Source organism: Onychostruthus taczanowskii, unplaced genomic scaffold, assembly GCF_017590055.1.
Source record: "Onychostruthus taczanowskii isolate IOZ18803 unplaced genomic scaffold, ASM1759005v1 scaffold9, whole genome shotgun sequence".
Classification (NCBI taxonomy): domain Eukaryota; kingdom Metazoa; phylum Chordata; class Aves; order Passeriformes; family Passeridae; genus Onychostruthus; species Onychostruthus taczanowskii.
The window spans coordinates 11,108,217-11,243,918 of record NW_024506993.1 but is presented as its reverse complement, the minus strand read 5'-3'; the positions used below and the strand labels follow the sequence as shown (position 1 = coordinate 11,243,918).

Here is a 135,702-nt window from a genome sequence, read left to right as displayed (position 1 = left end):
GGTGTTAAGATATTACTGTAGCAACTTATGATTTTTTCCAGTACACATATCAGTAAATAGCGTACAGCATCAAATATCTACAAAACACCAAATTTTTTCTGGAAGTCACTATCAACTGACCAGAGAGACATGTTATTGATGAGAAAGATCCATGCCTGGAGCTGCAAGGTATAAACAGCTACAACCAACATCTTAATCACTATGAAACACTCAATTACCACAGACCATCACAGTTCAAAAGCTGAGTCTCCACAGTCTCTACATTGCTTCACTAATCTGGGGAGATTACAGCAGCAATGCCAATGGCACTGACACTTTTCCTTTTCACACAAGCTGAGTCTCCACAGTCTCTACATTGCTTCACTAATCTGGGGAGATTACAGCAGCAATGCCAATGGCACTGACACTTTTCACATCTTTCTGAAGCTTAACAGCCATCAAGGCAGCGAGCTGTCAGTGAGAGACTGATGAAATACACAGGCATATGCAGCAGAACACACACAGAGCATGACAAACCCACAAGCCCAGCTGCACCTCTCATCCCATGCTAAATTCACTTCCCACTGTCAGGGTGAGATACTCTAAAGCACCAGTGCTCAACACGAGCTGTTACTCACATTTCTGGGCTCCATTGAAGAGAGCTCTGTCCTTTGGGGTGTCACCAACCTCAATTATCTTAGCACCTGCCAAGAGCTGCATGATGAGCCCTGAGGTGACAATGGGTGAAATGCCCAGCTCCATCAATGTTCCTGCCAGACACAGGAAGAAGAGTGAAGTTCAAAGTTAGTTTTTATCAACCTTTACATCACAGTGGAGAAGATCTAAAACTCCAAATCCCCATAAAAATTATCAGTGATAACAAAAGTTTTTTAGAAGTCAAGTTTGATACGTAGTACTCCCCAGTACCTCAAAAATACTGTGTTCACAGAAAAAGACTTTTGCTGTCAAGAATAGATTTACTCTACATAAAACAAAGTATGATATAAACTGATAGATCAAATGACACAGAATGATAAAGACCATTCAGGAAACTGTCACCATTCTTATTTCATAGCTGCATTAGAAAACTTCCCCAAGAAACAGAAATTTATATAAACTATCATGAATTTTAACCTTTCCCCCTGCATTAGAAAGCCTCTACAAGAAACTGAAATTTATATAAACTACTATGCATTTTAATCTTTTGGGTGACAGACTCGAAGAAGTCACCCAGGAAACCACAGCATTCAAGGAAGCACAAATGATTTTGAAACACAAATCACAAATCTTGAAGATTGCAACAGCAGCAATGCAGGTAATTAGGAACTGTCTCTTCCCTAACCATTTCCCTCCAAAAAAAAAAACAACAACCTATGTCAATTTTTGTACATATGATAGATTGCACACAGTCAACCAAAACCTCATTTTGTCCAGAAAGTTGTGCCTTTCCCAATACCACACTGATTTATGACTTTAAATAATGCAGAAAAATTACTTTTCACTTTCCACTTCAGTTTTTATATTCATTACAATGGAGCAGAATGCAAGCCCAAAACTATTTTTATTCAAGCTAAAAAAAAAATGCCCTCCTGGAAGTCTGGCCATACCTCTATTTGATGCCAAAATCACTCTCATCCAGTAGAAAGGATCTGCAGAGTCTGATGACATAATGCCAAACAAGGGAATCTGCATTTCCAACCAAGAGATGAAATTAGAGACTTCATAGCATGCTTTAAACATTTCAGCTCTGCCTTAAAAAAGGATAGGAAACATACCTGGCAGCATACTAAGAAGATGAAGAGTGTGATAGCTGTCCATAGTACCTTTTCCTTAAACTGAATCTAAAAGGAAAAAACACAAAACCAAAAATCAACAACAGATTATAAAGCTGTCAAGATGACACAACCCAGTCTATCAAGCAAACTTTCACAGTAGCACATTTGATTTTCTTGTGGAGGGACAAAGTGCAGAACACCCAAAAGAAAATAACATACTGTTCATCCCTTTCATCCCACATAAGACCAAGGAAAGCTACAAAGCTTTATTCAACATTTAATCCAAATAAAAAGGCTTATGTCAATGCAAGGTAATTCTAGTACTTGCACAGAAATGAGTCTTACATTTTCATGAGTAAGAGCTTATGATGAGAAAAAAAAACAGTAATAGGGAGCAGCTTATCTCAGCAAGTAATCTTAGATTAGAGCTTATGAAGCAAAGATTTTCAAGTTGTGGCTTTAACTTACTCTAGTTTACACTTCAATCTGTACTGCCTTCAACATCCCACCAGGCACTGCTGTGACATGAACAAATCTGCCCAACCCCATTTATTATTGTACAACCACATCCACATGAGATACACCACTAAAAACAACTGCACCTAAAACTGCCATTCTCCCATCAGGGAAGAAACCCCAAATCCCACAAATGCAAACTCTGGTTTTATATCACACAAATACAAACCTAGGAAGTAAGTTTTATCAACCTACCTTCCGTTCTGGCTTTTGAATTTCAGGCAAGATAACACAGAAGGGCTTGATGACTTCAAGAAATTTTACTGTACAGAAATAAGTTAAAAGACAAAGTGAACACACAGATACAATGAATGCTAGAAAAAACTCAAGCTGAATTGAATTTGGACATGTACTCTATATTACAGTTCCAAATCTGGGGAAATTTTGTTTGGTTAGTTTGGGGCAGGGTGTATGTTTTGTATTATTAAATTCTTATCTGTTCTAATTACACAGAGATTCAGCTAACATGCTTTAAGTACAGTATGGACTGGGAACAGAATTAAAGTCAAGCATTTCCCCATTTCACCAAGTAGGTTGACAGCACCAAAAAATCTTTGTCATTGCTTTACATGAGTTTATCAACACTCTTGAATTTTTACTTCATGGCAGTTTCTCCTCAGCCAAATATCAGAGAGAAAAAAGTGCCTTGGGTATTACATAGATTACTTTCAAGCCATACAGTTTAAGAATTCCTACACACTTTTGGGCCATACAGCTTAACAGTTCCTATCCATGCAATTCAGAAGCATCAATTCAAGTTAGTCCAGAGAACGTCTCATGCCATGATCCCCTCCTAGCCAAAAAGACACATCCTTAAGTCAGAAGTCTGTCTTAAAATAAGCATATAATGAAGAGGGGATTTGCAAAGTCACAAGTTCTCCCATAAGCCGAGAGTTCTGAATTTGAAGAGTTAATTCTAAATCTGCTATGACAAATCTAGGCTTGCATCCGTATTTTGGACTGATTTGAGCTGAGAAGAGTACAACAGTGCAGAACTGAAGTTACTGTGCCTTTCCACCTTTTCATGCAACGCTGCAGCTTCAGCGGCAACTTAAGACCAGCCCACAAAAGCTATTTTCTTAATTTCAAGCGATTATGTCTGAAAAGCTACACTGGACCGCGATATTCAAGTTAATTCAAATCAAGGGCCTCTCCAACATCTACACTAACACAACAACCGACAAAGACGCTTTCCCAGCAGCTTCTCCTCGAGCTGCGGGATCCTGCAGATCCACAGGGACCGGACCACCGCGGGACACAGACACAGCTGTACCTCCCTGTGACACTGTCCCTGGAGGGGTCGGGCCCGAGGTGACACCGGCCCCCCCACCCCGACACCGCGCCCGGCACCCTCAGCCCGGCGGGGCCGGCCGGAGCGCCCGCACGGGGCACACGGCGCCGGCTCCTTCCCCGCCACGAGCTGCCGCTCCCGGGGACGGAGCTTTCCCGGCCAGAGGGGAGAAGCACAGCGCGAGGGGACGGCGGGAGCGGGGGGTTCCCGGTACTCACTGCCCATGGCGGCGCCGGCCGAGCAGCAGCGAGCGGCGGCCGCGGCGGCAGGGACACGTCAGGCTCCGAGCGCGGCCGCCCCCTTCCGCTTCCTGCCACGCGCCGCGTCCGCCGCCGCCGCCGCGCATGCGCCGGGCCGTGGCCACGCCGCACTCCGCCTACAACTCCCATCGTGCTCTGCGACCAACCTCACGGAGGGGATGACGTGCCTGGCTGCGCGCGGCTTGCCGGGAGTTGTAGTCCTGCGCCTCCCGCCATCTTGATGTGCTGTGGGACGGGCTCCCGTGTCAGGTGGTGTCGAGGAGCGCGTGTTTTAGCTAGGACAAAGCGTAGCGCTGCTTTGAGAGATTTCAACAGATAAATACATAAATGAGCACTCAGAATTCGTTTCCTGGTTATGTGTTTTTGTAGTGGGACGTTGTAGGCCTTGCTGTGCAGTAAGAACCTCCTAGCACCCGCCACACGACAAGTGCTCAGATGGTAGAAAGAGCAGCTGTGTGTAAAGGCCTCAGCTGCCTTTGGCCATTTGGAAGTGATCTGTGCAGGTAGTCCTCTGGACTCTGTGGTCAGTGGAGATACAAGTGGAGAAATACCTTACATCTCTGGAGAAATGACTGTGCTTACCTCACACAAGTTTTCAGATGAGATCAATCATGCTCCAGGGGTATTGATCTCTATTTGCTATAGAGGGAACTCAGGTGACAACTCCACCCGGTATTTTGGGTGTCATATGTCAGACAGCTCCAGGTGTCATTGTCCCATTGTCCCTGCCTGCCCGAGGCCGTGTGTAACACAGCCAGATCCAGCTGGGCTTTAATAAAATGTGAGACATTGGTGAAAATGTGGAGCTTTGGGCTGCGTGTCACAGGAGTCACGGGACGGCAGCGCTGGCAGGGACGCGTGCTCGCAGGGGCTGAGTGTCTGAGGTGTTTCTCTCCGAGAAGCACTCAATGTTCTCTGTGTTCTCCAGGCCTCTGTAGGGCCAGTTATCAGGAGTTTGAAAGGGAAGGTAAACAGAAGTCAAGGGAAAGATTAAAGCAAATAGAGGTGGTAGTACAAAGCAGTTAAAGTCAGTGTATACGCTCTATAAAATGCGTAATTGCTTCCACAAAATCTCCCTGATATTTTCTGAGCACTTAGGTATGCTTTGTTTGATTATTCCATCTCTACTTTTCTGAGATTTAAAAGACCAGCCCTAATTCCATGTAATTTTTTTTTTTCTTTTACTGTTTTTTTTTTTTTTTTTAATTGTTGGGCTGTATATTTGCCCTTCTCCAGGCTTCTGAAACCATGCAGCTCATCTGTGAGTTATTGAAGACATTGCCAATGGCTGTAAGAATGTTTTACTTCTTGTCCAGGGTTGCTCATTTCAAGACAACCAGTTTATTGAAACTTGTTTCGATCCACCCATTTCTAATTAGAGATAAAGCAACTGCTTTCCAAGTGACATGCTGTGTTGCAGAGCTGATTTGATAAGATGGTTTTAATTCAATAATGTGGACACTGTGCTGGTTTATCAGAGCTGGTAAGTGGAAAAGGCAGATCCAGCAGTGGTTCTGTGGAAGTCTGGATAGGGAAGCACAGCAGTGATCAGGGGATTGATGGTGGAAGCAATGAGGTGCCAGAATTTGCACAGTCACACGTGCTTTTTGTGCAAGTAAACTGTGTTTGTGCCATAAAAATAGACCAAGAATATTTAATAGGCTGTTATTTGCATGCATATATCACCTGTCAGACTTCTTGTGTTTCTGTTTTTATTTTTTGAAAATAATTTTAGACAGTAAGATAATTTGGTTCTCTACTGTAAAAAAAAAAAAGTATCATTACACAGAATTGTCTACTCAGGGAGGATGAAAACTTATTGGATTTTGCCTACCTCTGTATTTTGTCCATCCTGGGCCTAAACAGCTTCACAGTTTGGGTGAAGAGGGTACAGTCCTTCAAGTGAAATTTGCCATTGAAGTTCAGTTCTAGGTAGAACAAATGGTTGCTGAAAGCAAGTTTTTCTTGGATCTTACAGTGAAAAAAGGAAATTGCTTTGCCAACTGCAGTAAAAAATACACAGAGAGGAGACAAGCTCAGCTCCTTTGTATAATCAAGTGCCACTCTGCAGAAGTGAAAAGCAAAAGAAACTGAAGCTACAGTTCTTGGGGCACTATTACAGTAAAGCCATGTGAGACACTGAGTTGAATTTTGACCTGACTCCCTGACCTTGACAGTTATCCTGGGCACTGTTTTGGCAGACAATTGCAGACAGTGTGACAAAAATGGATTTTTATACACTAGGGCTGATTTTTACACACTGTTTTGGAAGCACCTACTACTGTAAGAAGACTCAGTGTGGAGTGGTGCCAGCTGGTACAACTGGAATGATGATGATGATGATGAAGAGGAGGAGGATAACATGTAATTAATAAACTTCTCTTTAGAGAACAGCAACATCTGAGAAGCAGATGTAGACTTAAAACAGCTTGTTCTTTTCATGTTTTGCTATTCTTCTTCAAACCACATCAGTCTCTCTTGTACAACCAAGCTAATCCTGCTTCAGAAATAATGTAATTTAGGACCATTAAAAACAGTAGTATTCACTTACTGGCAGTGAAGTTTGTTAGTCAGTGTCACAGTGCAAATCTTCAGCCTTTACTGAAAAACTGTATCTCAGTATACTCCTCTGTTGCATTAGTGCAAAGCTGACATTAATTACTGCCGTGCAAATCAAGCTTTGCTCTGTGGCAACTGACTACAGGCGCTGGACTTCACTGTGCTGAGTTGTCCCCTGATGCAAACAGCAAAGACTACATGATTGCTTCAATAGCCAGAGGTAAAAAGCAGAAAATGGGGGCAGAGAGTAGAAATGGGGAGCCTGGCATAGATGAATTTGTGTCTGCCTTTACATGGTTCCTTTTTGTTCCAGTCATTGCTTGCAGAAACCAGCTACAACCTCTCCTTGAAGAAATGACATTTTTCATGTCTGTGGCTTGCTCATGCCCTGTTCCCACACCAGCACATTTTATCAGTGTGCCAAGAATTGCCTGTTGTGCTGAGTGAAGGCCTTTCCTCAGCAGGGAGGATGAAGGAGTCCTTCCAGCTGCTGGGATCCTGGTCTCAGAGCACCTGTAGGCTGGGATGGCCAGAGGGCACTGCAAAGCTGTTGTTTTTACGCAACTGTGTGAGTACACACACACACACACACGGATTTTCACCTCACAAAACAAGGCTAGCTCGTATTTGTAGCATCAGTCTACAAGAGGGCTCCTGGACAGCAGCAGCCAGCATGGCCTGGGTCTGTTTAACTGCAGTGCTTGTATTCAGTTCCCTGCCAGTAGTTGTATGTGTAACCACAAGGTGGAAGAGCTGCTTTATTTATGGTGCCTTCTCAGCCTGCATGGAATGCACACAACTGTGGAGGCAAGTTTTATTAGTGTCATTATTTAATTGTTACAGTACATCAATGCCCGAGGGCCACTTTCAGGAGCAGAAGTCCTTGTGTTAAGTGCAATGTGATCCAGTCCACAGTCCTGCACAGAGCTTCCTGCAGGCAGATCCCTGGTCCCCACAGGGTGCTTCAGGAGATCACTGTGACCTCTCTGCAGAGTACAGCTGCACTGTGAGTCCCCTTAAAGATCATCACGTGGGGAGCTCCATGAGATCCTGCTCAGATGGAGCAGCTGCAGCTCCAGTGCTCTGACAGAGTGTTCCAGGGACCAAGCACAACTGTGACATACTTGACATCCCCTTTGCCTGCCACCCCCGTGCTGTCTCTCAGGCTGTTTGACAGGTGCTTGTTAGATGTCCCTAAAGATTTATTTATGCAGGTAGATGGGCTCTAGGGGTGGTAGCATGTGTGAAACAAGGTCACTAAGTGGAGGCTCATGATCTGAATGACAACGGAGCACAGACATAAGGATGACCTTCAGGAAACCCTGAGTAGACAACATTCCTAAAGTAAATTGTTTGCTACTAACCTAAAAGAGACTTAGCTGGTAGCTCCACCCATAGCCAGACTTCATTGAGTCCACAGAGCTAGAATTTCCCTTTTAGTCTGTAATCAGGAGAAAATCTCCCAGTTTGAGGAGCCCCAAGCAGCTGCCAGTTACAAGCGGTGTTCCCCAGGGCTCCACGTTGGGGCCAGTTCTGTTAAATATCTTCCTCAAAGATATCATCTGGTCCAGGGGGTGGAGGGCACCCTCAGGAAGTTTCAGATGACACCAAGCTTGGTGGGAATGCTGATTTGCCAGAGAAGACACTCCAGAGGGGTCTGGGCAGGCTGGGCTCCTGGGACAAGGCCAATTGCATGAGGTTCAATGATTGTGAAGTGCTGGGCCCTGCACTTGGTTGTTTCATACCTCTGCCCATTTGGAAAAAAATTGCATTTTTAAAATGAGATATCCAAGCCATTGATTAAATAGAATACATCAAAAGAAGTCTGCCAGACATAAGACCAAAATTGCAATGCACAAAAGCATTTCCAATATCATTAGCAGGACATGAGAGGTCAACTGAATATCTTGCTACTGCTTTGCACGAAGTGTTTTGAGTCCTGAACTCTGTTATGACTCACACCCCTATTTCTCAAATTTGTTCACCCAGGTGCTCCTAGAACATCATTTTATTCCATGTATTTATGGCAATGCTTAATAAGGTATCTAAAGTACTGTAAAACACTGTACCTTTAACGAGCCCTGCTCCCAGCTGGCAGCATCACAGCAGTGCTTTCTCAATAATGAGGATCCTGATTTCTGGTTCTGATAAAAGAGACCTTCTACATAACACACACTTTGTGTAGCACAAAGAGTCAGTGGCTAAACCCTGATCTTGTCAAAGAACAACAACAAAACTGCAATAGGAGTACTGTTTCATCCTGCATCTTCACCTGAAACCTCAATATTTCAAGTAGAAACAAAAGGTAATGTGTAGTTTTGCAATGAGAGCAGCACTATTGATTCAGAAAAAGCTCTGTAATAAAGCTACCTTCTGTTTTGTAAACCATGCCATGAAGGGGACAAATTATGACAAATTATGGTAAAATTATGCAGATCAGCCAACAAGGTCAGACAGATACTTACCACCACCAGCTCATGCAATCTGGGCAGTTGAAATATGTGCAAGAGGAATGAAATGGTTTTACACCCTTTCCTGGGGGATGCAGTGTTGGTGACTGCTGGCCACAGAACTCGACTAGATTGATAATGGCTGGTTCTCAGCTGACAGCCTGCAAACTGTACCTGCTCATGGTGAACCAACAGGTGAGTATTTCAGCAAGACTGAAAGGCCTACAGCTAATACAAGGTTAAACTCTCTGTACCATCTAATTGCTTCCCATGTGTTCTCTTCCAGTTTCTTCAAGGTTTCAGAAGCCTTCAGCATTTTTTTAATGTAAAACCCCTCCTCTTCTCCACAGATTGGTTATTTTTCATGCCCTACTTGTTTTTCTGTGGCTTATCTAACTAGAATCTGTAAAAAAATTATAATAGACCTAACAAAACCAAATGTTTTCATATTTCTAGGGATTAAGAACTAGCTTTTCTTATATGATCTGTTTTTCAGTCATCAAATTATTGACCTGGAACCATTGTTTAAAAAAACCCAAAAACCCAACAAACAACAGTGTTGGAACATTAAGGAAAAAAGTGCTTATCTTGCAAATACTGATGCCAATTTCCCTTAAGGGCCCATAGACTAGTAACCAGATATAGATAGCTCTGATAATGGACCAATTGACATAAAAATCACTGCCAGCTTGATTGTAACATTCCCCATGTGGAAACTGGCCAGGACTGGAAATCACCACTATTAACCTGAGAGCCTTTACACCTTTGCAGAGACAGCTTGTGGCACAGAGCCTTAATTTCATCTAGAATTTTATGAAGCACTAGCAAAAATACCTTTTGTGCTGCAACCACTTTGGACCTGTATTTGGGAATGGAAACCTACCTAGGTTTTTGGTGTTTGGTGCAATCACCAAACATTTGCTGACTTGGAAACACCACTTTGGTTTTCAAGTCAGCAAATCTTACCTGACACTGGGTCCTTCCAGTCCAGCTGGAAAGTTCTGACAGTGATCAGATAACAACATGAACCTTGGACTCCTGCATCAGCTGTTGTTTTTCAAATCAGTGTTTGGATATTGAATTTGAATAACCTCATGCACACAGGGCTGTGGAGTTACATTCCCCTCTTGCACACAAGGCTGTACTGCTGGGGTGCACACAGAGTGAGGCTGAGCTCTGCCTGTAGCTGCATGGCTTTTTCATGCAAATTCAACCTGTAATACACTGACGTTTCTGCATGCAGTAATTATCATGTGCACACTTGAAAAGAAAATGCTGTACATGTAAAATTCTGCTTTTGATACTGGAATAGAACTGATTTCTGTTTATTATATTTGAATCTCTTGCTGAATAATTCTGTGATTCTTTCAATTCTGATCTCTTGACAACATCAGCTTTTAAATCCAAACTCTTTGTAAACTACCTTTTCAGCAACTGTTTTTTTCTTTCTTCTGGAATTCTGAGGAGCAGCAGAAATTCATCAAGTAAATTGTCTTCCTGGCTTTAAAACCAAAGCTGAAACCTAAGCTGTTCTGTTTGGTACGTAGTGAATGGGCTTTGATTTGATTTTTATTGTATTTCATTCAAACTTTATTATAAAAATCTCCCAGGGACACTTGCATGAGAAACACTTTGCAAGTAAAACAGCATTGTATTTCCAGTTTCCCATTTTTAAAGTCTCTCCATTATTGTAACATTTTTGTCATGCTTGCTTATCTCCGTAATAATCCACTGTATGGCAGACAACTGCAGCTGTTAGGTCATAGAGCTAGATGTCTCTGTAGGTTTTTTTAATGGATTTTTTTCCTCCGTACTACAAAAGGGTTTCAATGTGTCATTAACCCAGTGACCAGCACTTCTGCAGTCAGCCTGTGGGCTGTCCCCAGGCTGCTATATTTCCAGTGTTCTCTGACTCCAGTTTTGTCTCAGCTGATTTACTGACATGGAATTTGGTGTAGATTTGAGATCCCTCAAAAAACCATTATGGTTTAAGTTGAGCAGATGATCTTTATGGGTGGTTCAACAGTGAGTTTTATGTCGATCCTAACAGTTGGTCCCTTTAGAATTTATCCACCCATATTTTTCAGTGGAATGACGGCGACTTTCAGCAGATGGATAATTTCAGGTTTGGATTCATGTTGGGCATACAAAATGTTTTCTTGATATCTCTTTATTTGTAAAAATTGCAGTTTAAATCCAAACTAGGTATAAGTTAATATATATCACTTTTTAAAATATATTTTTGATTACTATTTATCACTCAATCTCAGAAAAGGCTTTTAAAATGCTTACATTTAACAGGCTTGGTTTGATCTGGCTTCTATTTCCATCATTGGCCAAAAATCCTGCTGGGTCACATCCTCTGAGTAGACATCCCTGTGGATCTCCTAATGCACTTTATAAAATGCATCCAGTAAATCCAATAACAGCAGAAATATGATTAAATACACAGTGAACACATGGCTCCAAAAAAAGCAAGTTAGAGCTTCACTTTGAATTTTTACTTACAAAGATTTACTTTCCTTGTGAAAGTAGGCCATATAAATCTTTATCAATATTTACTTAGCTCAGCTAGGGAAATAAAACAGTAACTACACCCTGATCTGTGCAATATCAGAGCAGTACAAACACATTAAAGTCCTCCTTAAATGCACGTGGGCAGGACGCTGGCCAACTAGGCAGAGCGAGAGAATTGCTAACACGCCTGAGTGTTGCAGACATGCCAAGAGGCTTAGCAGCCTTCAGTGAACATTGCTGTTACAGCAGCTTGCCTGAAACAAGAAACAAAGAAATCAGATTAAAGACTGAGCTGCTTAGGGCAGCAGCATTAGTATGGCAAATTTCCTGGCCAAGAGAGCTGTGATTTTGGGCATCAGATGGCGGCTTTATGCTGCAGTGCTGGGTAGCAGCGGATTCCTCATCCCTTCTGAAAAACACAGAACAATAACTGTCAGGAAGGTTTTATCATCTGTGAATACTGGAAAGAGGGTAAATTTCCTGTTCCTGTGGTTTTGTTCATCTGCTATTTGGCATCTTTGTGTAAGAGCCCAAGAAGCCATCAAGCAGTAAGCTATTAATGCACCAGCTATGACAAGGCTTTGGAGCAATTTCAGTCTTTGTATAGCCTTTGACTGTTTGTCCCCTCCGAGCACTCCAAAGAGCTGGTTTACAGTGGGCTGGCTCCAGAGCTGAGGTGAATGCTGGTGCATCAAGGCACGCTTTGATAAGTGAATTTTCAAGTGGCAGTGCTGGCACAAGCAGCTGCTGTGCCACACACCCCTCAGTGAGCATTTGTTCTCGGTGCCTCTCTCAGCGCTGTGCTGGTGTAAGCAATTTGTAGCTTCATGGCAACGTGGGCTACAAAATTATCTGACTGCAAAATGCTTTTTCAAATCCTGCAGATGAACTACAGATTTAGTCTTTTTTTCTACTCATTTAGGAGTTCTGACTGCAGCATGAATGAATATCTTAGTTAGCTTCAGCTGAGCCTGATAATTAATGAGAGCAGTGAGCATGAAACAGCTTGGGCTTCAGCATGGGCTGCCCAAGCCAGCTAGAGATCACACTGAATTGCCACGACAGCCAGCACCTGCACTATTGAATCTTCACTGCCAATCATTACATCTGGCTTGGAGACATCTATTCAGCTAAAAATCACATCTCACAGCAGCAAGATGGCCATAGCTTTGCCTAAATGGAGGTGTGTTCTTTCTGACAGAAGAAGGGAGATGGAATCAGACACCTTTAAAAGTCACTTTTCTTCTTACTTTTTTATCTTCTCACCTTTCCCTATACACTTTATAGTGTACCTGTGGAATATTCAATTCATTAAGTGGACATCAAAACCTTAAAACATGTCATTGCTAAAGGATGCTCAAGGAATAATCAAATTAAGAATCCCTTAAGTTTTACTTAGATTTATTGGATTCAGTAGCTAAGCAAGTAGATGCCACATCGTTTCAGCAATATTGTAAAACCCTTTTATGTATATTCTGTAGGTGATTCCTTGGATGCAGCAGGGCCTTTTAGTGGCCAGTTAAATCAGTCACAGATTTGTTACAGAGCTCCCCAGGGAGCTGAATCTTTCCTATAAAACACGTGGTAGATCATCTGAATTCAGGTGTGTTACCCAGTAAATCTACTACAGTTCGGCAAAGCACCTTCTCTTTTTTTGCTTCGCTGTGTCTAAGCAGCATATTTTATTAAATCAGATCTGCTTTGAGAAAAAGACAGTTCATTCATCCTTCTAATTACTACTGTTCAAATTTAGCCTCAATTAGTGACCTCTCAATTTGCTGAGATTAGTTCTGCTTGTGTACAAGTGAGGCTGGCTATCAAGGTACATGTAATAAGCCCTATATTCCTTCTTCTACTTAACACATCAACAATTAGATATGTGGTGTTGCTTTTCTATGAAGGTGTAAAAAAATGCCCTTGTTGGCTGCAAACACCCAATCTCTCCTTTCCCAGAAAAGCTCAGAGTCTGAATGCTAGGAACAAATATGTTACCAAAAATCAAGGAGGTGAGAGCAGTGTTATTGCTCTACCTCTGTATAACATGTTCTGCTATGTGGATCTCGATATAACATTACAGAGAAGTGAGCCCCTCCCTCTAAACACACAAGGCAGCCCCACAAAATGCTTAGGGATGTGTTATTGTAACTGTTTCACAGGGGTGAACCTGGGCAGACAGACCAGATGCCCAAGACTAGCAAATGGAGTAATTGAGCTGAAAACACACCCAGAGGTTCAAACTTCTGATCAGTGCTCTAGTTACAAGACATCTCCCTGTGATCCTCCTCCTCACACAGGGAAGCCTGCAAAACCCTATTGAATGGGTATTATAGCTTTTTATGTTTGGATTCAGCAGTTGTTTCAGCCACATTTGAAAGGAATGAGTCAGGAATTTGTGTATGTGGGAAGTGGTTTCCTCTCACATTACTGCATGTATGGATGAAATACATTTCTTCTACTATGAAGCTGCTGAATGGGAAAATAAAGTAGTGCAGCTGACTGGCACTTTAGTGGCTGTACTTGGACCCTGATAATGAAAAGCCAGCGGCCTTGGGAGGCTGATTTGGACAATGCATCCCACAGAAAAGCTGGTGAAATCACTTGTATTATTATTATAAAGAATGACTAGAAAAGGACAAAGTGGAGAAAAAATACCAGTATTAAAACCTGATAAATTAGAGACCCAGTTCTTTAGTGAAACCTGGCCTGGCTGAAAATGCAGGAGGAAATCTGGCTTTAAGACATGAGCTATAAAGCAATAATGAAGATGCCTCCCTCTGTGCTTCAGGCAGTTTTTGTAGCATCCAGTGTTCAGGAATCAGAGATAATGATAATGGCTTGTGCCTGCAGTCATTACAGCCATGGCACGCACAGTATGTGAGGCATTTAACGTCAAACTCAGGGCACCATGCAGCGAGGGCAGGGCAGGGCTGGCTGGAATGCAGGTCACCTCCAGCCTGGTCACGGCCACGGGATCTGTGACGTTTCAGAGCAGGCAGGTTTCACCAGGTATGAGAATGAGCAGCAGAATTTGGGCTGCGGCTAGAATCTGCCCAAAAATGAGGGTCCACAAATCCAGGGAGCTGGTGTGATCTTCCTTTTGTCCTTCAAAGCAGATTTGATGCTGGAGCTGTAGGCTGCTGTAAGGTCTGGAGCTGGTGAACACCCCAGCGGCTGTTCCCACCTTCTGGGGAACTGGAGGAGAAACAAAGGAGTTTAAGGACTGGTCAGATAAGTGGGCTGAGGAAGAAATGGGATTAGGGGAAGAGAAACAGAAGAGACTTGCACAAAGCTTTTGGTAAAATTCTGAGGAGAAAACTTTGAGAGAACTTCTGAGGAGAACACTACAGCCAGCAAAAAACTGGAGAAGGAAGAGGACATAGAGAAGTATTAAGATTTCCCCATTTGTTCCTTAGCTCATCAAGGAATTTAAGGATCTTTTTGACTTGAAGCCCAGAATAATTCCAATTTTTTAAAGACCAACACTTTTTATTAAGTAGTTTTTTGAGTTAGGCAGAAGACAGAGTTTCCAGGTATGTTTTAGAAAAAGAATCTTACTGCTGTCAGTAAAGAACTTCTATAAATAATGTTATACACATGTATATAAAATACAGAGGGCATTGTGGAACACTTAAGGTTTGAAGGTAATTCCTTAGGCAGGGCAGGGCAGCCTGTCAGGAGCCACAGCTCCACACCATGCTGGATCCCTCCAGCAATGCCAGCACGCAGCCCCAGCCTGGCCTGTGCAGCAGGGGATGATGAGTGAATCACTCCAGGAAACACCAGGCAGGGCAGTACACACTGAGACATTCACTGAGAGAGAAAGAAAGTGTACTGCTGCCTACTTTCTATGTATATTTTTTCCATTTCCAAATATTTCCTTTGCTTTCAACCTCTACACATTAAATGATAGTAAATTGCAAATGTACTAGTTCCAGCTGAGCACAACTGGGGGTGAAATAGCTTTTCTTTGAAGCTGCAGCTAGAGTCCCCTTGAAAAGCTGTAGGGAGAGCTACAGACATTTGCAAATGAGAACTGAATTTCTGACCAGGTGATTCAAAGCATTATGATTCATGAAACTTATTTTCAGAGGAGCTACATAATCCATTAAGAGAGCAGCCAGTGAAAGGGACCACCCCTGTAGCTAAGACAGCAATCACTAGGTAAACAGCTTATTAAAAGAATGTCATTATCTTCCAAATCAGCAGAAAAGCAACATAGATTTTTATGGCTATATTGTAATATTAAAAAATATATTCTAGCTTCTTTTATTTTTTCACTGATTGGAACATGATCATGGATGTCTGTACACATCTCAAGCAGAGGAAAAAACCAGGATCAGGATCCAGGGCCAGATCCCCCACATGTTGTAACACTCTGGGAGCACTTCCCACCTCTGTTGTCACCCTCTTGTATAGATGCTCCCTCAGCCTCTTACCTGGAGCATATTTGGGAGTGCTGGTGGAAGAGCTGACAGCTCTTTGTGCACCAAGGCAGGTTTCTTTTGGCAAATCAAGGCTTTCTGAGCGGCAATGTGTATCTGCTGGAACACAACACAGACACTGCCCCACAAAATTCAGTATTGCACTCGTGCAAAATGCCTGTGTGTGTCTGCCTGTTGTGGGCAGGGACTGAGACCCAGGCAAGCAACCCCAGCAGTGCTGGGTGAGGGTGAGCAGTCAGACGCCTGATGGTTTCCTGTATGAAAATAGACATGAGAAATCTGCAGGGATCTTCATGAAGTCAGTTATCTATGGACAATTTCAAAGTAAAACATTGGCTGGGGTTAAAAATTGAGAGCTTCAATTAGCTTCTTGTAGCATTTCAATTTTTTGCTTTATTCCCTGTGTGCCACATGACCAGCTACCATTCCAAAATTTTCCTTCATCTGTGGGAACCAGTGAAGAGCTTCAGCACCTCAAGTGACACTGTGATTTATGCTTTTGCTTCATAAACCCCCCACCCATTTAAACAGCTGGCAGCTTCCAGCACTGCTTGCATTTTAGAGTTATGGATGATGTAAATTCAGCCTTGATGAAACACTAAGCTAATGCTGCTCAGATAGAAAGGGGCTGCAGTAAAATATTATTTCAGTGAAACCCACACTTGGTGGAGGCTGGAGAATGCATACTCTGTAATTTTTTTAATCAGGTTTTGTCATAGAAGAAATTAAGACTCTTAAGGACTTTCACAGCAATGTGAGATTACCTGTGGACAGAGCAGAGCTGCAGATTCTTATACTCTCAGAGGGATGTTGGTTGACATCTATACCTCTCAATAAACATGCTTCCTGCTTCTGCCTGCCTCAGACAAGCTGCATTTTCAAATACTGGTTTGGAAATTTTAGTCATCCCAAGGGCAACCCAGGAACTGCATAGGGCCCACATAAAATTAAGAAGTTCCTGCCCCCATTCTAGACATTAAATCCAGAAAAAACCCTCAAACATTCCCCTGCTTGATAAATAGTGTAAGACATTCTGACTGGGGCAGAAACAGAGACAGACTCGTGGGGGTCCCCAGTGGCAGTCAGACCCCGGGGGCAGCAGGAAAGGTGATGCTCACTTGTGAGGGAAGATCACTTCGCCCTGCTGCATGAAAAAAACCCTGTTAACTGCCCAGTGCAGCTCAAGCTCACTGATGGCAAGGCCAATATATGAAATATATGTCATTACCCTCCTCAGTTATCAAGACAGACCTTCTCAGAGTACATACTTTCCTTCCATCCAGCTCATTAAATGTCAGTCTTAAAGCAAATCATATGAAGTGAGAAAGAAACAGCCAGCTCACTACCAAAATAAAAGTTTAATTGGGGTTTGCCAGCTGAGTTTCACATACATGGTCAAATATTACTCATGAAAGGTTGCAAATATCTCCCTTCTTCCCTTTGAAATAATCCAAATAGACTGTCTTTTAGGGAGTGAAATCCAGTAGATTAGTCCGGGCTTTAAACCACAAGGACTGTAAGGAATAGAGCACAAAGCAGAGACCAAAGATCAAAAAATCTCTTTAAAACAATCTTCCTTAAAGGGAAAAAAAATATTAAAAAAGCAAAATCAGTAGGTACAGTTGCAGAATTTGGAGTTTCACAAGGAAACCCTTAATGAATGCTCAAGAGCATTGCTTCCAGCAAATGCTTCCAGAGCCTTGTAGAGAAATTAAAACAAAATTACGTTTATTTCACAGTAACAACAAAAGTCAAAGAATTTCCAGTATTGGATGGTTATTGATTGGAAGAACTTTCTACTGATTTTGTTTAAAAAATTATTAAAGCAGAGTTTGCCTTCTTGATCTTACACCTACAACTGCACTTGATGACCAGAGGGGCTGAGATTTTAGGAGCTGGCCACTGATTTGTGCTGCTGAAGTTCATGAGTTGTCAGAACTCTGTTCCAGGCAGATGATAACCTATATGAGCAATGGAAAGAAAAAAAGGATGGCTGAATAATACAGACATTGTGCAAACACAAGAGTACACATTTAGGCTGTGACACACATTCTGCTTGGGAAGTGTAAAGGGAGACAAGCAATTAGCTGTAAGGCTCATGGATTTACTCCTTTTCTGTGTGTTTTCCTTAATTTCTTCCCCTCAAATCCCTTCTTGTCTGAGCATTCCTCAGTGTCCTACAAGAGTTATCAGGAAAAAATAGTCCTCTTCCTTCTTAAAGTTTTTACATGACAGCTTAATATTCTCACTGGATATTTATAGAATAATTAATGAGTAACAAAAGTTGAAATTGGGAAAGGGCTTTTGGATCATCCTCTCCATCTCCCTCTGCCATAAGCACAGCACTGCAGTCAAAAAAGCAACAAAGAAAGCGGGCATTTTTGCAGCCTAAAACATGATTGAAAGAGAAAATTGAGATGCTCTAAAATACAAATCCTGAAAGTAACTATGGGTGAACTACCTGATGGACTCTCTCACTTCTTTGCCTTCTTTTTGTTTGTTCCACTTTTGTTGCTGCTTTTGTAGTTACCAAAAGCCACTTCTTGCTGGCAATGATCATTCTCACACAATATCATAGTTTAGTCTTATGTTTGACATGCAGTCTGCATTGCAGCATGCTGCCATGTACAGCTGTGGCCCAAGAGCAGCAGGAGATTTCCAGTTCTCTTGTCTGCACTGCCCAGGCAGTGACAAATACACTGCAAGGCAGGCACCAGGGAACTGATGAATAGTGGGATAGCAATTTTCTCTCTAACCTACTGTCTTCAAGCCCTACAAAGGCTAACACTGCCTTCAGAAGCACTGTTTGAATTGTTCCTCTTCCCTGTGATTATAGCCAGTTCTGTTGGTAGAGAATTAGCCTTATTAGCCTCCATTAAAGCTATTATATAAACATTTATTGTTTAGCACATCTCTCCTTTCCCTGTAGCTGCAATGCTGATATGCAGATAATACTGGTCTCATTTATTACTTTTTAGTTGGCATCCCCTTATTCATCCCTTAAGGGAAGTTTCCTAACTGAGCTCTAAGATCATACCAGACTTTGTAATAAATAGGATTTTTGTGAAAATTTAAGATTCTTCTTGTCTTTGGTAGAGATTGCCTGCCAGCCCTACTGAAAGACTCATTTGTGATTTGCTGCTAAAGGATTAGTTTTCTACTAGCACAGGTTCAGGTTTATTAGCAAAGACAGGATGTCTTGGCTGTGGTGTCTGTGCTTTAGATAGTGTTTGCAGGAGCTGGTGTTCTTGGCTAATGGACCTTGGCTAATGGGATTTTTTTTTCAAACAAAGGCTTTTCCATGTTTTACCTTTGCTTCAGTCAATTACAGTCTGGCACTTGTTTTTCATCAGCTGACTTACTCTATTTCTTAGCTTCCTGGGTAGCTTAGCAGATCCAAGTGGGATGAACAGCAAAGGAGGGATTTCCCTGGCTAGAGCTCTCTGTCATGTGTCTGCTGCGAGCTGAGCTGTGAGCTGGGCTGCCACTGCTGCCACTGCCTGTCAGAAGCAGCCCAGGCTTCACCCAGCACTGGAGCTTGCACAGCCAGACTGAAGTTGTAGAGCCACACACAAAGGCTGGACAACCTTGGCTTTCAAGCACAGAGCACCAGTACTATCAAATTAAGCATCATCAGAGAAGCACAGCTCAAAGGCAATTATGTCCTCAAGTACGTGTTGCCCTTTCCTCTCGGTGGGACCCAGCTGTGATCCCGAGCCAGCGAAGCATTTGTCTCCCCAAATTCTTCAGTCTCTGCAGAATCTGGAAGCACTGAGATTCCCTGAACTTCTATTGGTTCACTAAATCTGGAGGAGGAGGGATAAGATCCCGTGGGTTCAGCCGAGCCACGAGGCACACGTCGTAACTGTCGTGCATGAGGACGTTGGTGGCCACCACGTTCCACTGGTTCTCCCACGTGTCCAGCTCCAGGATCTCCTTGGTGATCACTTCATGGCGAGCTGAAAAACAAAGCCAACAGCAGCAGGCATCAGGGGGCAAGCCAAACAGGATCAAAGAGGCTTGGGCAGTTATTATGAGCCTTCTGAAAGGGGAAATAAAAAGGTAATTTCTGTGGTACTAACACTCAACATAGAGCAAATTAAATAGTGCAGATGGAAATCTCCACAGTGCATTCAGTCCTCACCCTCTGGGTGCCAGGTGCAGCTGCAGAAATAAAAGCATCAAGTGCTCCATCTTTGTACAAGTATGCAGGTGGCAGTTTATCCTGCAGTCAATTGTCAGATGCTCGTCTTTTAGAGACAGAATATTGCCTCTTGTTCACAAGCATGCCTGCATGCAGTCTGTTCTTTTCTTTGCCCCAAGCAAGATGCAATTCTCAGGCTGCAGGAAGCACTCCAATACTATGGCTTTTCTTGGGTGTCCAGCCTGGACACCCTGTGATTTAGGGAGAAATAAAGACAGGAGACCCCAAGGCTCTAGATGCACTTTAGATGCTCTGAAATGCTGAGGAATTTGTCATGGACAGGCAGGTTAGAAGAATGCCATTAAATCACAGCCAATCTCCAGACAAGCTTTTTACAAAGAAAAACAAAACATGAAAGAATCACCATGAAGCAGAGAACCAGCAGTGCTATATTAAAATTCTTACAAGACCACAAACCCTTCCTTTGCTGACAACAGTCATGAGCTCTGCAACAATTGTTACTCAAAGCCAATCTTTCCTAAAAATATAACCCATCTTTCATTTCTGCTCACTTTTTCTTTTCATCTTAAAGTTGCTTTCTCACAGCAAGTAAACTTAGCCTAAACTTTCCTTACTTTGAGCTGAGGACATGCATGTGCTTTGCTGTCAGATGAACCTCGGCAGGGATGTGTTAAAAGCCAGACTTCCAAGAACAGACACTTCAAGGGGACCAGGATAAGAACCATGATAGCAAGAAACATTGAATACTCAGTGCTCTTTTATTGAGTCTTAAGAGACTGGTGACAGGATAAAATGTACAGGTTCCAGAGTGAGATTCCCATTCAGCTATCCCTTATGGGAATTGTTTAATACAAACAAACCCCCAGCAGCAGCCCTATCTACATCTATCAATTGCACCTCATTGTTTGGGTACTGCCCTGATGTGTAACTGACACTGAAGGATTGAAGAAGGGCAAAAGAATGAAAGCAGAAGAGCATCCAGAGACACAGGTTGTTTCTCATGTTGGAAAGAGACCACATATTTCTCCAGGGGACAGCAACTCTGGGGAGTTGCCCAAGACAGCGCTGTCATGGTTTAGGTTCCACACAAAATTAGTGTTGATGTTATAATGATGCAGTGTGGTGGGATTTAAATACCCCCAGGCTCCCCTGCAAGGAGGAGCTCTGGGATGTGCGGAGGTCAGATGGAAACAAGATTCTCCTCCCAGGAATGGCTTCCTTGCTGAGTGCGTACAGGAGAGTTCTGGTTTGAGCAGGTCCTGAAAATGCACAGGATCTGTGGATGTTGAACAAGTTTTGTGGACATTTCTGCACATTTTTGTCGTGTTTATCTAAGGAATCCACTCACCACCCATTCACCATCGCCCTCTTTCATCTGGACACAGGAGGGTAGCACAGATTTTCTGCCCCAGCTTCCACAACCTGTTCTCATTTCCCCCCTGTGTGTAACAATTTATGTGGTATAATTTTTGTTGGTCCAAAGCCAGGCCTCTGGGACTCTTATAGATCTCCACCAGCTCACTCTCCAGGAGCTTTGAGTGAGATTGCAGGATACAGTCTCATCTGAACAGTCTTTGTTCCATCCCTTTTTGTGAAACAGGTTGTGATGTTTTGCTTATTGAACCTGGACTTTACAGGAGGATAATAATACATTGGAAAACTACACCCATTCAAGACAGGAGACAGCAAACTGCTAAAAAAGCCATTTGCATGTGAAGAGAGAAGCCACGACTGAAAAAGAGCAAACAAATAACATGTGCCAGGACCAGCAAACTCCTGTATGACCCTGCAAGAGTGAAGAGGTTTTTCCTGAGGCAAATACAGGAACACAGACCAAAGCTGTGACATGGGAGGCTCCTGTCTCTGTGGCTTTTCATTAGATAATTTCTTTTATGCAATAAATTTTTATGCCTGGATTTTCTTTGGCATGGACAATGACAAAAATGAGACAAACACAGGAAAAATAATCAAATGCTGGAACCAAGACATTCTGTGAGTGATTGCAACACTTCAGAAAAAGAATTCATAATTAAAACATCAAAGGCAGATTCAGCAACCCTTCCTTACAAGCCCTGCTGTGTTTTTTCCTGACCTGGGTGACTCTCAACCTTTATGTCTCTTGTTTCCCTTTTCTGTGGGATATTCTGACTGGTTTTGTTCCATGCTAGAAATTCTGCTTTGCAACACAAGGAGTGTTAGTTAACTCTTAACCCCTGGGAGATAAAAAGAGTCAAGGGAAGCAGTAATTTCTCTAGTCTTATCTTGTTTAAAGGAAATTAAACAGCACCCTTTAGATGAGAAAGTTCATGTGAGGTAAAGCACTGCTCAAAATAGTCATACTTCAGGAAAAAAACATTACACCTTTTCTATTTAAAAGAGAACTGAGTTGAAAACTTCAGCTCTCAAGCCTTCTTTTAAATTTATTTTTTCTCTTAATTTTTCTTGGTAACAGCAACAGAAAAGGTGGTGCTTTTCAAAGAGAATAGCACCTTTGATTCCAGGCTATAATGCTGGATTGGGGCTTTAATCCCAATAAACAGCTTGAAGGTACAAATAATTCCTGATTCTTCTTCATTGATTTGCCTTGTTTAATTGCAATTTTAAAAAGGCAATATCATAGTAGCCCATTTTGCTCACAGGAGAATCATGTGGCACCTACAAAATGAAATTGGCTGTATTACAGAGATTACCTTCTTAAAAAGCCATCCCACACATCACTCTGTCCTCACAGCATTATTCTGCCTCACCAGACAACCACCTCACCTGATGAAAGGGTTTCACTCATTTTATTTCTACAAAATGAAGCAGCGGTTTTCTGCACATTCTTGTTTAACTGTGAGAAGTTTTAAGAAACTTTCTTACACTGTGTTTTTCTGCACAGGATTTAAACCACTTCATATTAGAATTATTCCAATTGTACAAACCTAACCCTGGTGCAGATCCTTTTCTAGCAGTAAAACAGTGATTTATTCATACTCAGGAAAGAAAGAGGCTAAACCAGCAAAGGGACCAGTAATCCCAGTGTAACTTAATCCCCAGCAGAAACTGTGGTGTGTTAAAAAGTCAGAATTCTTTTGGTACAGTTTTGCCTTCTTGATGTACAAGTACAGACTGAAGGTTAACAGTGAGCCTACAAATTCATCTCTTCCCAGTGACAAGACTTAAATTATACCTGAAAATATTTAGTTTATAAGCATTAAAAATTGTATTTTATATATGCAAATACGTAGTCAAAGCAAGATTAGTTTTAAGATTAACTTTTATATTCTGGTCTGCAAACAAAACACTTTCCACAATTTTTCACATTATTTTTTTCTTTGAATGTGCAGAAAGAAAAAGAACAAAAATATTAATTTTCAGTAAGTGATTGCCTGCACTCCAGATACATAATCATGTTTTTTCTTGGAAAGGTTTGTGATTCACTCCCCAAATATGGCCAGACTTCATTTTATGCCATAAGTTTTCTCATGCCATTTGAATCAGGATTGAACATAAATCAGGATGAACGATTCTTGGAAAGACACACAGTATGACTGCAGGCAACATAAATATTTCATCTGCTTTTTCATCTGTTTTTTTGTTGTTGCTGGGTTTTTGTTTTTGAGGGTTTTTTTTGCTTTGTTGGGTTTTTGGTTTTTTACGGGTGTTTTGATGGGTTTTTTTGTTTTGTTTTTTTAAACCACATTCCAATTCTGATTTGGAGGCTGCGAATGAAAGAACAACTTTCCATATGACAGTAGTATTTATTACAACTTTTTTTGGACCGTTCTTTCTCTTTCTCATTTGTAACTGAAAATTCAGGTACAATTGTTAGGTTTTGAGTTAAAGGGAAGCAGATGCAGAAGAATTAAACAATATGCTTAGCAGGTAGAAAATCCATACTTCATCCAGGACTACTAACCACACAGCTATTACATTTGTAAGCCAAGATAAATAAATTCACCCTGCTGTAGCCTGATCATTGTCCAGAGGATTGAACTTAAAAAAAAAAAAAAATTCATTCTGAATTTCCATTCATTGGAGTGAAATCTATGGTTGATATTTCATTATTTCTTGCAGAAGCCCATTGACATCACCTGGAGGTTTGCTCCAGCACAGGAACGAGGAAGCAGAGTGGTGGAGAGAGAGAGAGAGCGAGCAAGTGCCAAGTCACAAGCCATGATACCTTTGCCTCAGTGCAGGGCAGAGATATCCAAAGTGTTTTGGGACAGTGTACCTGCCTTCTAGCAGTGACAGAGCCACACTGACACACTGATAGATGGCCAGCAGCACCTCAGCAGCTTTATCCAGAGCAGAATCACCTTGTGTGCTGGGAAAAGCCTCAGTGTCACATCTGTCCTTGAGCTCTGTGCCCTAGGGCATCCTCACACAGGCCACTTGTCTGAACTCCTCCTGATGTTGGTCCTCAGGTTTACACATTTTTTCCTTTCCAGTTTGAAAGTACCTAATATGCTCTGTATTCTTTTGTCATAGATCAATTTATATAGATAATTTTTTTAAACAGACACCAAACCTGTAGCAGCTGAACTGCTGTCTGCTCTGCTCTTGTCATGGAAAAAATATCACAAGGTGCTTGCCAATTCAACAGTCCTTGAAATATTTTCTCAGGTGTTTCTTTCATTGTTTGCTCAGTTCCTGACACTTGTCATGGAAAAAATATCACAAGGTGCTTGCCAATTCAACATCCTTGAAATATTTACTCAGGTGTTTCTTTCATTGTTTGCCCAGTTCCTGACATCAAACAGCCACCCAGAGCTGCGTTGGAGCAGCTCAGCCTCCACTGCTGCTTTGTACCTGTTTTTTCATGCCATTGTCTGTACCAGAGAATGATTTCAAACACATGGGACTGGCCTCTGCTTCTTATCTTCCTCACCACTAATAGCTGCTTTCATAATTACCTGAGGTGGAGTTAGGTGACCTGGGAATACATATTTGTGTTGCAATGGGATAGAAGTGCATTTAAATCATTACTACCAGATGCCCTGGCTCCTCATTTGCAGTAGGAAAAATAATAAGTTCATCAAGTCTGTGGCCTCCAATCCCATTTGTGCATGAGCTGCTCCCTAACTCCACCAGCGAGACACAGGCAGCACCTCCTGAGGTCAAGGCCATCCATCATCTGTGCCCGTGGGCAGGGAGCGCACAGAGAGGGAACCTGGCTGGGCTGTTTGGAGTCCTGGCCAGCCTTCACGGTGTGGAGCACCAAGGCACTCCATCCACCAGACACACCCAGAGCTGGGAGAAAGGTGGGCTTGAATTTACCACTGTGGCAGCTTGCTGTTGTCTCAGCACCTGCATGGAGTAAGGTAAGATATTCATTCTCATAGACAGGTCCTCTCTCCTCCTGATCTGCTGTGCAATTCTTCAGGACCATTGTTTCATGAGCCACCCATTCACTCACAAATCAATGGATACTAAAATTAAATATATATATAAAGAATGGGCTGATCCACAGAAGGGCATTTCTAATTCAGTTGCTTCAACTGTTTTCCTGTTTTCCAGCTGCTTAAGCTTCTAAAGTCTTTCCAGATTTTGCCTGCTCTTCACAACCAAGGCCTCTTTCAGGCACAATCTTACAAGCAGGTGACAGCATGATCACAGGTTACAGAGGCAGGGAGTCAATGCAAAATGAATTTATATGGGTAAAAGCAGCAAATGAGAGTAACAACTGTTTGGCTCAGCCTATCCTGAAATACTGTTTCTAAATGCCTTGCAATAGGTTCATATATAATTTATAGAAGATATAAAACATGTTTAGACTGTGCACGACAGGCAGTTTTGAACACAGATATCATACATGGCTACAAGCCATGTTTCTAAACAACCTATTGACCTTTTCAGCAATTAATTAAAATGCATTAAAATATCTATTAATCATTCATTAACTCTTTATAAACAATAAACGAGCCTCAGTAAGAAGCAGGACTGAATAGCTAATACCACTTCCAGAGAGTGAGAAGGTCAAATTTAGATGTGAAATGAGCAGGTGCTGCTGCCGAGAAATTCCCCTGACCTGATTTGGCCTCATTTATGGCAGCACATTTCCAGCTAATGAGCAGGGTAGATGAGCAGCCCTCCCTGGGCAGGCAGCATTTGCAGAGGTCTCTCCCAGTGCCAGCAGCTCATGCTGCTGCTGGGGGAGAATTTGGTGAAAGGTCAAGCTGCATTTTTTGGGATGGATGTGGCTTGTGAGCTGCAGAGCCATGGCAGTGCCTGCAGCCCTGAGCTGAGTGAAATACAAGGGCGCTGAATCCCTTCCATTGGTGGGAATATTTATTCTAATGGCAACAACTGTGGGCAGGAGAAGTTTAATTATTCATCTGTGCACACTAAATTTTAACACGAGGAAACAAACAGTGCTGCAGATAAGCAGCCCTGAGTTTGAACCTCTGCTTTATTTAGCTGGGAACATGGGAAGGTGCTGGAGAACCAGGTTTTGTTCCAATCTCTCAACCCCCAAGCTTCACAAGTGCAGTATTTACTGTGCCAGACTCCTTAATATGTCTATATTTAATTCCAGTAATGTTCCATAAGCACTATAATAAAAAAAACAAGCACTGAATGATTCTCCATCTAAATCACATAATGGAGGAGACTAAGAGGAACAACTTCCATGGGAGATTAGTCAAAATAAATAACTATTAAGTTAGTCCGCTATTAGGAGTGGGCAGTGTGGAGATAAAAACTCATTAACTCATCTGGAATATAATAATTACTACACAGTTCTGCACTGCTGCAAGCAGAGCTGCTTCTATTCCAATGCATGGATTGCAGATTATGTAAATGAGGAAGAATAGATTAGAAAATGAACCCATTGTTTTTTTTTGTTTTTAAGAATCAAAATTAACACAGGTAGTAGGACTCTGTATCACTGTCACCTATCCTGGGTAACAGTTGCAAGCACAAAATAATTTAGATTCTTGCATGTCCATCTCATAGATATTTCTTCCCTTCTCCTTTCCTCTGTAACACTATTCAAAAGAAAAATTTATTTCTACTTGATATGAGTAAGTAAATATCAAAACTGGATTAAGCAGCTCTGATATCACATGAAACTACACACATTACAGAAATTTTCAACATACATTTTAGGGAAGTACATTCACCTCCTCTGCTCTAAGCTACACAGAGACAGACAGTTCCACAAAATGCCCCATTACCTGATGGAATTATAAGACCTTTTAGGGGATATGTGCTGCTAAGAGCAGATCTATTAAACATTTCATAATTTATGTTGAGGTGCTTGTACCTGTACTTTGCACATCAGCTGATGTCACATGGATGACAGTATCACAGTAAAGGTGGCATTTTAATTAACATCATGGAATCACTTAGGTTGGAAAATCCCTCTAAGATCACCAATTCCAACCATTAACTCAGCACTGCCAAGCTGCCGCTAACTCATGTCCCTCCGTGCCACAGCTTTTAAACACGTCACCCAAAAACCAACAACTCAGCTCTGGATTTCAGTTTCCAGACAGCCAGACCAACACCTATAGCCTGAAACTAAAGCTACAATCCCCAGCCACCAGATACAGGCTACAAGTGACAATGACAGCAGATGACATGGTCTCAGTGAGCAGGCACACACCTTTTCTTTCATTACTTTCACCAGAAAAACATTTATAATGCTCAGAATCAGTCAAAAAGAAGGGAACCTGATCTGGCAGGCGTTGGATAAGGGTGTAATCCTGCATACCTGAAGAGCTGCTCCCCCTCCATCAGGGAGCCACACTAATGAGGCTGCTTCTGCTGGGCACAGGCTGATGTCAGTAGCTGTCAGCCTGTGCAGCTTGACAGGTTTTTGTTCAATGAAAAGAAAATAAAACACATCAACCAGAATACTGTACAGTCAGGCTGCAAAGGCTGGTTTAAAATCCACAGTTACAGCAGGAAACGTGGCAGTATTTTAGCAGAAAATCTGTCTGGCTGTTGCACACTGAGCCCTGCTGAGTATTCATACTCAGGGTAATGTTTTCACTCTGTGCTGAACTATAAACCAATGGAAAAAAAAATTGAAATGTGTGATTATCTTGATGAATGTTACAACAGTGCTAGAAAATGACATTTGTGACACAAGGCTTCATGAGCTGGAGCTGAGACAAGCAGGGTAATGGCTCCTGTTTACCATGGAAGTTTTAGTAGAAAATGAGCTAATTTGTATAAACAATTGGCCAACAGATGAAGTTTTGCAAGTCTCACTAAGGAGGAAACAGATTCAAAACAAGAAGTGTGTTTTTGGGGTACTTAGGACTGTAAAAACATACAACATTAATCAGCTAGTGATAACAATACAGAGGTCTCTCAGGTATTTGCTCCATCACACCAGACACCAAGTTCTGATGTGTTTGCCCTAGGTAAGCCAAGTTAGAATCCCTCAAATCCTGATTTAAACATGAAGCTTTAAGAGAAGGAGAGCTCCTCTGAATTCTGAGGTTCTCCATCTGCTGCAGGGAGCCTAGGGTTACCAAGGTCTCAGTGTAGGCACTGCAGAGAAGTGTCTAAGCTTCAGCTGAATTAATCCCCTCTCCTCTTCCATGGCCAGCTTTAAAAATCTTCTAACTTGAGCAAGCCTTACAAGCTTTATCAACCTATCTCCACAGTGAAAAATATTCCTAGCAGTTCAGAGGGAGCTTGAACACACTTTGGAGTTCACTCATCTTGTAGAAGGACTCCTATTGCTGCTGTCATCTGGCCAAGCTGACTTCCCTCTTGAGAAGCTGCAGTTTTTCTTCCTTTTCTCCTGGAGATGATGTTAGGGCTGCACCATTTGTCTTCCCTTCAGGCAGACAAGGACTTGTGACAGTCAACACACATGGAACAGGAATCCTGCCATCACAAAACTTCAGTTGTCACATGGGACTCAGAAAAGATGGCAGGTGAGCAGTACTCATCCTTTCTTCCAAATTTAGGGCCCTTTAAGCAGTTAACAACTGCTTTTCATCTCTGGGCTCTAATGATCCACTTAGGTCTATACACATGCAGGAAGGCATATAGAGCATGACACATACCAGTCAAAAATTAACATGCAACAATGTCTTTACTAGGTCAACTTCCTGCTGGATCAAGAGCGGATGTAAACAAATGCAAAGGCAAGTGAAGGCTGAAGAGATTGGGACAGATCAGGGGGTTAGTTTCAGCCCTATAGGCTGAGGCTTCAATTGCAGCAGTGATTTTGGCTTATTTTCCTTTTTTTTTCTTTGCTGTGCTTATTCTTGAATGATCACAGCAGTACTTTGGCATTGAGCAGGCAGAAAACTCAAAGACTACAGCTGTGCTTCCAGCGTGTTCCAAGAACTCCAACTGGATGAAAATAAATTACAATGTTTTGTGAAGCTGGAATATCCTCTTTCGGTCGCATCCCTCACAAAAACCGAAGTGACATGCCAAGAAGCCCAAAGACCAAAAACCAAACAAACACATTCTAAAATAATACTATCTTCTACTAAAGCAGCAGAAGCACATGCTGTTCTGTACCTTGAAGCTGTAATTGTGGAAGTGCAGGGTCAAGTCACCCTCTCCAAGCCCCCATGTGCAGTAATAACCCTCTCTCACTCCAAAGAGGACATCAGGCAGGAGCCCTTTCCAGCACTCAGAGAACGTGTGGCCGGGGAGAGAGGCCAGCCAGGTGACATCTCCACCTTCAGCTTACGGCCTCTGCCCGTCCTTGTCTTGGTGGTGGTAGCTAGAAGCTGTTCTTGTTGCGACCATTAGAAAGCCCTTTTCCTGTACTAACTTGAAAGTCACATTAAGAAGCCTGTGTTTAAGGCACAGGTTCCTCTCGACTCCTAAACTGTGGTTATACTTGATTTGACAGTGAGACTCTTATTTTGGCTGCCTTGTTAATAACTGCCTAACAGCACAACTACACACTACTTCTGTACTGGTGTACAGAGTGCACATGCAGGGGGCCAGAATTCAGGTTGCACAGGTAACTGCAAAAGTGGCATTTTCTAACTTTGACTTCTTGTTTTCCAATCTAAATAACATTATTAGTACAGAGGAGTTCTATACATAATGATACAGATTGCAATAGTAGAGGAGGAATCAGGACGCCATTGAGCTGGCATTATATAAATATACAAAAGACAGCCTTCTTTAAATCCACAGGAGGACATTCAGCCTCTCCCAGAACAACCACTCTTTATACATGACTCAGTGACAGAATGTGGTGGCATTGTACAGAAAGTGTTTTTATGGTTCTGAAGTTACACTAGTCAGAAAATCTCATATTAATCTGTTAGTCATCTGGAAAAAAAATGCTTCATTTTTCACTGCTAATGATCACAGAGTCATCAAATTGTTTAGGGTGGAAAAGACCTTTAAGATCATCCAGTTCAACCATGAACCCAGCACTGCCAAGCCCACCACTAAACCATGTACCCGAGCTCCTCATCTACACATCTTTTACATCCCTCCAGGGATGGTGACTCAACCACTTCCCATGATTAGCCTTTTGAAATTTTTACCCACTAACTTTAGGCTCTTTCATAATGTTGCTGAGAAAAAAACACAACTAGAATGGCACAAGGTTTGCTATGGAAACACAGTGATCTGTGACAAGCAAAATTTCTCTGACGTCACAGAACTTCCATCAGAGGTGACATGAGAACATGCCAAACAATTGTTTTCAGGAAGCAGCTTCCTCAAACAGCAGCAAATGAACGCAGAAGGCAAGCTGTGAACTAGCTGATGAAAATCATCATTCTAAAAGAACAGCAGCTTTAAGTTTAGAGGTTGTTATACAAGTGAAGCTGTAATGAGAAGGACATGCCTCCCAGTGATACCACATGACCACTCCTCATCAACAGTGAGGCTGACATGATATTAGCAGTGGATAACTGATATTGCTATCTGTGCTATTGCTTTCTCCTAGAAAGGAATTTGGGGTGGCAGCTGTATGTAGCAGAATCATTTAAGTGTGCTTGTTTTGCAATCCTTTGCATTTATAATGAAAAAAAAATAGGTTATATGCACTGGAGATCTAGATAAAGCTAAGCAAAGTTGGAAGGAAGAAGACTTCAAAGAAGAAAGGTGTCTCTGGGGCTAAGATTATTTAAAATCACCAGATCTGGAACTTCAGTCTTTTTGTATCTCAGTTCCCTACCCAGGGTCCTTATTAAGTACACAAGATTTTTCAACATTGATTACAAAAAGCATGTAGATAAGCAGGCATAGTGAGATAACATGGCTCAAGACTGATGGACAGGGCCTTAATCTTCAACAAATATGTCCAAGTTCTTTAATGTCCATGAAACAATAAGCTCCTCATTTCTGTGACTCTAAATGTAAATCCAGAATAATTCTGCTGAGGTTTTAGGTTTGGACAGGTTTAGAAACAGATCAGAAACATTCTTAAATTTTTGTGTTTTGTTAAGGAAAAAGCAAAAGTCAAACAGAACCCCATTCATATTGACATTAGGAGCTGGCAGTCCAAAGGGCAGAATCAGGTCTGTGGCTCCAGGGCATGCCAGTGCCACCTGTTAGGGCTGAGCACTCATCAGGTCAGTCTGTGTCCCGTGAAACTGATTTTAACTACACAGAGAATGCTGGACTCATTTTAGTACCTGCTCCATGAAATCCTCCACAGAGGTACAGCTTCCCTTCCACGCAGCCTGCACTGGTGGAGTTTGTTCGTAAGGAGAGGAGGGGAGAAGGCATTGGGGGTCCATCCCTCCAAAAGTCTCCATCAGGGTTATAAATCTCCACGGCATCAAGGCATTTCCGTGTCTGTCCTCTGTCATAACCAAGGCACCCAATTCCTCCTGCAAAAGATACACAGGTCAGTTGTAGCAGTCCCACGTTCTGCTGTAAAATACATTGCTGGCTGCATTTTCTGTTTGTGTCTTCTCATTTCCCACTCTTTCCTCTTTGCAGCTTCAGGAGTTTGTGAGAGAGCACAAAGCAGAAGCTACAGCACGTTATCCACAGGCACCAAAGCAAGATCCCTTCTGAAGTCTCATATCAAAGGAAGGACAAGCAGAATGTCTTCAAAACACAAAGGTATTTTGTTTTGTTTTCTTGTCATATGGTAGAAATTCTCAAAATTATTTGTTCTATTTGCTGGACAAATTGCAATGGATCAAAACTTGTTTTTCAAATACTGTTGTTGGATTTGACCCCCACACATTACCAACAGTTATTTGCATTTGTTGGTTAGTTTTCTTCAATAAAAGAAAAATATTATACCTATCTCTTATGGCAAATTACACTTATTTCTTAAGGCAAATAAAATGCCAGTAACAAACCCATCCAACAGACTGGAGAGCCAGCTGAGTTGTTAGCAACAAGCCCCACTGTTGAGTGGTTAATTAGGGTGCTTGAAGTCAGTATGCAGGATTGAAACAGATCCCAGTTTCCTTCTGCTGGGACAGGCTGCAGGTGTACCTGAGATCCCTGTGCACACTGGAAACAATGATAGCACTTTGCAAACTCTGCCTTTCCAAATCCCTTCCAGTGATCAAATCCACATTTTGAATTTACAGCCTTTGGATCTCAGGAATTAATATGCTGACGTCCCCATGCAGGTTTTCCATCTGTGCCAATGGACACAATACCCTGTAATGAGCACTGATGGCGTTCTTTTGTGCATGTGTGTGTTTGGGACTACTTTTAAACATCCACTGGCTGCAGTAGGCAAGCCATTTCCACATGGAGCCTGGCATTCCAGATACACGTGTAGGGCTGCTCCATTGTGCAAATCCAAAATGCATTGTAAGCATGTAATTACGCCCTTGCATATGCAAAGGGGAAGGATGGCAAGTGCAACCTGTGCTGGTTCAGCTGCTTTTAAAGTATATTGTCCCTAGTGCTGTTAAGCTGGTCTGTTAGACAAATGAGCCCCTAGTGCTTCAAGTTTTATTTGTATATAATTTTTCATCTACCTCTTAAAATGGACCATTTTTTAAATATTTTGTGCATTCCCCAAAAGTATTTGCAAGAGGAAGCTCCCTATAAATGGGGACTGCAGCGCTCCAAATTTGCTAGCACTGTATTCCTGATTTGCATTTTAGAGTCAGGCAAAGATAAAACCAGTCAAACCTGCCTCAGAGCAGCAAAATTAGAATAAAATTCAGTGTCCATTGTCATCAGCAGGAAGCTTTCCTCTGGCTGAAATTAACAGTATTTTATTTTGTTCAATATTTGAAATTAATAACCTTCGCCGAATTTGGCTTTCATCTCCTTTTCCAGCACAGGGAACCTTTACTTGCCCCAGTACCCACCAGCAAGATCCTTGCAGCTTGTCCTCTATACCCCTTAGTGTGTGCCCACAAGAGACTGGCATTGAAATGTGTTCAGTATTAACACCCTCAATTAAAGCAGCACTTGCTCTGATGGGCTCCTCCTCTGAGGCTTGATTCACCTAAGAGAGCTGAGGCAGAGATTAACTGTGGCCATGGGATTTTGCTAATCATTTCCTTGTCAAAAAGGCTCAGCAGGATGATGCTTCCCTTTCTCATGATGGAGTCTCACTGAGCTATTCCTTGGGGTATTTCAGAATTCAGACATTTACTTTCTGTATTGTTCTTTATGCCATTATCCTCTCCTGCGCAGACTTTTCCACTACTCCTTATTGCCTCACTAAAGAGGTGCCACTCTTAGGACAGGACAATATTCCCCTAAATTTATCAAGAAAAATTTCAAGAGCTAACCAAATTTTTAAACTGATAAGGCTATTTAATTGATTCCTTATATGGTTTCTGATTGTACAGCTTCCATTGGCAGATTCATAGAATACAGCATGAAAACAATTTGCCACCAGTTTATGTACAGTCCACAGACTGCAGTGTAATGCAGGGAGATTCTCAGGGCAGTTTTAACTGGGAACCAATAATATTCAAACTCCACACAGACTAAATTGACCCTTTCAAAATACATCTTTGTGGTGCCAAAGACAGATGGCTGCTGGTTGTCAAGCTAGATATTTTTAAATTAGCCCAGTTGTTACTGTACCCCACTGAAGAATATGCACTCACCCAAAAGAAAAGTCTTCATATGAAAAATGAGAGGTTCTTGTTCAATCAGAGGAATAAATGGTACCAGTTAGGGAATGCATGTAGCATGGCAGAAACCAATAACTCAGCTGATTGCCTTATTATTTCAAGCAGGGAGGGGGAGGTGAACAAAATGGCTCTGAACTTCTCTAGAAGCATAATAGCTGTTTATTTCTTACTGTGTTTTTATTGTCATTTTCTAAATAGAGCAACTGTGGGGCCAGGTAACTTCAGAAAGAACACAAATAGTCAGGTACAAAATGGACAAAGCAGTCAGTGACTTTATGCAAAAAAAATACTTCACAACCATTACCTATTAATGAAGACATTCAGCTGCCAGGCCAGGGGATCCACCACCCAACATTTTTCCGGTATAGTTATTAGAAAAGTAGTTTTCCAGGACCTATTGGCACATCTTTTAAAAAATGTCAGAGCTACTACAGGTTTTCAAGCATTTATGAAACCTTCATGGGGTGATTAAGCAACTTATATTTAACCTCTTTTAATACTGTCTTTATCAGAGACAGTCCTGAATGTACAAAACACTTCCATTTTATTTAAACCCTGCACAGCTATTTCAGCTAAATCCAATTTCAAGTTCAATTTACAATAGCAAAACTAAGTTCTCAGCAAATAGAAAGGAAGAAGGAAAAATCAGAGGGGAGTGAAATTTGATTTTCAAGCTTAGAAGCAGAGCATTATGGAAAACAAGAAATCATGAACTTTAACCTCCTCTCTTAAAGCAATGTTAACACTGAAAGGTTGCTAACAAAGGAACTGAGGATATCAGACTCTCTGAGCACTGTTTTTCTGTGTTCCCAGATGCAGTAGTTGAGAATTATTCCTGTGAGAAAGTATATTTTTCCCCTCTATGGAATTGGATGCTCAGGACTCTTTCCAAAGAACTGAATACAAAAACCACCAACAAAAAAAGTCTCAAAGTTTAATCAATTCACATCTACAACCAAGTGGAGGAATCTCACATTTACCAGGCTATTCATAATCCACAATGTATATACCATGTGATATTTCAAATCAGAAAAAATCCCCCTTGCTGTGTCAGACAACTCTGGCCACTTTGTGCTCCATCACTCAAGAATCCAGATCATCCTGTCCCACTGGCTTCTTCATTTTTATGAAACCATGAGGAATTCAAGTAGAGACACAGAGAACTATAGTTAAGACCACGAAGACTGTCTGTATCTCAGATTCTCTGGATAGAACAGCTGAAAAACTGAGCTCATGCTCTGCTCCTACAGGAGCCTCTACATAAAATGGGGGTGACATTTAGGGAGCTAAGGCAGAAGAGAGCACAGGGGTTTAGGTCATTAGGCCTGTCTTTAACTCCTGCACCTATGGGCAAAAGGGGTGGGTGGAAGCCCCAGGTGATGCTGCTCAGGATGATCAAGAGCTGTTAGTGCCCTCAGGGTACTGCCAGAGTTATTCTTTATCCTATAACTGAGTCCTCAGATCACAGTACCAAGCAACATGTGCTCTTAGTAGTGCCTCTTTGAATTTTTATCAAAGGAACCTGGGAAATGGATAAAAAAAATAAGGGGACTCTTCAACAAGCAAATGAAATCCAAGATTTGTCTCCTGTAAAGTAATTCATTATTAAATTGATCTCTGGAATGCACAATGAATTTAATAGTGCTAATCTCTTATGTAACATTTCCCTTCATTACCAGCACTCAAGCTGAGTCTCAGCAGTTATATTTCTCTGATTCTCTGCTAAGCAGGGCTGGATGGCAGAGAAATGAGGGAGCCATAAAGCAGCCCTGGCAGGCACTTCCAAAGATGAAACCAAGAAGCACTGTCATCCTTTGCTAACCCAGAGCACAGCAGATGAGGTAATGCAGCTTGTAGAAGACACAAGGGCATAAGATTGATTAGAAGAAGGGCTGGAAAACCAGATTATTGTCTTCCTAAGCACGGTCAATGTTTCAGCTTCAGCTCCTTTTCTCATAAAATGCCTTTTCTGACTCCCTTTGAAAATACTTAAGTGTGTAGAAAGCAGTTTCAATCTCATCCATCAGACCAATTTATCTGCCTATTTTTGTTCCTTCCTGCACATGGACACTTTGGAGGCTGTTGCACAGGTATAAAAGCTCGGAATCAGACCCATAAGCTGCTACTTGTCAGAAGTCCAAAGCATATTTATAAATAGACATGTTTATTTTAAAAGAAAGTGTTTTTCAAATGCACAGTTAATACTCAAGCATGAAAGCTAAAATGTCTCCTTCCAGCTCCTCCTACACACACTTTCTTTTCCAGAGAGACCCCAAAGTATATATTCAAATAAGTATTTTATGATCAAGACATTCAGTATTTAATTGAACCTCATTTAACTGTTTAAAACTTTTAAAAGAAGCTTTCAGCAAAAACCCAGGGGAAAAAGCCCAAATTGTAAGAAGTAGGATGCCAGTCTGAGGAGGATAAACAAAAATTCTTTGGTTCCTAAATCTTCCCTAATAGGATTTCTCATCTAACTCCTTCAATACATTATTATTTATAAAGCAGGAATTATACAGTATAAAAGCAACACATGGTTAAAACTGTCATAGTGATCGAGTTTTTTTTTACCAGTGACCTGTATTTCAGGGACATTAGTTCTACTGAGTGTGTTTTGACATAAGTAATGAATATGGCATTCAAATGGATTCATTTGGATAAGTGTTCCTGATTTGTATGTTGGCTGTGATAAGTTTTCAGAGAAGTAACTGGAAAGGATATTTTTTTAAGTGAGAGATTAAAATGCATGACCTTAAATAGAGCCCTCCCATCTGGTTTTCTTCCAAAAGTGTCTCAATTGCCTCTGTCATTAAGAACACAATACTGCTCTTTCTTGGGCTTTCCAACAAATATAGTTATGTTCCTGGGAAAATATGGAGAGAAAGAGCTGAGAGCAGTGAAAAGAGATGAATAGGAGAAAGAATTTTGAGCCTTAGGAAATCTGTTCATTTACTTATGAGGATTATGTATGGTGTATAAATAGCATGAGAGTCTCCAGGAACATGGCACAACAATTATGTTGCAGGATTGCTGATTAAGACACACGGTACAGGTTCTTGAACAATGCTATTAATCAGAACAAAAACTCTGATCTACTTCTCTTTTTCCCTCCATCAGCTTGACTCTACAATAATTCCATTTAAGTCATTAGGGTTTTGCACGCTGGAGCTGGCAATTAGTCTGGGAAGGGTTTTGGACAGTGACTGCATACTCTGTGCTGTGCCAAGAGGACTTTCCAGAAATTAACACTTCAAAGGCTAGGCATCAGATTCTGATCTGGGTGAGAATAAAGTGATCTTAACACAACTGCCATCAGCAGACTACTTACTACAGATTTACACCACACGGATGAGAACAAAAAATGAACTGTCTATCAATGAGACTGCTACTTCAACTTATTCAAAGATAGTACTCAATCAAGTCTTTCTCCTTCATATTTATGATAGAAATTGCATTTATACATCACAGACATTAGAGAGGATCAGCTTTCTCTGCAATGATTTTTCATCTATCCTCTAGAGTCCCTCAATGTGCTGGCACCTGTGTAAGAGATCCTGCTGGAAAGAGCTCACAACCTTGCTTCACTTAAGGATGTTGTTTTCAAGGCTTGCTTGAAAGAAATCTTCTTTCTCTGCATCACTATGTGCCAGCTAGAACTGTCTCTTTATTTCATGCTTTTTCCTGGGAAGCAGGGTGTGGTCCTCCAGGCATACAGAAGATGTCTTGCATTACCTGTTTCCACCTTGCCTCCTTTCCTTCCTCTGCCTCCAGCAGCCCCCATTGGCTCTCCTTACCTGACTGCAGGATGCCCATGGAGATGATGCACCCCAAAATGAACAAGAACGGTAGGAGAAGTGGGGGATCCCTGTGGGAATCCAAGCAGTGCCATTCCATGCTTCTGAATGGCCCCTTCACAAAGTGTCCCCTGACTGGGGCTGCACAGGAGCCTGTCAGATGTCCAAGTTCTGTGCACACACACTTCATGGGAAATTCCCATTAGGATTAGGGAGGGTATCAATACAGAGACTCAACAAAAGCCTTTCTCTCCTCTATAGCACAAAAGCTTAGACATTTTGCCTGAGCTATCTCTGAGACCACTACATGAGAACAACCTATGATCTACCACAGCTGAGACAGCCACAATACACAGAGTATCCCCACACAATTTGAGAAGGCTTCAACCCATGCAGAGTAACACCATACCACAAGAGAAGGCTTCAGGTGTCTGCCCATACAGAGTAACATCACAGCACTTCAGGAGGCTGCAAGCATCTGCCTTTGCTTGTTCTTCAGCCCAACCTTTTATCCCCTCATGTTGATGCCCTGCCCCTGTGTGCCCTCTGCTCCCTTTGGAGGTTGCTCAGTGCCCCGGGCACTCCATGGCTCATTGCTGTCAGTGCTGCTCACCTGCTGCTCACAGCTGTGCCACTGGGGATGAGGCTGGGCCAGCCCCACTCCAACCACCACAAACTGTGTGCTTACAATGATCCTCTTCAGAATGTGTCTTTTTGCACAAATCACCCTTGGCAGCATCTTTCTAGACTCCCAGAGTGCCTGATGCTCCTTATGAAGCAGGGCGATGTCCAAGGGATCCACAGCTCTGGGGACCCTGCAGTGGTTTTACCACCCTCATGACAGTTGCTATTCTTTGCTCAGTCACTATCAACCTCTATTCTTTCCATTCCCATTATCTCCTGAACATCATCTCCATGATGGAGTGCCACATCAGCCAGATTAGGAGCACTTCCTCTCAATGCCATAAACTGCCTGTTCCCCCAGCTGGCGTTACCATCACAATTGTGTCTGTCCAAAGGGGAGCTGAACCCACCTCACAGCCCAGCAGCCTGAGAACTCACGAGGTAACATGAACCTGTCACCACAGATAAACCGTGGAATGAAGCTTTTCTCTGTGAGGTTTAATTACACTTGGTGAGTGTGAGTTTACAGCTGGAGATGAGGCCTCGCGTGGTGTCTGCAGAGTAAGATGCCAGTGTCATGTCTGTATCACTGTTTCCAGCCAGAGTTCACCTGGAAATTGCTTAATCACTTTGAGAGGTCTTGGAAAATGCTTTAATCTCTCCACAGAGTTTTCACAGACTGTGATGGGTAACATTTAGCAACCACAACTTTGAGAGGTCTTGGAAAATGCTTTAATCTCTCCACAGAGTTTTCAGGCTGTGATGGGTAACATTTAGCAACCATGTTGTCTTAATTTTAACAGCTAAATCTCCATTTCCACCCATACTCTTGCAGGTGGATTTAAACCAGCATATTCAAAGGCAGAATGTGTTGTCCAATAATTTTTGGCTCAGACTTGTCTTTCAATTAAAAAATTAGTTGTAATATTATTTAACTACCCAAGAAAACAAGACTTATGCAATTATATGTGTGGTCTCTATCTGCATTTACATTATTTTCTCTACCTTACATAGCTTTTGTGCCTGTTGGCCAGTTTCAAATCAATTTTGCAGATTGATGAATGCTAAAGGTCTTACCAGGCTTGTGAAAACAGGCAATGAGGAGGTTGTGAAAGCAGCCCAGACCTAGGTCAAAATGTGTTCTCTGCAACTGGTATTCCTGCTACCTGATGGTAACTGATCTGTGTCTGCACTTGCTGCACTTACACCTTGAGTGGGCAGAGCATCAGAAGGGAGGCAGGCTCAGAAATGTATTGGTAAAAATAGCCCAATCTTTCTCAAAAATCTGCTGCTTGGAGCAGCGTGTCAGCTTAGTTACCCTTGGTGTAAATCACAAGAAAGTTTGTCCATTGCAGTGAAATTACTCCAGATTTGCATGGTTAAAACTGAGATCAAACACTGCTTTTATGAATGTTTAGTTAGAGGCAAGAGTGAAGGGTCCAATGCAGCAAACTGTTAACTTAAGCATCAAGTGCATTGGTTCTCCTAGGAATAAGCTCAAATAAAGATTGCCATGGGAAGGTGTGTGAACCAGCAAAATGATGGAGACGGAGCAAAACCCGGCTACCACCCATGTGCAGATCAGATTGTAGCAAAGGTTTTCTCTCCCATACACACAGAATTATTGGTATTGGGCAGCAGGTAAGAAAGAATTCAAGCTAGTGTTCACCTCCCTGAATACTGCAGCACTGGCTGCTACATGTACAAAACCAAGGCTTTTTATTTTTTTAATTAGCAAAATGCTTCTGAAGGTCCATGAGACCATGAACTATCCTCAATACCATTTAAACAGGTATTTTTTGGATTTAAGGCTGTTTTGTGTTCAATCTGTACATTTCATCACTGTAATAGCTCACATATGCTTCTTGCTTTGTGAGATTTCGAGGGAAGAAAATGGATGCAGGTTTCCCCATTAGCCACTCCTTTTCCTTGTGCCAGTGTCAGGCTTGCTGGGAAGAAGACTGTCAATTTCTTTTATCACATACATCCCAAGGCAGCTGCTTTTTTTTGCTCCCTGACTCCCTGTGTCATCACAGCCTTCGAGGTCTTGATCTGGGAGCACTCCTTACTGAGACACATGAATGCTGCTGTTCTCTTCCCAGCTATTCCAGCTGCTTCTGCTGCCCCATTAGAGCACCAGCGTCAGTATAAATAATTACATGTATTTAACCTTTTGCAAAGCACCAAGTCTCCATGTTTTCAAAGCACCTTTGAACCTGGGCAGCCAACACTCATTATTTAACAGCACACTGACATTCTCTATCACCAGCCTTTGACAGTAATGACCCAACTTTCTGTTTGCAAAACTCACTTTTCCATGTGAGCTTCTTTCACCCTTCTTCCTGGTTGTGCCTGTGGGCCTCTCTCAAACCACTTAAGAGAAAGAAGTTTCTCTAAAAGACAAATGCAGCATTAAAGCCACTTTTCTCTTCTGCTTTAAAGACACCTTTCTTGCATACCTCCCTTTCTGTATTATGAGCCAGGAGCAAACTGCTTTATCCCTGGTGTGTAACAACCCAGACAAAGCCAGAACACCCTGATACAGGAGGTGTATTAAGCTGATAAAACTGTATTTTTGTATTCACTTTGATAAGCTTGTAAGCAGGAGTAGTTTGAAGCAGAGGGGATTGAAATGTCCTGAGGTGCTGATAGAATTGCTGCTTTCTTCATACCCAAAGCTGCCCATGAGACCATGGGAGCATGGCAGGCCATGAATCACTCACAGCCCACCTGTAGATTGACTGAATAAACTTTTTTCCCCATTTTTCCAAGAACTTTCCAGTCATATACCTATCTACAATAAGATTTTGGGTAGGTAGGGGATTATTGAACTCATTTACACAAATTGGGAAACTTCTGGTCAAAGTAATGTTTTGAAACAGAAAAAACCAGAAAGGATTCCATCAGAAAATTGACAAAAGGAAATATTTAGATTTAAAAAAAAATGCACTGTGTTGAGGTAGGTGGAAGAGAAGTACTCACTGAGTTTTGTCAGGAGACACTCATGATGTTGATTTTGGGAAATCAAAATTTTCTTTATCCTTTTGCCTTTCCTTCACAATACTGCATATATTCCTTAGCATTTCACTGCTCAGCTGTTTAATGGTGCTTCAAGGCTTCTCTACTCACCTTTTAAAATTCATTATTATTTATGCCACACACTGACACCCCAAAGAAAAGCATCTTTGTGCACGAATCCAGAACACTACACATTCACATAATTTAATCCACATAAATTACAGAAGGAAGAAATAACGTGGGGAACAGATAACTTCAGAAAAACACTCTCCATTTAGTACGAGGTACTTTGCCCTACAGTACGTAACAAAGGGTGAGATATTTCACTTCACAAAGGCAAATTGCTGGAAAGAAGAAAAAGTCGAGGTGCTATCGGTTAAAAATCTCTTTCCTCTTACCCAAGACATAAATCTCCCCATTGACCACGGCTGTGCTGAAGCGGTACTTGGAGAACTTCATTGGAGCCCTCTCCACCCATTTGTCTTGGCCCGGGTCGTAGCGAAACGTTCTGTTACTTAATCGATCCGGCTCCTCGTCAGGCAGATCCATCTGCATGAAATATGACAGCCGTGTAATAACACAACATTTGGAGCCCTCCACACGTGCCTGCAGGCAGTTAATCACAGCAGACAGCTCGGCAGATAAATAGCACAAACACATCAATTACAGCTGTGGGGGATTGTACTCCCCAGGGTCTAACAGCACCCATGGCCAGGAGTCTGCTCTAGAAGGCAAAAGAAAAAGTGGGTGTCTCTATCCTGCAGCAATAAAGGCAAGGATTTGGGTCCTAACAATACATTCAGGATTAGGGTTAGAGTTAGGGTTAGGGTTCCCAGCTCTGGAAGAACATACCCGTTTCCACAAGGCTGCTGTGCAGTCCTAATAATAATAATGAGGGAAAAGCAGTCTGTCTTTTTTTTCCTGATAAATGTTGAAATCTCTTTCCACTATCACTCAGACTGTACCATGAGTCTCAGTCAGGTACTTTGTTGGCTTTTCTCAACCACATATCTATATCTCTCTATATCTATGTCTATATATCTATATCTATATCTGTATCTATATCTATCTTTGTATGTATGTATATGTATATTTATATATATTTATATATCTTATCCTAATAAACATTTGCATATTTATTTAGTCAGCCTAACCACTGTAATGTTTTTGTTCAACAGCTGTAACTTCAATAGTTTTCACAATAAGCTCCTAACCCCCTCGCTGTATCTTTGCTGCCATAACACTTTTTATACTCACTCCTACTCCTCTTGTTCTCTCTAATCTTCTTCCCCCTTCTCTGCGTGTCTTATACAATGCAGGGAATTCAGATGCTGTTTTCTGGGTATGACACCCTTGAATGTTAGCAGTGGGATGTGGAGGGAGGATTCTGAAATATTTTGGGATGAAAGTTTTCACATAGAGAGAGTGAGAAGGAGAGAAATACTTTGCTTACTCGTGATGGCGTTACATGTGTCCTTGTTTTCTTGTTATTTTTCTTTCCCAAAAGACTTTTCCAGCAATAATGTCATGGAAAAGATAGTAGGAGGCAAACTAGAGAGTAAATAAAGCCCCTTGGTTATTCCATGTAAGTGCCCGGGGCATGTTCTTTCTCCGTGGTAAGTGTGAAACGCTAATTTATTCACTGAAAGAGGGGTATTTGGAAGCAGAGTATTTTCAGCACAGACTAAACATGTACTTAGGAAAAGACACCACTTGACATGCTGTAAATTCACATCCAACCTCATTTTTGTGGTAACGTTCTCCTTGGAGTGCACCCTGTCCTCTCAGTGTACAGAAAACATAACTTCCAGCAGCACTTCTCTGTGTCTCAGGGGTCTGAAATCTTCCTCTCAGCCTCACCACTTTCTTCCATTTTAGCAGCCCCCAGTTAGCAAGGCTGGAGTCACTGTGGGGTTTAACTGCGCTGGCATCAGGGGCCAGACTGATACTGAGCAGAGCAGCGCTGTGATGAACAAGTCCTTGCCCTCCTAAGCTGTTATTTGATGTCCTGGCTTGACTTTGTCTTGTCTTATTTCAATTACAAAGCCTGAGTGGGAAGGGTATTTTTCTCTGTCCTGTAATGGGCACATGCATTTAGGGCACTCTGTCAATGCTGTTGTTAGTGTTTGTTCAGGACTGACAGAACATTCAGTGCTGCTCCAGCACAGGGACAGCCCCTGGCTTGGCCAGCTCATTTGCTTTCCCAGGGCAGCTGTGGTAACCCCACATAAGCAATCACTGCATCTGACAGGGGGAAGATAGATGGTACCAGAAGAATTCAGCACTCTGTAGTGCTGGTCTTAAAGCACTTCTTTGAGTACTTTAGCTAATTTATTCTGGTCTGTGCAGGTACACCAGAATCTTACAAATCTGTGGGTTTTGATCAATTGCTGTTAATCTGCTCATCTCAAACCTATTTCTACATAAACTCAGACAACCATGCATTGCCACTGATAGTACTGGTAGGCAGGTATCCCCTTTAGGTGGGTTTTAAAAAAATTATTCTTGGCTCAATATTCCTGACTTGTGCTTCTAAGCCACTTTTCCCTCTCACAATCTGCTCTGGAAAAAAGCTTAACAAAGCTGTTGTCTGACTTCAACATCTATCTTTGTTATATGACATACCTTTCAGTTCAAGTTTTTTTTACAGACGGATTGTTTCTACATTAAGTGTTTTCGTATTTTAGTTCTTTACATGTGAGATACCCTTGCATAGTTGTTTCTGCATCAGAAATATTCACTGATCTTTTTGTTGCCTCCTTGGGGACTCCCGCACTCAAAATATTCAAAGAGATGGAAGCCTTGTTAGCTGACTGCAACTCACTTTTAGATACTTTGAACAGTAATTTATTTCAAGAGGACAGAAACCATTGAGTTGTGATGACAGCCTGAACATATTGCAGCGAGCATTACACATGCTCCACTTCATTGTCACGTAAATGTGGGGCTTTTCCCTGAGCACTCAAATTTGAAATTCACCAAGCAATAAATAAAAATGGGCTAGACTCTTCAAAAAAGGTATTTTGCACTGGGGGCAACTGGAGAGAGTGAGCAGTGCCCTTGACATCCATCTTGTAGCATAGCTCTGTATAATCCCTGTACTACTGGACATGTGTCTGTGGCCCTGCTGAAAATCCCTGGAAAAACTTTACATGGCCAAGCAATGCAACAGAAATAAATAAATGGATCAGTTAAAGGACTCTGCTTTCCAGAGAATGCTTTGACTTTTCATTTAAAATGTAATGTAATAAAAATCAAATAAATTAACTTTAGTTAACCAAGAAAGCTTCCTGAGAAATCAAGGTGAACTTTAAATGTCATATAGAAATCTGTCCCTGAAGTGTACTGTGTACACACTTTTTGAAGACAGGGCACAGTTAAGAGTCTCTGTATGATTAAATGCCATTATTTATTATACCTAGAAAAATTAAGAGGATGGTAAATAAGGAATAGAAAGGATGTAACTTATAATGACAAAGGAGATGTATTTTAAACTCTTGCCCACTGCCCACACTCTGTGAATAAAAACTGCCCTTTCTGAAGTTGGTATGTACAATGAGGATGGCATAGATGGATATTATTCTTCTTCATCCTGTTTGGTTTTCCTACAGAATATGTCTAATCAGAGAAATGTGAGCAACTTATTCTTCTGTTATCACCGATGTATTTTTCCATGCAAGAAGCACTGCAAAATTCCACAACAGTTCCTGTTAGTGCACAAAGCAAACACAGTAAATGGGCACAATTCTCAACCTGTGGTGTCCATCCACCCAGCACGTACAGCTTGTCCTTCACTGTCACCACCACGTGGCAGGCCAGCGGCACTGGAAGGGGTGCCGCGCTCCTCCAGGTGCCTTGCTCCATGGAATACTTCTCCACACAGTTCGTGACCAGATACTGGTTTTTCACCTTCATTTGCCCTCCTATTACGTAGAGGTCGTTGTGGGCAGTGCCCAGCGCGTAGAGCTCACGGAGCTGGGCGGTGCACAGACTGTGCCAAAAGTGGTTTCCTCGCTGGTGGTATCTGTAGGAAAACCCAGAGGTGTAAATGGCCTGGTTCACCCAGGTCCCATCAGCCTCTCTGGAAATGTTACCCCTTTAATTGTCAGCCTTTACTCAGTACACTGACAAGAGGAGCTCTCTCCTTCACAGAGAAGTTATAAAATCGAGCCCAGTGTTTGCAAGATCGAGCATGTTTAGTATGAGGAATCCTAGGTATCCTTTCAAAGATATTTTACCCTAATTAAGGTAAGAAGGCACTTATTTCTGCATCTGCTGTTCAGTCAGTTTCTGCTGAAATTAGTGGAAGCAGTGAGAATTCGACACTGCTGAAAAGAAAGCCACTTCACCTGCCTCACTATGAATTTATTTCCTCAAATTTAGGCATTTGCATTTGAAAAGGCTGTCACCACTTCAAAATTTGATCTTTAATCCAGGAAATGTCTGGTTTTCTTTAAAATGTGTACATCTGAAAAGGATATGAGTAAACACAGAATGAGGTTTTGAGCTATCAATCATTATATTTAATCTATGAAGCATTATCATCAACATCAACAGAGAAGTATGTTTTCTCTGTGTTACTGGGCTCATTGGATCATCACTTGGCTCATTTCCCCCTGCTAATGATGTAGAAAAGAAATATCCAAGGAAAATACTGAGATTTGGGTAAAGAGAATATAAAATCTACATGCAATGATCTAATTGAGCTCATTTACTCAGAGGTACCACAAGAGTAACTCCTCATTCCTTCAGAAGAATTTGGTTGTATGTATATAACTCAGACCTGTGAGAATAAGTTGTGACAAACGAATCAAAGTAGTCAAAATCTCTAAGAAAAAATAAATCAAGTAAAAAATGCTTTCTGTAATGGTCCTTCTTTTTTGTCCCCAGGGACATTACTTAAATTTTTTAAATAATTAGGGGATTTCTGACAGAGGGTACACACCTATAAATTTCAATGTTCCTGGTCCTTTCTCTAGACATTTTGACGGCGCTTGCCTCGCCTGCCACAATGATGTCATTTTTCTCAGTGACAACACCAGTGCAAACACATCCCAAGCCCTCTCCGTACTTTGGGGAGGAAATGAAGTAAGTTTTTCGTGTTGCAGGAGCGTAACAAAAACTGGCATCTGCATAGCTGCCGTGCCTGGACCTGATGCCGAGGGAGTTGTTGCCGATGCAGAGCAGGAGATCCGTAGTCTCCATGCCGTATCGCAGGCTGAGGGAAGGGTGCCTGGACAGCTGGATGGTTTTCAGTGCTTCCTCGAACATATCATTGCATTCTGAATTGCACAGAATAATTGTGTTCCTCTTCCGGGCTTCCACAAGAAAAGAGGGGCTGACAAGCACCAGTCGCACTTGCTTGAGGAGCTCAACAAGGTGTTCTGAACGTGACTCTCTGCTGTGCTTCACCCACCTAATGACCAGGTCCAGAATGCTCTCCTCCCTGGAAATATTCAGATCATCTGATTTGATGAGAGTCAGCAGCTGCTGGAATTCAATCTCTAGTATTTCTTCCTGCAAGCTCACCTCAGCAAAATGCTGATACATGTATTTCCTCGCTTGGTCGCATAAATCATCTGCCCCGATGTGGTTTGCAAAGTAATAGATGCCCACACAGTTGGAAGCATCCATATGGTCCATCATGTACTTCTGACACATATTGCAAACCTCTTCCATCTGCATGAAGTAGGCAGCGAGGGCGACAGTCTGCGCGTTGAGGCTGGTGAGGCGCAGCTCGGCGCTGTACACGTAGTGCAGGATCACGGACACGCTCTCGGCAGAGACGTCGTGCAGCACCACTTCCCTCTGCGTGCACTCCGCCAGGCCACACGTGAACATGGCTCTGAAATAGGCACTGAAGGCAGCCAGCACCACCCTATGGCAGGGGAATTTCTCGCCTTCTGCAACCAGCACCACATCGGTTATCTGTGTTGATTCCTTCATTCTCTTTACTTGCTCCAGTAAAGTCAAGCTGTGGCGCTGCTTTCTCTTCTCCTCGGCCTTGCGATCCATGGTGGATCTCCAAACTTCCTCTCTTTAAATATCCTCAGAACTAAAAGTCTTCATTGGGAATGTTTCTAGAGATAGAATCATAATATTGTCCAATAAGAACAAACTATTGGGCAAATGAATATTGCAGTAATTACCTAAAGTTAATAATCTGTATGGTGTGTTATGAATCAGTAATGTATAAAAATAGTGCAAAATTATGGTGAGGTCTCAGGTTCAAGGTCTCCAAGATAAAATATAAGAAAAATTAACTCTACAAATGACCTTCAGTTTTCAATACCTACCCCCAAATTCTGTGATTATTTAAAGACTATCAGAAACTTCCCTTCAAAGCAGCCTTTTTCAAATGCCTTCTCCCTCTTTTCCCTGATCCTGATACAGAGCCTATAAAAATTGAGCTGAGACAGTCAACGAAGTATTGTGGGTAGAGGCAGCTTTCACCCCCAAAGACTGATAGTGAAAGCCTTTTTCAAATGCCTTCTCCCTCTTTTCCCTGATCCTGATACAGAGCCTACAAAAATTGAGCTGAGAGAGTTGTTGTCGGTAGAGGCAGCTTTTACCCCCAGAGACTGATAGTGAAGTGGCAGGAAGCAACTTGGTCCAACTGGCCAGATTCTTTTCTCTCTCACACCAATGCATAGGTCATGGGTTTCTACAGAGTTGCTACTGGTTTTCTTTGGAATAAGTAAAGTAAATAGAGTAAATAAATTCAGTAAATAGAGGCCAGCCTTCAAGCTGTCCTACTTCTTCTCAGCAGGATGTTTATGTGCTGCAGAGTCACAGTTTTGGTTCCACTCACAGTAAGCTCAGGGGACATTTTACATTAAATTGTAATTATTAACATGCTCCCTCCAGTTTTATTTAAGGGGAGAGAAAAGGGAAATTTGTGGTCTCGTTTCTATTTTGTTTTTGTTTTGGGGTTTGGTTTGGTTTGGTTTTTTGGTTTGGTTTTTTGTTTTTTTTTTTTGAAGGCAGATCCTTCAGTGAATCTCTGTCTTTCTGCAAAATGTGAGGTACAGGTGTAGAAATTCAGTGGGAGAATGACATTTACCATCACTTGAGGGATACCAGTCCTTATCACAGTTTTTGGCTGTACTATGGTAATGAGACAGTTCTGTTTTAGAAATGCATTAAGGACTCATGTCATGAGTCACCAGTACACGAACAAGTCCTAAAGCTGTGGTATAACCATGTTTGAAACACATTGTAAACATGGTACAAAGTGCTTAATGAGACTGTTCAAAGCAGTAACATTCCTCAGCAGCTTAAATACTTGCAGGATCAAGGGCTTGTATCACAGATTGAATTGGTTTTCTCAAATCCTGGCAGCACAAAGAGAAGTCTAAGTTTCATTAAAGAAACATGTATCAACATTAAAAAATGAGTATATGAAATTCTTTGAAATTCCTCTAAAGGTATTTTTACAAACAGTCCAGATTTTTCTACAGATTTAGATAGATAGATCTTTAAAAATATTACAGTTATTTCCCAGGTGGAAAAGAAACCTACAGCTATATCATCAAACTCAAACCTACTCTTTTAGCTGTTCAGTTGTTTTTGGAACTAGTCCTCATTCTACAGTTAGGTAAATTACTCACTTTGAGTGCTAATTTAAAAGCCAAGCATGCTTGAAGATTGGCATTTCCTTGATTTGATTGAGTATTTCCATATTCCAAATATGGAACCAGAAGCAACAAATCTAAGAAATGAAACAGGGTTATTACCAGATTTAAAAAAATAATTTGGAAGACTAAACATTAACATCTGGATGTGGGCCAAGCTCTGAGCTCTTCTTATGATATCTCTAAAATTCAATCAAAACAGCAAGTTTAGTACAAAAAAGAGATGGTATTTCAAAATTTAGATTTTTTTTTTCCTGTCTCCTTTGAAATTAAATACTGCATTTGAGAAAACATGGGTCTTAATCCTGTATTGACTACCTCTGGAGCAGTCTTTACAGTCAGTAGAAGCCTGTCAAGAGATAAGAAATGTTCTTTTTTTAATCCTACATGATAATTAGACTGTTGTTGTTTCCCCTTGTGCTATTTCATAATTTTGTAATATTTGATCTTCATTTTGATAAAGGAACCTCCCTATATCTCAGAAACTGTGCTTCCCATGTCAAATACCATAAGCACAGACCTCTTAAAGAAGATGAGCTGTAGTGTCCTGAAGCTGTGTGAAAGTGTTAGTAAGCACCAAGAAGCCCCAATCCTGTTTCACATTCTGACTAATCATGACTTTTCCTCCAAAATTATCAACATCTCTCCTTTCTCTTTTATGAAGTCAAAACTTCATGCATCCCCCAGCTTTTCCTTAATGGTCAAAATGTGTATTTTTAATGTAAAGAACAACTGAGATAATTAATCACCATCATTTCCCCCAGACTTCTGTACAGATCAGGAAGCAGCTATCTGTAGAACTGACTTATGATTTCATTTCCTTTGCTGGTCACCTTTAAGTTTTCTTTCACTGTTAATTTAGCTTTCTCAAGAGCAACACTTCATCAGTGATTACACTGTTCATTAGATTTGTGAATTTTAAAGTGTTCATACCAGCGATCAGCACATCTGGCACAAGACTCTGGCAGCCATCTCCTCTGCTCTTTCATCAGCAGGGCCTCAGCAACAGCAATGTTGAGAAAAAATACAGCTCATGCCATTAATGTGCTACTTGAGGTGTTAATAATCTGATGGACAAGTCCCACAGCCACTGCCCAGGCAGTGAAGGGCAGTGTCCATCTGCACCCAGGGCAGGTGGTCTCCTGTGCTGCCCCAAAACTGCTGGCTCTGCTCTGCACGCCCTCCCCAGGAGCAGCAGCAGGACTGCCCGCAGCCTGGGAGCAGGAGATGGGCTGGGCCCCTTCTCCTGGAGCTGCTCCACACCCACCACCACCTCATCCTGCACAGTCTGCACCTTCCAGGGGGATCACCCACCACCACCTCATCCTGCACAGTCTGCACCTTCCAGGGGGATCACCCACCATCACCTCATCCTGCACAGTCTGCACCTTCCAGGAGGATCACCCACCACCATCTCATCCTGTGCACAGTCTGCGCCTTCCAGGGGGATCACCCATCACCTCATCCTGCACAGTCTGCACCTTCCAGGGGGATCACCCACCACTACCTCATGCTGTGCACAGTCTGCACCTTCCAAGGGGATCACCCACCACTACCTCATCCTGTGCACAGTCTGCACCTTCCAAGGGGATCACCCACCACTACCTCATGCTGTGCACAGTCTGCACCTTCCAGGGGGATCACCCACCATCACCTCATCCTGCACAGTCTGCACCTTCCAGGGGGGGATCACCCACCATCACCTCATCCTGCACAGTCTGCACCTTCCAAGGGGATCACCCACCACTACCTCATGCTGTGCACAGTCTGCACCTTCCAGGGGGATCACTCACCATCACCTCACCCTGTGCAGGTCTGCACCTTCCAGGAGGATCACCCACCATCACCTCATCCTGTGCAAAGAGTCTGCACCTTCCAGGAGGATCACCCACCACCACCTCATCCTGTGCAGGTCTGCACCTTCCAGGAGGATCACTGCAGCCCTCCAACCTGGCTTCACCCACCTCACAAGCTCTGCAGAGCCACACTGCTTCCCCAGGCAGAGCTGCAGGAAGAGTGTGGTTACCTCACTCTTGCCACAAGACAATATTCACTTTTTCGTGTCAGAACACACCTTCTTTATCTCTGTGCTTTGACAGCACAGCCAGCTCCTGACTGAACTGAACCCAACAAAGTTGTTGACTTCCATGTGAGTCTACTTTCTCCATTCTACAGCTGAGGAAACTGAAGCTAAAAGGTTAAAAAGAAAACAGGATTAAAACCCAGGGGTGAAATCCTTTCATTAACTTCAGAAATTTATCCCTGTGCTTTAGGTGCAAACTTGTCACTTCCCTCCTTTTAGCAGTGTTTAGGTGAGGTCATTGGAAGGATATTAATATTCTCCTTTATATCACTGGAAAGACTATTAAAGGGTAATAATGGAACAGTGCTGCTTTGATTTCCCTCTGGGTTACAGAGGGAAAAAGATGGTACATTGATAGTAAAAGAGAGGGTAAGTGTGATACAAATATAATTTGCAGTGGGGCACTGCTCTGAGATTTTGTCAGAGGCTGAGTTGTCACTATAAAACTTCCAGTGCAAAGTTCAAATCCTTTATAATGTCACCAGGAGCTGAAATCAGAGTTAATGCCTCACTAACAATTTTGGGATACTTTTTTCTTCTACTGTGAAAAATGGATTCAGGTGCAAGCCTTCATTGGATGTTACTGTATTTGAGAGCTGAGGTATTAAATTTTCTCCAGTTCTCTCTGCTACTTTTTTTTAATATCAGCTATTTAGTTAGTCTAATTTCACCTTTTCTTTTTTGCCTTTGTGCATGAACCTTACAAAGAGCCATATATAATGGTATGCAGGAGCTCCAGCATACACTTTGCAAGGCAGTAGCATTCTGCATGAGCAGTTTAAAACATAAATAAGCACACTGCTGTGAGCTCAGCTCTCCAGCTTTTATGAGACTATCAAACTATAAATAAATGCTGTCCTCAATTCTCAGTTACACTGCAGGCTCTTTGAACAGCCCCAGTGCAAAGGAACTGTCTACCAGATGGAAGTAGCTCATCAGGAATTTCCCCCAACCTCTGGGGGGGAAAAAAAAGCTACTGTGTAATAAGAGACATTATTTTGTCTGTATTTTTTGTCTGGGACATAGGTATTTTTTTTGTCTTTTCCCGAGGAATCTCCTGTTTCCGTGTCATGGTGGGAGGGTGGGAGCTGCAGGACCTGGCCCAGCAGAGGTCACAGCACCCAGCATGGGGGGCACCTCCTGCATCCTCCTCTTCCCCCTGTGCTTTTTTTTTTTCTTTTTCTTTGCCTTAATGAGGCTGCCCTGCCTTCAGCTGGCCTCCCTTCAGGTGCTGAAAGGATCAGAGTTCAATCACATCAAAGAACCAGTGCCTCTGCCCATGAATTATTTGTGCTTCCTTTGTTATCAGTAAGCTGAGAAGCAAATCTGTTAATTGTATGCATTATGACATTTGGCTGACAGCCACAGTGAGGCAGAAATCAGCACCCAGATGATAATAATGTTATAATCTCAGAGTTCAATTATGAAGGCTGTGCTGGCATTTAAAATCAAGATTTTGAACAGTGCAAAAGATCCCACAGTGCTCAAAAAGGGCAAATAATAATGCTAATCTTGACACAAGGAACAGGTATAATAAGATATATAAAGGAAGCTTCCAATGAATTATAGATGTTCCTGTATCTATAGGATAATAGGAATCATTCTCTTAATTCTGGCACCTGGAAAGATGCCAGAAGAAATTATTATGTGATTGAATTGTAAGGATTTAGAGGGTAACAAGGTGATAAAAGCAGTTATGGCACCTATTTATCAAGAACAAATTGTGTCAATCCAACTTAATTTTCTTCTTTTTTTTTCAGGGATAATAAGGGATAAATTAGATACTTTGTCTTAAGACTACTGATATGGTCAGATGTGACAAATTGTGATAAAATCCAAAGACTAAATCAAGATCAGTTAGGTGCCCAGCTGGTTGAAATAGCCAATTGAAAGGATAGTTATTGGTGGTCAGACTGGGAAGCATCTCTAGTCTGTGGCTGGAGATCTGTGCTGACAAGGTCACTCACAGTTTCAGGGAATACTTTCTTGCTTTAATTCAGATATGATTTCTTGAATCAATTTCATCCATTCTGTCCAGATAAAATATACAGACTTGTGGCAGAACATTAAGAATCTCCAATTAGAATTGGAGAATAACCAATTCTTTTAGGAAATTTATGTTCATATAGGCATACAGGTAAGTGTCAGTAAAAGATGGTTCTCTGTAACAATTATACATTTAGTGCATAGATGTTTTTCAAGCATCACTGTAGCTACCAGCAGCCAGGGTACCTTTCTGGAAGTTTCCATATTCAGTCAGTTGCCAGTTACTTAAAGAATTAGGATTTTCAGGCTTTCAAAGGCATCTAATTAAGTTAAAAGCCCAGCTCCTGCTTCAGCTTACTGTGTGATGTAGGAACTGAAGTGTCCGCGTCACTTTTAAAGGTGAAACTTCAGCCTTAAATAGCTTAGGGAATTCTGAAAGATTTGCCAGATGATGGGATCACCTTCTATTAAAGTAATTGAAAGAATCCTCCTTGCTCAGCCCTCTTGTTCTCTCAGGAACAGCCCTGTAGCAGTGGGGAACAAAGCGACACGGACCCCCGTATGCATCCAAAGGAGATTGCTTTATTGTAAAAATATACCTTTTTTATACCTTTAATTTTGACCTGACATAACTGAAACCAAACCACGCCTTAACAGAACTTAACAGAAAGAAGGCACCCATTGGCTGGCTCAGCTGCAGTGCTGCTGTCCACGCATCCTACCAGCCAATCAGCTTCCTGCTCATATGCTGCCCGCGCGTTCCTTCAGCCAATCAGCTTCCTGGTCCTACACTGTCCACGTGTTCCTTCAGCCAATAAGCTTCCTGCTCATGCGCCGTCCACGCGTCCTACCATCCAATCAGCTTCCTGCTCATACGCTGTCCGCGTGTTCCTTCAGCCAATCACAATCTCCCTCCCAGCTGTCACTCAAATGGCTCTCACCCCTCAGCAACTCCCGCCCATCCAGCCTGCAGCGCTGCCTTTCCCATGGGGCCTTCTGGTGAGCGTCAGCCTTACAACTCTAACAGTTATAACGCCCTATGCTACATCTCCCCCATCTCTTTTTGTTAAGCAACTAAAACCTACTAGGAAAAACCTAAACAAGTCTTAAGACATTAATAACAGTAGCAACAATAGTAGCTATAACAACATTTCAAAAACTGTAACGTGCTTATAACACAGTAGTGATGGAATCCACTTCCCATGATGGCCTGTGGAAATGCAGGCATAGCCTCTTCCCCATGTTAATAAGTCCAGTGTCCTTTCCTTTCTCCAGTCAGTAAGTCCTTTACCATCACAGGAGGTTTTAGATGAGCCTTCATGTCAAAAGAATACTGCCTTTCACAGTTTTTTCCGTCTTATCATGATTTAAAAAATTAAGGACATACAAGGCTTTAGCTCCTGAGGGCACCTCAACTCCCCCCACCTTTTGTTTTTAAATACAAAGGCAGTGCCTGTCATCTCTTTTGCTGGGCCCCTTGCAGCCAGGACACAAACACAGTAAAATGTGTAGAATAATTATAGTGATACAAATTTGCCTTGTGGGAGAGTGGGGAATGCTGGTTTCGTGAGAAACACCCCATTGTGTAACAAGAAGTTACAATCCTGGCGCTGTGGGCCACCTGCAGCAAGCCCAGCACCGCCAGGACCATCCCGACCCCCACTCACCCCATCCCCATCCCGGGGCCAGGCCTGCCCTGACCCCCGCCCGTGTGTCCAAAACCCAGAACTGCGTGGCTAAATCCGCTGCCAGAGTGTTAGCATTATAAGCAGTAGTTCCCACATTTTGGCATGGTCTAACCATATCTGCTGTGTCACAAGTGTGTGGGTTATGAACAGCGGGAAATGCTTTTCTACAGTCTTTGCATTTGTAAAAGCAAGCTGCCACAACGGGATAACTCTGCCCTCATCATTGTCCACCTGTCGGGAGAGCGTGGCATGCAGCCTGTCCAGGAACTGCATGAACGACTCCCTTGGATCCTGTGAAATCTTAGCAAAAGACAGGTTAGAATTGACACCCGTCCCTGGGAGCCGCTGCAGGGCCTGCAGGGCTGGGTGAGTGACGATATCAAATACACCACACGCGCAGCCTGCCTGGGCTGCAGGGACGGCAAAGGCACCCTCCCTGCACAGCAGCGGTCAGCTACAACGTCAACTGCACAATGGTGACTGGTGGATTTCTGCCTGGGCTGTACACAGCTCTCTGTACTCGGTGAGCCAGACTGCAAACTGCGTCGCTGTTAGAATCGTTTTCATTATGCTCTTCCAGTCATGGGGTGTGAGGACGTACGCAGTGCGGATGGGTTCTAGGTAGCTTAGGGCAAGGTGGGAGGATAATCCGCTTTGTTTTATTGTTGCCCTCAGTTCTTTAGTTACTTTATAATCTAGTTCTCAGTATGCTGGCTGTTGGTTTGGTGCATATATTACTGGGCAGGCTGTAATGACTGCCAGGTCGCCCTCCTTCATGGCGGCTTCCTGGCATTTTTGCCTGCGCAGGTCTGGTGTGTCGCCATCTTGGGCAGGAAGTGAGTCCGCCATCTGCTCGCCTTGTGGGAATTCCGTGCTGAGGGGTCCCGCCGTGCAGGGATTTTTATCTGGGTGAGGTAGTCCTGCAGGGCCTGGGTTGATCTCAGGGTAAGGCAATTCTGTGGGGTTTGGGTCAGTCTCGGGATTGTATACGGGTTCTGGTGGCACTGAGGGTTCGGCAGATTTAACTGACGAAGCCACGTAGTGGCTGACACTCAAGTGACTTCCTTTAACGGCTGCCATGATTGTCCCTCATGTAGCGAGGTGCCCATAAACTTTGGCATCACCATCCTTGGCGATATCAGAAAGTCTCTGGCCAGGCTCTAATTAAAGGGGTCCACTAAAGAGAAAACCTTTAACTTGATTCAACACCCAGTCCAGCAGGGTGGACTGGGGGTCGAATCACACCCATGTTAATAGATTGCTGATGTAGGACCTGCCTGACCTGGCCCAAGCTCCTGCTCGGTTCCTGGGATATTCCACCTCCCATACTGGTCTACTCACCCTCCCAGTGAGGTGTGCACACTTTGAATTCCCAAGTTCCTTCCCAAACTTTTGAGTTCCTTCCCAAACTCTTCCCACATCCTTTTGCTGGATCCACTTCCCGGATTCTTTTCCCAGATCCACTTCCCAGATCCTCCTCCTGGATTCTTCCCCAGATCCTTTTCCCACATCCTTCCTGGCCAGTTCCATGACCTAGTGAGAGCTGCTACCAGAGCAGACCACACACCCTGCACCGCCTCTATAGGTCCCTGTTCGGGCACCATTTGTAGCAGTGGGGAACAAAGCGACACAGACCCCCGTATGCATCCAAAGGAGATTGCTTTATTGTAAAATCGGCCCCTTTTTATACCTTTACTTTTAACCTGACATAACTGAAAGCAAACCAAGACCTAACAGAACTTAACAGAAAGAAAGTGCCATTGGCTGGCTCAGCTGCCGTGCTGCTGTCCACATGTCCTGCCTTCCAATCAGCTTCCTGCTCCTACACTGTCCAAACATTCCTTCAGCCAATCACAGTCTCACTTCCAGCTGTCACTCAGCTGTCTCTCACTCCTCAATTGACTCCCAGCCGTCCAGCCTGCAGCTCTGCCTTTCCCATGGGGCTTTCTGGTGAGCATAAGCCTTACAACTCTAATAATTGTAACCCCATATCCTACACAGCCCCATAGCAGGTACAGTTCAGGTGATCGGAACTGATTTATTCCTGGCAGGGAAGGAGGAATTTTGAGGTTTTGAAACTACTAATACTCCAAATCCAATGATGTCATTGGCCCATATGAGATAAAGTCTAACAGTCCTTCTGAGAGAGATTTTAACTATTTTTCTCCCTTCATCCCTGTGGCACCTTGTTTCTGTTACTGAGAAGCCGAGTCAAAGTACTTTGAGGTGTCACTAGATCAAGCACAGGCCAGATCTTGCTAGGCAGGCTCATGGGAGCTTTCTTAGCTTGTTACAGTCTGCAAGTAGTGCAAAAGGAGGTTCCCAGTGCAGGGACACAGGCTGCTGACCTACAAGCTGCTTTTGTAGATGTAGGCAGCTGTGGCAGTGTTGTCTTCCCCTGTGTGCATCCTTGCATCCCTGCTGCTCCAAGCATCCCACTCCAGCACAGCCTGCAGTCATCTCCATTCAGACTGCAACAGACCCAGCCTGCTCTTTCTGCAGAAGCTTTATTTTCCATCTCATTGCATTGCTCTTAATTTAAAATAAAAATAAAATGGACCTCAACAAGGTTCTCTGAACTAGGAGAAACTTGGTACCTACCAGGGAGATTTTTTAAGCAGTCTGCAAAGCTTCAAAAACTGTTTGGGAGCATGATTGACCATGGGAGACCTGAAGATACTTTGATCAGTTTTCAAAGCCTTTGGGTAGTTTATGATTCTGGGAAGATTTGACAGTTTGAGCTCTGTGTACTGCCAACTCAGAGGCCTAGATGGGGATTGGATTAATATTGATCCTATCTCAGCAAATACCAGGCATATTTTTTTTTCTTTAAACTGTTACAGATTCATGAAAAAAATCAAAGCAGCTGGAAATTAAAGACCCTATGGGCCATCTTTTTGAATGTGCCTTCACCTGACTTAATCTGGTTCAAAGCTCAATGAAGTCAGTGAAAAGAATCCCACAATTTAAGTAGAAAATTGATTAACTGTTAACAAACACTGTTAACAAACAAATGCCTATGACCAAACCCCAGTCTGAGCCAATTATGTGCATTAATTGTATAAGAATAGAACCTAAAGATATACATACCAACCCCATTTCTTTAACAGTTCACATATGCAGATCATTTTTCTTGCATATAAAAACTAACTGAAATGGCAAAGTGCTCGTTCACAGAAGGAGGATGCATAAGTTTTTTACAATGACATATGCCAGCAGAAGGAAAATGTGTTTCTAAAATGCATTTCAGTAGCTCTTTAGGCAGCCTGACAAGGGCCTTAGGAGTTTCTCTTTTTGCATTTCTCTAAATACACTGGCTAGTATAGGAAAGGCTCACTTTCCAGAACAGTTATATAATATAAACAGGACTGTATCACAATGAAAATAAACATAATTTAACAACTATGCAAACTAGGCCCTCTTTGCATTTTTAGAAAAGATTGTTAACTCTAATTGCTAATATTTACATAACTCAGGAGCATGCATCCCTCTGGTGAGCAAATGCTAGTATGTAAAACCTTTAATAATCTGTCATTCAGCAGTGAGATTGTAATAAAGTGCAAATTGTAAAGCCTTATAACTCAGTGTCAGGATTCCATTAGTTACTGTTTGAATCCAAACTTTCCACTGAATTTCTCCGGTTCCAATTTCAATCACTACCAAGCGAATACGTGGGTATGTCCATATTCACAGAAGGGAAAATTCAGAGCAACCCACGGCAGCAACACACCACCGCCTCCAAAATGGCCCCTTCACTGACACACACATTCAATATCTCCTAAATCTGCAGTCCCCATGCACCCTCATATTGAAAATGTTCATCCCTTTGGTGGGGATCAGTCCCAGGCATGTAGAGATACCCTAAGGGAAGAGGCAAGAGTTTTTCTGAGTTTCCTATCTGGAAGCAAGACCAGATGTTTGCAGGTTTGTGGAGTATTCAAATCTCCCCTCTGCACACAGACTTCAGGCACTGAAATTTCTGCGTCCACTGGCCGATCCTGTTCCCACACTCCATACAGCTGCAAACAGACCCCACGTTTGATGTTGGTCAATGGTTCCTGTCCTAGCTTTGTAATGAATCTCTTACAATTCCTTTATGAACCAGACAGTTCATAAGGATCTGTAAGGAACTGAGAGGCTCAGTTTTGGCACCAGCAGTGGGTCCTGCAGCCTCCTCCCCCTGCTGCTGCCTTGCAGCTGTCCCTGTGTTTATGCTCCTCTGTAGTACCTTTAAGGATTCCCCAAGACAAACATTCAGGTTTCCCATGCACCCAGCAACCCAAAGCAAGCTTGGCCCCCGTGATTCCACATTGCCCATCTGTCCCAACAGCAAACACCCTTCCCTTTCCTGTTCCAAGTGGATGGGGTTTAAATGTACCTTTTCGATGCTGGGAGCGGCAAGGGCCTGTGAGAGTGCATGGGAGAGGGAAGCAGAGCTGTCACCAGCACACAGAGCTCCTGGTAACAGTGAGGTGCCAGGGCTAAAAATAGCCTTGCACTGGGCTCCTAGCTGGGATAGGGAGCTGCTCTAATGTCAGGCACAGGGGCACATTGGGACGCAGCCACCAGGCACCGGTGCCATTCTCCTCACCCCTGTCCATGTGCTGCCTGCCAGGCACTGTGCTAGGGAGCATCAGACTCTTCCTTGAGGTGGTGCAGCTGCAGTTGTGTGACCACTTCAGGAATTATGTCCCCCACAGACCTTGCACAGAACCAGGCATAATCTCTGGATGGCAGCTGTTCCTGGGTGGCTGGAGCAGTTCCAGCACAGGAGCACCCGCCTACCTCTGAGGTGTGGGTACCCAACCAGAGCAGATGCTGTTGCTTGCTGACCCTATCCAATTCATTCCCAAAACCAAGGCCACTGTCTCCATAGCTGACAGAAATTTTCCCAAACTGATCCTCCTGCCCTTCTGCGAGTTTGCCAAGGGCTGAAGCTGTACACGAAAGAAGGATTGCTGACCAAATTGAGTTGTTATATGTATATTTTATGGCTATCTTCTTGTTTGTGCTGGTGTAGATCAGAAACAGATCAACTAAATTGGTCCAGAATAGTGGGGCTGCACTGATGTACATCTCATACTCTGAAAATTAAAAAGGAACAGAGAGGGCCATAATGCACTATTTTTAAAGAGGAACAGAGAGGGCCATAATGCACTATTTTTATTTCCATATCTTTAGGCAAAGATGGAAAAAAGATTAAGCAGAATTTAGGGTTATAAAATTGATTAATGTTGAGCCAATACTTTTAGTTGAGAAAGACATTAAGGGGTTTTCAGAATGTTCTTTTTTAAATGGCATTAATTTATTTGTTCACCACACTAATTTGTTGATTGATTGTAATAACTTATGAGAAAATTGAAAATGAAATGTAGATTCCTTATCTAGATTTTTATTCTGATGATTTTATTACACAGTTTCTCTAAAAGCCATAGAGGAAGTTTGCAGAAACGTTCAACAACTAATAGCAGTTTGTTGGGTTTAGAGGGAAAATTAAAGTACATTATTTTAAAAGCGTATTTCATAGCATTTGTGAACAAAACTAGGAAAAAATTACCAGTGAATTAAAGTTTATTCATGTCAGAGAATTCAAGAGACCAGATTACAAAGATATATATTGTCTAAATTCCCAGATTGTTCTTATTAAAAGTTCAGATTTATCTTAGAAATAAAAATACCCGATCTGATACCACAGCTCTCACAGAAGCCAAGATAGAACACTGTGCTGATGAAATGCCACAGCTGTGATAAAAATGGACTGTATCCTGTAAATTGCCCTGTTCTCCTCTAACTTGGAAAAATTTATAGCATGGTGCTGGTTAACAATGGAGCATTTATGTAGTTAATTTTATTTATATTAAGCCAGACCACTATTTAAATAATAATCATGTTTCTTTATGGATGCATTTCTTCTGATAATTTCTATAATGAGCCTGTTTCACAAAAACACTAACACTTTTAAGGAAAATGTCTCTTTATTGCTCATGAAATTATGAATATTTCTCTTGCACTTCACTGAATTAACTGGGACACCCCGTCATGCAGTGGGGCAACCCCTGGGCAGCTCTCAGCAGCACTTCATGATGTCACAAATTGAGTGTGTGCCCCCCATATTTTTGCTGGAATTAAAAGCTTTTCCTGCTGTAAGCCAAGCTTGTGTTCACCTTCTTCATGTAATTAAGTAATAATCTTTTCATTCTGATATCATTATCTGTTGTCATGGTGATTTTTATTATAAAAATGAATGGCTGAGATGTGGGCGAAGACAAGTTTTTCCTGAACTTTGTTAAGCTAATACCAAGGGAAGGGTATCTGTGATAATTCAATAAATGTGTGATCTTTTAGCACAGTGTATTTTAAAACAACGAGAAGGACTAGGCATCAGAGACAGAAAAGGCACATTTAATGCAAATTTATCTGTGTTAAGGAAATATGTGTTGAATTTAATGTCTTAGAACAGTGTCTGCATAACACCAGTCATACAGTACATGCTGGTGCTGCATGAGCAAAGACATTCCTTTCTAAATTTCAACTCTTAGTGATTCACTTATTGGAAAAATAGCCCTTTTTTTAGGAGGGAGTCTGACCAGTTTCCAAGTGTGTCTTTATCTCAGTCCAGCTTTTGAGAACAGCTAGACAGCGTTCACACTTCTCCTGAAAGCAGGACATCTGTTCTGGTGGGTGAGTGCACACAAAGTGTTCATGGGTGAGGCTTTGCTCTGGTTTGCCATGAGCAGGACCACAAGTCACAGTCAGTTCTATCTGAACTTCAGAGGAGATCTACATCAGCTCAGTTAAACTCTGGCAGGCATCAGGACATGGTTTTTCTTTTCTGCCATTGAAACATCACAACCGAGGTTCTGAGCTGAACTCATCTCTGTCACTCTTGCCATGGTTCGGAGCAGAACCTCATTCTCCATTGGAGAATACACAGTTGTGCCATTAAATGGTGCCACATCATCATGGCTTGGGAGAGTAGGCCCTCACTCTTGGTGACTCCATGCCCATGGGTAGCTCCCCAGCATGGACACCGCTCTTCTCATCTCCCATCTCAGCAGTTTCTTGGGGCTCCTCAGCCTCTTTTCCTGGAGAGTGAGGCAACCTCTGGTTTGGCAGCTGGTACCTCACATTTGCTTTACTTCCCACCTGAGTGGTTCTGTCATGTTCGTTCCTCCATGTGGCATCAGCTGAGTGTGGAGGTGCCTGCAGGCTCAGCCAACGCACCAGCCGATGGCACCGTCCATGGCACAGCTGCTCCCTGCTCCCAGCACGTCCTGCGTGGGCAGCTGTGGCGTCTCCTGCCTGGGCAGAGAGCCCGAGTGCCTTCAGCCCTCAGGGTGGGTCTGGACCACCTTCCAATGGTTGCTCTACAAAGCATTTGTTGTCAGAACCAGTAATAATGTTTTGGTTATCATATCTGTATAAAACGGTGCCAGTTTGGGTACACAGGGACAAGAAAATCAGAAATATAGAGATTTCAAGTTTGATCGTATTATCTATTCTCTTATGACAGTCCAGATACAATATTGATTTGGGTTTTTTTCCTTGGGGTTAGTGTTGACCTTTAGAGCAGGCCAAGGGCAATCTGGAGCTTGTCTGTGACCACAGGTCCGGGAGGCAGCACCCTGCAGCCCCTCTGAATTGAAATCTCTTTCTGGCTCTGTCAGCTGATTCCCAGGTTGCCTGACAGATAATGTGGCATGCCAGCAACCCGCTGCTTTTCCATTTAAATTAATGATAAAGTTGTGGTTAAATTAACACTCCAGCAGAGGTAATAAGGACCAACTCAGCAGCTGCCATGATGTATGCAAATTGCAGTTTCACACATTAGGAGCTAGATGTTGCTTAATTTGTAGGTCTTTCTGTCTTTTAAATGAAAGAGCCTCCATCAAGTTCAGGCAATCTTAAAACAAAAAGCAAAAGAAACTCCCCAAAGTCAGCCACTCACCAGTGCTTCTAACTGCACCTACAGTTTTTCTTCTGGGGTTTCCCTCCTGAGCCCCAATAAACAGCTATTACTGAGTTACACGGCACTGCTGGGTGCTTTTAGGCAAAATATCTGCTGATTTCCAAAGAACAGACAGTCTGATTAAGGAGATACTGCCGTCTCTTTGGTATAAACAGAAACCTCATTTAATTTGCAGTGGTGCCACAATCCTGAGGCTCAATATCCATCAGGGCTTTTTCCTCTGGAAATGAAACTGTAACAGAGCAAAAGAAGAGCTGTGATAGCTGCCAGCTAATCAGACAGAAAGAGCAGGCTGATAGGAGAGTCCTTTTTCACCTTTTAGATCAGTAGAGATGGGAATGGAGATGCAAAGAAGCATGTAACTGGATGGGGTTTTAGGAAAGGTTGGTTCATACATTAGTTTTAATACTCCTTAATCTCTCTAAGAAAATTATGTAACTGTGTTAGAGTCAAAAGCTTTCCAAATTGATACCAAAAGTGCATCCTCAGAACAGCAGAACTTGGGGTTATTATGGCCACAGAAAATAGGAAAAAATAATGTCCATCAAGGTGCGCTCTGCAAGAAGGAGCAAAATATTAAAGCATTCTGAATCAAATTTTAGCTGGCTCAGAAATGTGCAGTCGCTGTATATATGGCTAAAAATATTGTTGAAGCTCACATGAACTTTTCCAGATTTTATTCAGAAAGGCAGAGATTTCATTCTATAACAAATCCTATCCACATGATTTAGGGATTTGCCTACCTTTTTTGTCCTTCTGACTTACGTGGTCAGTTCTCAAAACCTGTTGCTACAGGTCTTTGAATACCTTTGGAGGAGATTCTCCTTCCTCTGCTCTTGTCAGCAATCCCTCCATGCTCTCTTCCTGATCCTGGATGTCATCTTAGCCTTCACCTCAGCTAGAGATATCTTAGTGACTCCTGGCATCCCATTAGCAAAGAAATAACAGGAACTTGCCCTGTCTAGTCATTATTTGGCTGCAAGTGTTGAAACAAACTCTCACAGGAAAATGCAAGATAAAAAGCTGCAATGAATTTGTGGACAATAAACACTCAGTCTATTACCAAAACACGGGTGTCAGAGTGATTCCCAGTTCCCAGAAGTGAATGCATAGCCAGGCTGGTTTCCAGCTCCCTGCTGCAGTCAGAGCTCTCCATTGCTCTTACTTCTCAAGAAAAGGGAATCTGAGCAGTCAGGTGGGATGAGAGCTGCAGCCTGCCCTGAGCTGAGCTCTCGGAGACAGGGATTGAGGGAAAATCCCCAGGTGCCTCCATTCTGCTCTTCAGATGCAGTCTTGCCAAACTTGTGTGGTTTACTGTTCAGAACACCAAAGAAGACTGCAATTCTCTCTGCTCTGACTCTGTCACTCAAGATAAGCCCCTGCCACTCTCTTTGGTCTTTGTTTCTCATTGCTGAGCCAGGATAATGATGATTTCCTAGCAGTCTGAGAGATTAATTAGCATTTACTAAGCTGCAGGGCCTACTTTGCAATTGTGCAAATACATGTTTGTGTATTCCAATAAATTCTGCATTTGCTGCAGCCCCCCAACCTGGGACACAATGGAACCACAAAAAATATTTTTTAAAAATTAGAAAAAAAGCATTGTTCTTTTGACAAGCAGAGGCAATAACTCTGAGAGAAACAGAATACTCCCATCATGGGCTTGAGGCATTTGTCCCTAAAGTGGTATGAAGATGATGTTGGCTCATTCATGTCCGGGCTAGAGGAGGTTCCCCTCTCCCATTCCCATGCTGTCCCAAAGGTGACTGGGATTTGTAATGTAGTGCTGAAGCTCCAACACAGCTTCACCAGTCCATGGTGAAACTCTACCAGAGACACACAGACAGCCTGGAGTGTGTCCAACCCTGGGTGTCAAAGTGAATGGGTCACAGATGGTCCCAGCATGAAGGAAGGACCACAGCAGGGCCTTACCCTCAGTAAATGGTGCACATCCTGACAGGCTGGGCACCAGGTACCCTCCTTCACCCCGTGATCTGAGTCACAGGCTGCAGCTTTGTGAGTTCACCTCTGCAGGTTCTCATGAATTCAAAGGAGGCAAAGACTTGAAAAATCTGCAATATCACCATGCTTTTAATTGCCCACCTACATTTGCCCATAAACATGCAGCTGATTTTGCTCAAACCTTGCTGCTGACCATAGTGGTTTATCCTAAAGCAGCATAGGAAATAAACAGGAATTAGGATCCTTCAAAAAAAAAGTAAAATTTCTTCTATTTCTGTTCAGAAAAAAAAAGGATGAAGAAATGTAGCATCTTCCAAGCTACATCCCATGTGGCAATCTTCCAAACCTCTTTCCATATGTTCCGAAGTGTTGAAAGCCCAAATGTTCCCTATCTTGCTGCCAAATTCTCTGCATCAATCCAAATGGCTCTTACAATACAGTTGGATATTGTCTAGTGAAAAAAATCCCCTCAGATAGATTGATAATTAAAAATATATTTGATCATCAGAGAGATAAAACTGGCCAAGGGGTGCTGTGCTGAATGGATCATTCATGCTCATATATTTCAAAGCAGAAGGATATCTTTCTGATCTTAATGGAGTTGCCCCAGAAATCCTTAATTGTTACAGAACATATTGCTGAAGAGATTTGAAACTGGGCACAGAGGAGGAGGCAGATGAGCCACAGCAGAGCTCTGCACTGCCGGGTGCAGCCTGGGGAACGTGTCTGGCTGGCTGCAGAGGGAGGCTTTGGGCTCCAACAGACATTACTGGATTGGTCTCAACCCTGTCTCATTTCAGACAGCCCCACACAACTAAAGGCTAGGAATTTGTCCTTGTTTTAAACCACAGCATAGCTGCTGCTGTACTCCCATCCCTGCAAGTGCTGGGGTACTAGGCAGAGGTCTTGGGACGTGACTGAGGCTGCGTGTGTTGGTCAGTGCTTCTTGTACACATTTCATAGCATGGGAGGGAAAGAGAGATTCTCCAGCTTAGGAGCTGAATGTTGCAGCCTCCCATCTACTGTCCTCTTCCTCCCAAGGTCTAGGAATGATGAAGCTTCATGTAGGTATCTCCATCCAGGAGCTCTCTTTCCTCTTGTGAAACCTCAGTTTCCATTTAAAAACTTACTGTAACTCCAGAGAAGGTTCAGTAATGTACCTGGAAAAGTCAACAAGTGAAAACAAACACATGCTGGTGTCAGAGCATAGTACTGTGGGCTGGAAGGTTCCCTGCAAGAGTTCAGGAGTCCCCTCCAATGGGTCTCCAACAGGAATATGAATTGGTGTTATGAGTCCACAGCAGCTGCAGATGCCACTGCTTCCACAGCACAAACAAAACCACAGATACCTGTGCTACATGAGAGTCAGACTGTAGCCAACATACAATGGATAACTTGTGTTGGAGGAAACAGGATAAGGTTTGGGGAGCAAAATCTCAGATACTGTAACTTTTGATGTTATTAACAGTACATGCTACTAATTTTAGAATAAGATCAGATGACAGGTGTTGATGGCCTTGGGGATTGAAGACATTTCTAAAGCATACAAGGCTCTGGTAACCATCCCTTCATGTCCTAAGGTTGTCCAAGAAGGATTGCCGCCTTACACAGGAGATACTTTGGAATGCTTTGTCCCATTTTTCACTGCAATACTTCTCATTTAACTTCTCCTTTCTGTGTACTCCTGGGTCAATTACCACATGCATTAATTCAGCCTAGGAGAAAAGCCAGTGAGTGCATTTTTCTGTACTAGAAGGTATAAAGTAATTGTAGCAGACACTGTAAAAATTAAATAACTGAGAGTGAACAATTATGAACCAAATGCAAACAGTGATGAGTCTGGTACTTAGTACAGAATAGGTCACCTGTGATTTCATGGTATTAGGGCACAACACTGAGCACAACTGGGCCTTAGCTCTGTTGCTCACCTGGTGCTACCAGAGTAAAAGAATCCTCCCAGGAGCTGGCAGTGTATTTGGGGTAAGGTTTCTGCAAGACATTAAGGTCCTGCCTAGCACCTATGCCAGGATGGCAGAGTATCTGCTACAGTTCTTTTGTTGTTCCACAGCCCAATGCTTTATTTTTTTCTGCAACGTGCTTTTCACACTAGGGATATTTTTTATTTTCTGCAGGTACTGTTCCTGCTTTGCATCAGTGTGAGCAGAAGCGGGATCAGACCTCCAGTTAAATAACTAATGCAGCTGTTTTGCTGAACCAGCTTCCTGGCTGGGAAATGAATCCAGTCAGCTGTGGATCACAAACCCCAGAAATGGAGATTTCAAAGATTTCATACATGAATTTTTTTTCTTAATATTTGAAGAGTTACTTTTCTTACAAAATCTGTTAGGCAGATGTTAGGAAGTAATTACTGTACATGAATCAGAAAGAGAATGCACATCTTATATTGAACATGAGTGGACTGAGTAAAGAAACTGATGATAGGTGAAAAAATGCTAAAATATATCTGAGTGAAATATGCCTGTATTTGCCTCAGGATTATAAGGAAGAAGGAGCACAGGGCAAGCTCCTCTCGTGAGCCATGTGTTCATTGTCTTTCCAACACAAGCAGCCACTGTTTTTTTTTTTATCAACAGCAGAACCATTGAGAGAAATTGGCCCTGGCTGGGCAGGGAGAGTTGCCATCAACACCTAACATCTAATTGCTTTCCAGGCAATTGCATCAGTGTCCAGTGTGCTGGACAGAGCTCAAACATCACGAAACTAAAATACTCTCAAGTGTCCCAAAGAATCCTTAGATCATGGAGCACATAAATATGGCTGATAGGACTGATCATATCAGTTAAACTCTTGTCTCCATGTACACATTTACTGTAATTTTTATGTATAAATACAAACAATCTTCAAATTATGATGTCAGGAGTAATAACACCAGAACAATAGGATAGAAAGCAAAACTGTAGGGAAAATGTTGCCCTGAATAATGCAGTTGTCCAGAGCAATTGGCTGTGGTTTTGTCCAGAACACAATATCCCATATATTTACAAACCTGGGCAATCTTCAGTGGCTGAAAAAGTTGCTGCTTCCACTGTACACAGTGCTCTGATGGATAGATTTTGAGATGAGGTGGGAGTTAGTAATGGTATAATTGGGTAAACAAAATCAGGAGCATTAAGAATGGATTCTGCCCTCAGCTTGCCTCCAGTACTGAGCCCTGCTTTTCTCTGCACTGGTTTCTCCTATGTAAAATTCAGAAATCATTCTTCCTTTCTGAAGTACTTTAAAATCTCAGGTTCAGAGTACTACATTAGAGTTAAATAAAATATCTCAAAAAACTGATAATAAAAATATTGTATTTTTCCATCCCTAGCAACTAATGCCCTTCAGAGGTAGGGTTTCTGTAATTACCTTTATGTACCAATGTGGCTGGAGCAACTGAGGCTGCAACAAGGAAATGATTCACCTGTACTGTGAAAGCTGCCTTAAGATGGTTTTTAGGGACATAAAACAGACCTTCAGATTGTGCTTATTGTCACACATAAAGTCAATTTCATTCAAAATACAAATCTCACATCAGTAACTACAGCCTTCTAAATTCCACCCCAGAGTCTATAACCTACAAACACCATAAACAGAAATGTTACAAAGGAAGCCTTTAAAATTACAAACCAGACAGAATGTTTAATATTTCAAGTCCAATTTACAATATAAAACCTAATTTTGAGAAATGCTATGAAAGCATCGGGGTTGGGTGCATTTTAGAACAGCATTTGTCACAAAAAAGAGCTTGAACATTTGGGTTGCCAAGGCAGAAACAAGCACCACAGACTCTCTTTACCCTTATGGGGATTCATCAAGGTTGTGCAGTGCAGCTGTTGTCTTAGTAAAAGAAAGTATCAGCCCCTGGCTGAAGGAAACAGAAACATAATTATGTTATGATGAGCTGGAAAACGTGCAAAGAAAAATTGGAATGCAAAGCGTGATAAATGATGCTTTGTCAATTGCAAAGCAGCAAGAAAAGCAGGCAGCACAATAACAGCCCTTCTCCAGTCAATGCTTCCAGTTCAGCTACCAGAATAAAGCACCACTCTAAGCATGGCATGGCAGTGCTAGCTTTTGGCTGTAGCACTTAGCCCTGGTGCAGTAATGCTGGGTTTGCAGAGTGGATTATGCAGTCAATCTTAGGAATAAAAATGAAAAAATAAATGGTGGGATACTCCTTAGAATTGAGACCATAATTCCTGCTAGAGAAAGTTCATAGTGTTATCTTATTCTGATTTTTATGCATATTAAAATTCCAAGGACCTTCTTCTTCAGGTTCCTTTTGATTATTTTTTCTGCCCCCAAAACCCTTTTTCTGACGAGGTGATGAACATTTTATGAACATTACAATGGCCATATGCAAGGAAATGCCATTCTTTAAAAACATTCTTTAAGCTGTCTGTGCTCACATTGACAAGGGCAGGATTTCCCTTCAGTAAAACACTGAAGTTCATTCTAGAGATGTGTACAAATCCAGTGGGAAAATTGGACTAATTATATAGCAGTACCGGAAACTTTTATTTAGACATTGAAAAGACAAAAAGGGACAAATGTCTAAAGAAAACCTCTAGATAAAGAGTAGAATGAATGAAAACAACCCAAACCAACTCAGCTGAGGGTGTTTTGGTAGGGCTGCAATGCCCACGTGCAGCCCTTGTCCAGCAGAGCTGGGGCTGTGCCCTCTAGTGCTGGCCACAGGACTGAGCTGAGGCACCACAGCTGAGCCTGTGCCCTTCAGAGCTCTGTGAAAACCTCTTCATTCCCAAGGCAAAAAGGCTGCTAGAATAACTCCATCAACCTCCCTCCTATGGAAAAAAAGCTCTAGGGCAGAATTTCCACTCTTGTTTTGAATTTCCTGCCTTTGGAAGATGCCTTCCTTTTAAACTAAAAATGTCTCTGAATCTGGTATTAATAATCTTGTGGGGCTCTTAATTAAAAAAAAAAAACCAAACAAAAAACCAAATGAACTACCCAAAAAACTATGTGTTGCTTCTGTAATGAAAAACAACCAGTTCTCAAATTAGCATCTATGTAGGATAGGTAATCTTCTATACATCAGTTTAAAAGGCTGAAACTGATATTCAGTTACTGTATTTTAAGTGTGTGGGTTTTGCCCTGTCAAATAAGGAGCACAGGCAAAATACTAATCACTCCACTCATACAACTACTGTTTGCAAGTCACAGATTTGTGATTTTTCATGACAGGATGATTTGCAAATTTTTGTTACCTACAAAAAAATAAGACTATTTTTACCAATAATTATTTTTATTTATATGGTAAAATTGCTTTATTATTTGACTGTAGTTTACATTTAGGGGTATTAACCACTTGTAGCTTAATCTAATAATTTTATTCCTACTGATTGGGGAAGCTGCGATTACTGAGGGGCAACACATCAGTGGAAGCCTGCAAACAATTTCTGTGAAACTCATGTATTCCTTGTGCTTACCCTTCAACCTTTCTCCGTTTCACACCAATTTGTGAGGTGGTCCATGAGACTGTAGAATTTTGCAGAACAATCTTGAGCTACTTATAATTCCTCCTGACATTGTTAAGATTAACCTGATCAATACAATATTTTCCTCTAATATTTTCTTCTTCAATCTGGTTTGCCTGACACCAAGCTTCTTTTTTGGCTGCAAGACATTAAAAGAGATATTTTACAGGTAAGTGAGAACAGTTCATCCCAGCCCCCACTCTGGCTCATCCCCATACATGTCTTATCCAGGAAAACCAACAGAAAAGCAAAGGCAGATTACAGAAATAAGTAAAGGTGAATGACTGGACTCCATCTAAGGATTAATAATAATATCTTTAAAAGCAGCCAAAGAGAAGGGCAAATCCAAATTAATTACTCTAAACTGATAGCTTTAGTGGCATTGGCTTCTTTGATTTTCACTTGATTTCAATCCTTCCTCTTCATGCTTCATTTCCCATGATTTCCCACGTGTTCTATTGCTTGTGCTGTCTGTTGTTCTCTCCAGCTGCTCCCTGACTACTATAACTTCCAGCATTTTTTTGGTTTTGCAGCAGATTCTTCCATAACCACATACTACTAATATATTTTATTATTCTGTCCTCCTCCTCCCATTTTTTTCCTCCTTCTTGTCAGCAAAAGTTCATTTTGTGGTCCTGGTGTGCAGAATGCCAAATGGTTTAGCAGACACAGCCTATGAAATCTACTTCTCAAACAAAACCACTGCTTTAAAATTTAGGAACATGGTGCTGTCAACAAGAGCAGAAGGGTCTCATACAGACTATTTACCTTTGCATGCCAACAGAATATGATCCATTAAAAATTCATTTTGGGAACAAAAGCCTAACTGCAAAGAAAGTCCTTGTTCCATATTTCCTTACCCTACTATCAGAGCTACACACCAGCCTGCTGTGCTCTCTCCCATCATTCTCCTCTCCTCTCCTCTCCTCTCCTCTCCTCTCCTCTCCTCTCCTCTCCTCTCCTCTCCTCTCCTCTCCTCTCCTCTCCTCTCCTCTCCTCTCCTCTCCTCTCCTCTCCTTGCTGTGATACCAAGTTTCATGACATGTATTTACTCTGTCATTCCAGCAATTGATGCTTTCCCTAAAATTTGCTTTGTCTGAAAGTGTACCCCTTTTCTCTATATTCCTGTGCATCCCTTGGGGGTCAATGGAGACACTTAATTAAGCAGGGTTCACCCTTTAACAAACCAAACATCCTTTCCCACAAGGATTTAGTAATTGCTGAGTTAGTGTAAAGATCCATCAAGTGTGAATTTATTTTTTATTAGAAGTTGATTTAGCCTAAGCTCTATTTCTGAAATATATTTTACTCTACCAAGACAAGGGAAGATGTTACAATCTCATAAATACTGCATGCTCAGGCATCCCTTTGCTTTCTCACAGAGAGGCAGTATGCAGCAATTGCTGTGCTGAAGCCTGGTGCATAGTCTGGGTATCAGGTACATGAATTCCCCAGACACAATCCAGTTTTCTCCAGTGGCTGTTCACTCACAGCTTAAACTCTGCAAAATGATAAGACAACAAGTCAGCAGTTCCTCATTCATTGCATGTTATTAACATTGAGATGGGGAAGTGTGTATCACCCATGGGAAGAAACGTCCTCAAGTTCCTGGGGCCTTAGGAAAGCTGGTGAGAAGGGAAGGAGCTGCTGGTTGATTCTTCATTCCAGTGCTGTGGTGAGGACCTGGGCCTACAGAGAGGGCAGGCTGCACCACAGTTATGCTGTCTCCCATTTTAGCTACACTGAGGTTAACAGGGTATCAAGGGAATCATATATCTGCACTGACCAGGGCAGGCTCTCAAAGTCAGGATCTCACCCTTGTGTCCCAACAAAGGTTGTTTCCCTTGGGATGCTATTTTTATCCAGAAGTTTAAAAAGATATTTTCTCCTCAACTCCCTCCACCCCTCTGTGGCCCTGGGAACTCTGATATTCCCAGCACCACAGCAGGAGAGGAGCCTGTTCCTGGCATCAGATTTCATGGGTGGCTGTAGGGAAGCAGTAAAGTGTTCCTGGCAGATAAACCCTGAGTGGGGGAAGAGGCTTCTTTCCTTCTTTCTTTTCTTCTTAATCCAGTTATTATCTGATCTGTATCATTTAAATAATTATATATGTCCTTGCTTCTACCAACTCTGGAGCTGGCTTGTGATAGCTCTTTAATTCCACCCATTCATACTTAGATAGTAACTGGCCTAGCAAATGGTACAGCTCCAGGTACAGCTCCCAGGGCTCTGCTTAAGAGCCATCTGACCTAAATCTCACTCATTATAAACAACCATAAATGTTGGTTTTGTTAATTTTTTTTCCCCAAACAACAGCAGTTACAGGAACATGTAATTTTGCTTTTGCCATTTATAACTAACACCCCCCCTAGGCATTTAATATAAATGACACTGAAAGATGAGTAAAATTAAATCTGGTTTTGATTTCCTTTTTATTTTTATATGGTTCATCTCTGAGGTTTTGCATTTATTATTATTAGTGTTAGCATGTATTTTTTTTCCTTTCCTCAACCTTTGTTCACAGATTTACACTTGGTGAGCATGTTGCTTCACTTCAAAAATAAGGTTAATACCTGCCTCTTCTTAGAAAGGCTTGAGACCTCTAAGCATATGTAGGCATGTAAAAATGAAAGGAGCTGATGAAATGTAAAAGGCATGAATCTGTGCTCAATCAATGCTAACCACTTAGCAGTATTAAATGACAAAATTCTGTATTGGGATAGCTCCCCTTAAAGCTGGGGAGCTATTTTGGCTTCAGGGAACCTTGCTGTGACAATTTTTATAAGCAAGTGTCATATACCACCAAATAGATCTCACATTACAGAGTAGCAGCACATGTATTGCATATAGTCCATAGTGACATAATGATTTATGTGAGTATAAATCATATGCTGTGTTTATAAATGGCCTTTACCCTAAACGAGGCTGCAAAGCTTGGGCACTTCTCTGAACTAGTATCGGAGCGATCTCCCCGATATGGCTTCAAAGCCTGAAGCGGTGCACGTTAAACGCGAACAGCGAAGTTTGGTGTTGGGATCCTAAGGAGCTGTTCGGACCGGGATGCCCAGGAGGCAGCACGGCTCCACGATGTCCTCTGTGACATTCTGCGCGATCAGCCGCCCCCGCCCCCGGGCTGTCTGCGCTGTCCCCCATCCCGCAGCAGCGGAGCGGCCGCTCCTGTGCCCAGATCCCGGTACCGGGGGCTGCGGGAGCGCTGCGGCCGCATCAGCCCAGCGGGGCGGCGGCGGAGCCGGCGCGGAGCCCCCGCGGGAGGCCACCGGGGAAGGGGGCGACCGTGCCTCCGCCCTCCCCGCGGCCAGGCGGCCCGGGGGCACCGCGGGGCTCCCCCGCTGCCCGCCCAGCCCGGCCCAGCCCCGCAGAGCACCGCCCGCCCCTCCATCCATTCTTTCATCCATCCACGCATCCGTGCATCCATGCATCCTCCATCCATCCACCCACCCACCCACCGCCCTTCCGCCGCCGTCTCCCTCTCTCCGGGAGCAGCCCGTGCGCACCGTGCGGTGGAGCCACCGCGCTTCGGCTCCGCGGGCGGACGCGGGGCCGCCGCGCCCGGCCGCGGCAGGAGGATGCGTGAGCGGGGCTGGCGACCTGGCATCGCGTCGGTGCTTGGATCCTCCCTCCTCCCTCTCCTCCTCCTCCTCCTCCTCCCCTCCCTCTCGCTCCCCGCCTGGCAGCGCGGGGCTGGGGAAGTTGCGCTTACACGAGAGATGGCTTCGCAGCGGGGATCGCTCTGAGGAAAGGTCTCCCCCTCCCTCGCCTCCCCCCGTCGCCGCGGCCTCCGAACTGTAAGTGGCAGGAAGGAAGTAAAGTTGCAAACAACCTGCCGCGGCAGGAACTTTGTGAGCTGCTCCAGCTGCATGTGTTCAAGGTGCCTTTGATGTACGTGCAGCAGCTTCTGGAAAGTGGACTGCAGCTTTCCCACCCGCCAGCCCTCCCTCTCCCCAGCCCTTCCCAGCCTCCCCTCCCACCACCGCCACTTCAGCCCGCACACGCAATTTGTTTGAGAAGAAAAAAAAAAAAGTGATGAACGAGAAGTGGTGAATTACCCAAGCGACTTTCCTCAAAGAGCGAGCGAGCCGGGGAGAGGAGCCGGGGCGAGCCCCGCGCAGCGCCGCGAGGGACCCGGCGGGGCTGCCGGGCTGTGAACGCGGCTCCGCAGCGAGATGCAAAAAGCCTCATCTGCTTGCGTTTGACTTGCGATGCCGGCTCCTCACTAGAATGCAAACCTTTGCACAGGATGAAAACAGGTTTGTGGCAAATTCTCTTGGAAATGTTTCGCTCCCCGCCGCCGCCACCTTCCTGTCTGAGATGTCAGAGAAGATCTTAATGATGACACCGTGGCAGATACCTCTGCTGTGTACCCACCACTGTTCTTTGGAGATATTCCGCCAGAGATAAATCTTTTATGCAGCTGTCTTTTCATATCAGTAGCGATTGCTGCATAATTTGCTCTTGATTGCAGTTAAAATATTCTCTTTAGGATCCGCTTCACAAAACGATGCAAAATAAACTCAGATGGGAGAAGTGTGGAATAGAAAGCTGCAAATGAAGTACTGATGGTGGATTGCTCTTCCCTTCTTCTTGCTCCCTCTCCCCCCCAGTGCTCTGCCTCTAAATGTGAGCCATTTCTAAACAAAAACATTTGCTACATTTCTGTTTAAAGCAGTGGTTTTGGGGGCTCTTTGGCTGTTGTTTTGGGAGCAGCCTCCCATCAGTGGTACTTGCCTTACTGATTGACTTTCTTGTGTGTCTGTGGCTGCCAAGCCCATCAGCTTTTATCTTGTTTTCACCTGTTTGAAAGTATGTCTTGTTTCTTCTAACACCTTGCAGGTCATTCTTCCAGAATGCCAGAGGAAAGTTCGCCAAAGCGGAGTCCTCAAAACATCCCATACAAGGATCTGCCCCATATCATCAATGCTGATGGGCAGTACCTCTTCTGCAGGTATTGGAAGCCAGAAGCATCTCCCAGGTGAGCACTTTCAAGCAAATGTCCTTTCTACTATCACTAAATATGACTCTGTTAATGCAATTATTATTTATAGCTTGACTGGCATTACAGGGCCGTGAACATGAGCTTTATAGGGCCCCTAAGAGAGCTTTCTCTCAACCAAGAAACTCCCTACTGTAAAAATTGCATTCTCTAAACCTTAACTTGCTCAAGTCAGCCTTGCAAATATAAAACATGGAGCTACTGTCATTCCATGCACAGCTGGCTCGGTTGGCAATATTCTTATTCAATATTCTACCAAGTGGCTCTGGCAGGTGGCTGATGCCTATCAGCAGTAAAAGCTATCCCCAAACTAATAGCACAGGCAGTCAGGGAGGACACGGACACAGGCTTTGCAATGTTCACTCTTTCTGATTTTCTCAGTGTCAACAAACTTAACATCAGCATCTGAGTATAGTAATAGCAGGGCAACAGGCAGAATGTTTGACTGCATTGCTTTTTGACTGGTTTTAAATTATTTATACTTAGTAAATGATTCAGGGAGCTCTCTCACTGGCAATTGCAATTTAAAAACTGACCTGTGTAATAAACACAGACAAATAATCAGATAGAGAATGTTTTCTAATTTTTTTTTTCATAATTTAAATAACCTCTTTAATAGCTTTCTGTGCTAATTTTGATCTGATGTGGCTCCTGTAGTTATGATCTTTCTTCTTCCAGTATCTGCTGGCTTGGCATGCATTTGTGCTGCCACTAGTTATGTAGGTATCTGCTTCATAAAAATCTGGATATTGCTTAATTGTTTTCTTTTTCTGCAAGCCAACAGGAAGAGCTGTGTTGATTGTATATAGGTAGAAAACAGTCACAGGAACAAGTTGTTAAATCTGTAGTAGGGAGTTAAACTTTATCCTGACGACCCAACAGGTTGGACACCATCCTCTGCCCAAACCAGCCTGGCAACTGCTCTAAGAGAGGGATACAGGTCCAAGTTAGCTGGCCTTGGGCTTTATACCTACAAACCAAGGGACAATGGGAATAACATAGGGCTGGGTTAGCACTCAGGTACTATAGAGGGTGGGCAAGCACCAAAATATGCTGGCCCCAGAGGGGAGGACAGTGCAGCCACCCCACCACAGCTCCATTGCCCAGGCTGGGCTGTAGGACAGAGGTCTGGTTCAAGATCTCCTGGTCTACAGAGCATTTTATAGTTGCTTCTACTCACTGCCTTTCAGAAACAAGGAGGAAGGTTTTTGGCACTGGTGCAGTACACAGTCTTTGCACCAACCAGAAGATTGCCTTTATAGAAAAATAATGCTATGAGATCAAGGTTCTACAGTGAAACCAGGCTGTTTTGTATTATAATGGTAATTAATCATTAACTACCCATAGCATTCATCACCCAGTTGTGGAATTGCTTTTTTATCACATTTAATTTCTTACCAAATTAGTAGTGGGTGGATCTTTGGAGTCTGAGAGTGAAAACTTGGTGTCTAAGTCCTCTGGGTAGTTAATTTTTTTTATTGGTCTGTGCACCATGCAGTTAATTAAGAGTGAACTTGTCCTAGTTTTGTGACGAGAAAAGTGGATGGGATCAGTGTTGCTCATTTACAAGGAGCTCCTGTGTGTGTGTTTGCATGTTTGTGTACAAGGAGGGGGCGTATTGTTTATTATTAGCTCTTCATGAATTGTTATATATGAGAGATGGTAAGTGACTGAATAACAAGTCAGTGCCTGGATCCTGTGATCAAGACTGCTCTTGAAGTGCTTTGATAGGCAAACCAAAAATACATTATTTTGCCCCCTTTCACTTTACATAAGAAGCTCAGCTCTTTCTTCTTCCTGTGTAGAAGCTCAGCAACTTTCATCTAATTTTAAGCGTTCAGCAAAACCGATCTCTATATATATGTATAGGGAGAGAAAGAGAGACACCTCAGGGGACTTTTACAGGCCTGTTACAATTTATTTCAAATACTGAAAGCAATTCTTTCAATCTTCTAACTCAATTGTTGATTCAAGTTCAAATCTTAACGCTAATGAATGATGCTATAACCGTCAAACGGTGAGATCTTTCATTGATCCATTATGTGCCTAATCCCAGCTAGAGCTGTAGAAATACCTCTTCACTGCAGATGCCCAAAGATTATCATTGACTTGTCTTCTATTAGAATAGAACTTATCGCCCTTGATCCCTCCCCCAGGGAAGGGGAAAACCCAGGATGTCTGCCAAAGGAAATATTAAAAAGTAGCTCTAGCCTGAGCTTGAAGAGCAGACAATGGCCAGGCAGTCTCTGAAAGTGGAGATGACTGACAGACACCACCCCTTGGAGCTGGTGCTTCTTTTTTATCTCATTGAACAGACTCATAAATGTGGATAAAAGTCTGTAGCTTATTAATGTGTTATAGCATATTAAAAAAAAACAAACACACACACACCCCCAAAAAATTATTTTTTCAGGAAGATGGAGAAATTTTGTGAGGGATTATTGCTTCATGCTCACAAATACCCAGGCTCTGATCCTGTGTGGTGTTGATCTGACTGATCAGCCCATACTGGTGCACATATGGAAGCTTTGTTATGAGTGCCACTGAGGCCAAGGTTGTCCTGCCAGTGAAAGGCACCTATTGTGAGTTCCTCAGCAGGGTCTGTTTTGTTTCAGAGAGGGATTTAGGTGATTACTTCACAGGAAGCTGACACACAAAGGCACTCAGATGTCATAATGATTAGATGGGGTAGATGGAGTAAGGAGTAATGGGACTAAGGAAGAAGAAAGACAGTGTTTTCCACTTTTTTTTTTTTTTTTTTTTTTTTTCTCGTGGGAAGTCACTCCCAACAGCAGAGCTGGGGCCTGAGTGTCATCTTCTCTTGCTGCCTGCTGGCAGCAGTGCAGGTGCAGCTTCCCTGGCCAGCAGCCCTGCAGGCTGCCCAACTTGTTGAGCCAGTTCCATCTTAAAGTGTAATTAAGTGGTCTCCCCTTGCTGAATGCAGCAGGGATGAAAAAGTAGTATGTTCTGGTGTCGTTTTCATGTTTTGTGCCAACAGCAGAACTTGTGGACCATGAAAATGGGTAACTATTTGGCACCAAGTGCTCACTGCTGAATGCAGCGCTTAGGATCTGAGCAAGGCATGGCACTTTCAGGTCTTTGTAATGTTGTTTGAAGGAATTAGATCATTAGAACAAAACAGGACTGATCTCATGCCTATAGCACGTCCCAGTAGCCAAAGAAACCCTTCTTAATGGGAAAGCAGTCACTGTGTAAACATAAACCACAGCTCCATGGAAGGCTCCATGGAAGTGCTCCACCCTGAGCACTCTGAGACAAAATATGAGTAACAGGAGGTGAGGAATTAAGAAACCAAATTCTATTCCCAGCTCTCATACAAAACTACTAAGAATAGATGCTGATGAGGAAGAGGAAGGAAAGTTGGGAGGAGAAGTCAAGACATTTCCTTTGAGGCCCCTAAAGGGCCTGGGGAATTTCAGAGGTGACCTTTTTCCTCTGTGGTCTATATCACTGTAGCCTTTTCTAGATGCTTCCTCCATTCTTGTCACTACCTAGATAAGCACAAATAGTTTTTTTTCTGGGGCATTTTTAGCCCCTCTTCTTGACCCCAAGTAAACCCTGTGAGATTTATTGACTCAAAGTAATTTTTTCAAAGCTGCTCATAGCTGCAGTTGCCACTGACTTCAGACAGAGTGATGCCCAAGTCTTTCCTGGTAGATCAGTCACTTTAAGCTGGACACTTGAGACACTTGAAGCTAGAGGATGCACTTGAAAATGTGATTTCCAGACATCTGTGAATGTGAGTTTCCTCAGTCACCAAAGAGAAACCATTACCTGGCTAGGTAGCATGGTGCTTGAGTGTCTCTGACAGAGTGGTCTCTAGGTAGACTTAGAGGGTTTCCTGGATTCACTGTGGTTTTCTGCCTGTGGGTCACAGAGGCATTCCTGAGCCATTGTTAACTTACACTAGAATGGGTTGGCTCAACTTCAGACATCTGAGCACAGTTTAAGTAAACAGAGTGGCAATTGTCTGAGTAAACAGTGCCTTTGTAAGAGTTATTTCAGTTCTACACCTGAGATGTGTTTAAAAATACAAAATTAAACAAACAAAAAGCACCCACTTCTCTATTTACTTTTTACATTTCTTTTACTCTTTGAAGAACGCCTGCCATTCTTTCTGACTTGTTAGTAATGAAAGGCCAAGCCAATAAGGAGAAAACAGATTTCTCTGTTCCCCAAAGATTTTGCAGATGTGCCTGTGGTGCAGAAATAAAATTGCTTTTGTATTTGAACTGGCCCTTAAATTGTAAATATTGCTTGATGGTTTTGGCATCTCATTACCAGCACTTCCATGCCATTTCCAGAAGAACAGCGCAGCTCCCAGCATGAGCAAACGACAAAATTGAATTTGACTTTCAGACATTTCCAAAGTGAGTGAATAAATAAATAAGTACGCCAAAGTGAAGTCAAAGCAAAAGAAATCAAGTCACTGATTATAATAATGTCTTTAATTATAGCATATTGTGTTAGTCTCTAGAAATACTTAAAGCAGTTTCTAATTCAGTGTCAGTCTTGAAGAACACTTTGTTTGTACTAATGAGGTCAACTTGAAATTAAAGCCAAATCTGTAGGATGCAAAGTGACTTATGTCAGCACAGTTTGCCATAGGATGAATTCAGCTCCCTGTATTTTTCTGATCCCACTGCACACACTGCAAAGGGAAAAGACAATGTTCATTGTCAAATCAACATTCCAGGCTTTGCTTGCTGTATTGCTACTGCCTGAGTTTCTAAAGCATCCGTTCTTCTCATCAGCTGTGTATGTGTCCCTTTAATGCCTCTGTTATCTTTGCTCCATGTGACTGTCTTATTCACTGTGAATGGGGGCATCCTTTAATGATTCCTTATGTGGTTCCAGAGGATGGGCAAATTAGCAAACCAGCTTTGTGTGAGAGGGACTCTGACAGACAGGGGAGATGCTTTGGTTCTCACTGCAGATACTTCCAACAGGCTTTTTCAGTATGATAATTTTTTTTCAGTCTCCACAGGAATGTCCAACACAAGCAAATCTGCCTTGTATTCCACAGAAATGAAGGGAAAAGGTGAATAGCAAATGGAATAACAATTGTAATTAAACTGTCCCTTTTGCTCATTGCCCTCTTAGGATCTGCTTCTGAGCACAGGTGTACAACTTTATGACATCAGTGTCTGGGAGCAAGGTGACTTTTGGAGTTCCCTGTTGTGAGTCTCAAAGCAGTAAAATTTCATCCTGATTCTGAGAGCAGCAAAAAAAAAAAGCAAAATCAGTGTTGGTTCTGTGTGCCACCTGATGAATTGGAAACAGTACTGCCCAGCACAGAGAATATAAGAAGCAGAGGTAGAAATAGGAGAAAAGAAGAAAAATGGTCTAAAGAGAGTGTTGTAAAGATATTTTTTCTGCTCATTACTCTGCCAGTGACTGAAGGATAAGCAAACCTGGCCTCTGTAAAACAAAGAGTTAATTTGCTTTTAATTGGAATACAAGTGTGATGATCAGTACTGGCTTTGTGCCATGACTCCAATGAATGCCCAGGTTGGTCAATCAGCATTTAGAGGTCTTTGTCCTGGGCAGACCCTCCACTGACCTCTTCTTCATCTCATCAAACTGGGAATGCTCTGAACCAGCTATATGTTGGTAGTGACACAATAGCTGAAGCAGACAACTCAGTGAGCGTACCAGGGTTCCAGATGCAAGAGCACTTTAGTTCACTGCTATAAGGAATATGCAGGTTTAGTGAAAATAATAAAAGAGCTGCACACAGTTCCTTCCTTCAGCTTCTCTAGCACTCTTGGAACATCCCTTGGGAACACACAGCAGCTCTTTTAGATCACTGTGAATACGTCTACAAGAACTGGCTGTACAGCTGTTCTGGCTGGAAGAGGCTATTTTTTCTAGATGTCTGTAGCAGAAGAGTTGGCCTTGAAAGTTCCTTTCAGACTGCTGTGACTTTGTCCTTTTTAAAGTCAGGGTGAACATCTGACCTTTTTGTTCTTCTAGGGAAATTGCATTGTTCTAAGAGCTGTCCCTGCAGACATATTTGGCTGAGCTGCCTTTCCTAGGTTCAGACGTGTCATTGTCCTAATGTATTCCCACTTGAATGGAAGCCACCCGTGTTTGAAACCTCCTATTGTCCCTTATGGAAGAGATGTGTCACAACCCTGCTAGCAAACGGCTGATTATTCAAGGTATCCAAGGAGATAGTGTTACATCTTGCCCATGAGATTCCTAAAGATATGCTTAGGTAGGTCCTTTACCTCATCCCACCCCAGTTATATCCTTAAGTGCACCCAGCCATCCCTGTCCTGTACTCTACAGCACAGACATTCTGACACTCTGTCAGTATGACTTATTATCCACAACAGGAAAGAAGGAAGTCAGCAAACATCAGGGTAAGTAAAGTTTTTAGACCTCATTAAAATTATATCTCCTCTAGGGTTTCCTCTTGCATACCAATACAGTTTCACTTATGTTAACTGAAAGAAAAATACTGGTGCAGCAATCCCAAATACCAACCTTGGGCTAATCCCAACACCAAACATCTTCTAAAGCAAGCAAACTTGGGGGAGTCACTGGGTGGTGGTGGCAGGAAGGCAGCCCCAAGATGACCAGACAGTGGTACCAAGGTGTGGCCTTGGAGCCAGGAAGGGAACAGCTGGTGGAAGCTGTCCTGGTGGCCACAGCACTGCAGTGAGAATTACCTGCCTCCAAGCATGCTCTTAGGGGGTATCCCCATCAGCAGGAGAGGGGGACAGGGTATAGGTCTTGGTCATGGTCTTTTTCTGCTTGGGAATGTGTTCGTTCCTCTCAGGCAGATGCAGTATGTTTGTGTCTGAAGGGATTCATTCTTTTTGTAGAAGTTTTCAATGTCCCAGAGCCTTGGGTAACACCAAACTTCATGAGTGCTTCCACTGGCGTGAAGGAGTCCCCCCTTGTGTGTCAGACACTGGTTCTGCAGCCAGGAACTATCTTTGCTTCTGTTTGGCAGGCACTCACTTGATGATGGAAGCCTCTGAATCCTCCCATACTGAGTGGTGGCAAAGGCAACTTGCTAGACCTAGAGAATTCAGTGTCAAAAACAGAAAAAAAGGAGGCAATGAGGAGCAGAGAGCAGGCAAAACATGGTCAAGACTGTCATTAGACACAATGACCAGTGATTTACAGAATCAGACTTACAAATTATCCATCATTTTATTTCCTTGTCTACAATTGCGTGTAGTCATTCAGTCAAGTGATGCAAATTGGGACTGGAGTCTCTAGATGAAAGTTGCCAGAGAAAGTAAGTTATTTCTTGAGCAGCTGGTAGCTGAAGAAGGCTTGAGGTTTGAAGAGAGATTTTAAATAAAATCTACTAAGCAATGAATTAGTTGTTCTTGCTGTTCTGCTGCAAGTAAGTTGTCTCAGCGGCAATCGTCGGAAAGAAAGAACAGGGAAAAAAGGGGGACAAAATACTGACAACTGGGCTAAAGCCAAACATTCAGCAGTAACAGGGTAGTAATTGTTTGCTCTGGTGTTGTGTACAGATAGATAAGGAGAAAATGTACAAACTGCTATAGATTTGGTATGCAAGAAAGATTGCTGATCTTTTTCAGATGTCTGTCGGACCTGTGATAAACGTCTGGCTCTGTATGTTTTCTTTCTTTCCTGCTCAAGCTTCAAGCTTGCAAATTGAGAGAATAAGTTCTAAATTATTGGCCTTTCTTTAAAACAGAATTTGGTTTAATTTGCTGTAGATGTCAGCAGATTAGTTGGTTCACCAACAGACAAGATGACCTTATTTTTATAATTTTTCAACATAGTTTCAACTTTTATTTTCAAAACTATCTCAGTGAGCTTTCAAATTCAATTGTCAATTCCAGAAATCTGCAATGGTTTAATTTGTTGGGTGAAAGGCATGAGGAGTGACAAGGAAGCAGTAAGTAATTAAATTTCTGTAAGATAACATCCAGCTGACTTAATGGTTAAGCTTTTTCTTCGTTTTTTCAATTTTATGTGAGAGCTAGTCTACAATATTTGGAGCATTAAAATCTGTATTCTGAGCAGCATTCATAATCTCATATTATTAAAAAGACATTAAAGCAATCAGCATTCAGTCATCCTCTGTTCCTCCCCAAACAAGGGATGTGGAGCATTTCAACCCAGGTTGTCCTGAAAGTGCACAGAGCATCTCTCTGACATTATTGGATGCCCACAAATTCATTAGGACAGAAAGATTTTTTTTCATTGACTTTGTTCTTTCCAAGCTCACTGTGGCCCCCTTCCATGTAGCACAGGGAACCCATGGTGATATCTGAACTCTGCAGTTAAGCTCCTGCTGGCTGCTTTACAGCCAGGTTTTTACTCACGCTGTGTGTCCACCCTTGCCTCTGGCAGGCTGTGTTGCCACAGGAAAGGCTTTTTACCTCTGTGCTTCAGTTCATGTGGCAGTGGGAAGAAGGGTTGATCCTTGCTTGAGGTGGGGTAATGGATCAGAAAATCTCTTGAGGTGCCACTCATCTCTGCCTCATGTGACCTCTGCAAGCAGCCTGGTTGCACCATTTGTAAAGCATTTTTGGGTTTCTGTATGAGGAGTGTTGCACAAAAGCCAGCTGCTGTTATTATTTATCCTGTTTATTTACTGGTCACATTTCTCAGAGCTGGGGAACGGCAAAAAACAAGCAATCAGCAGATTCGCTTTGTTTACATTTAATTTCACTTTCGGTGTTTGGGGAATGCTGATTTGTTAAACTCTATTCCTTCCTTTGAAGCCTGTAATTTTGCATAGTGGAAACATTGCCTCATTCTTACACACAGGTTTACATTTCTGTTCTGAAGCATTATTTAAGGGTTCTGCCCATCAGATGTTTGCTTCCTGTTGGGCACATTCTCCTCCACACCAGCTCTCACTCTTTCTTTGCCAGGAATTGAGGAGTCAAAGCTGGTCTGGCTGGTGGGGTTAATAACTGTGGTACTGAAAGTATTTGATCTGGATATTGTTGAGGCTTTTTAAAAATGGTCAGAAATATGTGGAACAGTCTCTGGTGAAGTGTTCCACATGAAACACAGCATTCCTGCAGCAGAATAACAGCTTGTGGTTTAAATAAATGTTGTTATTTCTGCTCAGCTGTAGGTGTACATGTATGTTTTGGTTCAGTGACTGCCAGATACTGTAAATGAGTATTGATTTCCTTTTCTATTTTAAGATTTTCTGCAGAAAAGACATCCCACACGCCTTTGGCTTTCTTTGCCTGCATCTAAAATGATTGCAGCCAAGGACTCATCTAAATACTCTTTTTTTTATTGTTACCACCCATCTTTATTCTAGTAGTTGCACCTCCAGTTGGACAGGTCCCCATTCACATTTTGGAGCTTAAAGCTATTACATCCAGCCCTTTTTGAGAATAAATCAACAGGGCAGTGATTAAAACTCATGGCAGGTAGGTTCCTTATTTGTGTTAGCATGGCAGCCCTCACTGTGAGAGGTGAACTGCCCAGGTGTAAGAAATTAAATAACATTTTAGGAACCAAGCCTGCAGTAGCTAAAGCCTTTGGACACCCAGATTTGCTCAGTGCAGCCAAGAAATAACACATATTGATTTGGCAGCCATAGGCTGAAATCTGTATCCAACTCTTAAGTCATCTGTAGGTAAACCATTGCACCTCACCTGTGATTAAAATTCACTTTGGTCCAAAATATGAATAAACATTTCAGCCTTTAGAGCTCCTGTTGCAGTGATCATTGTTTTAGCAGCATTCCATGTCTCATGTAGAACTGCTTACATTCAACTTTCCTTCCTACCTCAGGTCTACAGCAAACATGGAATAGTAAATTAATTGGAACATGCTGAAAGCCTTGGCAAACGCTTTGCCTGTGACATTCCTAATTTCCCAGAGGAGTAGCTGCTGATATTGATTTTGACAGAGCCTGTAAAGCCTCTTGCTGCAAAGATTCCTCTCATAGCTGGGCAAGGCTGAAGTGCAGCACTGGGATGTGCCAAGATTTCATTGGAAATTAATGTGTTTAATCTCAAAATATGTTAAAATATACATAAGCCCTGTATGATTAAGAAATAAATCCTTGAGTTTCTGTCTCTAAGTTTATGGGATAATTCCACCCTAGGTTTTGGAAAATCAAGTGGAAAAACTTGGCAATTTAGAGACCCATGCTACCTCTGACATCTGAACTTATAACGAGTTTGTCAGTTAGTTAAGGAAAACCAATTAAGATCTCTGCCAACACAGAGGACTGCTGACCAAATTGGATCAGGAAGGTAAAAGTGAGGATGGGCAATTGACGCAGTGCAGGAAGCAATCAGGAGTTCCACATTAGGAGTGGAATTGCCTGGCCACAAACAGTATTATTGGGTCTAAGTATTTCAGGGAGTTGAAGTCTTTCTTTAAACCATTGCTGTACAACTGGGAATTGCACTGACAGTGCTTTATAAAAAAGTTATAATAACATAGTATCTTGACTTCACAGAACAGGTAAAGTGTCATCTCCTTTCTTGATCCTTCTTTTTTCACAGGTCTCTTCCTGGAGGGTGTCCTTGACCATGACAGGGGGGTTGGAACTAGGTGATCTTTAAGGTCCATTTCAACCCAAACCATTCTGTGATTCCAAGCTAGTGAAGGTTTGCCCACATAAGCCCCAAATGCCTGATCAAAGTTCTTCAGTCCTGCAGGAATAACTCAGAAATATTCTGACCCTCTTGTGCCAGGTGTGTGCTTTTCAGCCTCTTCCCTGCACAGGTGCTGGGGTGCTGAACTGAATTCTTCCTGAAACAACTTTTTCAGTACTGCTGGTCATGAGTTGTCTGTACCATCCACTCCCTGAAACAGCAGCTTGAGACTGATGAGATGAGATGATCAGAGTCATGGCTAGAGTCTGAACCATGGAAAAGCCCATTTTTAAGAACCATTAATATGTAGGTGGGAATTGACTATGAAGAACCTCTGGTGCACCTGGGTTCAGACTACGAGTGATGTCTGCATGAAAAATACCTTGCAAAAGAAGGGAGGTCAGAAGAAGCCTGCAGACTTGTCTTACAGGTCTTCAGCAGGTGCCACTTAACATTTAGATGTGGTATTCTCTGGAGCACTTGATTATTTGTCTCACACCACAAGCCCTTCTTAACAAATACTTGAAAATAACCAAGCAAGCAGCATGTTCCTAAGGACTTAAACATTGCCATGTACTTGTGTGGATCTAACCAGGGGGATGGCTTTACTAAACAAAATAATTTCCATCATTTGGAAGCTACAGAGGCGTATCTAAAACTCCTCACCTCAATAACTGAATATTGCTGTATATTTCCATCTTCTATGCTATGCCAAAAAGTGAGATTCAATTGTAAAAATGTGGCTGGGATGCCATGTAAGGAGCATTCTTGCATGGCTTGTGCTTATCCCTTAATGAAATACACCTTGTTCCTTTCTAGGAAGATTGCCTTCTCTTAGAGTTGAGTTGGATTTCAGGCTATGAACTTACAGCAGCAATAATGACTTGTCACTGGAACAGGTTCCAATGCTCTGAATATGCCAAGACTTCAAGGGAGTTCAGTAAAAAGGAACTGGTTTTTCACAGCTACTTTGAAACAGAGACATACTTTCATATGAAAAAAAAAACCCTTTTTTGTTCAGAGAGCAGGTGTAGTACTGAACTAGTGAGTAATGCTGAGTTTCAGCAATAGTGACAGTGCAGAAGAAGCTTCTTGCCCTTCAACTGCAGCTTTCTCATGCTTGGAAAGGACAGTCCATCTCACCACACAGGCCTTTCTATTTCCAAGGCTTTGGCTCACTAGGCAGTGTCTGCATTTTGATTTCAAGAAGAAACTGCTACACGACTGGCTAAACAGTCATTTTTGTCCCTTTGGAAATCATTAAACATTCAGTGCAAGTGAAGAGGAGGGAGAGTCTGTGAAAACTGATCTTGCTCTTACTCCCTGTCTGTTGGTGCTCCATTGAGAGTGGTGGCCCTGCAGTGGCTGTGCTTCCAAGTCAAAATGAATTTTTAATAAAACTAACCAGAAGTACTTTATTTTTCCTGATTTCCAAGGGGATCTGTGCCAGAAACTCTTTCATTTCTTGCCATATTCTCCATCCACACCCTAAATCTAATCTAAAAAATGTGGGGGTGATTTCAGGTTGATTTGACTTTTGCAGCTGATGTCTTTAAGCAATGTTTCGCACAGTTTTTTTTTGATAGACACTGACTACTTTGTGCATCTATCCCTGTAGCTCCCCTTGGGAGGTATGACCTCCATTTCATCTCCCTTGTAACCCTTGTACTGAGCAAGGGCTGAAGCAGAGCAAAGCACAGGACTGGGATGTCCAGTTCCAGCATTCCTCCCAATCAGGTCCTGGGGCAGTTCTGTCCCCCCACATCATCCCTTCCTTGGTCCTGTGTGTGTTGCAATTCCTACCCCTTTTCTTGTTGGAAGCAGAAGTCATAATTCTTCTTTCAAGGCTTCCTGTGCTCTGTAGAAGGGCAGCAGCCACAGGAAAGCTCAGATCCAGCCCTGTGCTACCCAAGTCCCCAGGGATCTTGTCTGTCTTGCAGGTTCAGAGCAGCAGGTCTGGCAGTCAGTTCTGCCAAGGCAAATCCCATTTCTGATATCAAAGTGGAGGAGTGTCTCCCCAGGGCAGTCTGTGTAACCCTAGAATCCCTCCTCCTCAGTTTTATTCAAGAATGGGGTGGGAAGATCTGACCCATGAATTTTAAGCTACACACCAGGTATTTCACCTCTGATCTCAGCTTCATGTCCCCTAAAATATTACTGCAAAGCCTCCTTGAAACTAAATACAGCTGATCTTAAGTGTTAACTTTGCAGAGATTTAGCCAGAGCAATGCAGTTGCAAGGACCCAATAATTCTTTCTCTCCCACCCCCACCTGAAATTTCCTTCCTCTCTTCTCCTGGTATTAGACCTCTCATGAGTTATTCTCAGTGAGGGCTTGCTTTTTTGAGAAACTACAATAAATCAGTTTAAACTATTTCTGCACATTGTTTTGTGCTGGCTCTAGCTGGATCCTGTTGAACCTTTTGTTATGAAATATATTTGTACTAACCCATTCTGTCTCTGCTCTGCTGATTTATGATGTCTGCACTTTCTGAGGCAGTTGGAAAACTTGGCCATGTTACTCATTTTGGACACTTTCAGAACATGGAAGTTCTGAAATGTCCTCCTAACTCTGTGATTTTGAGATGTATGATGAGACCAGGCTTGCACACATGTTGCAAGAGGGTTGCATACAGGAGCAGGTACAGTTTTTAAGACTGAGCTCTGAAGCTCTATGGTGTAAGACAGCAAGATGGTGCTTAAATCAACAACAGCCCCGTCAGAGGGGCTGTCATGGGAACTTTCAAGCATGAGGAAATGAGGAAATGAGGAAAGAAAGTAGGAAGCAGAACTTGCTGAAGAGGCTTATTTTTTAATTGCCAATTTAACATCTGGACAGGAATAAAGCTACTGATTCTACTAGTCTAGATCAAACCACATCAAACACAAATGTACAGAGCTCAACCCCCACAAGCTCTGTATAGTCAAGCAGAAATTGACTATATTGTATTGTGAGCACAGTGCAGGTTCCTCTGACATGTTCTTTCATGCATGAAGGTTTTTCAAAGTTAAACCCCAGAGATAAACTCCTCCAGATTCAGAGCTCTGTGAGGTATCCATGCTAATGCTGTATGGTCTGTGATTTGGAGAGAAGGTTGATAGAGACTCAGCTCCAGGCTATGGATGTTTTGATTTGTTTTTTCCCTTAACTGGGAAAAATAGCGATAGAGCTGCTAGAGACAGGTGGCTCCCCAGAGGCTGGGCCTACATGGGAAAGCTGTGGGGCAGTAGGGCAGAGGCTAAGAATGCTAAAACCTGAGCAAGAGAGCAAGAAATGCCCTTGGGGGAATGCCTTCTTGAAACAGGGATTGGAATTGGGAGAAAAGTCACTCCCTCTTGCACCTCCAGGGGGACATAACTCAGATGTTTCCTAGAGGCGGAAGGATGGCCTGAAGGGACACACCTGACTCCATAAATATTCCTGTCTAACTGGAGACACTAGGCTGAACTCATGGCTAAGTGTGTAGATCACAAACATTCATAACATGAGTGAGATTGCTGTAGCATTTTGTAACCCCTACACATGGCCCAAGGTTTTTCAGGGCTGTTTTGAGGCACAAACCATCTCCAGAAGAAAGAATGCAAAAACTGTCTCAAAGAGCAGAGACAGAGACAGCCCCCTTCCAAACTTCAGGTCTTACACCCAAAGCAAGGGCCTGAAGAACCCTCCAGAAAAGGAAAAGATCACCAATAGCTTAGATCAGGAAAAAATGTATTCTTCATTATGTGTTCTTGTAAATTATTAGCTGCAATTTTTTTTTTTTGTAACCTTTAAGCAAATACCAAGGGTAGAAAATTAGATTGACACTTAAACCTCAACAAATCTTATTATATGATAGATAGCTAATCCTCATAGTGAGGCCCATTTTCCCAGCTAACACAAGAATGAACGCCTTCCAGTGACTTTCCATTACAATATACTTTGGAAGCAAAATACACACGTAACATTTTTAACACACTAAAAGATCTGTGAATGACTATCCACTTGCTTGTCCAAAAATGTTACCAGTTTTTGGTAAATAAAAGTTAATTGTTCAGCTACAAAGGAACTGATAAATCAGCTCAAATAACACAACAAAATGTAGTACTTAAGCCAGTCATTTTTCTGGCAGCTTAGCTGGCTCAGAGCTTTCCTGTCAGTTTGTTTTTAAAAATTACTTTAGGAATTTAGTGTCTGGAATTCAAAACTGTGCAAGTCAGATGTTCTTTGTTAAAGCTGATCTGGTTCTGGTAACAACATCCATAAGACCAAATGAAAAGCACAGTTGCCTAACATAGAATAACATGTTATTAGCTTAAGTTGTGAGGGCTTGATTCAGGAAATCACTTTTGCGTGTGATTGAATCAGTCCTTATTCCGGACAGCATTTAAATCCTTTTTAACTGTCATCCTGTACTTGGAGAGTCCTGTTGACTTTCATGTGTTGAAGAAAGTTTCCTGAGGTTAAGGCAAGTACTTAAATATTATTCTGAAGAGGGATGCTTTTGAATGGGGTGGAAAAGATTGCATTTTTCATATATGCAGTCATAGGAAGCTCGTCTTCCGTTCTTTGGTTCAGCCCTAATGTTTTGGGTTATTTTCTGGCAATAAAAGAGAATGCATGGGGTCCCAGAGAAGTGGCTCTCTCCCTAGAGGACACAAGATGTTAAAGTCACACCATCCTGCTTGCAACCTTCTTTGTCTAACTCAGTTTCAACATGAATTTTGTTCAAAGCAAAGCAAGAACATGGGTTTTATGTCCAGCAGGACTCAAGCCCTGAGTGGTGTTTCAGGCCTGCAAAGTGTCACAGCACAGCAGCTTTCTGGGTGTGCTTTCAGGGTATTTTTCTTTTAACAGTCTTGGTTTAAGTGGGCTCTTGCTCATGTGTGTTAGTCCAATACTGCAATTTATTTTCCTTAGAATTGCTTTCCTCCAGTTGCCTGTGGAATTGTATCTCTGAACAATTGTCTTGCCCCTTGACAAGACAATGTCAAAAAAGACAGCAAAACAGAAAGTGAGAACCTTTAAAACTGGTACTGCTTTCTACCTAGAACTGCAACCTAAAGCATGGCCCTGCCCTGCAAACCTGCTGCCCACACAAGAAGAGAAATATCAGTGGATATGAAGCTACAGTGAGAAATAGAGAATGCTTGGACACAGCTAAAGCTTGGATTAGGTGGTGATCTCTCCAAGAGGCAGGAGAGAAGACCAATGTGTTCATGTGGATTTGTGCACACTGACTGCGTTACACCCTGGCCTCCACAATTCCCGGCGTCCCTAATAAAGGCCAGGGTGTTTGCAGGTGCTTTGTATTAACTGTAAGTGTGGCATTGCTGTGTTTTACAAAGCTTAACAGGCTGCAGGTAGAATATAGGAGAGACTGATACCAGACAGGGAAGATGTGGGAGCAGGGTGCATATAACCTACTCATGGAAGAGGACTAAACACAACCAGTAGTTGATTTGAATATTAAAGACAAATATTATTCTGATTTCTAGTTGTAATAAGCAATTGCGTTTGTTTGCCAAGCTGTGCAGTACCAGGAGGCAGAAACCTGCAGTGGGGAGGGGCAGGAGGAGGAGGTGATAAAGGCTATGGGAAGGGCAGGAATCTGTAAAAACCATCTGTTGCTTTTGCAAACAGCAGTCAATAAAGTGGTTTCCTCTAATAGCCCGTAATTGCTGTTGCAGAGCTGGGTGAGAGAGGAGCGTGGGACTCAGTCACGCCTCGCTCACACCTTGGCTTTGTGTTCAGACACAGCCCAGCGAGGCGGGGGAGTCCTGCTGCTGTGAGAGGAGCTGAGCAGCTGCCAAAGCCGTGCTATTTCGAGGTGTTCAGTCACAGTTCCACCAGCCAAAACCAGCTGAAGCATCCAAAGGTACATGAGCTTTCTGTGCCTGTGGTCAGACATTAGAACTAGCAGGGATCCAGGCACTGGTCGCTTTGCAGAGAGCTTTGCAGGCTGTGCACAATGCTTTCTACCTGCTATGTGCAAGCTTCCAAGGATTTCAGCAGCACAACTGCAAGAGCTGGGAGTGAAGTAATGTGTCCCCGTTACCAGTTTGATACAAATCTTTTTTGAGCAATATTCTCATTGAGACCGCACAGAAAGGCACTGCAGTCCTGCAAAACCACAAACACTGCAGGATCCGTATTAATTTTAAATGACTCTGTTGAAAGCAATCTCTGATAATCTGTTATTCCAGCCATTGTGGTAAGGAAGGAGAAGACTGTGACTTAAGAGCAGGGATATCTGCAAAAATGTTTACATACAGGAAAGAATTGCTGTCAGTCAATCTAATAGTTTGTTGTATTTTCCTGGCAGTTAGCTAGTGAAAATATGTTAAATCGTATTTGTTACACTGCCTTCAGGTATTATTTGCCAAATCTAAACTTTGTAATGGAAAATTGGAGATTAAGTGAAACAGCCAACTCCTTCAATCCTTGTTCAGATGATACTTGTACTAATTTTAATTTTTGAAGGTTGTGTTCAATATGTGGCCCTTGTGCTTAGACCTGAAAGCTGGAGCTAAAGAGCTGTGTAGATGTGACCTAGTTTTTAATCAGTAAAGCCACTCTCACTTTTTATCGAACAACGGGACAGGCTGATTTTGTTTCAGTGTAACAAATTGGAAATTTTATGCTTTGTTTATGATTATTGATAGGATAAAATTTTCAAAAGTATCTAAGTAATTTCAACAGCTGCTATCATTAGAGATCTAAAGGCACAAACAAGCTCAGGGTTTTTTTTCAGTATTTTGCAGACAAGTAATAACCCAGGTGTGTTCCCTGTGGTGTGCAAAGGCTCAGTTCTGTGACACCTGGAAATTGTGTTCCAGGTGGAAGGAAAGGTCACAGGAACACCTTGCCTCTCTGAAGCTTTGGGTTTTTATCTTTTCTCCCTTGGTTTCACATAGAGTGGGGGCTCTTAGCATCTAGAAGGATGCTGCATCAGTGTGAATAAAAGCTAAAAAAGGGCTTTGCTGTCTCAGGGATGAAGAAACTAAGAATTTCCTGGAAGAGATCTCTTTGCCAGCTTCCCATTAGATTGCATTCACTAAGTGCCATTTACTCATAAATTCAAATAACATTTCTTTGAGAAATGAAGGGCTATATTCAGTCAGCCAAGTTGCACCTTTATCTCTGTGCCTAGTCAGAAGAAACAAATATAAGTCCCCTAAAGAGCTTAAGTAAGACATGGAGCAAGGAAGCTGTCAAGCTTGAAGGTGCTAGGAGGTCTGGGAGTAGGAGGAATGGCAGAGACACTTAGCCTGGCTGAGTCTGTTGCATATGAGGACAATAGGCCCACAGGAAAAAAGTTAATATTCTCCACTGAATGAGCAATGTCTCACTTTCTTCAGTACTTGGAGGCATAATAATAGATCCTGCACTCCAGAAATCAGTCTGCCAGGTGCATTGATAACTTGATGAATCCATTGATCAGGGACAATGATAAAGGAAGGAATGACTGCTCCACACGGATTGTTTTGCAACCTTCAGTGACACTAAAGAGGATTTGTAAGGCATAGCAAGTTAAATATGGCACATGACCTAATGTCACCCCTGCTAATTGGTGTTAGACAGATACCAGAGCATCTTTGCCTTGTTGCTTTTGTGTTTGCATTGGACTCTGGATAGATGCTCTTTTAAATTGTCCAGCTGGGCAAATGCTTTAAAGTAGGTGCTAATTAAACAGCTAGGACAGGAGTTTCTACATCATCCAACATGTTTTTTAAGTTTAAATATATTAAGACCTAAGCAGTTCATTGCTGTGAATACACTGTCTAAAAAGGTATTCAAAGCCTCAATTAAGATAAAGTTGAGGAATTCCCTAGCTGTTAACTGCTGTCATTGTTTTATGTTGTCAGTTCTTGTAATATTTCACTGTTCATGTACTGAAAATGTCAAACTTGTAGCTTTCAAATGGTTTTGTGGTTGCTGATGTTGCAATGACAAATGGTCCTTTTAAACAAAAAAGTTATGTTTATGTTGCTAAAACTGGATTTTAAATAGTCACCTGTCAAATCCAGCAGAACTTCTGTCATCTCATTGCTACTTCTGCTATAGTTCTGACCCAAGTCTATACTAATTTTATCTAGCAGAAACACTGGAGAGGTTCAAGTTCAGTCACTTTCATTTGATGACATTCCAGTAAAAGTAAGGTATTATTCATAAAACTGGAATATTCAAAGACAAGTATGTGCAAAAATAAGTGTCTATTAGACTAGTTTTTTATTATCTTGGTCTGCACAGTAAGAGTCACTTTAATCATAGAAGTGAAGCAACTGTTTTGGGGCAGAAACTGGAATGGTAAAATTACCATAGTTGAGTCAAAATATAAAATTCCAAACTCCAAGCAAAGTGCTGGAAACCTATTCTTTGGCTGAAATTCTACCTTTGAGTGTTCTGGAGCATCAGTCAATGTTTGAAGATATAAAGTTAAGGACAGTGTTGGTATTTAAATCACACAGAGATACCAGTCCCAAAAGGAACAGATGGCATCACTTACTGGAGGAGCCCCGCAGAGCCTCCAGCCCCCATGGAGATATCCAGCTCAGGGACTGATGCTGATGCCCACCTGCATCTTGAACTTGCAGCATGCTGGCTCTGGCCCATGGGCAGCTGCCTTCCCTGTAACCCATCCTACAACAACCTGTCGAAGGCCAGGTCGATGGCAGGCCAGGGTGACAGTGGTTTCCCTGTATTCAAGCTCTGCAAATTCTTTACCTGCCTGGTGTTTGCTGATATCTGAAATGCTGTTGCTGAATTGAACGGTTTCCCTTGCAGCTCTGCAGCGTTTGCAGGGTGATTGCCACGTTACTGATTTGTACATTGATGCTCCATTTAGGGCCCTGGTGTTCATTGCCCATGGCGCTGGGGAGCACTGCGGCCGCTACGATGACTTGGCCCAGAAGCTGACAGGACTCAACTTGTTTGTGTTTGCCCATGACCATGGTGAGTAGCCTAAAACTGTACTTGATTTACAGCAGCTCAGGCCTTTGCTGAAGTAAATGCTATTACAGCTACTCAGCAGTGAGAGAAGAGCCAATAAAATATTTACAACCAGACATAAATGAAAAAAGGATTATCTGTTGCTCTGTCAAGATCTGCATATTGAATCTGTAAAAGCTATCCTGTTTGCTTTGAGTTTTCCTTAACCTTTTGACCTCACTCTAAGGGATTATTTGTTCTTCACCTGTCTCTTGGGGGTGAAGTGGTATTGCCCACTGTGGAAGTGGGACTAGGAGCCACTTCTGCTCAATTCACGGTCAATGTCCTAAGTGATCCCAGACGGAGGCTGAAATGTCAGCATAGCTTTCAGATACTGATACAATGAGACAGCTGCACCCTTGAGACATGGAGAGGCAAGAAGACATCACAGACACCTTTGGGCACATCTCCACACTCCAGCAGAGAGACTGGAGCTGGCTGTGCATGCCTCAGCTCTGAGAGAAGCCCTCGGAGGAGGTGCTAGGCTGTGACAGCACAGCAGCACCCCTTTGGCCCTCAGCCAGCAGGGTGGGGCAGTGCTGGGCCAGGTACACTTAGCTGTCCCTGCCTCTTCTTGCTTGATTGTCTTTGATCTATGCCCCAAGTTGTGATGGAGATGTGCTGAGGTGTCACCAGGTCTCCTGCAGTGCATGGAGACATCCCAGCAACGTATTTGAACCACCCATCCTGGTTCTCTGGTAGCCTCATGTCACACATCGCCCTTGCAACTTCATAACTTCCTTGTGCTTGGAGATCTTTGCTTTGATTTTATCATTGCAGACTACTGCTCCCTGTGACAGCCATTCCATCAGTATCAGTATCAGCAAAATGAATCAATGGGATTGATGATGGCAGCAGACAAAATGCAAGGCCAGATTCTGAGCTGGCAGGTTGAATGGGATGAATCTTGGTGTAAATCTGATGTCCTTTGGGCGGATTATCCACTGACATTGGGAAGTAAACTGCAATTTACTTGGCTGAAGCCAAGACTCAAACCTGTCCCTAGGTCTCCTCAAAGACAGGACTGTTTAACTTGAGTTTAAAGATCCTGAATGTACATGAGTCATTGCACCATTTATCTGTGAGAGGAAAGGCAAAACCGTACTTAATCTTGGTACCAAGGCTTTCCCTTGCTCTTGCTCTTGTGACTCACTTTTGATCGCAGCACTGCACTTGATATGCAGAAATGACCCCTATATTTTCTCTGAAAAACAGAATATCTAGTCCTCAAGACAGCTTGCAAGGAAAAGAAATAAAACCGATGTGACTTTTTTTTTTTTGGAACAATTGATCACATGCCATTTTTGAGGCTGGCTTTGCAAAGAGAGTTGACCTGTGCAGAAGTATCCTAACTCAGCACCTAAGTCTCTTCCTCCCTGTGCAGGTAGAATGTTTCTGAGTGTTGATTCATTCATTTTTATGCCATTCCTTCCAAGCTGGAGGTAGGCTAGCAGGAGTCTGCAGTAATCCCAGTGGGAAGTGTCTCTATCCCCCTCTGTTTGTCTGTATGGCATAAAGTTCATGGGAAGGGGGATGGAACAGGCCCCATGCTGCTGTTAGCAGACCACAGCCAGGCCATACACAAAGTGACTGAACTCCAGGACACACAAGCAACTTGTTCAGTCTCCATGAGCCTGTCAGGGATTGCAGTTGCTCTCTGTGCATGCTTAACACCATGCCTTAGCTCTTCTTTCCCATAAAACTTTATAAAGGTTTTGAGAAGTAGGGTTAAAATAGCATTAATTGAAGCAACAAATGGAGAAGAAATGATAAAATATTTATTTATCAGATGGATTTGATATAGACAATACTTCCTCTGTTGATGGAGACAGGTTTATGTTCCTGTCAGGCATGTTTTGTGCTGTGTGACTATTTGCTCTCTTTTTCCTTAAATATCTTTTTTGCTAGAGAAAATAAATATTTCTTGGTGTTTCAAGGTTTTTTTTGGTTTTTTTTTGGTTTTTTGTTTTGTTTTGATTTTTTTTTTTTTTAGAATACACTAGTATTGCTGGATTAACCAGTGCAATTAGTACAAACGTGGCTCCTCGGGTCAGTTAACAACTTTGTTTTCCCTGTCAGACCTAAAGTTTTGTTTGTAAATTCCGTTTTCCTGATCAGTAGAGAGGAGAGAGTGAAAAGGAACCTGAAAGCAGAACAATGGAAACACAGTTGTGTTACACAAAGAGCTGATGTAACTGAGCCTTAATTCACTGTAAGTTAGAAAGACAATTAATATCTTTTAGGATCTGTATAATAATCTTTGCACTTAAAGAGGCAACCACCAAGGATAAACTTTGATGAAATACAAATTATAGCCCGAGCTAAATGCCAGTGAAAGCTGAAGGACATAAATGCCTCCATTGCTAAAACTGCTCTGGTCAGACTGGGAAATTTGAAGTTTTCCTCCAATATTTTATCTATTCCAAATCACATCAGCAGTGTGTTTCCTTTTGTGTCCTTTCCTTTGGATGTCTTTGGGTAATATCAATTATTTAATTGTGTTAGCGCTGTAATAGCTGTCAGCTCCCTTCCTCATACCATGGCTTTTAGTCATGGGAGCTCAATATAGACTTCCTGACCTGGATATTTGTTCGGGTTCTGGTATTCTCATGGATAAAATTCCCAATACAGGTGCATTATCCATGAGATCATTAACGCAGTTCCTCAGCGTGGCAAGTGAGATTTCCCAAATGACCTGGGAAGTTACCAGGTTTGGACTGTGTGTGACATGACTGATTTATGTTGTGTCTATCCTTCAGTCAAAAGAAGGAAAAATAATTTCCATTTTTATTGCTGACTCTGTAGGAGCTCACACATGGGCTCTAAATCTTGCCAGAGGCTGCTCTGCATCAGTGTTTCCTCTTATGCAAAAAGGTGCTTCACAGAGTAACAAACACTCTGTGCACTCCAATTTGTGTCTTAGTATTGCCCCTTAGTGTAAGGTACCTCTGGCTCACTTTTCTCAGTATGTGAAGATTTGAACATTTACTCTTTGGGATATTTCATTGTAATCACAAGACTGCTGGACCTCATATGTATGTATTAGAAATTTTCCATGGTGACGGTGGAAATTGAATTCCAGAAGACCTCTTAACCTTACCTTACATCTAATATTTTTAAATGGCTTTAGTTTATATCAGCCCTGTGAAAGAGGAAAATGGAATTTCTGTGTAACACAGCATTTTTTTTTCCTATGGTCTCTTATGAGGTGTTTTTAACAGGCAGGTAACTGCTTCCCATGAATTCTGGGTTTGCTTGGCATGCAGCTTCATGATGGCAGAGTTAAGGCTGCTGGAATGACCTTGCTATTTCTGCAAGTTTAGGTATTTTGAAACAACATCTCACCTTTTCAACTTCATTTCTGTTTTGCTATTATTTTATTATGGCAAGATTCTGATTACAAAAGAAAGAGACAAACAGGTTATTGGACATCAATTTAAGAAAGCTCTCAGAAAGAGTAACTGTGTGGGATTCATCAAAGTGGAGTGATATTGCAGTTCTTCAGTCAGCTGCAGATTGCAGCTCCTTTAGTTTTAACACAGTAATTTTAGGGATCTGTAAAGCTGAGAGCCAAGGAAAACAAGAATAAAGGCTAGAGAATGTGGCTTTGTTTTCTCATACCAAGCATTTTGAGTTGGTAAAGCACATGATGTTCCAGCCACCCTCATCTCTCTTCCTGTAACATCTCATTTGCTGAGATCTAATGCACTATGGTTGCATTACGTTGCCAGAGCCCAGAAAAAACACAATTTCACCTTCAAAAGTACATGTCAACTAATAGCAGCCAGAAACACATTTGCAAGATACAGGGACCACAAAAATGTGTTTACTTTTTTCTTGCATTTTTTAATCATAGTTGAAATTAGCCCTCTTTTCCACTTGTACTTGCTCATGCTACTTTCAGGTATTGTGCCTGTTTTACATAAGGATGAGGAGGATAGAATACTCAGCCCTAGCCTGGTGGCAGTTCCTAGTCACCAGATACACTTTCATCCTACTTTCTCCAGGAGGAATAAACCCTCTACCTGTCCTGGTACATGAAGACCTTTGACCCTTTCACCCTTTTTGAAGCTGTTGAGTTTCCCACTCTCGAGTTATGTTTAATGTCAGATCAAAGCAGAGGGGAAGGTTGCAGCTCTAACAGCTTATTCACATTCCTTAGATGTTTCTAACTGAAGTTCAGCTTGCTTTGGCAGCCCTGCTGCTGCTGCTTTGTGTGTGGTGAGCATTTCTGATGGGTTAGCAGGTCCCTCTCAGACACCCACTGGTGCTTCTTCTCTCCATTAAATTTTTCAGTGCTTTCTCTGTTTAATGAAGGATTTATTTCTAAAATGTAGAAAATAGCTGGAGCAGATATTTTTAAATGCACCAAATATTAGCTGCTTTTGTTTTGTTTTTTTCCAAGTGATTGCTATGTTGTTCTTGCAACTGTTAAAAGACCATTTTGTTGATGAGAACAGAAGGCTTTTATTTATTCATAGCACTGGGAAGGATTGGTCTACACAGAAAGATTAAAAAGAGCTAAACATGGTCAAACTGAGAGTGGAAAATGACCAAGAAGGATGTCAGAATTAATAAGAACAAGAGTTAGGGTAGCACTGCAAGTGTGAAGCAACAGCTCACGTACATTAGCATGCAGGAATGTTCTGGACAGCAGCATTCCCTGACACTGTGATTGGGAAGGCTCAGTGCAGTATCCAGGATGGAGTCAGGAAAGCCTTGGCAAATGTTATTTGGAGCTGGTTTGCCCATGGAGCAGCACCACTGCTCCTTGGTGCTGGGTATGGGCCCATTGACCCACAGCAGGGAAGGTTTGAAGTGCTTTTCTGCAGAGCTGTGGGAAAGAAGGGCACTTACTGTTTCCTTTCCTTTGACAGGAGGCTTACAATGGGTTGTGGGCATTTTCACTTTTTTCCAGCTGGAGCTATAGGTTCCTCTTACAGGGGACCCACAGGAGATGGCTCTTCACCCTGGCTGGCAGAGCACTGCCAGTGCTGTTTTATCCCTGTTTTGACTCCCTACTCGGTACAACCCCAAACCTTTCCCTGCCTTTCCTTCTCCAGATGTTGAATGAAGGTAGCAGACAGGCTTATCGGCCTCCCAGGCAGTGGTGAGGAATGCTACCCCTGTGTGGGGCACCCAGGAGCTGTGAAACCACAGCATGCAATTGCAGGATGAGAGTTCAGATACTGAAGTACACCATGGAATTCCTTAGGCAGTGAGACAGCCCTGAGACCTGGAGAAAAGTCATCCTATAAACAAATAGCTAGAGAGTAAACTTAGTTCTGCCTTCCTTCTCTAACTCTGTTTTGGCTGTGAGGATTCTCATGGAAAGAGATGAGCTGGGATACCACCCTGCAGCTACCAAAGAGCTCGAGGCAAAGTGAAACCACTTGTTTCTGAGCTTCAGCTCTTCTGGAATCACTGATCTTGTAACTCTGGATCTCAGAGCTGCAGACACAGCTTGCTGAGGAAACTAGGTCATGCAGTTTTAGCTCTTTGAAATTATAGAAATAATAAAATTATTGTTACAGCTAAGATGCAATTTTTCCCATGCACTGAAAAAGCTCTTGAACACAATCTTTCAACTGGACAGTCTATTTCCCTCTGCTTTCTCCTAGTTTGCTGCCTGAACCTGGGTTCTTTTGGTGGTTGGGAGATGGTACCTCCCAGAAGGACCACAGCTCATGCAGGAAAAAAATCCTCTGGATACACCTCCTATAACATAATGATGCTGAAATGTGCCCATAATTGTATCATAACACAGTGTAGCCCTAGGGGAGTATCCTGTGGCACAACAGGCAGTTGTAAGCACTTTGAGATGGGCTTTATTAAATGGAGGTTTCCACATTATTCTTGTTATTTTTGAGGAGATCATTACAGACTTCTGCAGCCCAGTTCTTGCCCTGGTGAAGTGATCTCTGCTGCTTTAGCCCTCACCCTTCATTCACACTGGGATCACACGGTCCCAAATCTCTGCTTGCACCACATGGCATCATTCAGAGCAGTCAGAGTTGTTTCCATTTGAGAAATTTGAAAGCCAGGACTTGGAAAGACAAATGCAGCCTTTGTTTTTTTTTTGGTTTTTTTTTTTGTCGTGTGAAGGCAGATGAAACAACACTGTGAGGCCAGGAAGCAGCTAGACCACAGCAAACTAAAAATAAATAAACAGTAAGGCTCCACACAGCTGATGTGTCTGATGGAGCACGCATATGCAGCAGTGTAGTGTTTTGCTTTAAATGTCTGGGTTAGGAAAGGTGCAGGGGATACTCAGAGGTGTTTCCTCTCTACTTCACTCAGGGGGATGAGACTTTATTTTTTTCATGGACTTCCCTGCTGATGTAAAAGTGGGGAAAACATAGTCTTGCACCAGTCTTTTAGGCAAGGGAGTTTGGAAATTGTCAGGACTGGATACACCTTTAGCACAGATGGATAGAAGAAAGAGCACCTGAAATCAGACACATAGTGTCATCTACTCTGGGCTATGAAAACTTGCCAACAACACCCAGGCTGCTCAAAGAAATCTATTTGTTTATCTGACCCTGACCAATTATTATTTTTTAAGTCATATTTAATTGTGGTACAGTCAGTGTGGTAAGACAAGTTAGCTCCATGCTACAACCCAGAGCTGGATGCAGACACTGTTGGGATAGGGAGTAAGACCATGCAGATGTTCCTTCATCCCTGCCCCTCTATGTGGACATCACTAGATGATCATGTTGGGCTGCAGCAAAGGTTGCAAAAGAATGCTTGTGGTTTCCTCAGTTACTCTGCTCCTCCCAACTGCCCAACCATTTCCTCACTGCTTTGTATCCACCCTGTAACAAAAGGTTATTGAATAAACAACATGTCATCCAGTTGAACAGGATCTTTGGCTCAGGCCCTGGCAGAACTGAGCTCACTTGTCATCCAGCACAGATGCGGTGAGAGCTCTTAATCCAGTCATGCCCTGTTCACCTTCTGGCATGAGCCAGTCTCTTTCCTCACTACATCAGGTGATGGGAAGAAGATGCTGGAGAGCCAGCTCCCCTGGCTTTGTTTCAAGCCCTTTGTTATGAGGGAATCCCTTTTGGGTCACACTGGCTTTTTAGTCCAAATGAAATGGGCCAGGCAACCCACCCCAGTTCTCCTAATAATTCACTGCTTACTAATGAGCAGGGGGAGAAATGTCAGTTGGTCATTCCATGAGACTGGACATCTTCTCAGCAGCTGCTTCTTGAACAAAGCCTCGCTGTTGGCCTTCGCACAAGGAGGCGTGAGGCTGGAACAACAGTCCCAGTGAGTGCGGACACGGCAGCAGAAGGAACAGAGTGCTCCCTTTGAGCACAATGGCTGAGCTGGGCCTGTCAGCGCTGCCCACTGCCCAGACCGTGCTCCTCAGCCTGTCACTGCTAACTTTTAACTGCTGACAGACAGACAGCATCACAGAGGAAAGACGGGTCATTCTTTCAGGAAACTTAAAAGGCTTTTCCTTCCCATGAGGGTTGAGTGCTTCTGGCTTCCCTTCCACAGTTTTGCCTCTCAAATGAGAGATACACTCCATGAGAGGAGTGGACCATTCAATTTGTTTTTCATGTGGTGCTGAAAATGTTGGGCCTAAATAATAGGCATTTTGAATCAGTGGTCCCAATAATCAGGGATAAAACATCCTCTTTTTGGTTTCACTATGGTGAATTTGAGAAACTAAAGGGGAAATAGCCCTGACTGAACTCAGCTGATTTCATCTTACAATCTGTTGTATCACTCTTGTTATTTCAAGATTCCGTGCAGTTGTCATCTGTACTCAGTCTTTACCTGTATAAATTAATCCCCAAATCAAGGGTCAAATTCTGCTTTCACAGCTGCTCATATAAATCCAGGATAACCCTGTCACTATATCAGAAAGCAAGTTCAAGCTGCAACTTGTAATTGCATTTCATATTAGTGCAGAAGGGCTGGCAACCTCATGGTATGTTTTCAACAGCTTACTTGCTCTCCCATAACCAGCTCTGCAGGCTGTGGGCGTGCATCTGCATGCAAGATGCTTGAGGGTGGAAGGACAAGGACCAGATGGTTATTAGAGCTAAGGCTGAGAGAACAGATCCTTTTATGTTTCCAGCTATGTCTGTTATCTGGGGCTACTAGACAGATGTCAAACTTGCTTCAAACTTTGTTCCTTGACTGACTTCTGTGGCAGGACATTAGTTCATACCTTCAGGGACTCTGACCTCAAGAAGCATCAGAGGAATGTGTACTCTTTAAGGGAAAGAAAAACAAATCATAACATCAGTAGGCCTTTTTCATTAATGGTATGGATGATGGGATGAAGAGCACTTTCAGCCAGTTTTCAGGGTGGAAATTGAGCATATGCTGGAAGGCTGCTATTCACAGGGACCTTGACATGCAGAAGAAAGGGACTGGCAGGGACCTTGTGAAGTTTCAACAAAGACTCTTGGGGAGTTCTGCATCTGTGGTGGAGTAACCCCATTCAGCATTAAAGGCTGGGCACTGAATGAATGGAAAGCAGCTTTGCAGAAAAGGACCTGGGGATCCTCACAGACAAGCTGAACATAGGTCAGCAGTGTGACCTTGTGGTGGAGAAGGCCACCCCATACTGAGCTGTATTGAAAGATTATATTCAGCAACCAAAGAGAAGTGATTATTCTCTTCCATTCAGCATTTTTGGGACTACATCGGAAACACTGGGTCCAATTTGCTCCCCAGAAAATGAAAACATTGACATACTGGGCCAAGGCCAGAGGAGGGTTGTCAAAACAATTAGGGTACTGGAGGACAAGATGTACAAGGAGAGGCTGATAAAACTGGGCTTGTTTAGCCTTAGAAGAGAAGGAATCTTTAAGAAGCCTTATTTAGGCTTAGAAGAGGGGATCTTGTTGCTGTCTACAAGTCTCCGGTAGAAGCATGTGGTGACAGCAGAGCCAGGCTCTTGGAGGTGCCCAGTGATGGAATGAGAGGGAAGTGACACAAGTTACAGCTCAAGAAATCCCAATTATGTACAAGAAAAAATGTCTTCACCACGAGGGCAGTTAAATGTTGGAGCAGGACCCAGGGAGGTGGAGATATCTCTAGCCTTGGAAATATTTAAAACCCAGCTCAATAAGTCCCTGAAAAACCTGGCTGAATGGGAAACACTTTGAGTAGGGGCTTGAACTAGATCACCATACGTCCCAGCATCAGTTGTTTTTTATGAACTACAGAGCATCCTAGCTGCTAGTATTTGGGATGTTACTTCTGAAAATAAAACATGGAGAGTTTTGAAATGGGTGGAAAAAAACCTTCTTAAAAGCAGACTTTAATAGTACCTATGGTTAAAAACAGCTTCATCTTCAAGGAGAGGCTTTTTGACATTTTTGCACTATGAGAAAAGAAAGCATGTTTATTTCCAACTTTACAGGAACAATTTTTCCATAGCAACAGCATTTCATTAATGTGTCTAGCTTTCCTATTGTTTTTCAGATGTCTTATTTGCATGAAGTTGTTTCAGAAGCTAATTACTGATGATTCCTCACCTACAAATTATCTTCATACAGGTGTGGACTTTGTCATCCTATTGACTACAAATGACTGTTCCAAGTTACTGGACACCCTTTGAAAATTAAAGAAAAAAACCACACTTTGTTTATATAACTCCAGATGGATTAAAGCATTATTTGGATTCCTTCAGTATCTTTTTAGATAGATAACATGAGTTAAAGGAGCACACTCCAGCTCAGATTAGTCCAGCTCAGATTAGTGCCTGTTTCAGCACTAACCTGGAGAAGAGCCTTGTTAAGGAGTGGGGTGTGTGAAGAGAGCTCTTATTTCCACGAGCAAAGGCAAGGGACAGGCAGATTTACAAAGAGAAGTAAAACATATAACCAGTCAATAAACGCCCTGAACGTGCAATTTCATCTTCATTTTTTATGCTCTTTGTGCTCTGTCTACATTGGAAACAGAATAAAATCCTTCTTGCTGAACTGAAAGGTCATAGTATCAGGGGAAAGGATTCACTAAAGCAGCAAAATCTTCCAATAAGAGAACGGTTTTTCCTTATAGCCTCCTTCTGAAGTCATGGCAAGGCTCACTTAAGTTGCATGCATTTGTGTGTTTTGATCAAAACTGTGGCACTTAGCCTATTTTTCACCAAAACTTGCTATTAACAGTCTCCCTGGGCCTACTCCAGGCAAACCTACCATACTGTGTGTGTTGGCACAGTGTGAAATGCCAGGAGCTGGTGCAGGGTCTCCACCAGCTCCAGACTCCTTCTAGGCATCAGCCTCTTACAGCTTCCTGTTCCTTCATGGCCCAAGCTCTTGAGTTCCAGAGCTCCACTTGACAAAATAAAGATGCACAAGCAGCCTATATACTGCTTTTCATAATTTGTAGTTCTAGTGTTCATTGTTTGTTTATTTGTTCATTCATAAAGTGTGGCATGTTGTTCCAGAGCTGGAATTTCTGATTCCAGCTGGTGGATTTTCTCCCTGCTGATTTTCCTGGGAGAAGCTCTATTTGTTACAGATGATGAGTAGACCTTTTAAGGGACTCTCAGAAGTCCTAAAACTAATAGACATTTTTTTAATAACAAAAGACATAGCGTTTAAAAAAAACAAAAAACAAAACAGAATGTTCTCTATCAGTGCTTCCAAACAAATGCATATTGCAGCAGCAAGCCCCAGAAGGAAAATAATCAGTGAACAATAAGAAAATTAATCCTTTGTTGATTCACATATTCAGGTTCTTCCCCCTTCAATATGTCCAAGTGTTGCAGAGAAACAGGTTTGGTTATGCAGTGTCTGGTGGATTTGGTTTAATTTAATAGTGCTTCTCCTATTGCACTTTCATTTTCAATGTTAAAAGAGGGCATTTATTTTATTATTAAGACATATTCCTGTTAGCAGCAGGGGCAGGAAGACACTCCCTGCATTATTCAGGCATTTGTTCCTGCAAGCAGCATCCTCTGTCTTCTTCACAAGTTGTCAAAGATCAGTTTTTAACCAAGTTTGGTTGCCAGCACACACTGTTGCTGCTGAGCAGGCTGTTCCAGGCTCTTGCTCCTCTGACTCTTTGAAGGTCCTCACTTTGTGTCCCAGTGTATTCCTGCCCACGTTAGGGCTGGTTGCCAATGTTTTTCTCTTCTCCATCTATAGTTACCCACAACATGTTAATTCAGAGCATTTCTCTTTTGGTTGTCTGGAGCCTGGCAGAGCATTAACATAAACTGCTGTCATTAACTGATGTCTTTCACTTCTGTGCCACACATCCCATGACCCTTCCCTGGTTCTGCCTCTTCTTTCCTCTTTGAGACATCAGCTGTTCCCTGCTGAGGGATCAGATGCCATCAGCGTTGCCCCTCTCTCCTTCAGGGGTGGTGCCAGTCCCTGCGTGCCCAACTCAGCACTGCAGCCTCTCATTTCTTTCAGAATGCCTCTGACTTAAAGGCAAGTTTATAATATGATTCTTATGTAGTTTGGGGATTTATTTCTTAGTTGCTTGAGCCTTAATTGCTTCTGTGCTGCTACACACTGAGTACGTGCTTGCATCCTCTGAAGGCAGTAGCTAAATGCCACTAACTTCAGTAGGACTAGGATTTGACTCATAGGTTTTCAGGCTTTTTTTTTCCTATTTTAGTAAAAAACTTGCATATCTTGAACTATTATTTTAGAGAATAAAATATCATTTTAGCATTTAAAGTGTACAGAGAGCTATACAATCATAGTTGGAGCTTTAGGAAAATTATTTCAGAATTTTAGGAAATTAACTTTGATAATTGAAAGCCTCTGGCAGTGTGATCCTCTTCACTTCTGAGGTCACTGGTAAAGTAAAGCAAAACATCTGCTTAACCTCTGGTTCATTCTCCAACCCAGATGAGATTCTCCAGCATCCCAGTAACACTCCTTTTGGCCTTGAGCCTTCTTCAGAATAACAAAATGAGGATTGCAAAAGGTCTTACAAAACCTAAGGCCACCTGGAAGAAGTCTTACCTGAAGATGTGTGTGGAGCTCACTTTGAAGTCTTGAGGGAGCCAACTACCATGGGGGGATTTTGGTTCCATAATGTACTAAGACATCAAATAAGGACGCATCAGCCCACTTCTGTAAGTAACAGCCAGTCCTCAGATGGGAGCATGTCCTGTCTGTGCCACCTGTGGCCAAATTTTAGTGACCTACACTAGAAAAGCTCTTTTACTTATATTTCTGAAGACTTCCCTGGATTTCACATCACTTTAATCTGGCCTATGTTCTGATATGTTCCAACAGTGCTGCAGTTTTAGCTGTGGGTATCTTGTGCAGGTTGTCCTTCCTGCAGTCCGATGATCAGTCCTGTATGGTTCAGATCAGGATGTGGCTCATTCTGTATCACAGCAGTAGGCTATGCAAAAAGGTCTTTGGAAACACCACTTGGCTCTGCCAAAGGTTTGTCTTGGCTCTCAGGAATAACACTTCACCTTAGTATATCTCAGGTTATTAATGAAACCATCTGAATGTGATGTTGACCCACTTCCAGAGAGCTTGCAGCTGAGAAGCTCTGAGCTCCAAGAATGCAAAACCATTACTGTGAATGGTTCTTCACAGGCTGAGAGGAAGATTCAGCCAGTGAATAGAGCAGCTTATAATAAAACATCTCACCAATATTGAAAGGGATGAGGCAGAAAAATAAGAAAGGTTAAATTGCACCTGTATAGCTTTTCCTTATATCCAAATTCTAAGCAGGTTCTTTCAGAACTGCTAAGGAATGGGCTGTGGATGGAAAATAAGCAGTCAGATGGCAGGTAATTACAAGCTGCTTGACCAGTTTGGTAGTTACACATCCTTTGGTTGAATTTGTCTTCAGGATTCCACCTGGAAACTCAACCACTTCACCAACAATGCAGGAAAGTTACTGTGTCAGCCATTCTAAGTTGTTCTAAGCCTGTGCTTTACTCCATCCTTCATCAGTATTGCTCCATGAATAGGAGAAACCTGTTCTAACCACAAGGTGAGATTTCCCGGAGCATTGAAACTGATGATGCAGAGTCTGTCCTGTGGCACTCGAGGGTTAATTTCTCTGAAGATACTGTCTGCAGATTCAGTTCATGGGGAGAGCTGTTATACCCACAGCATCTCTAATGCTGGGATTTATTCAGGGCTTGGCAGTACTCTCTAATCTGAGAATTCTTGCTTAGCTACAAAAATAAAGTTTAAAAAAAAAAGTGCTGAATTGTAGATGGTACAAAGACTAATGCTCTCAACCCAGCTCTCTTAAAATTGACATTCTCCTTGCTACATTTATTTTCTGGTTCTGAATTTATCCAAGACAAAGCCTGCTGACAGATCCTGGCAGTTTTTCTAATGCTACAGAGCGGGCAGCCTGACCCATGGTGGTGCCAAGTTCACGCTCAGCTCAGCAGAGGGCTGGGGGAAGGGAGAGGAGCCAGAGGACACTTGAGAACTGACCCTGCCTGATACCACCTGTACTTTTGGCTACAGCCCTCTGCCTTTCCATGAACCTTGCACCTCTCCTGCCCAGATTCTGTAGAAAGCTCTCCCTGAGCTGCAAATACACCCTTGCTGGCTGGTGGTGAAGTAGCTCTCACAGCTCAAAACCAGCATTTGGGTCTGTAACCTTCAATAGCTCAACACTTGTATCTGTGCATTGTTTACTGAACTGTAGACCTGCCAGCCAGGATTCATTGCTTACTGTCACCCAGCCATGGCTTGACATGAGTAATAGAGCACAGAAAGCAATAACCTGCCAGTTTGATCCTGTTTGTTTTGTAAATATATATATATATAGTGAGGAGAATTTCAGAGTTGCAGTGGGGACAGTTACAGAGAAAAGGGTATGAAGTGGTAAAAAGCAGCTGAAACACTAACTCTGAAATCAACCTCTATCAGGAAAGGACAACAGCTTTGCTGCAAGACAGATTTAGGGGAGCTATTTTCTGCCCTGCCACTTCCCCGTGACTTCCCCCGTGCACCATCTAAATGCCACTCTGCCATGAGCCAACTGGCAGCATTTGTGCTCTGGCACACTGGGCAGGATTGACCCACCCAGGCATGCTCCCTGCCAGACCTGCTTAACCAGGAGGTTTTTTCCTTAATTGTGCTGCTCTCAGATCTGTTAGCGTTTGAGTGAGCTCTGTGCGGATGTACCCTGCTAAAAAAAAAAATAAAAAATTAAAAAAGCCTGTCCTTATTTCAGATAATCCACCTGCTGCTCACCCATTGAGCTGGTGCAAAGTGAGTATAAAAACCTATTGGCTGTGGGAAAGTGGTATTTCCTTCGTGCCTTGTCAGGAACAGGGACAAATCCCATCTAATGAGGGTGGCACTGCCATGTGGCAACAAGAAGGAGTGAAGCAAAAAGCGAAAATCTTTTTAACTCTGTGAGAAAGCGCCCTTTGGACAGGGTGATTGAGAACTGGAAGTGCAACCCATGGAGAGAGCTGACCCTGAATGAAGGGTCTTGAGATCTCAGGTTTGTTAATGAACTTTTGGCAGATTAATTGGTAAAACACCTTACTCGTATCCTAGAACACAAGTCACTCTTTTTAGAAACATTATTATTCATTTGCCAGTTGCTTAAAAAATTATATAACCAACAATTCTGTGCCAAGATTGCTTTGGAATAGAGAAATGCTGTATTCTGGTGCCAAGAATCTCACAGACTAAACAGAACCCACTGGGAGCCCTTGCTCTAGATGGGAACTCGTGTTTATTTTAACATGTAAATAAATTGGATGAAAAATGGGTCTTTTAAATTCTTTTTTGTTGTTGTTGATTATTGATGTGGGTCCCCAATGGGTGGTCTGCACGGAGAGGAACCTTTTGAAGAGAGCTTGAAAGGAAGCTGTGTCCGTCTCCCAAGACATTCCTCAGCAGCATGAAGAGAGTTCTTACATGATCCAGCTTTCGTCTTCTTTTCTTTGTGATGCCTAAACTACTGTAGGCAGGGAAGAATTAGTCTGTCTTTCCCAAAATTAATTGATTTGATTGTTTGCTCAAGCACAGAGCTACCCAAGGCTCACATCTGGATTGTGCAGTGTGAGAAGCTGGGCTGATGCTGCGGCAGTGTGCGGGGCAAGGCTCCCTGCTCAGCCACTCCATTCACTTGGAGCACTCTTCCAGGGGAACAGTCAGGAGGGCTCTGCACACTCCCAGGCAGGCCAAAGGGAACCATCTTTAAACAAACAGAAGAGCAAGAAATGAATGCCTTTGTTAAGGAAATAAATGGAAATGTTTTCTAGTTGAACAAGCTGTCATTTAGGAGTTAATAGCATGTGCGTGTTGGAGAGGCAGCCCACATGCCAGCCATGCTTTGGATAAATGGGCAGGGAAGGGGAAGGGGAGTGTGCAGTTCCACTTCAGCACTCCAGAAGTTTGGGTTTTTTTCATTGAAAATCCTGACATTTTGAATTGGTGTCCCAGCTGTTTTAAAACTGGAATTTGGATCAGAAAGTTAATGCAAGTGGATTTTCATCCTTGTTTACAGCTAGGAAAAAGTACAGTTTGCACCCTTGTTTTTTTAATTTATGGGATTAAAACAAGAGAAGAAAATTATATATGTTTTTAAAGCTAAAATAAAATACCAAGGGAGATATCCCTTGGCTGCTTGCCTCTTCCACTGAAGTGATATCTCAAGTCACATGTGAGGAGCAGAAAACAAGCTCTTCTCTGCTCTTAGATCAGCAGCATATAGATCAAATGAACTTGTGAGACCCTGGATTAACTCCAGCAAAGTCCATGCATTTTTTCTGCGGTATTTGGGCATTGATACCGATTCTATGTCATGCCAGAATAAGTCTTTGAAGACCAATTCCAATACTAAATAATGTCACCTCACCAATTCTTCAGGAAATTATATGCTCCTCATGAAAAAGAGCAAAATCTCAGTGCAAAATTGCAAGAATAACTGTTAAAAATTACGGTGCCTTATAAAATTTATTATAGTCCCTAGATAAAATCCCTTAGTGCTTGATTAGTGTCTCTGACTCCTTAGAGCCACTGTAAGTTGTGTTTTGCTGATTATATATCTTATATTGTGTTGTGATCTTCATCCCGTTGGAGAAGCAATTAGACAGGAGTCATTTCATTCATCAGCAAAAGAAACTCTTTGTAGAGGAGCTCAACAGCTACTCAGCCATCTACACTGGCTTTGTGCAATGTTTTCAAACCATTGATCCCAGCAGCCTGGTAGAAAAGGATTTTTCTCCCAGCTGTCTTCTGCTTTTATGTTCTTAAGGGCTGGCTGGGGAGGTGGTGCTGCAGAAGGGCCTGAGGAAGAAAGTGGAATACTGTTGTGAGTATTTGTGGAAGAGGAAGAGGTTTCCATATTCCTCTTTCATGGACCTTAGCCTCACCAGCCACGCCACAGCAGCTTCCTGATTTTGTGACAGGGATGACAAAGCTGCCCCACTCCAGGCAGTGTGGGAAGTGACTGTGGCCTGTGCAGGTTTTCATACTGCCTTGGCCCCTTCATCTCATGGCATCCCATGAGACACTTGGGTTTCTAGCCTGGCCACAGTGACTGCTGTTTGTAAATGCAGCTCCTTATTTTGCAACACAAACACTCAGATGGGTTTTTTCAGCATGTTTGCATGAGCAACATAATGTTCCAGGAAGACTTTTAAGGAACCACAGTTCAGAGCCAAATTCAGCAACTGCATTAGAAATGGGCAAGTCTTCTAAAGCCAAAAGAACCATGTTTGTATCCATTAGAGAAGAATTGGCTCTTAACATTGACAGAAACAGTTTGCCTTGTTAGCCAGAATTAACGGCTGCTCTGATACATACCAGGTCATTTTGTTTGTCATCTCTGGAGTACAGAAAAGATTTCAAATGGCTTTAGCAAGATGACTGGTTGTCTGCTCCCTAGCAATAAGGCACAAATAATTTTAGTATAGAAAATTGACTGTTGCTTTTTTTTTCCCTAACCAAGACAACAAACAATATATCTCTGTGTGCACAATTCTAAAAATATCTCATCTCTGCAAATGTGTCTCTGATGTGGGAGGAGAATGCTTTCAGTTTGCTGCACTCTTTGTGTGAGGCAAGTGAATAAAAACTACCCAGCAAATGCTGAAAGGAAAATTATTTTGCTAACCTTGGAAGAGAAGAGAGAAGTTGATGGACTTGTGCCTTCAAGACAAGGCTCTCTTTTGGTCAGAGTGAGGCAGAATCCACCTGTAGTCTTTGTAACATGCTTCATACATAAAACACCCAGGGTAAGGGTAATTCTTTTGGGCACCATATCTAGTGGTTGTATAATGTGCCTGTGTGGGAAAACCCAGTGTGTTCACTGCATCTCTGCTGGAGGTGATAAAGAAGGGATGCCCAGGACTACCCAGATGTTGGTAAGGATAAGCATATGTTGAGGGGTATTTCAGGTTCTCAAAGAACATAAAAGTGGAAGCAGTGGTGAGAAAGGATCTTCTCCTTTTAGTTCCTAATGGTTCCCATCTGATGTGAAAGTAATCTTCCTGGGAAAGACCATAGGCTTGTGTCAAACTAGTGTTTGTTCCAGTGGAAACCAGAGCTGTGGGAGAGGAGGAGAGTGCACAGCTGAGGCTCAGTCAGGTGGACACTGAGACACTCAGCTCCAAGGTTTAGCTACAAAATAAGCACAGCAGCTGACCTAGATGGCAACCTGATCAGAGTCAAGGGAGCATGACCTATGTTCTAAATCCTAGGACAGCTTACCCTGCTCTCTCCTGGCTCGTGTGTCTCTGTCCTGGTGCCAAAGCTCTCCACATGCAGCAAAAGGAAGGGTAGGTAGTAGGTACAGATGGAGGGCAGAAATTTCATAGTGCACTCTGTGCATCAGACTTGATTTGGTTGAAGAATAGAAAAAAATTGGGGAAATCAAACAGGAACAAGCTCCCTTACTGTGATAAGTCTGTTCTGAGGGCAAGAAAGATGCTTTGTTGAGCAGGAATCAGCAGGATGATCTCTGAGGTGCTTCCTCTGTGTATTTGTTCTGCCAGTGGAACATTTGCTTTATGTGTTACTGACAATACAGGCACAGCCTGTTGACTTTTCCAGATGTTAATTGTCCTGCTTTGAAGATTCTTCCTGTTGTTTTAGTTGTTTGTGTGTCTGAATGGTGGATTAGATGTACTGCTTGTTAAACAAATAATTAAACATTGAGGGCTTTGAAATCCAGTATGTTTAATTAATGAGCTTTTCTCACTTGATGAAAAAGATGTGTACTTAAACCATTACAAAACAAGTATAGTTTTTTAAGTAGTGAACTGTTATGACAATTTGAAGTGTTTACTATTTCATTAAAAATTTTTTCATTAAACCCTAAAAAGTCACCAAGCAGAAAATCAAGGCTTCACAGAATATCTGCTATGTTGCCTTGTGTATTGTCTCCCCAAATTCTCCATCTATGTGCTTTCTCCAAACTCCTCCTCTGCAAAACCCTGCTGCCTTATAGCCTGGGATTAGAGTTAATTATTACTTTTAAATCTTGCTGTACCTTGGACCAAGGTCTGTGGTGATGCCCTGTGGTGCTGGTGCTGTACAAGTACTGGAAAAAAAAAATAAAAAGAAGCAGTCCCTGCTCAGAGGAGTTTTAGTAGAGCTCATAAATACAGGCATCAGCTGCAATGCCTTGTGACACACTTCATTAACTGCTGCACTGGCTGCTAAAGCTGAAACACTCTGGAAAAGTTATCTGCTGCATCTTGTGCTCTAAGTTTTATCTCCAAGTCTGAATGTATTTTGTAAAGGGCAGAGAGGAAAGCAGAGGCAGGCAAGGGTCGCTGTCTCCCAGTCTGTGGGGTTGGGATATAAAGTGAGCTGCTGAAGTGGTGCTTTCCCATGGCACTGGGGTCTCAGGATAGGTTTGGAGACCATCATAGTGAGATGCCCACCTGAGCAAGCAGCTGCAAGCTCAGGGAGATGGTGGGTGAGGCAAATTACACCTTGTGCACCAGAAGAACCATCCACATTTCTGTCACTGGCATCTCCCTCCTGTGGGCTCCAGACCCAGCATCATTCCTCTGCGTGGGTCACCTGCAGAGGGAAAGCATCTGAGCACCATGAGAATTTTTAATTATGTGTTTTATTCCCTAAACCAGACAGCAAGCAGGACAGAACTATGCTCGTGTCTCTTACCAGCAGCATGACCTGTGGTGGGGTGAAAACAAAAAAAGGTGAGGTAGGCTCACCTTCCCATACATCACAGTGTCCAACACCGGTGAGAGGCCCATTTCATCTCCAATTTTGGTCAGAAAATAGAAGCAGAGGACTTCAAGAATAAAACAAATCTTTCCAAAAGCTAATAATCACATAATAGCTTATTTTCCAAAAGCCATTTGGGCATTTGCTTCAAATGGACCTATGAGATTCCAACAAGCTTATTGATGAACGAGGCAGTGAAAGAAGAGGATTTTCTACCTGAGCTTGGCTGTGGGCTCTAACACAAATCCTTCTGCTGCACACCACTCTCTGTGCTGTAACGAGCTGCTGCCCACTGCTGTGGCAGTGCCAGTGCTAAGGCAGCAAAATCACCTTTTCTGGCCTACAACAGCTCTTTGGGAACTGACTCACATCATGAGCCAGCTTATTAAATCAAGTGCTCCAGCACCAAGCCTTGCTGATGATGGCCCCTCTGCCATCATTAAGACATCTTTTTCCAGAGTGGGGCTCTGAGGTACCAGAGCTGCTCCTCAGCTGTGTCTGGGAATCACTGAATTCACAGTGGTGGCACTTCTCACCTTTAACCACTGAAAACTCCTGACACTCCTCTGTTAGTACCATTGCAAATCAAAATGTGTCTGGGCTGAGGGAGTGGTTGGCCTGGAATTCCTGACCTAACCCCTGGCTCTGCCTGTTCCTGATTTTCCCACTCTAAAATCCTGGAGTTACACCTCTAGAGAGGAAAACAGATATTATTGATGAGTCCTGAGGTAGGAGTCAAGCTCTGCATTCTTCCTGATTGTTTCTACCATCTGTTGGCAGGGGAGAACATCTCATCCTACAGTGGTGGTGTTCTCACTACAATAAAAATGGATCCCTTTCCCCCAAAGCTGGAAACACCAAAATATGTGAAAAGTCAAGATACAAATTCTTCCTGAAAAATTACTGTTCCCTAGGCAGATTTCTCCTGTCCTCTGTTTTATGACTTTTCCATAATAAATAGGGGGCAAAGGCTGAAAAAACAACATGGTGCATAATTTCTGCTTTCCCATGACTATAAGCTTTAAGGAGCAGCACTGACATTGGTGAATTTACAGCACCATAGCTGAACTCAACATTTGCCCTGCATTGCCTTCACCTCATTTTCCATAGCAAAATTTTCCTGCCAAAGGTCAGAGGGTCAATTCAGTCCTCACTTGAGCATCCAGGGTCAGGCTCCATTTTTGTCAGGAGGGTTGAGCACTAGGAAAGAGAAACAAATACGTATGGTGTGTGGCTTCTGTAAAAGTTAGTGTTTAGAACAACACCAGGGCAGGTATCTGAGGGTGGTCAGGGTGTGCTGCCACATTCACCATCCCCATGGTGCCTCCGAGGGCTGCGGGCTGAGGCACCCCACAGTGTGCAGGGACAGGCACTCCCAAGCTCTCCTCTCTGCCTAATATTCTTCTGGTCTTCTTTGCTGCATTTGAGGACAGACTTCTTCAGCTCTGATGTGGCCCCACAGTCCCAGCACAAAAGCATTGTGCTGGTGGAGATCCAGCCCAGGTCCCCTCATCAGACTCAGTCTGCCCAACAAACCCAGAGCTGGGCTGCTCATTTCTTCAGGCAGTTCCCATTTGGCTCTTAATGAAGGGAAAGGAGTGTCAAGTTGGACTGCTTTTTATTTACATGTTTTTCAGGATATCTCCAATCTGAACAGGACGTAACCTTTTTTTGAGGCATGTGAGCCAATGTCAGCTGAAGAGCCTGGCTGCTTTGGAGTGGTTTTCAAAAGCAAGCCCCACAGCATGAGAGAATATGGGATTTGAGGAATGAAGGGACTTGTAGAAGTATGTATTTCCAGGGTCGCAGGATCTGTTATGCAGGCAGAGTGATATTTACATGGTTACAACTGACTCCCCAGAGACTTCACACCCTCAAATACTCCATCCCTGAACTCTCAGCTTTGTCTTTCTGTGCAGGCAGTCAGTATTATTTTATCCAGAGAGATGTGTAGTTCTGAAGGATCTATAATCATAGGTGGAATCACACTCTGAAGTCATGCTTTCTGACAGGAATGACTGAGTTGTTTGTTGTTCTTGACTCCCTGGGGCAGAGCCACAGTCTGAGCATGCTCATGCTGAAAATAGAGGGAAAAATTTAATAACTGACATACTGGGCCAGATGATCAAGCCTTTATTCAGATTTTGTTTGAGCAAAATATGTTATTTTGCAGGTGTGTGTTTGGTTGGAAATAGATGCTTAAATCTCCTAATTCTAGATTTGCAACTTGAAAATATGTGGTTTGGATTCTCACTTTTAAAGATTCGTGGAAAGGGTGCCTGCAATTAGGTCAGTATACACAACCTGAAATGATCACTGAGCCACTGCACAAACACAGTACTTGCAGTGAACCACACAAGCTGGGTGTGAAGACAGATAGATGGAAACAGATTAAAAGCTTTTGGATACTAAGTGTGCTGTGAGGATGTGCACCAGCAGTCACAGCTCTGTGCACTGCACCTCGCACTGCCCTGCTGAAACCAGGAGCCCCTGTGGGAATGCTGGGATGAGGAGCTCATGGAGCTGTGATTCTTGGACACTGCTCTGTTGTCACCCTTGGCGTTGTGTCACTTGGTGTGGAGCAGTCTCTGGGTAGTTCCAGTTGCTAGGGGAAGGTGGTTCCCCTCCTCGTGCACCCACTGTTTTGCCACTGGCACTGTGGAATCACTACAGCAGATTTATTCCCAGCAAAACCCAAAGATAATAGCTTTACATCAGGGATGAACCTGACCTTTCATTCTTAATAGCTCTAAAGGCAAAAGATCAGAGAAAAACACGTCAATATGCTTGACTGTATTGATGTTTGGTTGTGCAAATATCTTTCATCTAATGGAAGAGGTCTTAGTTCCTCACCCTGAAATTTGTCAGCTGGGGAATTCAAACTTGCAATATACTCATTCACTGGGGGAACAAGTTTGGTTTCTTGGAGGGGAAGAACAGAAAATAGTAGAATAAAAGACCATGACCTAGCAATGCCCCCTGGCTAACCCTGTGTGAGGGGCAGGGATAATATTAAAGCAAAGACTTGCATGGCTTTCCTATCCCACATGTGAGGACAAACTGCTGCTCAGGCTCTGTGCCATCTGAGTGGGGAACAGGAGTTTGGTATTTAAAACCAGAGTTAAAAGGGGGGTTCATTAAGTTATTAATAACAAAACCCTGGAAAAATTGAAGAGGAACTTGTCACAGCATTGCACAGGTGTTTCTTGGATTCTACAATCATTGCTTTGACTGTTACAAGCAGTGTCACTGTTATGTGGTAGGAGCAGGGGAAATTCTTCACACTGAGAGCCAAGGAGGCTTTCCAGACCTCCCTCAGTCTCATCCAAAAATAGACCAAAGACTCACAGCTCCAGAGCAAGGACTCATGGCCCATTTACAGACCTGGGCCACGGGAACTTGCAGTCTCTGCTTGCACAGATGTCTGAGCACTTGGGAGAAGGAGAGACTAGAAGCAAGTGAGGCAGCACTGGAGAAAAAAAACCCTGAAGTGCAAAGCTCTGTTAGGGAAAATGTTCCTCTCTCTGGACTGTTCAACTCATATTAACCTGCTACATTTGGAGCTGAATAGTAGGCAGATAACACATTTGAGGACCATAAAGTGAATGGACTGAATGTGTATAAAAGTTGTAATAAGCTCACTTTCCATCCGTAACAAAAACCAGTTTAAAGTCATTAGTTCTTCTAGCCACACACATGGTTTCACTTCTAGAGATTATCATGACTTGTATTTTAATTTGCTTTTCGATTTGTTTCTGGTCACTGATCCATGGAGGATGCTTGCTGCACCATATTTTGGCAGGAATTGCAGTGTGTACATGGAAAGCAGAACTGGTAAAGCGCTATTTATAATTGATTAGCATGATGTGTATGGGTTTTTGTGGCAGTCAGGGTGGCTGATTGCCGCCTTCACTGCCAAAAGATCCAGCCACGGAGACCACCTGACAAAAAAACAAGTTTGGGGTTCAGTTTTTCCTAGATGGAGTGAATTTAGTCCAGATTTTTATTAGAAGTTCTGCCTAATTTGCAAGGTGCTTTTTTTGGGTGGCTTACAAGAAAGCTGAGACCTACTGATTCCCACTGGTATGACCACTGCCAGCAGATGTGACTGACTACCTTTGTGGCTGTGTCAGTGGTGCTTTTCTTTGCTGATCACTGCAAGGGGAACCACCCAGCATGTCAACAATTATCAGCTTCACCTCCTTTAACAAGCCATTGTCCCTTTGTGTCTATAAATGTGCCTCAGTGCCCACTGGAGAAGGCCTAAGGAGACGCCCAGCAGGAGGGAGATGTTCAAGACCCCCTATACCCTAACCCAAAGGGTGGGATGTGTTTTCCCCTTCACAATTTTCCTTAACAACCTGCATGGAACAGAAACAAGCAAAGGGCTGTTTCTAAGGACAAGTCCTATTTGTGACAGACAATAGCATGCATGTGTGGTCAGGTAAGCATGCAAACTGCTTCCCCAAGGTGGTATTAATTTCAAGCCTTTGCAAGCTCAAAATTGCCTGGGGCTGTGTTGGTGGTGATGCTGGCTCCACCTCTGCCAGGGATGCCACTGTTCCCATGGCAACTCACCATCTCCCATTTTAATCTTCCCCTTCCCTTCCGTTAGGCAAGATAATTCCCAGACACAGAGTGAGGGAAGAGTCCAGGTGTGGTACAGTTTGCATTAACACTTGTTTAAGAGGAGGTTGCTACTGGATACTTGCCCATTGCAGGCTGTTGCAACCTCCATCACTTGACCCCGTACCTCACACAGACGAGGTTTCCAGCCCACCCAGCACTGCAGGGTATCATGAGAAAAAGCAGGACTGTGGAGTTTATGCACATTCAGGCCCTGGAAAAGGCAGTGTCCATGGACCATTAAATTTATAGCAACTGTATTTAGTATTCAGAATCTTTCTGTTTCTGGCTAAGATGCTACACAGCAATTACAGCTGTACAGTGAGCCACCAGACCCAAAGCATATGATCCCTGAGGCAAATCCCCATTTTCCAGGATGCAGTGACCCATCAGCAAGGCAAGACAGCCCTTCCTCATCCTGATGTTGGAGGCTGCCAGAAGTAAATTGATACTCTTAGCTTTGGAGAGCAGATAGAAACATGGGGGAATAGAAGACCAAATTTAGAGGCCCCTTGCAATCCCTTAACAGTCTATGATTCTGTGATGTTTTTTTAAAAAGTCAGGTCATGGACAGTATGGCACTTGACAGTTCCATGCAGTTTTCTTTGCATTTCTACAGCACTTTTTCTGTTGAGAGATGACTGCAGGAGAAGGTCAAGTTAGGACAGAAACAGTCCAACAGGCTTATTTCTGCCAGTCCTTTCTTGACTGTAACCACTGCTTCAAATGCCTTAGCTGTGTGCTCTGCTTTTCCCCTGCAGTTGGCCATGGGCAGAGCGAGGGTGATCGTATGGTTGTCTCAGATTTCCACGTCTTCATCAGGGACAGCTTGCAGCACATTGATCTCATGAAGAAAGAGCACCCCAAACTGCCTGTTCTCATCCTGGGGCACTCCATGGTAAGCACCATCCTCTACCCCTCCCAGCAGCACCCAGGATATGTGTCATAGTCTGGTGGTACTCATGGGGATGGTGGGAAATAACTCGTTCCACAGCAGGAAAGCAAAACTACAAGGAACCTTCCCTTCCACTTCATTCACTGACTGATTTGCCAGCATGCTACAGCCCCAAGATCTGCCTTAAGTAAAAGTAAAGAGAGTCCTTAACTTTTCTACCCCCACTATGGCCCTAATTAGCCATTTGCAAGGAGAAGCCTGCTTTTTGACATGACCATTCATTCCCGTGGCTGTGTGGTAAGGCTCACCAGCTCCCTGCAGCATCAGGTTTCCCCTTTCATTTTAACCACTAACCAGGAGGTTAAGCCCTCCAAGGCTTTGTGAGCAGCATGGGGATGAAGCATGAAAATACCCTGTAGCCTTATTCTGTTAAACAACCTTACAGGAAAATGTACCAGGGATTAAGGCTGCAAAAACAAAGGCACTGATTTGGTGAACAGATCTGAAGCCTGATTCTGACAGCACGGGCCAAATCCCTTTATTCAAGCTAACAGTATTCCCACTGATGTCATTGATCTGCCCTCCCTGCCTTCCTGGAGGAGAGGAAAATGAATGAGTACTTTGGGATTCAGTCCATGCTCAGATAAATAAGTGTTCTGGCATAAGAAGGCATGGCATGCTCTGAAGGGCTCCCGTGCTCCAAAGCCACCGTGTAACAAGGAGCAATTTCCCAGTGAAGTCTTTGAGATGCTTCTCGCTGCTGCTCCATTTAACAAGCCCCTGGTTCTCCAGAAATGTGCAAGTTCCCCAAATATTTCCCTTGGCAACTAATCCTCTGCAAACTTTCCCAAGCAAGCCCACGGGATCCCTTCCATCTGCACCCCTCGCCATCAGCCCTTCCTCGTGCGGGATGGCTCAGCCTGGCTCTCATTTAGCTCCAGACCATGGGCTGGTGTTTGCTGCCAGGCCCTTGACACAGCACTGTGGGGCTGGAGGGGCTGGGGACACTTGGGAGGAGAATATTTAATTCCCATTAATTAGTGAAGATTTTCACATGCCAGTGGCAGCATTGCTGTTGCCCAGGTTACCAGTGGCACAGCACGGATCAAGCCCAGCTTCAGGGCATCCTCCCCATGCAGCATCAGTTCTGTCAGGCTGATAAACCCCAACTAATTTTTCAAGTCCCACCTGAACTACCACTTCAGACATTTTCTTCTTCTCAGTCCTTTAAAGTGAGGAGGACACAAGGCATCCCAGGGAGCTGATGGATGTTGCATGGAGAGTTGAGTTGCGTGGCATGAGGGTTTATACCGTGAGAACAGAAAGCAGATCTCTTCTCCCCCACAAAACCCAGACACTTCCAGTGCTTCTACTCCTCCAGCCTTCCTTGCTGACCCCACTGGACTCTCAGTGGGGCAGAAGTAATTGCTTGCTTGGACTAAACCTCTTCCAGTAGCAGGATTATTATACAAACAAGATGTTGGCACCTGTATTAAGCTGTGGGCTGTTATTTTGCATTGCAGGGGGGAGCCATCTCCATTCTGACAGCTAGTGAGCGACCCAGTGAGTTTTCAGGCATGCTGTTAATCTCTCCTTTAGTGGTAGCCAGCCCAGAAGTCGCTACTCCCATCAAGGTAAGAGCAACCCCACGTTGCACATGGTCACCTTGCTCTTCTGCAGAAGGAAAAGTGCCAAGACCTCTGGTCTTGAAATGCAAAACCCTGCTGGGATCTGTGCCACCCAGATGCCAGTCAATACTTCTAAGTATCTCCCCCACAGTTCCACCTACTTTTCAGAGGGGAAGTGAATCCTGAACCTGTCCAGAAAAACCTGTTTAAGCAAGAGTTGGGTACTGGTGGTAGCAGACTGTGCTTTCTTCACCTCACCCCGTGGCAGCCCACACAATGCTGTCCTTTCCCTTCCTCTCCTACAGCTTTCTTCCTGACTCATGCAGAGTCTGGTATAGTTGCAACACAGGCTGCTGGCTAAGTCAGGCCAGGGTTATTTTTGGCATTTGGGGGATGACCAATTTCTGAACAGAACTAGAGCTCCTCAGTCCCAGAAATCCTTTATGAGCCTCAAAAGAGGCTCCCAGCTAAAGCATCACTGCCCCAGCTGCATCCCATTTGGTTTGGTACCATAACTGGTTCTTGTCCAGACCATCTCTTTTGGTTTGCATTTAGGCTTTATCCCCCCTCCCATTTACATCTGCCCTCCAGAACTGTTTCTGAACCACAATTGCATTGCCCAGTTTGCCCTTCCCCAGAGAAGTTCTGCAAAGAAACTGAGCCTCAGTTCTCTCCTCCTTTTTGCATTCTAAAAAGAATAAACAACAATCCTAAAAGAAGCTGGACCAAAGGGAAGGAGCAGCTAAACCAGCACGAAGGACAGAGCTTCTCATTCCCACAGGACTCCTTCCTTTATCCTCTCTCCTTAGACACTTCTCCTAGGGCTAGCTTCTTGTTTTAATTTACTTCTAAGCTATTTCTCCTTTTTTTTTTCTTCTGTGAGGAAGGAGACAGATTGCCTCAGCTTTCAGTATAATCCTGTCCCACTGTCTGCTGCAGCCAAAGCCATGTATGGACCTCACAAATCATTACAAGCACCAAAGGGTGTTTTCTAATCACCTCTTTTCCACTGGAAAAAAAAAATGCATTAAGACCTCTAGCTTAAGATGCAGGACCCTGCTGAGGTCTGCACCACCTGGATGCCAGTCAATATTTTCCTTCTAAGTGCTTTCCCATAGTCCTACCTAATTTTAAGAGTAGAAGTGAATCCTGAAGTCATCCAGCCCAAGTAAACTTATTTAAATATGAGCCAGAGTACCAAAGTCTGGTTTTAGGAGGCTGGTTACTGATTCTTCATGTGAGGCTACATCTGGCATAAGTGTCCTGTGAGCACCAGTGCCCCTGCTTTTTCTTACCTGGGAAAGCAAAAAAGAATAACTATTAAGAAAAAATAATAAACAGTCTGAATATGAGAGAGGCTGTTAGCCCTTTCTTTCTAATCAAGGGAAAAAGAGAATGATTGCTATAGCTTTACCTTTTGCTGGATGCTAAACCCTTTCTGAAAGAAGGACTCACCAGTTCTGTGGGAACTAGCATTACTGTAGTCTGGTTTGTTGCAGATCTGTACCAGCTGTTGCTTTATATCCCTGTAAGAAATAAATGCAATGATGCATTACTTAGGTAGGAAATCCTATTCTCTAACTGATGTATTTTGGAGGTTTTTATATGGTCTCTTTCCTAGAAAGTCTCTCTCATGTAATGTTACAAAAACACAGTCAGTTTCATTCTCTTTCAAATCTATTGCATCTCAACACTGATAAAAAATTAATTATTCCTGAAATAGCTCTGTTCTGTCACACTCAGTTGAAATCATTTTGGGAGTTGAAGAGGTATTTGCAAGAGGAAGGATTGAAAACCAGCAGAGTATTCCTGCATAAGCCACATTTTCCCATAAAGCTGTGTGGTTTTTTTCCTCTGAGAGTCAGAAAACATTTCATGGTGATTGTGCTTCTGAGGAACAAAGGCTTAGTTTTCCCTTGGAACTGGTACGACTTCTCAGCCCTGGGCCATTTCCCAAGGACCACTGCATTCATCCCTTTGCTGGGGAAGTTTCCAGCTGAGCAAGAATTTACCTTGGCCTGAACAAATGAGGGCTCAAGACAACAATAACAGCGAGCCAGATGACACACTGGGTCCTTCAGACCCTCTTAGAAATAACCTTCCCTGACTGCTGAGCCAGCCCTGGCAGCAGCAGATGCACAGCATGTTTGCAGGCTCTGTGCAGGAAGATCAAATGCTGCTCTATGCAGAAACAATTTCACCAGTGCCCTGTAAATCCTGTGTCATGATGGAAGCACCCAGTTGCAAATCCACTAGAGTGAGAGGGATCTTGCTGCCTTCCCCCTTTTCTTCTCAACTGACCTAGACAAAATTCAGCTGTGAATCTTTGCAGTTTCAAAGGCTGCAGAGACAGGAGTCACATATGCTGGCAAAGGGCAGAGCAGGGGTGAAAGAGCATCTCCCTCTACATTTCAGCTATTGAGTGCTTTGAAATCAGGTGGGCAGGACATCTCCTTAGGAAATATGTTTAATCCTGGTGTTTAATCCTGTACTGACCCTCAGCCTATTGTTTCAGGACTCACTACACGATATTCTCCTTACCTTCTGTGTTTTCGCCTCTTGCTGATCTGTTGCTTTCTAACCTGACTGGGCATCACATTGGTCACTGTCTTTCAGCCTGAATCTACACCCAGTAACAGTGGGTGCAAAGGACTTTTCCTAAGGTGTAATCAAACTGGAAGAAAGTACTCTATTAATTTTTATTGTTGTTGTTGCTTTATTCCTTTATTCTGTTCAGTTTAGCAAAGATTATAGTCATCAGGTTCAGAGTCCATAATCCTGCCTAGCACACATGAAGGTGCATAGCTTAAATCACCACTGCCTGGAGTTAACATGAAATGAGGAAAACCCCATTCCTTCTTGGATAATTATAAACTCTTACCTGCATTGTTGTATAGTAAAAATTAACTTTGCTGACACAATGCCATAGCCATTGAGGGCTCAGTATACTGGCAGACAGTGACACTGGGTCCTACTCATGTCTACCCCAAGGTACACACTGTTCTCAAAGCTGCTGTGAGTCTTTACTGCTTTTCACTCCTCAATGACTTTGACTTCAACCTTGTGTTATTCCTGTAATATCATAATTAATCTGTCATGTGTCATCTGTGATCTGAAGTGCCAGGGAGTGCTTCAGAAATGAAAAGGTATCTGCAGAAACAGAGGGCATAGGGGTCAGCCTACGTCCAGTTAGCTGTGAACACCACAGCACCATAAACCAGACCGATGAACACTAACTGTGTATTTTCTGACTTAAGCAGCGATCACTTAATTAAAGGCAGCTATTAAAGATGAGAGCAGAGCTCTGGTATCAATGTGCTTGTAGTGCTATTGAAATGAAAGATGTTACCCTTTCTTCTACCAGGAGTTTCCAGCCTAGGCTGCTCAGTTCTTTTGTGTGTGGTTCCCAGGAGACGTGTGAGCAATGGATTCCCTTAGCCAATGCATGCACACTTGGCTGTTGTTTATTTACAGGTTCCCTGGAGAATACGCTCATCAAAACGAGTGCAGCCTAGGCAACTGCTGCAAATGGCACCCAACATCACCTGTGCACTGCAGCCTGAGATCAGAGCTGTGGCAGCAAGGAAAGGGCAACAAAACACCAAAACCCAGCCCTCTCAGAGCTGGAAATGACCTTTTCCTATCAAAGTACTTAACTGAGGCCTTTCAGAAATTAACTTAAGAATGAGGAAAAGCCGCAGCACAATGAAGTTGTGCTGCTGCATGTGGACGGACAGCTGACGGCATTTCAGTCTAGCACACCCACTCCCTGCTCCCAGGAGCAGTTTAAACACTTTCCTCGTTAGGAGAAATGTTTTAAATATAGGACAGATCTTTCTCTAGAGTTAGTTGACAATTCTCAACTGTTTAACTCCTGTGCTGATTTTCAGGATTTGGGCCTCTATGTTCCCTCTCTTCCTCTAACTGGCTCTTTGACTGCTTCCTTTCCTCTCCCACAGGTTTTTGCAGCAAAAGTGCTCAATTTTGTGCTCCCAAACCTATCCTTGGGGTCGATAGATCCAAGTGCAATTTCCCGGAACAAGAAAGAGGTGAGAACCTTAATATAATTTTAACTCACTGTATAGTTGTTACCTTGTCCCAGTCCTGCCATTTTTCTTTTCGAGAAACCCACAAGTGTTTTGCTAAATCAGGAGGGCAAAATGTGTGCAGGTGTAAAAAGGTGACATGACTCTGAAGCCAGTGGAACTGACTGCTCACAGAAGGCTGTGGGAAACCAGCTGCTCCTCCCTGCCTTGCACCCGCAGCTGCTCTGGGTACCAGACATGACAGAGAGCTACAGGTGCAGGGGGAAGAACATGGGAGCCATGTCTTTGTCTCTGCTGCACCACCAACACTCATTACAGCAGCAAAACCCAGCTCAGGTAGCAAACACACTGCTAATGTGCATGGAACTGTCCTGGGGTTGAGTATTTTATAGTGCCACAATAGCCTGGGACTGGTCTCCCACTCACACTCCCTCCTGGTAATAACTGTGTCAGCCTCTTCATGCCATCACTGCACAAACAGGTGTAGTTGCAACTGCTGCAAGGGTTTTTCCTTCTCACCATCGTGGGAGGAGTGAAAGGAGATTGTCAGAAACCCTAAGTGAATGAAGGTGCTTGGGCTAGACCCAGAACTTGGTGCATTTCAGAAAGCACCATTTTTTCTTGAATTATAGAAAATGGCACTCAGGGGTGTCTCAAGAGCCTTTCTGGTGCAAAGTGGTCACTTGTTCCTGTGCTCCCATACTCACATCTCACTGACTGTAATTTTCCCTGCTGTTCATTCAATGGTTCATACCTTAACTAGGAATTAATAAATTGACTTTCTCTGGGGAGGCAGCTCAACCAGCATTAGAATTGAAGCTGAAAGGGTCAGGGGCAAAGACAATGCCAAGATCTGTGTGGGTGCAGTGCACTTGGCCTCGGCATATTCCACATCTTTGGCTCACCTATTCAGAAAACTGGAAAGCAAAGAGTTTCCCAGAATAGCCTCAGGGCTCAGGGTTGTTTCTTGGCACTGCCAGAGGGGTTTTTGTTCCAATGACTTTCAGTTCACTTATCCTTGAATAGAGCATAAGATTTCACTGTGTTGGAGGTGGAAAGATCCGAGGAGCTGAGGAAAAGAAAACAGGACTAGTGTGGAGTGAGATCATGTGCATCCGTTGATGCACCGTGTGACATATGCTCCAAAGTACCATCTGAGGCTGCACAAAATATCTGCCTGGGAAGAAGGCTGACTCCAATCTAGCTGTAGAAACCTGTTCTTAATTGCATTCAGCTGCCATAAGTCGATGCACATAATTCAGAGAAAAGGTTTAAATTAGACAATCAATTCACTAAAATGACACAGAGGAAAGTTTTCACATCTACATTTGTGTTTAGAGGATAAAAGCAATCAGTGCTCTGGAGGAGGAGAGGCATTGGAGAGCTTTATTCCCTACCTGAAGAGTGAGCGTGTCTGTGACGTGTGTGTCTTTACCTGCTTCTGCACTGATTTGTTATGTGACCTGAACTTTGCTGCAGCTGCATTTGAAGGATGTTTTAAATTTAAAACACTTAAAGATGTTTTAAATACACCTCCAAGAGCTGGATCCTCTTCTGGAAGATGCAACTGCTGCACTCGATAGCTTCGTAGGAGAAAAGAGACGATGTAGGGACATCCTGAATAATAATACATTTAGGAAAGTGTCAGAGAGCTCTTGAAATTGGCACACAGCATTGACTGAGCACTTCCGTGTTGTGGGGATGTTAGGAGTCACCACAGCAACCACTGGACAGACTTTATAATAATTGCTATTGTGTTGTCTTTCTAACCACATATTTGCTGCTGCTTCATCTGTTCTGTGATGCTTCAAGTCTCTAAAGCTTCCTTGGAGCATTGTTTTGCTCTGCCCTTTCCCTTTCCGTGGATCAAGGGAGAGCCTTTTGCAGTGGATAAAGGTGTAGGTCTGCTTCCTTACAGCCTGCCCATAATGGAGATGTCTTCCAAACAAGACACCCTGTGAGCTGTGTGCTGCCTTCTCACTTACACATGAGCACACAGCTGACATAGCAGCTGTGGGTAGTGATGTAAAGCACTTTCCTGACCCCCTTCAAACACCAGGATTTGAGGGTCCAGGCACTTACTGAAGACAAGACAGCATTTTGGTCCTCTACCTGCCTCTAAGCACACTCCACCGTCCCTTTGGATTCAAGACGCTCAGATTTAAAGCACACAATGTGCTGGAAGCATCCATTATTTATATGTTACACATACTCTGCTGCCAGACCAGCTTTCTATTCACTAGAAATATTTTTGGGACAACATCCAAGAATTTCCTAATGAGTTTGCGTTCCCAGAAAGCTGTCTTCGGGCTATGGGGACTGAAATATGGAATGATATAGAGATGTTTGTTTGATGTTTGCTGTACCAAACAAAGAGAGAAAAAAGAGATCAAGAAGCAACCTTAAAAACCAGTCCTATTATTCTGAAGAGGAATGACTTGACAGTGACAGGAACCTCTTTACCCCAGTAATCTTTGTTAGCTGCTGTTGACTTAGTGGAATGGTCCCCCTGACTTAAGCCTTGCTCCTGCCAAATCCACAAAGGATGAGGCTGCAAGAGGAGATGCAGAGCTCTAAACAGGTCAATGCAATGCAGCAGCCTGATGGTTGCTTCTGTACTGGAATTACATAAAGATGAAAACAGCTGTTGTGAGAGACCCTGGGGAGCCTTTGCCTGACAGTGTCTGGAAGCAGTCACAGGCTCTCCTGGGATCACCTTCTGTTCTTGCCCCCTATCTCACAGCTTGGTGCAGCAACAACAGTTTTGGGCTTGCAGGGTTTGCAGATTGTAGCCTGCAAAGTATGAATTCCCTGTCTTTCCTCCTTCCCCAGGGAGCTGCTGCTTGGCACTCACCCCATGCACTGAGCATTAACTCTGACAAGGATTCCCTTCACTGACTATGAACAGGATACTGCTCTTGCACTCCTGATCATTTTGAGCTGGGACTGGATTTGGTCTTTAATTTTTCTCCTGCCATCATCTACACAAAAGTATTTGTTGGCTGCTCAGTAGCTAAAAAATCCCCATTCTTTCAGACAACAAGAGAAAGAATGAAACCCTCCAGGTCATTCTTGTAGCATTTATGGGCTGGGGAGGGGGCCAGCTCACATGAATTCATCACCACTGTTTTACTCCATGGGAAGGGACCTTCTGTCAATCCATCCACTCATCCTTCCTGAATCCCCACTGCAAAATCTCTTATTTATTACATTCAATTATAAAAACAACCAAACAAACCCAACAAATGAAAAAGTAATAAAACCCACCCATCTCAAAACTCTGTTGCTTTAGCACAGTGCTGTGACATAGGTCCAGATTAGACTGAAGCCAGTTTCTAGGTAGCTAATGCAACACAGTGGTTTTGCTCAAAAAGCTGATGAAAGTCACCATGCTTGGCTGAGCACACTAGGGTAGACCCAGATGCCAACACAAGAGAGAGCTGCATCCCACCAGGTGCTTGGTGTTCTGAAAGTCCAAGCTGAGCTTCTTCCATGAGCACATTTACAAGGGAGCAATTTCTTCTAAACACAGGCAGTTCCTTGTCCTGTTTGAAAGACTTTGGAGAGCAGGGAAGGTACAGCTGGACAGTGCAGGGGATGAAAAATGCAGGTGGAGGTTTCTGCACCAAGCTGGTTGGGCACTGGGATAGTCCATGTGGAGCCAAAAGGACTGTGAGCTGTTCAGTCTCTGCTTTCCAGGGCCATTAGCAGGAGCAGAGGATGTTTACCATGTCTCAATGTCTTAACCACAGTCTCATCTTTGCAGTTGCCTGCAGTTTTCCAGACCCTCAGCAAGCACATACTTCTTTGAAAGGGAGATACCGTGTGTAAAATCCTAATATGATGAGCTGTGATGATTGTCTTTGTCTCCCTGCCAAAAATTACCCCTCACTTCAGAGCAGACATAATCTTGCACAGAGACCAAAATACAATAATAGCCTTAATCAAATCCTAGAAACATCCACCACTTCCAAGGATCCCTAAGTGAGTTCTATGACAGCTTGAATTTTTCAGTCCAACACAAAGTGGAGTGGCTGTACAGCTGTCCCTTCTTGGACCATCCTCAGTACTGTGGGCTGGTTCTGAATGGTGTTAGCCACTAACAGTACCAAATTTCCCTCCCCATCTTTCTCTTGCTCCAGGTAGGGATAGAAACCATGAATTCAAGCAGTGGGAGATTGTGGGGACTGGAAGTAAGAAAGTGATGGCGAAAGAGTTGTGAGCACCAGGGTGCCTCACTGCCACCTCCATTTCCAGTGCTTTGTGCTCCAACACATTTGAGATGACAACAGGAGAAACTGGCTTCAAACCCTCTGGCAAGTGAATGCATCTAGGTGGGAAAGCCCCACCATGTTCTGCCACCCTGTGAATCTCATCTCACAGGGAACTGAAGACAGAATCTACCCCAAAAGCTTTCTGTCCTACAGTGCCTGCCTGTGCTACACCTACACATGGCTGCATGTCCTTGGGTGGCTGTTGGGTCACCTCCCACCCATGGTCCCCTCAGGGCAGGCACGGGCAGAAGCAAAAGGACCTCAAGTTAATGTCTTCAATGTAGAATTTGAACAGACCCCACTGCCTGTGGGGAGAGGAGGAGACTGTTTTCAGCTAACCTATAAATAACCATCATTTCTATAAACATCTGCCAGGGTTGGGAGAAAGTGGAGGCTGTGCCAGAGACCAGCCCATAATCAAAGCATTCTGGCAAATATTGCGATAGTGGGGTCTGTGTGGGCCGTCTCCACATACAGTATACAAATATTTACTGTAGATTTGCCTGCTGCAGTAACTACTCCTTCCTAGCAACTTTCTGTACCAGCTCTTGAGCATTTTTATCCCCCCACAATCTGGCTGAGCAAGTTGTTGACTACTTTTTTTTGCCTACCACCTAATACCATCATTTGCTGCCTTGTCTGTCACGCTTTGCAGCCAGAGATGAGCCCTTGGCTTTGCAGTCACCTCTGTCAGTTTTCTGGAGGTGTAGGTCACCATCCCCAGACAGGGAAAGAGAACATTTCAGCCCCCAGCAGAGAGGATATTGGCCTGGAGAATGTCAGCTTCAAATAACACAGTCTGACAAACTCTCTGTAGAAGAGATATCACATTGGAATGACAGAAGGGCACAGCAGAGGAGAAAAATGCAGGCAGGAGCCTCTCTGGGAATGGTCTTTGTCCAACACTGGTTGTTTCCTTGCAGGAGCTTCTGTCAAAGAGCTCTGGCTTGAATATTTTCTAGTGGTGTAAGAGAGAAACGTGCAGCAAAGAGCATGTCAGGCTGTGGAGCAGTGCTGGTAAACCACACTTGACTCTGATGGCTGGATGTCCTGAGAGAGTAGGGAATGACTCTGCAAACCAAGGGAAGACTCTTCACTGCCAGGTTGATCTGCTTTTTCTCATATGCATGAAATATTGCTAATCTTAAATTACCTCCTTCTCCCTGCCAGATGGAATCTTACACATCTGATCCCTTGGTCTACCACGGTGGCATGAAGGTCTCCTTTGTCATCCAGCTGATGAATGCCATTGCCAGAATTGAGCGAGCCCTGCCCAAGCTGACTCTGCCCATCCTGGTGCTACACGGCTCTTCCGACAAGCTCTGCGACATCAGGGGCTCTTACCTGCTGATGGACACGGTGCAGAGCCAGGACAAAACGCTCAAGGTCATCCTGCTTTCGTGATTGTTAGGAGATTAAGCTGTCAGTGTTGGCCTGAGCACGAGTGACTGTGAGGGGTGGGAGCCTGCTGACCTCCAGAGAGCTGGAGGCAAACAGAGCTGGTGCATGGGTGAGGCTGGGCAGGTGACAGCCCCTTTCACCAGGAGGCAGCTCAAGCTCAGCCCTCCCTGGGCTCAGTGTGGTGTCCTTTCACCAGCCACAGCCAGGCTGGGGGCAGGGGATGCTGGCTGCACGCCTAGAGGGTGTCTTGGACATGAAGCAGCTTGGTGTAGAAGTAGAGCAAGTCTCATAAGCAGGTAAAGCATTGACCCAAAAGGCTCTTCTGAACAATGCCAACAGTGTGAGCACCAGCCTTACCTCATGTCCCAGCATGTAAAGGTGCAGGAAGGTCTTTCCAAAATGCTGGACAACAAAAGCCACTTCACATCTGCTCATTTCAAGAGAACCACAGCTGATTAACCAATTGTTAGCACATGAATAAACCTGAAAGAAAAGGGAGGGAGACCAAGGGAAAGCTTTTGTCATTGGAAAAATAACTGGATAGTCTGAGCATAAAAGGAGTAAAATTGCACAAGGCATGATGGGAACATCCCCCATTGTCCTTTACATTCCAAGGGCATGATAAGTATTTCCTCCTCCTTAGTGGAATGGGGCTGGGACATGCATTATGTTCCTAAAGGGCAGCAGGGTGCTCTGGTACCCACAGATGTCAGGCAGCAATGCCAACACCTTCCTTCTTGTTGATGGCCAGCAACACCAGTGGCATCTCCTTGATTTCATAACCTGCTACATCTTGGAAAAAACCTGACAAGCTGTGGGCAGGAGGTGTTGGACCTGTGGGTGTTGATGAGAGGGGACTGAAGGCTGTTCTGTTCATGCAGATTTATTTTTTCTGTGCTAATCTCTACTTCTTCCTGGTTGCAGGTGTATGAGGAAGCCTATCATGCCCTCCACAAAGAGCTGCCTGAGGTCTCTACCTCTGTCTTCACAGAAATACTGACATGGATTGGCCAGAAGGTCTCAGCAGCTGGGGAAACCAGCCATACTTAAGAGCAATTGCATCTGCAGCTCTTACTGGGGTTTTCTAGGAATAGATGTTTTTCTTACTAGAAATCTCTTGGGAAAAGATCTAACATGGAGGGATTCTTGGAATATTTTATCACACACAGCTTAAGGGAGGGTGGGGGGAGAGGCACAGGGTGGGGCATTATTTGCTGATGCAAATGGCCACTGCCCTAATCTGGAGAAGAGTTGATAGCTGTGGGATGCCCCTCACCCACCAAATTTTCTCCACAGCTTCCCCTTCTCTGCTTTTGCTGTGGTGAGTGGGGTGTGTTTATACTGCAATAATTATGGGTATGTAAAAGAAATCAGTATCTTCCACTTCATGGTTTTGATGCCAGGTGCATCCCTTGTCCCCACCATCCAGCACCTTAAACACCCTGGTCCTTGAGAGGAGAGCACTAACAAAGGTGCTGGGTGATGAGGAGAGGCTAAAGATGGAGTTGACAGCTCCCTGAAGGTGAAAGGCTGATTTTCAAGATCAGACCCCTTTGGATACTACCTTTTTAAGCAGACCAGGCCAGGGGATAGAGATGCCTCCCCCACCACCCTTCACATCCTCTGTGAGTTTGCACTTGGGGAAAGCATGTTGAACAGTGCTTTGATTTTCATCATCCAAGTAGGATCCCAGAGGGAAGAGCAGGAATGTGGAATCCAACCCACTTAGCACATTCAATTCCCCTGCTTTTCCCCATGTCAAACCCCCATCTCATCTGCAAGGTGAACTATTCTGTAAATATCCCTAGGGACAGGGTTTTTTCCTTCCTCTCTTCCTTTTTTTTTTTTTTTTTTTGTAACTCTCCTTTTTTTTTTTCCTTTTGGAATTAATCACTTGTGCTACTGAAACTGAAAAAGCAAAGTCAAAGTTATAAGAGAATATAGTAATATAATATATGATATAGAGGTGGCTGGAAGCTGGGAAAGAAATGGGAGGAGAGTAAAGAAGGAGTTAATCATTCCTTCTCTTGGCAAGGAACATTGTTGTCCTACCAGGATCTGGTCCTTTCACCATAACTTTACAGTCATAATCTGTTGTTTTCCTTCATCAGTTGGAAAATGTCCTGAAAATAATGCTAGAGGGAAGTGCAGAGCATCTGCTGGGTGGGGAGTAGCAGTGGGTGTCCTCATGGTCCACTGGTTTAGCAGGAGACCCACAGCATGAGCAGAGATCCTGCCCAAGCCCATCCCAGTCTCCTCCTGATCAGCACTGGGGTGGAGCACTGAGGGGCTGAGCTCAGCCCTTCAGGACATGTGGGGAGCTGAAGGCAGAGCATGGAGAGTGATCCTCCGTCCAAGCTCTGCCTTGCTGTGGCGGGGCATCCACAGACCCTGCTGTGCAAGCTGCCCTGGAGGAGCCTGTGGACAGGGCCTGTGGTGCAGCTAAGCCAAATTCTTGAGCTGCCTGAGTCTCTGCTAGCAGCAGGGTGAGGAAAGAGTTTAGACCCTGGATGAGAGCAGAGGCATTGTAGTGGCACAGTAAAAGCTGCACAGTGATGGCAGAGCAGCTGTGCGGGCCAATTCATCCAGCGTGATGGCCCTCAGCATGAATATGCTTCTTGGCACTATCCAAAGGGAAGGGGTTTAACCTGCACCTCTCCCTCTGATTTTGCAGAAGAGAATGCAAATGTTGCACTATGAGAGAGTGGGGCATCTCCCCCAGTGACAACCAGCCCTTACTGCCTTCCCTGGCAGCAGCAAGAAGCACCAACCACTGTGCCTTGAGCTGCTGTCCCCAGGGCTGGATCCCTCCTTTGACAGGGGGTCACCCACCTCTCCTCCCTTTGGAAGCAGTTCTAGCAAGGTTCAGGAAAGGGACCTCTGTGCAATAACAGTGAGAATCAGGGCTCAGTCCCAGTCAGTCCCAGCAGCATGGATGGATGAAAGATATGTGGATGCAGGTTGTATCCTTGTAGTTGCCCTAAGGGGCCCAAGTCAGGGAAGCTCTTTTATACAGGTTGATCCAGGCACTTTGGCATTTGTATTTTCTTGCCTCTAAAGAGAGGAAGGAGCTGTAGTTCTCCCAGCAACGTTAGCTTTTAATTGAAATATTATTCCAGTGCAATCGGCTGTTCTCAGCAGCCCCTGTAAAACCTCTGGTGACACTTACTCTGGGAAAGAGCAATGAGCAGGTCACCTGCTCTCCATCTCCCAGCAGCCTGTCTTGAGGCAATTTCTGTTGCCTGAGCAAGCTCCCTCCTGGCCAGATGCTGCTAGAGAAAGAAAGCAAGAAGAGAAACACTACAGCAGTGATAAATCTCACCTGCTTCTTCAGCTGGAAGGGGAAACAAGTGGGTGTGATCCAGAGGTGACAGACATTGCGGGGGTAGTAGCAAGATGATAATTTAAGGATAGGATTTTTGAAAGCACTTTTCTTGAGGAAGTCAGGAGGAGTAAATCAATGCCCACAATTTTTACATCCCTTCCAAAGTGACAAGCACTTTGCAGGAGTGGAGGGGGAAGTGACCCTTCAGCAGAAAGGTCAGAGCCCGTCCGCTCCCTCCAACCTGGCTTCAGGCAGAGGAACGTTCCTTGTCAGTGCCTTTGCTAAAATGCGTCCTTTCACTCAAGAAACATCTGCAGCTGAACAGAAATAAAGGGAAACAAATTACATTGATCTGGGGAAGACTTGTCTTTCAGTCTATAGCTAAACTCAGCAGTGGCACACAGCCTGGGGAAGCTGTTTGAAAAAAAGGTTTACAAACAAAACCTGCAAAGAACAGCAAGAAAAAAAAAAGCCAAATGACCCCAAAGCCATGGCACAGCAGCAGGTATTGCCACCCTCAGCCAGTTTTCTGAGGAGTTACCTTCTGAGGCAATTAACACAGGCAAACCTATCCAAAAGAAGCTGGGCACTGCCTGCACTGACCCCACAGACCCCTGGGCTGGCTGCTGAGCAGAGGGGCCACAGCTCCTTGGCAGGTGGGGAAACGAGAGCGGGGGGGAAGGGCCAGGAACAAACCAGCCTGGGCCAGGTGAGACACCGATCTGCACATTCAGCTCTCTGCTGCTGCTGATCCCTTTCCCTGCCTGTAAGCTCCTTTATACTGACCTAGTTAGGTTTCACCAAGCCCCGGAGGAATTCTTCCTTGGCTGACCAGATTAGCAATGAGCAGAGCAGCTGCTGAGGGAAATGTAATTACACTCTATTTCCAGCTGGCAGGTACCACTTGCAGGGAGCACAGCCAGCCTTACAATGTTGCTGTGCAGAGCTGCACGAGAGTCTGGTCTGCCTTGGAGAACAGGTGGCACTCGTGACTGAGCAATAGCAACGTGTAACTACTGTATATATCACCACCTGTAGCACTGAGAGGCCATTTCCCACTGCCTAACCCATCCCGTTTTCTATTTAGCCTGTCCTTTTTATACCACTCACCTTAGCACACTGCTAGCACAAACCCGTTGGGATCACGTTTCCTTTTACAAGTAATTCCTGAGGTTGTCTTTCTTGTTCTGTTGTGTTCCAGTTCAATAAAATACATTATATATATATATATATATACATATATAAAAACATATATACATACACATGTATTTTCAGTGGAAAAACCATATACAAGTTTAGGATTCTTAAAGGAAGACAATGTATATTGCAACTAATAATAAAGTTATGTTTTCTGAACAAAGTGTGTCTGAGGGTGTCATTGGTGACCATTCCAAAGTGCTTCCCACAGCCCAGATTAAACAACAGTGTGGAGCTGTTGGAGGATAGGCAGTATCAGGCAAACTCAGCCTGCTTCAACACCTGGTTCCCATGCTTTTGGAAGCCCATTAGAATGTGATGTTTGTCCTGAACTAAACCCAATTCCAACAGGAAGCATCTGCACTGTGGCCAG

At 43.2% G+C, this 135,702-nt stretch overlaps 3 protein-coding genes and 1 long non-coding RNA gene across 5 annotated transcripts in view; 1 reads left to right on the top strand and 3 right to left on the bottom strand.

The window, feature by feature from the left end:
- Positions 1-3,907, bottom strand: part of SEC61A1 (SEC61 translocon subunit alpha 1) — a 12,294-nt gene extending 8,387 nt beyond the window's left edge. Inside the window, 6 exon segments of the mRNA XM_041425939.1 lie at positions 618-749; positions 1,587-1,665; positions 1,755-1,820; positions 2,466-2,533; positions 3,780-3,819; positions 3,821-3,907. Of these exon segments, the coding sequence (XP_041281873.1) occupies positions 618-749; positions 1,587-1,665; positions 1,755-1,820; positions 2,466-2,533; positions 3,780-3,819; positions 3,821-3,907 (472 nt within the window).
- A 13,221-nt stretch (positions 3,908-17,128) lies between these two features.
- Positions 17,129-59,236, bottom strand: KBTBD12 (kelch repeat and BTB domain containing 12). Its single transcript, XM_041425989.1, has 6 exons — positions 59,166-59,236; positions 46,342-47,476; positions 45,150-45,420; positions 41,795-41,945; positions 31,522-31,719; positions 17,129-19,748 (listed from the first exon to the last, which is right to left on the bottom strand). Exons 2-6 carry the CDS (start codon positions 47,409-47,411, stop codon positions 19,579-19,581), a joined length of 1,860 nt encoding a protein of 619 aa, XP_041281923.1. The 5' UTR covers positions 47,412-47,476; positions 59,166-59,236; the 3' UTR covers positions 17,129-19,578.
- Positions 59,237-65,196: 5,960 nt separating this feature from the next.
- On the bottom strand, positions 65,197-71,127 carry LOC121347364. Its single transcript, XR_005954225.1, has 2 exons — positions 70,169-71,127; positions 65,197-65,878 (listed from the first exon to the last, which is right to left on the bottom strand). It is a non-coding gene; the product is annotated as an uncharacterized LOC121347364 (long non-coding RNA).
- Positions 71,128-73,897: 2,770 nt separating this feature from the next.
- On the top strand, positions 73,898-135,488 carry MGLL (monoglyceride lipase). 2 transcript variants are annotated; one of them, XM_041425991.1, is made up of 8 exons: positions 73,898-74,022; positions 75,068-75,206; positions 94,650-94,756; positions 119,325-119,461; positions 120,982-121,092; positions 125,046-125,135; positions 130,577-130,792; positions 131,732-135,488. In XM_041425991.1, the coding sequence occupies exons 2-8, from the start codon at positions 75,082-75,084 to the stop codon at positions 131,855-131,857; spliced, it is 912 nt and encodes a 303-aa protein (XP_041281925.1). In that variant the 5' UTR covers positions 73,898-74,022; positions 75,068-75,081; the 3' UTR covers positions 131,858-135,488. The 2 variants fall into 2 exon arrangements, with proteins under 2 accessions (XP_041281925.1, XP_041281924.1); XM_041425990.1 differs by lacking the exon at positions 73,898-74,022 and adding an exon at positions 74,029-74,484.
- The last annotated feature ends 214 nt before the right edge of the window (positions 135,489-135,702 follow it).

What these genes read in the sequence shown, in the direction of transcription:
- KBTBD12 (XM_041425989.1), bottom strand. Translation starts at nt 47,411, where the DNA reads ATGGATCGCAAGGCCGAGGAGAAGAGAAAGCAGCGCCACAGCTTGACT. An exon ending in TGGGGAGATTTATGTCTTGG is followed by an intron (nt 31,720 to 41,794) that starts GTAAGAGGAAAG and finishes TATCTTTTGCAG; the next exon opens with GAGGAATTGGGTGCCTTGGT. An exon ending in TGGAGGATTTCATGGAGCAG is followed by an intron (nt 19,749 to 31,521) that starts GTACTAAAATGA and finishes TTTGTTTTTCAG; the next exon opens with CTCGCCATGAAGTGATCACC.
- MGLL (XM_041425990.1), top strand. An exon ending in TGTGTTTGCCCATGACCATG is followed by an intron (nt 94,757 to 119,324) that starts GTGAGTAGCCTA and finishes TTTCCCCTGCAG; the next exon opens with TTGGCCATGGGCAGAGCGAG. An exon ending in TCATCCTGGGGCACTCCATG is followed by an intron (nt 119,462 to 120,981) that starts GTAAGCACCATC and finishes TTTGCATTGCAG; the next exon opens with GGGGGAGCCATCTCCATTCT.